Raw genomic sequence first — 144,179 nt, forward strand, 5'->3', positions numbered from 1 at the left:
TCTCCACGATCTATAGTAAAAGAGGATGTAGTATTAGCTCGCACCCCTGTATGTTTCGCTAACCTCACAGTATCCTTTCGCCCGTAAGACCCTTACCCTGGAGATAAAGAATATGAAGAAGACAGTGGAGCGGAAGAGCCGACCTCCTGCTCACTCTCGGAACCCCTGCTGCATAATGTGAGAAAAGAAAAAACACAGTATAATTCCGTAGGTCTTGATCATGCCATAATTAGGTATCAGGCACTTGTTATTCGGACACACATCTGCATTAATTCATGAGACTGTGGCTAGGTTCCATCACAGTGCCTTATGCCTTTTCAGAAACAGCAGCTTCAAACACCACGAACTTCAGTAAGTTCGTGTACTTACTCGGGGAGCATTATAAGTCACAACCACCACAAGGGATAGGGTAAGACACACAAGAAATCGTAGCAGCGCAGTGTTTTAGTCAAGCAGCACCCAGCGTGGTTGTAAACGGAGCACTGCAAACAAGGTTACAAATGGTGCCCTTCTTCCCCGCATGAACATCATCCACAGAGTTCACCAACGAGGGAAGAATGCACCCAAGAGTATCGTTCAATAGAACTCCCGGTACCAGCCTTGATTGGTCCTTCGGGTTTTCTCAGCAGTTTGAACAAGGTAAGACTCGAGTCTATCGACCATAGACTCCTACAGGAAACGTCACACAGAGACCCTCGATCCGAGTCTCATTCCGGATGGGGCGACAAAAGGCTGCCCCCTTGACTCGCCACCAGTAACCAAGCTCAGCAAGACTGCAGAGAAATTAGCATGGTGCACAATGCACCCTTACCAGCCTCCGCGACGTCCAGCGCAGCTCTCAGCAAAGAGTAAGCGGCACTCGCTCGGTGCCTCGGAACCTCTTTGTGCTCGCCGTGCGCGTACGTCCTGACGTCACCGCCATCAGGGTTTCGCCAAGGCTCATGGGATTAGTAGTTCTTCCCGGCACCGCGCACTCGAGCGCGGTTTGGCAGGGTTCCTTGGGCTCCCTTCGTGTGGGCTTTGACAGCGTGTTAATGTATATCTGCTTTGGCGGCGCGGCAGCTCTGCGACATCTGCTCCGTGCCTCCCTGGTATTCGGAGCCTCGAGACGTCTCCCTGGTTACACAGCTATCAGCCCGATCGCAAACACTGCCTTCAGCCGGCGCAGGGCCGTCCCCGCACCACGATCTCCCCTCCTGTGCGGCGGGCAGCGACGGATGCCGGTGCAGGCGCTGGTGCCGGATTCTGAAGCCGCTGGGTGCTCCAACACCCATGCGGGTCACAGCTCATCCTCACGCCAGGGCACCGATGGCCCGCCCCCAGTGAGCCGTGGTCTGCAGATGGTGACAGCAGCTGTCTAGGGTCCGCCTCCGAATTCAGTCCGGGTGTAGCCTGCAAATGTACAGCAATTCAGGGGCAGGAGGCAGTTTCCACGAAGGTCGTGTGCGGCCCAGAGCAGTCACAGCCGCCGGACCGCGCGGCCGCTTCTCAGCTCTGATGGCGCAGGTCTCGCAGCGAACGTCCCACACCTCCTTTCCGGTCACAGGAGGCAGCTACCCTTCCGAATACCGTTGCAGCAAGGTAAGCCCCAATTTAAGCAGAATTATATGGATAATCAACGGATTAAAGGCTCGGTCGGCAGAGCCGACAGATCAGGCGGCCATCTTGATGCTCGGCTTGGCCACGCCACGCCCCTTCCAACTTATGGTAACTTCAGCCACGGGATACATCTTACTATCTCTGTAAACAGAAGTGATGGAGACTTACTTTCTGCTGCGCAGCTGCTGGGGTTCCACCCGTTTTGGCTAATCACAGAGTGATGGCACCCAGAGATTATTAATGCCATTAGAGAATTTCCGATTAGCTCCAGTAGCTTCTGACACCTCCCTAGGCTGCCATCCGCCCACAAGATATGTCGCCTTGAACACCCCAAATCCATCGGTTCGGGGGCTGAGGCTTATGGGGACAGTTAGATGCTATGTGACCCCTCTCCGCACACAGAAAGCATTAAGGTATCAGTGCTGGTTCTTTCTAGAACTGGGCATGAAATTCTACTCTGCTGTCTGAGTTTTTCCCACTATACGCTCCGTGTAGAGCTCAGAGTTCTGAAAAACTCAGGGGAGAGGAGGTTTTTATCCGCTTGCGCTCACCAATGTTAAGTTGTGAGCACGAGTGAGAAAATTCTTACTACAGACCACCTCCCGGTGAGGTTTTTCAGCACGAGCAGTTGCGGATGGTATCTACTGCTTTCGTTGAGAAACCTTCCATTCGCATTGAGTAAGCTACCGCTTGAGTAGAATATCTACTTGAGCGGCAGAAAGAAGCAGCACCCTCTTGTGCTGCGGATGGTGGCGTTCATGCTTATTTTACAGTGCGGTACAAACACCCGGCGCTAAAGATCAAGTGATTGACATGACATAAAGCACTTTGCCTCTTGCGGAACTCCACGTAACGCGGCAGAGTTTTTGGGTGACTTCGCGGAGTTCCGCTAGGCGGTACTAAGCAAACTCCGCCCAGGCCTAGTTCTTACCCGTGGTTGATGGGCAGGTTCCTGTTTTCAATGGAGGTTTTGGGCATGGTCTTTGAGAGGTTTCTCCTATTCTGGGGCAAGGAGGGTTGGCTTGTGGGTTACTGACCCTGAAATCGGGGGATCTGTGAAAGCACAGGTCAGGTCAATTGTGACCGGGTCAGTGAAGTCAGGATGCTGGTGAATCCATACCTGGGTGGGTCCGGGCAAGGCCTCAAAAACTGCTCCATATGCACCTTTTCCATCACATCTTCCAATGAGGTGGTTGTAAACTTCAACCATCAGTTGCCCAAGTCCTGTATCCTATAGAACAGTGCTTGGGGATTGTCATGGGGGTTCATTTTCTCCTTCCTCAACTTTACCCTGTAGAATTCTTTATAATAGCCAAGCAGTCCAAACATTATCCTGGTCTTCACCCACTTGGTACCTCTGTAGAACCAAACTGGGGACATTTGGATAGACTTTAGCGCTGACTATGACATCAGTCAATCTCAAGGTAGCGGTGTCCTGGATGTGCTGGTTATCTGTGATTACTGTGGCCTGGGTTTTCATGGCTGTCTGGAGGTTTACTCTGTCTTGCTGTGTAGCTTGTGTTTATTCTCGTCTATGAGCTGCAGGCGTCTTTGTCCTTCAGCCAGCTGCTTAATCATATCTTCCATGGTTATTGGTTGAGTCATAACCACAGCCTGAGAAGGAATATACTGAATATCCAAATTCTGACACCACTGTAACAGGATGTCAGAAATGACTAGAAATCGGCCTCTGTTTTAATAGTTTATATAATGACTACAAAAGCAATGGGTGAACCACAAGAAGGATCTTCCACATTGCCGTGTTGAATCCTGCAGGGTAAATTCTCAGGACATCTTCTCGTCCTTCTTTCTAGCCCAGGGAACTCTCAGGGAAACAAAAGATTGGCCTTCAGTGAACAGGTACTTCTGATTCAGGGTGCCCATCACCCTCGCCCATGTGCTAACCAATCTGAATAAGCTGTGGTCTACTCAGGTAATTGATACCATGTGGAAATCTTGCCTGGAGATGAATAAGTAAGTGCCGCAAAACTTTCAGTGCTATTATAATAACCCCCAGTGCCCGTGCTTTCTTCAGAAGCCAGACCAGCCTTAGCTCAACAGCTGCATTAGATCATGCTGAGATTAGATCTCTCACAGACCCACCAAATAACCCTGTGCAACCGCCAGCCTTTGAACCCCTTGCCGTCACTGGCCTGAGGCCACTACTCTGTAATAGAGACGCCGTGGCTGGGCCCATAGTGCCTTTCCTCAGCGATGGGCTGGCTCCGCTTTCGGTCCCCATGGTCACCTCACCCTGTCTCAATGGGGTATGCGTTTCAGTTCTCCTGCTCTCCTCATTCTCTGGCACCTCCCCCAGCCTCGTTGGGGGCCGCATCAACTCTTTTCACCACCCGCTCTCTCTCCAGGCTTCCTGATTTTCTTGCATCTTTTTCTCAACAATCCTGCTCTGTCGGTCTTCTCCTGATGGCATCTCCTCTCAGTCTGCGATCTTGATCCTCCGTTCTCCATTCTCCATCTCTGGCCCTGCTTCCGCCTCCGCCTTTTTGCCCATGCCACCTGGTTCAGCGTTCTTCTATACTTAGGCCCAGGCTCATCAAGGGGTGTGTCCCGCTCGACCACTAGAATGCTATTCAGCGTTTTACTCGGGCTGGTGGTGTCAGCTTTGAAGGGTGTACAGTTCGCCTCCTCGGTTCCTTGACCACAGGTTGGTTGTGAATGATTATGATTCTCTGTATGGTACACGTTTAACAGAATGCATAATTAATGCTGTGGGGCATGATGTCTCACTGAATAAAAGTAAACAAGACCAAGTTATACCAGTGTATTCTGATCGAGCAGACACACCGCCAACACAGCTTCCTGCCGTTTATCATAGAGCATGCTTTGAGGGTGGTTTCAGAGAGCTATAATATGCGCGACTAATGCATTTTTATGTGGTGATGCGGACACTGTGCTGGGGTGGACCCCTGCCAGGCAGGTATTCAGCACAGGCCAAACCACTCACTCGACGAGCGCAAAAGAATCACAAGCACACTGCAATTACTACTTCGTGTCTGACCCCAAGCGATCAGCCACCATTTATTTAACACCTCAGAAGTGCCGGTCTAGGTGGTGTGTCCTGACATCAGGGCATAGTGTATCACCTGGGTGGCTCAGTACATCCCATCCAACATTAGATTACAGGAACCACATTGACTTGGCACATACAAAATCACAGAGTCTCTGAATGGGGGGTCGGATTGGGTCTCAGTCCATATGAGCGGCTTCTCCCACCCAGTGTACCCTTTGGCACTCCCAATCTTGTGAGGTCTGGCCTTTCTCCACCTGTGTGGGTCACATTCCCTCTCAGATTCCTTGTTGGGGGAGCCCCAGGCTTCCAGAGCCTTCCATTGCCTTTGTGCCCTCCGATGTGGGGTTGTCTTGGGTCCCTGGTATGTCCTCGTCCTATTTTTCCTCTTTGCCACATGCATCAGTTGATCAAAACCATAATATGTTTTCATGTGGTAACCTCGTGCCCTCGCTTTGCAGTTATTATAGTTCCATTTACTTTTGCCACTGTCCACGCTCTTCTCTCAAACGGTTTGCGGAACTTCCATACCGGGTGGCAGTCCCTCACCAGGACTTAGGCCCCCACATCTAGATATCTTTCCACTGCCTTTCTTGCGCGACTGGCTCTTTTGTTTATTTTCTGGTGCCTTACTTGCATACCTGCCGCATCCAACGTGGCCACACCCCAGCGTGGGCCTTTCAGGATGCTATGGTTTACATGGTGCAAACTCCATTCCAGGTCTCTGTTTTGGTCCACTGCAATGCAAAGGGCTTTATTCAAGGTCCTCATAAATCTCTCCAGATTGCAAAAGAAGCCGAGCTAGAAAGGGTCAAGTCTTTTGCCATTTCTACAGCAAAGCCTTTAAGCATAGGATTTGCACACTGCCATCCATGGGGAACTGTGAAAAGAGAAAAACCTTTTACTACTCTAGGCACAGCATAACAGATTTGCAATGGTAAAATAACATCCAAGCCAGCCTGGAATTAATAAAAGCAACCCCTGACAAATTTTTTGCAATCATCGACTACCATTAGCAAAGATTGCTATGTAGTGAAGCCCTGGAGTACCATAGAGTCAAAGTATTGGAAATGGCCCGTTTGGCAGGGTTATCCCAAACATTTTGCTTTCTTCTTCCTATTTTTTCTGACCTCCATTTATTTGGCTTTAGGAATCTGGGTCTTTACCACTGCTGACTAGTGCTAAAGTTCATGTGCTCTCTCCCTAAAACATGCTCGCAGTGGATCATACACAATTGGCATATTTAATTGAGATATAACTCCCTACTAAAGTGTACTACATGTGCCCAGGGCCTTTAAATTAAATGTTACTAGTGGTCCTGCAGCACTGCTTGTGCCACACACATAAGTAGCCACTTAACCATCTATCAGGCCTGCCACTGCAGGTCCCCTGTGTGCAGTTTACTGCCACTTCGACTTGGCATTTGAAACAACTTGCCATGCCTTAAAATCCCCTTTATTACACTGTCGTCGTCCCATAAGGTGGGCCCTAGGTAGCCCTATGGGCAGGGTGCTATGTACCTAGAAGGCAGGACATTTGCTTTTAAGTTTGACATGTCCTGGTAGTGACAAACAGCCTATTTTGCTTTTCACTACTATGAGGCCTACTCCTCTCATAGGCTAGCATTGGGAATTCTCTTATATACTTGTAAGTGGTAATTCCTGATCAGAAAGGAGTAGCTCTGTCATGTTTCATATGGTTAGAATAGTAATGATAAATCCTCCATATTGGTGAAGTTAGATTTCACATTACTATTTCAGAAATGCCACTTTTAGAAAGGGGTCTCCTTAATGGCACATCTCTAGTGCAACCACCTCTCGCACTGCTGAATGAGGTGTATTTCCTTCAATTAAACTACTCATCCTTATTTCTACCATATTTCAACCTTAATGGTCCAGTTTTTTTTCTTTTTTTTTTAATCCATATTTATCAGTCTTTGTACAATTACATCACTCCGGAGACAATTTGATTGCACCTCAATTATTATTCAAAGTTTCATCTGCCTCCTGCATTCCCATCCAGGATATCAACAGTGGCATGTAAAGGAACAATCCTATTTCAAAGCCAACTCATTTTGTTACACCCAATGCATTTTGAGCCTCTTGGCTCTTCGTCAGTGGTCACTGAAAAAATACAATAAAAAGGACGCTCAATTGCCTGCACAATGCAAACTTACTGTAAATAAAAACTGCTTAAACACCCGATGGCCCCACCCTCGTCTACCCCCACTACCAACCCACATCAATTTCCAGAAAACCCTTTTACTACTACTCAACCCTAATCCTATCATCTTCATACTAAACCCCACCAACATATATCACGTAAAATTTTCACCCAAATCAACCATTGAGTAATAAAAACTACTCCAGATATCCCCACTTACACCTCAACCAGTGTTAAAACTAAAGTACCATGAATTCACCTGACTTAATCTTGACTCAGCACCACTTCCCCTACGAGTTCACGTTCCCCATAACCCATGTCCTGTCAACAATTTACCTGTGAGTGCTCAAACCATATTTTATGCATTACTACTTGCACTTAATCAGGTGAGATAACCAGTATTAAGAGTATACTGAGTGCAAATCAGGATAAAGAATACAAAGTCTAATACAAATATGAATGTTTTGTATTTTATAGAATCAGTATTTTAACGCCATAGTGCTTTTTGAGAGAAACATCCTTTTTATGAACATTGAAAACGTAACAACACAAACCGGTAATAAGGTTAACGTAGTACACAATATATGTATTGTAAGAAAGGGAGTTTAGGGTCTGTATAAGTTAATATTCATTTTCTGTATTGATGGGTATAATCAAGATTGCTTTTGCCGTACCGGATTCCGGATCCTGGCTGGCCCACGCGGTGAAGTGTAGCAGTCTCTCTTTTGTGAAGCGTAGCAGTCTTTCTTTCTTCTTTGTTTCTCGTCCCAAATCCCCTTCCCTCTTTGGACACCTGCCAGGGCTCCTGTTTTTCTCAGTAGTGCTGAGAAGTGTTTAGGGAGGGTTGAGGAACTGTCATCGCCCCTGCAGACGGACCTGGATTTCAGGTGAGTGGCTGGACTCACATCTTACACTCTGATAGAGTGAAGATTGCTGTGCTGTAAGGATTGTCATTTTGCCTTGACTGACTGTTCCAAAAAACTGCTTCTCTGCTTTGCTGAGCTGCCCTGCCGCTTGCTGATCTTGCCCTGCTGAGGACAAAGAACTGGATCCATCCTTTTGAACTCCGTGACTCCAAGGGCTTTCTGGCTTTCCTCCTGTTTTAGAAGTCTCAGGGACAGAAAAGACTTCCTCCAGTCTTCAAGTGCTGCTGGACTCTGCCACATGTGAATCCTGCCCTCGCCTGAGGTGCCCCCAGTCCAAGGACCTAAGAAGGGGGTTTTACTTCAATACCCTTCTTTAAATTAAGCTTTTGGTCTCTTCACGAATTCGCTCATTCACTCCAGAACTGTGCTGCTTGCACAAAGGATCAGCACGAGCAGCCGCAAGTTTGCCTCTGTGCACTCCAACATTGTCGCTTGTGAACGTGAGCCCACAGCCTGCATGTTCGCAGCGCCTTGCATCTTTGTGCTCCGTCGACCATCACCAGCTACACTTATTGTGCACCCAGCAAACTTCTCCCCTGCGAACGGGATTTCTCGCTCAGCTTGAGAAGGTAAAACTTCAGCTGGACCTGTTTGGAACTGTTTCTGACGCATGCTCCATTGCAGTTGGTTTGACTTTGCAGATCTACCCCAGTCTAGTGCCAACTCAAGTAACCTTCAGCACTTTTGACTTCTAAGCACTACTTTTGCATTTATTCTTTAAAAATTCCTATCTCGACTTGTACTGATTGGATTTTTGTCATTTTTGGTCTTGTTTTATTCAAGTAAATATATTCTATTTTTCTAAACCTGTGTGGAGTCTTTTTGTTGCGTTTTCATTGGGTTACTGTAATTTAAGTGTTACTTTACACATTGCCTCTTAAGTTAAATCTTTCCACCGGGACGAGCCTGGTCTCTTTACACAACCCATGCACATTTTATTTTTATGAACTGGACTGGGAGTTTATTGTAATGGGGTTTTGACTTTTTAACTGTTTAGTACTTCTTAAATACTTTTTTTTTTAAACTTCTTTTTATTGGCATTTCGTACTTATCATTACAAGACACAAACAGCAGGCATATCTTTGTATATCATCAGCTGGTATAACATCATGGCACTTAACACAGTATCCTTCTGGGTTTACTGCAAGTAGTTGTTAACACATGCATCGCCGTGTTACAAGCCAGGAATTAATCTAATGGAACAATCCAGTCCCTAGCGCACAGTTATACATTCTATTACTCATTATACTTTGTATTTGTGTTTTTACATGGGCGGTTGTCGGCCTCACTCTAGGGAATAACAACACTATACGAGAATAATTAATTTACTTAAAAAAAAAACATCAAATCATAAACTTAAACCTGTGCAGAAGAGTTTTGTGTAATAGAGTACAGCAGGGCATTACTGGGGAGTTAGAGCCCTGCGGGCTCACTGGGGATAGGCAAGGAAAGGGAGGGACTCCCCTCTTTCAGCTGTCTCTCTTGCCCATACAGTCACATTCCCACACATTGTATATACTTGAGATCTTCAACATGGTCAAATCCAATACTATGGGAATAGAACAAGAATGTTATACTTCGGTATCCCAATTGGGTCCACTCACTCCACTTGCCCATCTTCACTACTAGTTTGCTTTGGTTGTTCCCATGGCATCATCGATTCTTTCCATTGCTCAGCTATGGGGCGCTTCCGCATCCCTCTAGAATCCTCCCAACCGAGTGTTCTACCCTCTGCTCCAGCCCAATTAATCACATCATGATTCCAATTTTCAACGTTGGATCCATGTATTGATTTCCACTTTAACACTATTCTACATTTGGCAAGACCCAAGGCTAAATGAATCAGCCTATATCCAACTTTTCGTTTATGTGGGCGGGGAAAGAGTCCCAACAAACATACCCGTGCTTTGAGAGCCAACTCCCTTCCAAGGACCTCCTTAAGTTTAGCAATAATTGCTTCCCAGAAGAGAGGTAGTTGTTGGCATTCCCATGTCATATGTATGAAATCTCAGTCAACTTGGGCACATCTTGGACATCACCGCATGTCCCCCCCCATAAGTGATGTTAAAACTATGAGGCGTCATATAGGTCATATGTATGAAGTTGAATTGTATATATTTTAGACGTGTATTGCGCAAGATCTTTTTAGGGACTGTAATATCTTGCCCCACTCAACATACGTGAACTCTCTCCCCACTATCTTTTCCCATCTCCCGCTCAATCCGCATAGGAGGTCCAGGGATGGTGCGAGCAAGGCGGCATAGAACCACTTCACCTGGTGCCGGGCCGTACCCAAGGTGATCAGTGCGTGTAAGATTGGGTGCGTCTCAGTTTCCTCCCTCCTCTCACCCCATAGGTGCCCGAAGGTGCGGACCAAAGCGTCCAAATGTAAAAATTGTCCCAGGGGTAGCCTGCAGTTGTCCAACAATTCTACAAAGGGGATAATAGTTTTCTCCAAATAGAAGTCTCCTATATTCTCCAACCCTGCCTCCGTCCAGGTTGCCACCTGGTCCAAGGTGAATAGTGACATAGGTGTTCCGTGCGGCAAGCCTACCAGGGACAGCATAGAGGAATATCTCAGGGTTCTCGAGTGATACGGGTTGAGGGTAGTCTGGACTAACAGTTTAGCCACCAAAAGGCTGGGATAGCTATTAGGTTCTGATGAACAGGTGCCTACATCATTCACTCCCTCCAATCATTGTGCCAAACATTGCTGTTGCAAAAACCAAAGGAAATTGCAGTTGAGCAGCCAACATGTAGAACTAAAAGTTCGGTACCCCCAATCCTCCCCTAGCCATGGGCTACGGTAAATCTTTAAGGAAAATCTCGGACACCCATCACCCCACACCAGGTTTCGCAGCAAAGAATTCAGCAGGTGTATCAAACCTGGGGTCATCAGAACTGCTAAGTTGTCAAAATAATACAAGAGCCAGGGTAACATAACCATTTTGGACAAGGAAATCATAGCCATAATAGGGAGTTGCAGGGTATGCCAGAATAGGACACAGGATGTAAGAGATCGCAGGGCTCTGCCCAGGTTTCCCATCCTCAAATCTTCTAGAGAATGGAAGATGTGGATACCCAGGTATTTAAATGAGTGCGAGGTCCAGAGGATGTCGGTGTGCATGGCCTCAGGTCAGGGTAGTGGGCCCGCTACAGGGAATAAATACGTCTTGGTTTTGTTAACCCGTAGGCCTGATACTTGCTCAAAGCTCTCCATGATCTGTACTGCCATGGCGGTGCCCGTGACCGCCTCCTCTAAGTAAATCAGCAAGTCATCTGCATTAAGTGAAATAGTATGCACCTATGCACCCACTTTAAGACCCAACCCATTGCCTCCCAATCAAATTCTCTCAGCAAGTGGCTCTATTTCAACGGGGAACAAAAGGGGCAAGAGAGGACACCCCTGTCGTGTGCCTTGAAAGATCTTGTACTGGTTAGAAATTGTTTTGCCCGTTTTCCCCTCGCAGTAGGCGCTGCATAAAGGAGCCATACCCACTTCACTTAGTCGCCCCCAAGACCCATACGGAACATAACTTTTTTTTTTTTTTTTAAACATTTATTTATTGATTTTTTTCAGAAACATCGTACATTACAGTTCTCAATCTTGGTGGGTAATAACATACACAAGGAGTACATATTCAACATTCTTGTCTCGTACCTATTGCGAGTGCAGGGGGTAAGTGTTCCAGTATAGACATTGCAACAACTTACGTAAGATCATTTCCTCCCCTATGCAGTCTCGTATGGCCAGAGGCATTGCACCCAATATATACAATTATAGCCAATGTGACTTCGAACCGTGGCAGGGTTAACGCAAGGTTTCTCTTATTTTCTTGGTGATGCTTATGGAAATGTGTGGACATTTCTGTTATAATATAGCCAGCAAATATATGATGTAGAAACCTATTTTTAAGGAATCTCGTACGTGTTTGACTAAAGTTTTGATTTGACTTGTAGAGAATATGGTATAGGCTGATGTTATTTCTCATGTTTTCCCCTTAGACATTACACATACACGAATAAAAGTGTATGGTACCACACTCAGGCCTTACTTGAGGTGTGGTGAAATACATTTTGATATTCGCCTTTTGGTGAGTAATCTTTAAAGGACATTTTAAGGATTTTACTTGGATATGTTTCTCTGCTCCTAATACACTAGGACAGTCTTGTCCTTTCCTTTATATCCACATGGGTGTAAAACTAATTAAGTTTTTATTCTGATTCTTTTCATTTATTATATTGATCCTCTGTTTTCTTTCTCTCTTGATCTGTTTCTGTGCTTGGTAGCACTTTAATCATTTGGCTTTCCGTCACTGGGTGGATGTCTGTCGGTTCTTGAGAGTCTATGGTCACTTATTGATTTTTATATAAGTCACATTAGTAAGTCTGCTTGAGACTTTTTGTACATAGAATCTGTGTGAATATCATTTAGAAGTAACAATGTTCTGAATAGAACTATTTGTTATTATCATTGTAGCCCTGAGGAAGTCGCCGGGCCATACACCCTAGACGAAACACGTGTTGGCTACTGATTATTCTTTGGCGATTATATCTATGCCAATGTGTCACTATGGATTAATATCAAATGATCACATGGAGAAGATTTGAGAGAAAAAGAGACAAAGAAAATAAAAGAAGAACACCGTTTGTTGATTTATTGGACTAAAAAAATCTTTATTGGATTGATACAATTATAGCGATTACAACGAAACACACATAGCATCTATTTGCATACAATGGCAAGGGGGACAGTGGTATTTACAAGAAAGACATCAGATAGCATTATATCAATATTTCGGAGCCCCACTCCTTGTGGTGCTCAGCAGCCATCCTCTTTATCAGATTGTACGTCAGGCATAGACTCCACAGCCCGCTCTAGGAGGTAGCTCTTGAGAGGACCCCAGATATCCTTGGTTCTGGAAGCGTGTGGCAGCGTTTCAGCATAAGCTGTTCCTGACAGTATGTAAGGTCGTTCAACCATTCCTTAAACTTTGGGGCACGTCCCCTACCCCATCTACAGGCCAGTCTTCGTTTTGCCAACAGTAGTGACATAGTTATGTATCTTCGATATGACATGGGTACTTGTTTGGTGTAGCCCAAGAGTGTCATCAGGGGAGTACAGTCTAACGAGATTGTAGTCATCTCTTCAAGTGCTTCAATAACCTGCATCCAGTATTCCTGTATCTTCGGGCATTCCCAGGCCAAGTGGAGAAACCCAGCTCCTGGGCTATTGCATCTCTCACAGCGATCTGTTTCCCTCAATTTAAACCGAAACAGCTTGGTAGGGGTATAATATAAGCGCTGTAAGAACTTATAATGTATGACGCGGAGTCGGCAACTAGCAGAGATATGTGCGTTCTGCTGGCAGCAGTATTCCCATTGTTCATCAGTTGCTTCGCTTCCCAGGTCTGTGTTCCTGTGCGAGCGAGACGCGCTAAGGGATTCTGGGTGTTGTGTATGGATATTATAGAGTGTAGATACCAGGTGAGTTGGCGCCCAGCATCTGGTGGAGTGGGGCAAAGTTTGCAGGCTCTTGAGGGAATTCTGGAATAATGGAACACATTGCCTGCCGCAACCGCACATATAAAAAGAGTTCTAGGGGAGTGGGCTGCGTCTCTTGGAATAATTGATCAGAGGTGCAAAATGTACCATTCTGGAAGAGGTCCCCCCATTTAGCAATTTGTGTGCGCATGCATAGTTTGCAAAAGATCTTCTCTTGGAGTAAAGGTATATGGGGGTGATATGTCAGGGGCAACAGTGACAAATACAGCATAGGAGTTCCTAGGAGATCTGCTATGCTACATCATGCATCTACTGTGCATGTGATGGTGGAGGGTGCTATGTCTCGCGTGCTGGGAGATGTGTGTATCATACCATCCAGAGGGAGAGGATCCGCTAGCCAATGTTCAACCGCCACCTGAGGCATGTATCGTGGGGGGTTAACTCAGTAGTAGGCATAATGGGCCTGGGCACACGTGATATAATTCAAAATCTGGGATGTCAAATCCTCCCTGTGCATATGGCTTTGTGAGTGTTGACCATTGGATCCGCGGTTGCTTGCCCCCCCAAAAAAGCTGTATCAGTTCTGTGCGAAGGGTCTTGAAAAAATAGCGCCTGGGGTTATAAGGTATGTTCATAAATAAATATCAAAATTGTGGGAGCACTACCATTTTTATCAAGGAAGCTCTACCCGCAAGCGAGAGAGGTAACGAAATCCAACGTGTGACATTACTGGTAAGGCGACCTATGGCTGTACCGTAGTTGAGACAGATCAGTTCGTCCCTATCGCCCGTGAGCTGGATCCCCAGGTATCGCAGGTCTGTATCACACCATTCAAGCGTGTAGTCCAAGGTAAATTTAATGGCCGCAGGTGTTAGGGGAAATACTTGTGACTTCCCCCAGTTAATATGGATCCCAGAAAGTTTTCCAAAAACAGGAACGAAAAATATGTTAACCAATACGAAACAGATTAATTCTGCAGCCTTTATTGCCCAGCTGTCTAGACAGGGTTTCGACTTTTGGGAAGACAACATTGAGACAAAATCTGTCTGGGGTACAAAAGATTGGCAAGTACAGGGGGTAGAAGCTTTGTTTAGAGCCTGTATCAACCCAGAGCAAATAATGTTTTTGAATGACACTGTCCAGCAAACGTCTTGCCTTGGATTAGCCAGGATCAAAGACATGAACTCACCGACCATACCTATACCTGCAAGTAATAACACTACACGGGGGGAGGTCGACGGTCATAATATTTTGCATCACAACAGATCAGATCCAGAATGGAAACAATGGTTGCTCTGGCCCACAGACACGAATAACTGTCAAAATCGATTCCTGAACAAAACACAGAGTTTCACTATCAATAGGCCAGACCCACGCTATGTTCAAAGACAGCATCCAGGTGTGGTAACATACACTGTAGGGAAACTTTGCCTTGATTGACTACAGAAAGCTACACTGAAGGATGTTAAACAATACTTTACTTTACTTCAAGAAGGCGCAGACCTTTGGGAATTCTTGCTAGGACCAAGAAAACCGCGTCAAAAACGTTTCATATATGCCGGTATCTGCGCTGCTTATAATGAAGCATGAAAGGTTACCCAAGCAGAGACTACAGAACGAATACGAGAAATTGAGTGTATTAATTTAGAGAAAACTCTCTCTGTAGTAGACAATGGGTTAACGACTCTGTCGTCCAGAATATATTCATTGGACAGCATTGTGTCTTCTGTCATAGACATCATGGAACAAGACTTGGTCATGTTGCAACATGGTCAGTTTCAGCTACGTTCTATCATGCTATTAGGCTGGACGCTACAAAACTTGCGTGCAGGCTATGTGCCTTGGCGCTTAATCAACACTAAGTCACTGTTTTCAGAATTCAATCTCACTGATAAACAGATCAGACTGGCACAAAGGGGAGCAGACTACACTATACTGAGCATTGAGAAACTGGAAAAATTACCATTCACGGTGGCAGAAAAACCAGCTACTGAGTGGATCATACATGGTAAAATTACTCTGCCTGTTACAACTTTCCATTTTCAATATTGCCTAAAACATATACCAGTTGGCAAATATGAAAGGTTGGGTAAAGGCTACATCACGACATCCTGGGATTTACCTTACACACAAAGATGTTGAAGTGGGGAACGTGAAGTGTTTCTTAGCGGTGAAAACTGTGAACACACACTAAGCGGTTCTCTCCTTTGTCAGGGCATTAACTTACACGGGGCCTGTGATGGTTCCACTACAAACTTATCCTGTCACCTGCAAGGTTCACCGGCTGCGGTGATAAATCCAATTTTTGGCCAACTTTCTAATGGGAGTTACATTATGTTGAATGATCACAGCTGCTGTAGCATGTTGCCAGGTATTCCATATCTAGTTACGGTTACATCCAGGGTCACTTGCTGTATGCAAGTCTCGTTTCCGCAAATAGACACAGTCAGGGAGTCACCTTTGTGGCCTTCACTGAATATTTCTTCTAAACGAATTTATACTCTAATCAGAATGAAAGCCATTCTTTTACAAAAAACCGTGCCACTGACCTCAGCCAGAGAAACTTATAATCTCCAAGTCGCAAGGGCTTCTGCGGAGATACACTTTTGTATACAAACTGCCCTGAACATTTCTCGGAAATGTTAGGTCGTATCTTAAACATGTCTGATACGAGCGGTATTATACATGTATTTAAGAACGTGTGCGCAGGACTGTTGGCACCTTTTCAAGCAGTCCTCGGAATTTTTCCAAACTTCATGTACTCTGTGTTTTTAGCCGAATGCCGCTCCTTTTAGCACTCGTTGCAGGGATCCTATTTTTGCTCCTTCTGCTACGATATGGCAAGCCTCCTCACCAGCGTCACTCCAGGCACCATAGAGAGAGCTCTATTGGAGATGAAGTGTCGTGAGCGCATCGTCCAAATTAGGGGTTTACCTTGTCTACGAGAATTAAACACCACATGGTTTCTGTCATTCACACCAATCTGGCAAGATTGCATCTTACCTGTTCTACGCTGCCTGCTCTGCTGTGAAGAATGTGTGCTAGACATCTTTTTTGCACTCCCATCAGTCATGCCTACGGATATCGATACTCTGCTGGACCCAGTAACGGTCCATGCTCTGTGTTGTCCCCAGCAGCTACCAAGCCTGATGACTGCATTCATTGAGATCTCACAGACGCAAATTGCTACTTCTGAGGTACGAGAGGAAACAACAGGCACGCAGGTAACATCCGATTCAAACATTGCTGATGCAACCAATGCTGAAGGCGATAGTTCACATCTATGTGCAGTTAATCTTCTAAACAAGGTATTCCAACTTTCACCTACAACAGTAGACGACTTTTGGTCCACAGAATTAGAAGATTTCATCTTTTCTCCAGATCCACACACTGACTTTTGATTCAGGCACACAGTGTTCCGATGAGACTCTGAATTTGGCCTTCATTCTTTTCAGACAGGGGACTATCTTTGGACTTTTTTCCTATGATTAATTTTTTTTCTCCAAATTTGTATTTTTTTATTTTTTGGCACAGTAATCTGCTTATAGTAGAACTATTCATAGAGAACAGAATTCTTTGAAAATCTTACAGGGACATTATGCCACCTTGTCACATCAAAAATGGATTTGTGTTAACCTGATATGAAAGGCGTTCGGCCCTTTTTTCCTTCTGTATTGACGAGCCATTTCATCATTTGTATATATTTCTGGTTCATTCTTGTTGGCATTTTCAATGCACGCATATACTTAGAATGGAGCATTGCTTTTTAATATGTACAGCACCTTATGCATAGCAATGGGTTTGTAACGCATTTTTAGGACATATGTTTTTAGACATGTTTTAGCATGTTTTCGATTATCATGTGATATTCTCTTTTAAACATGTTTAGTATGTTTAGGATTTAGTAATGAGACAACAATATCTCAACTGGTAAGATTATAGAGGACAGTTAGAAATGCATGTAAAATACATTGCAACAAAGGAAGAGGGAGACTGGCAGAATTTTTGGAAGGTGCACTAGGCATCGTATATTTTCAAAGCATAATCAAGTAGAGTTGTAGCAGCACTGTAGGCAAAGAATTGCGTAAAAACAACCCGAAATGTGACACAACAAGTGGCAACGCAAGTGACTATGTGTATTCAGTGGAAAACGGCGCAACGTGAGATTAGTGAACTAATATATACAGTGAGTATTGGTGGTTCCGATAATGATTTCAACACATTTGTAAATAGAGGCAATTGTTCGATGGAACCACAAAGTATAATGCGCTATTATTTGCGCTGAGCGGTCGACGACGTTTCGATCCTCTAACTCAGGATCATCTTCAGGACTGGGTTGTTGGGTTAAAGCGGTGCTGTACAAGGGGGGTGGGGGGGAGAGAGGAATGGAGATCAGGGAGGAGGGAGAGGTGTTGGTGCAGCGCATGCAGGTCAGTGCTGAACGGACATGAATATCGTGGTTACAAGGGGAGGGCAAAAGGTGGGTGAGCATTTGAGCAGAAGTGGAAGGGGTGGCGGTGAGCGAGCTTGGGCAGGAACGTGGGTAGGACGAGGAAGTACCTAACGAGGCAAGGGTAGTTACCTAGAACAGACACGGTCCCGTGTCCAAGTCTAAGGAAGGATAGTAGGTGTGATCCGGACTCCGGGGAGGATGTCCTGGGGAGAGGAAGTGGGCGTGAGTAATAACATCGAGTGGTGAGAATCAGTGGGGAGTGCACACGAAGTAACAAGAATTACCTGAAAGTACACGACGGGACGCGTGTTTTGGTGGATGCCGTGTCTGTCGGGCATCAGCAAAGAGGGAAGGCGAGACCTCTGTCATACCAATTCACATGCTACCTTCCTGCACTTCATGTTTAAACTGGCTCTCACCTATCATGAGCACTTGCCCTGGCAAACCACGGTTCCGGTACGGTCCAGCTCGACTGCCTACTTGCGGTTCACCACAGCAAGTTCGGAAGGAAATAGAGTTCCAGCTTGACACACTGACCAGACGCTGTCATCCTTCTCGCAGAGAATCCAGCTACAGTGTTTCTGACTCCCCTTGTGGGGTGTTCGATATTGAGTCCCGGAAAGAGATTCCAACCTCATACATTCTAAGGTATGAAGCAGACTAGAACTTAGAGAAACTTTTGGCAGCTCTTGGCAAAACGAAAACTATAGCTATAGGTAGCTATACTTTAGAAAACAGCACCTACTTCTTACCTCATACTACACTTAGGTTAGGTAGACTGGGGTAGAACTATTTAAAAGCATCAGATGAGTATCCACATTTTAGCCTGTTATTTATGTATGTATTTTATAAATATGTCATAGCTACAAACCATGCTATTGCAGTATTATTTTATCTTACTGCTAACTCGGTACATATTGTACTTCGCAGCCTGTCTTACGATTGTAGCAGTTCATATCTCTTGCATGAGAAATAAGACTGTTCAATAAACCCTTTTTATTGAAACGCCCGTCTCTCTATTTCTGTGCAACTCTGTAGAAACGAAGCATGCACGATTGACTGGGGGAAACTGTTATCCATTGTTTCCACGGTTCTGAGATTGTTCAGACTCTAAGGTAAACAAAGTTGTCATGTTTATGCGGTTTTCAGAAACTAATCCTTTCTTGTATATTCGAGAAGTTTCTAGTGACCTCTGAGTTAGCTGGCACACACAAGTAATTAAGTTTAATGTACTCGATAGAGACATACTGACCTCAGTCCTATGTCAAATCTATAGTGTATATTATTCCAATGTGCAGAGCCTTTCAGGGATATAGGAACTGCACTACAGCTGGCGGGGATGGTGCTGAGAAGGATTGGTTGGATGAAGCACCTATTCAGGGAGAAACTCTAGTTGGGAGTAAGACCAGGGGAAATATGTCATGAAATGAAAAATGTGCCAATAATAGGTTCTATGTGCTAGTGGGGGGCCCCAATCCACCTTCTGTTTCTTCATTTACAGCAGAACAGTGGGGGCAGCAGAGTAGCTTCAGATCCACCCAGATGGAGAACACCAACCTAATACAGGCATGGGGCCATGCAGTGGCAGAAGAAAAAGGACAGGTAGGACCATATTACTGTGTGGTGAAGGGTCTATTATGGACAAGGATGAACATGGAAGATGGGTTGGTGTCCCAACTGTTCGTTCCCCTTCCCTTTAGAAACCAGGTTCTCCATTTGGCCCATTGTCAGGTTGGGGGTGGATATTATGGGCTGGAAAAATGGATGAATATTTGCGGAGAATGTTCTACTGGCCGGGGTCTTTTCTAATATCTGTTGTTTTTGTGCTACCTGTGACAGGTGTCAGGTTTTTAACCCACCACATTCACCAAAGGCACCCTTACGACTGCTAACCAACATCGACGTCCCCTTCAAAAGGATTGGGATGGACCTTGTGGATTCCTTGATATCCTCTACGTGGGGTTATCAATACATATTAGTCCTTGTGGACTATGTCACAAGATATCCTGAGGCAATACCACTATAGAGTATGACTACGAACTCAGTCGGCCAGGCAATGATGGGGTTCTTCACCAGAATGAGATTTATGGTGATTTTAATGTCTCAAGTATGTAAGATACAGGGAGATAAACAAATATGGACTTCTGTTTACTACCTCTAAATGGTTGCCCTGGTCGAGCGGTATAACCGCACTATCTGACAATAAGTTGCTTGCCATATGTGAGGGACCCTACACTGTTCTGTCCCAGGTCACCCCAATGACCTATAATCTACCTGTGCCTCATTGTGCTGCTAAGGGGTAAATATACCGCACTAGTCTCCTCAAGAAGTTAGAGGAAAAAAATAAGCAGGATGATACTACCCAACGTGCTCTATTTGTGACAAACTCCCAACTATCCCTGAGTGGATGGAGGAGAGAAACAAATCAGGCATTCCCAGTGGTCGAAGTGGATTAAAACAAGTAGTAGACCTGTGGGTGGAGAACCAGGGGGCAAGAATAACCCGGGGATTGGGTCACTGGGCAGAGTCAGAGGTGTGGCCAGAAAGAGCAAAACATCCAAGTTATTGGTATTTGTTTGGCATTTTACTGACCAGTTACAGCTTATTAGGTTATTTAATTTAACCAATGGATATAGATTTTTGTTTAAGGTTTATTATGAGCTATTGACATTAAAATACATTCACAAAGTAGGATACCTTTCCAATCACAGAATGTCTGGAATGCGCTTATAAGTGGAATTATATGCCATTTGTCTCCAAGCCATGCAGTTTCTGTCATCAGCACTTCTCCCTTTTTCCACAAGAGCAGTTCTAACATGAATGGAAAAAAAATCCTAGTTTGCAAATGTTTTCCACATAATTATGGCTCTGCCATATTTGCCACATAATACATCATCTGCTACATAATCTGACGATTTTAACAAAAAAAACAGTTTCTAGCTCAAACGGTTCAAAAGTTACTCAAAAATGTGACTTTTGTCGCTGCAAAGTTGAGGGCCCCTTACAAAGGTTGACTGGTCACCTTTCTCACTGCTGCATTTGTTTGTTACACTGGTGCTAATGATGTTAAAGCTTTGTAGTGTCAGTTAGTATGTATGAAAATGTCAAAATAATAAAGTGTCAGAAAATGATCCACATAACGCCGCAGCCTTATTTTCTGCATAATTTAGTCAACACTGTGACATACTTATCCTCCATTGCTGCATAATTCCAGTGGCCCCAATGCAGTTAGCACATGATAAAAGTACTTGTGCATGGAGCAGAGACAGTGAAGTTTGCGAACTTAGTTCGGTGTGATCACAAATCCTGCATTGCCAATCCCTAGTGAGTTGCACTACTACTGCTGAAACAAGGCCAATGTAGGCACCAATGGTGAAGTTGACTGGCGTCAAGGATCAGTTGACCTCAATGACAGAGTCACTTTTGCTCCAGGGTGTGCTGCTTCGTAGGCCTGCTCGCAAGGCTGGATGTGAACTTCCCTTTGGATTGTGGTGGATAGGCTTTCAAGGTCAACCTGCACCGGCCACCGCTAGGGTCCACCTCCTAGTGCTAAGAGAGCAGGCCTTCTAAGGTCTATCAGGGGAAGGTGGTTCCTCAGGAGAGTGGTTTGGTGGACTGGTCATGAAGGTTAAACTCGGCGACTCTGGCCACAGTGCCTCATGCTCCCCCTACCCCGAACACCTTTCTGGCCCACTGACAAAAACTGGCCCTGCCTTCAGCTACAACCCAATTTTGCCTCGTTATAAACATCTGGATGCCAGTGGCGTAACAAAAGCTTAGGGGGCCCCCCTGCAAGGTACATGGAGGGGCCCCATTCTGGATTTAATCCGGAGCTCTAAGGCCCAAGTAATGGGTGGAGGGGGCCCCCTGCAGCTCGGGGGGGGGGGTCCCCTGCCCTGCGGGGGATGTGGAGGCCTGTGTTATGCCCCTGCTGGATGCCACTGAACTCAAATGATGAACTAGAGAAGAGTAATGTGCTGCCTCAAAAAAAATTAACATTCTGGAAAAAACAAACACTCATAGGGAGTGCAAGATTAAATCAAGCATGTGAGATGTAAGCAGGAACAACATAGTTACCTTAACGCTCTTACACTCATTATTCTGAAATCATGAGTGTTTTTGTCCGAAAGGTTAAAGACATGAATACATGAAAGGACACGCTTCAATGTACATTGCATATGGCCTTACAAAGGGTAAGCAGTATGGTTTAAAAAGACCACGTCCCTGAAAGAGACCTAGCGGTGGTACGTATTGCATAAATTGAAAGAAGGAAAACAGCAGTCACATTAAACGTTTTCCACAGGTATTTTTTTTTAAAGCGCATAGGTTTCGTCTGTTTCCCAACTAACTTGATGTTTGTTTTTATAGAGCGCCGAGTTCAGTTCCTGGGAGTCCAAACTTCTCATGCAGGCCCCAGGCTGGGCAGGCATGAAGAACATTTTTCAGGAGAGGCCGGTGGGGCTGAAAAGGCATTGGGTACAGAGGCCAGTGGAGGCCCTTTTCCCTGCAGCCTCCTTTCCCCTATTTTGCAAGTCTAGCAGAGTGGAGAGTGTATGGGCAGAGTCGGTCAGATATTTCACACTGAAGCCCTCTTCTTCTTTTCCTGGTGGTGTCGTTAGTCTGGGTGAGCCCGAAAATAAACGGCAGATGAAACCAATGCATCCTGATATGATCATTGTATTGGTCACAGTGCGGCCAGGAAGGTAGTGTCACAAGATGGGTTGTAAATTACTGTAGGGCCATCATAGGTAGCCGTTTTTGTGTGCTTACCCAAGATTGAGGGTCCCTTCAGTGTTGCTGTGCAGGTCCCTGCTCCCAGATACAGAGGGAGAGAGGGTTGAGGCTGTGGCGAGTGCTGAGGTCAGCCTTAATGTGCACCACTCAGGGTTTAATGATTATGTAATCACTTTCAAGCTTGCCTGCCATCCTGGGTTGTAGTTTTAAAATTAAAAAGTACGGGAACGGATTGTATTAAATTTAAAAAGTTGGGGCAATCTGTGCCCTGCTGATCCCACCCAATTCGACCACTGGACGTTCCATATTTAAAGCAGTCAGCTTAATGACTGGAGTAGTCGATTGCAGCAATGTGCATGAACCCTGGGCAGCGCGTGTACTTTCACTTCAGCTAGAATGACTTCAGACACATTCTATAACTTAACGCTTGTATTTGCAAGGCCTTTTGTAAGTGCTTCGGTACAGAAGGAAAGGAACTGCGAAGACCTGTCCCAGCCTCGAGGAACATGCCATCCTGGTAGGAATGACGACTGCCCCCAGTGGTTTTCCTAATGCACTCTATGGGATTACTCCATGCCTGCTGTGGTCAGTTCAGCCTTGAGGCCAGGGGTTACCAAGGCAGTGCCAGGGGTTGGAAGGGGGAAGTCGGGGTTCGCAGCTGTGATCCCTGGTGACCCCTAAATTATGTCACTGAAAAAGAGTCTCAAAGAGACAAGTGTTAGCTTCAGATCCACGTCTGTTGGTGCGAAAAAATTTGAATTCATGTCCGTGCGCACGGGTGGCGCCTATATTGGTCCCCGCATGCCACAACTGGCGTGGAAAGACATTGACATGGAGCTGTTGGTGTAGCTTCAGGGGCGTAGCTTCAGGAGGTTGTTTGGGGTGTTACACCCCTTTAAAAATGTATTTTGTAGTAAATAGTTGTGTACAAGTGCTTCCAGTCGGGTATGGTGAGGTGTCTGTTGTATTTCACCTTCATTTTTACATATACACAGTCAAAAACACACACTTGCTGTCTGATCTCTGTTTCAAGGATCTTAAAAAATGTTGGTTCGTTTGAAAAATATTGTGTTTTAAATTGCTCACAATGTACCCTGCTTTTTAAAGATTCCTTAAGCCCTGCCTCCCATATAATGCATTTTAACAAGATACGCCAGTTTGATTGTTGGGAAATTTAAGGGTCAACCCCCCACACCACCCCCTACAACCCACCCCCCTACACACACCCCTTCCCACAATCTTACTGACTAAGCTATGTGCCTGGCAGTGGCACTGCTGACATTTTTCCAGATCCAGTCTGGCATCGAGGAAGTGATCAAAATATGAAGGATCTGCAATTAGATGTCTCTGTCAGAATGATGGACTGTGCACTTATCAAGAACAGTGTACTCACCGCAGGTTGATTCCCCAAGCAACCATTACAGTTGGTTGGACGGTCTCTGGATTACTCAGAGTGATGCTTCACTATTCACAGGCCTGACATTATTTACGAGTTTTTTTTAATGATCTAACGTGTATTTCAACTATAGCTGCCAAGTTTTCCATGTCCATGTGATGTGCTGAGCCAATCCAGGATTTTCTTTTAGAATTCTGGGACAAGTAGTCCTGATTATTAATGAAATACACAAGACGACAAGTCCCAGAATTCAAAGAAAAAAACCTGGGCAGGTGCAGCACATCACACATGGACCTGCGAAATTTAGCAGGACTGCTTTGAAGTTTACCATGCCAGCTCGGTCGCTTCTCAAGTTAGTTGGTACTGATTTTGGAGCTCAAAGGTTGTGTGACTAGTAAAGTCATCTAATATGCTAATTAGTCCTCAGTCTTAAGATTTTTTTAAACTTGAGAAATCTGCTTCATGCTTATTGATCGCAGCGCACCTGAAGTTTCCCATGTTTAATTGTCCCTGCAGAGAGTGTGACTTAACGGCTAGGACAGACGACTTTCGATTACTGTCGCCCCACCCCCTGTCTGTGATTGGCCCTTGCCTGCCTTTATGGGGCGGGCTTTGCGGAAACCAAGTCGTCTTTCGTGGCTCCCGCTACGAACAATTGTTTGCTGCTACTTGGCGCATGCGCCGCTGGAAACTGAGGAGCCGCGAGCACGGTGACGGACGTGAGGCCAGCGCGGGTCATAGAGAGCGGCCTATGCACAGGGTGAGTGAGGGACAGAGTGTGACAAGCACCTCCCCATGCACCTGGCAGGAAGGTTTATTCCCTGGCTGTAAGTCATATTCCCCTCCCGTGCGTCTGGTCGGGGTGTAGTGAGCATGGCTTGATCGCAGTGCTGTGCAAGAAGCTTGCAGAACTGCCATAAGTGGGCCCATGGGCGTAGGGACTGGGGGACTTATCCACCCCCCTGTTTTGTAGGTGGGGGACACAGGGTACAAGGGTGTGGCGGGGGCAGGCGAGGGGGACGAGGCAGCTGAAGTTTAAATAGACAGCGAATTCTTTGGAAATACGAATCTAACTTCAGGTGTTATCTTTGAAGCGGCCTCACCATAAGCCGTAACTGTAGAGCTACGTTCAGTCCAGTTGGTCCTCACAATGTCTGGTTGGAAGCATACGTGCAAAGAATGTTGCCCATGAAGTAGCTGTAAAAGGCACGCATAAACAGAAGTCGTTTGGCCACCAGGGATGTAATGTCAGAGGGATATTGCGTGGGGATTCTTGTCTGATGCACCGTTTGCAGAATCCTCGTGCTTCCTCTGGAGTGGGCGCATTCAGATTTACATTTGGACAAATGACAGTGTTTGGTGGGTGCTCTGTTGATTGAGACTGCAGGATCGAACAAGTGAGACGGAGACAGCTAAACCAAGGATGCAAATCAGCTCATATATGGAGTGGCGCCCACCATTTCACAGCATAATCCTGGGGCAGGTAGGCCCTGATGGTTGCACTGAGCTGTGTGACATTATTTGTTTGCTATAGTAAAAAGTCTTAGAAGAGCTATGCAGAGACCTGTGAAATCCTTGATCAGTTGCAAATTCTAGAAATATTTCTTTAATGAACCAACAGAAGAACTGTTTTACATATATAGAGCGTTGGATGGGGATTTCAAGACTTATTTCTTTCTTTTAAAGCAGGAAGATGCCAAAGGGTCTTCTTAAGCGGATGCACTAATTGTTCCTACTGAAGGGGCACTACAGGACTCTGTGCAGAGGCCACTCTATGTCTGTAGTATTCATGATCTGTTGAAATGGACAAGTTTGGATCAATAATCTTGATGCTTCAGTAGAAGCGAGTGAGGCGTATGTGTACAAATGAGATAGTGAGATGTGCCCCCTTTGGCATGGACACTGACGAGTTATGGGTGTGCTGGCAATACTACCACTCCTACACAGTGGTAGTATTCCTTATGAAATGTGGAGTGGGACTTGCTATTTTTTAGAGCGTGCCATAGGCAGGGTAGAGGTTATATTCACATGTCCGTGTACCATTTTATGACAGTAAAGAAAGTGGCTCTTGTGGAATCTATTGGTAAACCCATTAATCCATTTCATTATATGAGCCTAGGCTCTCCTCAAGTAGAGTGGAATGTCAATAAAATTAGGACAGTCATGCAGCAACATCTGTGAACCATGCTCAGGTTGTTCTTGACACTAGTAAGGACCATGTCCTTGACATAGGAGTCAAAATTAGTTTTCAAGCCAGAGGTGTCACAGGTTCAAGAACATTTGTGTTTGACTGTATCCTCGAAATATATTCCCTTTTGATGCCCAACCTCAAGAATGTTCTCAGACCCACTTATTGACGGACATTATTACATATGTATTGGATACACTCATGAAAACTGCATTTAGTAGCTACCATTTTCTTCATCACATGAACTGTATAAATATATTGTCTGTACCACAAGAGTTGATTTGTTACAAGTAGGGAACCATGAATGGCATAGACCCCATGCAGTGGGTGTGGTACATATTCATAAAGGGTTACAGCACAGACTTTACTTTCAGTATTCAAGGCTAACCATGCTCAGTCTATGGGTAGAGGTTAGCCAAACCATATGGTTCAAGTTTACTCGTTTTCAAAGTATAAGCCACTGATGCCTCAGCGTGACATGATTGCATCTCTTGACCTCCTTCAGACAAACCCACCAGAAGTCCATTCAATTGGTATTTAGTTACAACAGTTTTTAGCCAGCTGTCTGCTTCTGATTTCGTCCATATCTGTGCTCAGTCTTGACTCCTTTGGACTTGCTTCCCCCATTTGGGGTCTAAATGATGCCCCTCAGCTCTCCAGTTCACTTTGACCGGACAGGGTCTAATTGGGATCTTTGCTATCAGTAACATAGATGCAATGCCTGCCATGTCATCGGAACCAAAACTGGAGTATGATGAAGGAGAAGTAAGGTAGTCTGACTGGAATGCATGTAGGTTCTCATCACACAGTACACTTTTGAAAAATATAAGTCATACATGATAGAAATAGGTATACGGGTGTATGTATGTGTTTGTATGTCTGTATGTGCTTGTGGGTGTATGCCTGCACATGTTTATGTGTAAATGTAGTCTTGTAGTCTGTCCCACCCCTGGATAATATGCTGGCCCAAATTAATACTGTTAGTTCTTTTCATATTGCAAGCATGATGGTGGCTGCCGTGGCAAATGGTATCCCTTAAATAATAATGGTGATTCTTAGCATTTTGTGGATATTGGTTGCACAATGGTGCCCACCCTTGAAAACATGCTGGTCCTGATTTAATTATGGTACTGTGCATATATTGTGGTAATCGGTGGAATGCTTTGTCTCCCTTTCATCCCACGTCTGTCTGCAGCACTGGCTTTCTCACATGGCCCTGGAACAGAGCACCTGCCATGTGTATGGGACCTTTTGTATAAATAGACATACATCATACACCTGTCATTTGCCAGAGCTCAGATACTTTTTTCGTAAGGATAAATATTGATGTGAAGCCTTAATATTAAAAATTACAATTTGGCTTAGAAGCCAGAGGTTGGCTTTATTAAATGTTGGCGCACCAATAACCAAGGCTGCATAGTCCTGATCCACTTGAGGTCTCTTCTGTCAGGCACTCCCTGTCCATCACTCTAAGAGGCTACCGCTTTCTCCCTTTTTTGCATGTATTCCATTTTCTTTTCCTCCTCTACTCAGCACCAACTCAGCATCACTGAGCACCACCTCAGTATCACTCTGCATCACCTCTGCACCAGCACACCACCACCTCAGGATCATTTAGCACCACCAACTATATTCTACTATATACCACAGCACTCTACACCACTGCACTCTACATCACTCCACGCTTTTACACTATCTGTCCCTACACTTTAATAAGCTGCACTACATACTACTATATTCTACTCTGCACCACGGTACACTACCTCACTCCTTTCTGCACCACTATACTTAGCCACAGTGCTAAACAGCACTATACAAACATACACCCTAACTCTCTATTCTGCATAACTACACTGTATGCCACTACATTCTATATTACTTCACTCAACACCTCTCAACTCTACTGCACTTTAAGCCCCTACTCTCTACACCACTACACTGTACCCAACGCTACTCTACCCTGCACCACTCTATAAAACTATAATTCACTATACCACACTCTACACCATTGCACCATATACAACTACAATATACTTTACTCCGCTATACACTATACAACAGCACTCTATACAACTCTACCTCACAGCACAAAACCAGCAATGCACTCTACACTGCTTCACTCAAAACAAATGCCCTCTACACCACTACACTCTATGCCGGTATACTCTGCACTACTGTTCTTTAAGCCACTTTACTGTAAGCCACATTACTAGTCTACTACACTATACAACACTACCTTCTACAATACTAAACTCTAATACTAGACTATTTTAAACTATGCTCCAAAACACTCTAATCCACCATATACCACTCCACTATATAGCACTATATTCCACTATCTCCTTTTCAACAACGCTACTCCACTACTCCACTATAATCCACTATACAACACTCTACTCAACTCCATCTATACACTACATATCACTTTACTATATGATAAAACTCTGTACTCCTACAGTATATAACAATACACTTCACTCTACTCACTTTACTCTACAACACTCTGCACCACACCCTCTTCACTATTACAATATACTGTACTCTACACAACACTATATTCAATTCTAATATTATAGTCTACTCTACAAAACTATACTCCCTCTACAACACAGTTTACAACACTTTAAGCTAATTCATCACACTACTCTTCACTCCTATCCACTCCTCTAAAGTCCCTAATACAGCGAGACCTATTGGCATTGTTAATGCTTGTTAGCTTTACCACATCAGCAGCCATTGCTCGATTTGTCGAGGTTCCGTGTGCGGTTTACGGATCGTACATGTGAGGTGTTAATGGGACACCATGCTTGGAAACCATTACTTAGTACAAGAAGCCAGAGGAGCCTTTCACCTCCCCCCCTCCACTCCAGATGTAGGGGCCCAAGGAATGCCCTGAATGAAAGGCTACCCTGGATGAAAGCCCCCGAGACTTCCAAGGTTGTGTTTCTCTGCAATACCAGAGCTGCACCCCTGGGACCGATTAGACTGGCTTCTGCTCCACTCTCAACAGAAAGCATTACAGAGGCATACCCCTTGTCAAGTTGATACTCAAGCCAGAATTGATGATTTATTTGTAGAAATGGACACCACCAACAGTGCACTCCACATTTGTCCTCAAGCCTTCTGCAACGGTCCTTCATGCTCCATAGAACTCTTATATAGAAATTGCATAGCTTGTGCAGTGACAGGGCTAGAGACTTAAAGCTATACACAATATCCTTTTCTGGGGGTGTGCAGGGGCTGATCCACCATCATGGGCACTGCAGGCATTAGGCCACCTCTCTGGGGGCTGTGCATCCACCAGTTTCGATAGTAGGCTGTTGGTGTCTAGCCTTGCTTGTGGTTGCATGGCCTGGTGTTAGGCCGTCATCTTTGCTGAATCAGCAGGCTTAGGGGCTTGACGGAGCTCCAGAGAGACTGAGAGTTCAGACATGCATAGAGGTGATGGCTGCTTCACAGATGCTTTTGAATGGCTCCTCTTCATCAGGGCTCTGCAGCCCTCCAGAAGGTACAGTTGGTGAGAAGGGACCAGGGCATCCGTGCTCGTTATTGTTGGCATGGGTATGGTCACACCTTGGATTTTTCTTTAGTGCACTCCTGAAATACCGTGTTATCATGAAGGTGGCAGAAGTGCCATAAAGTGGGTCCATGGGACTAGGTACTGCGGGGGGACGAGAGGGATTTATCCTCCTATATTTTGGAGGTGGTTACTGGACACAGGTGGGTGGGGTAGGGGTGCAATGTAGACCCTGTTTGAACTTTATTGGTTTCATGGGGACTGAAAAAGGAAAATATTTTAAACAGGCTGCTGACTCTTTTCCTGTGTCCAAGCCTGCAACGCCTATGACACAGGATTCTTACGTGATCTGGACTGTAGTATTTCACAGTTCATTCAAAGACCTTTTAAAAGTTGGAGGCTTTTTTTCAATTGCTGCTTTTGCCCCCTGTAGTATGTGCTCTCTTCATCCCACTTGCAAGATGTCAATTAAAGATTTGGTAGGGACAGGTAAACAGATGAATGGCTCCATTAGCATATCTTTCCCCATTGAGAAATACACTGCAGTAGTACCATGTCACACTCTTTACTACAAAGGAGAGGCTATGCAAGATTCCTTTAAAATATAAATGAGCACTTCTATAGCGCTTTGCTAACCCTAAGTCCTAAATGTTAATGTGTTTTTAGGTCTCGCCTAGGCAGCGCGTGCGCCGTCTCTTCAAGACTTTCTGTATTCCGATATGGACTTTAAGCTCTTCTCATTTTTTGCTCATCTTTACAATTTGCTTCTCTTCCTGTCCTTTGTAAATAATGGCTTTTGCTTTGTGAAATGGCTTAGTAGTCCTTCCTTTGTACCTCCCACTCTTCTGTTACCTCCCATAAGGACAGCCCCTCTTAATTCTGGCCTTGGACTCTAGCTTTCATTAACAGTTAGGGAGCCCTATTTACTGAATTCATGTTGTGCTGAAGCAGGCACTACAGTGCGCATAGCAATGGGGCCTCATCTTGTATGTATTTGCAGCGCGCTATGCACGTTTTCACTTTAAGAATGACGCCCCACACACGGGGCTCGAGAAATGCAGTCCTCTGCTCGCATTTGCGAGCCAGATTTAATAAGGGCAAGTTATTTTTAGGTCCTACTTGCCCTTTCTGGCGAGTAGGAAAATAAACTGACTTTTGTCCTCTGTCTCTGAAAGAAGAGGAAATATGACAAGTGAGCACGATTCAAAGGCATCTTTATTGCTCACCAAGTACATGAACAATAAAAATGCATTTAAATCTTGTTAGCGTGTCACAGTTGCTTGCTTTCACAGACAGAGGTCCAGTGCATTTCAGTAAGCCGAGTAGATTTTGTAGGTTACCAGACCTGCAGGTCCTGACAAAGCACTCGTGAGACGGTGGCTTCGGCAATGGTGGCTGTTTGTTTGTGTTTGTAGCGCGCTGTGTGCGCTTTCACTTTAACAATGGCTGCCCCCACACGGCACACTCGGGATGCCTGTTTTTTGTTTTGAGAATCTGATCACCCTACTTTATACACTTAAAATTTGCTGCACTACGTCGCATAATTGATATTTTCTTGACTCTTAATGTTTACCTGATTTACTGACTTGTTTTTAGGTCCTATTTTATTACTCATGTATTTTCTAATAATATTGGCTGCTATTGATGGCTGCAGTTGTTTCTCTTTGTTGCACTATTAGATAATATTTGCTGCTATTTACGAACCCAAGCGTTTTACATTGTCACTTTAGTCCACATTTGATAAATCTGCTGCTACTTATGAACCCAAGTGTTTTGCACTGCCACTTTAGTTTCAAGAAAAAGTAATGCATTTGTGAGCGGAAAATGAGTTGTATTGGCTATGATTGATTTTAAATGATGTTTATATCTATGTGTATCTTTTATGTCCTGGAAGGACGAATAAAGAAAGAATTGAATTGACTCTTAACTTACTCCAAAATCAAAATGTTGAGAACCACTGTATTACAATATTTAAAATGTTTTTGGAACCACTCCTCTCTAAAGAGCCCTTTCTTTTCATCCTCAAATTGAGCCAGGTGGTTTCACGAGCTGCCCTTTGTAAAGCACTTCAATGCTTTGCCAGGAAAAGTAAGCGATATATTAATTCAATTACAATACAGTACAACATGAGAATCTTTGGTGAAAAAAGTTAAATTCTGTCATCCGCTTCTATAAGTGATTTTATTTAATGGCCCAGCATTCCATGTCCACCAGCACTTCTCATTCCCAGTAATTGTTGCATTTAGAAAACGATATTGTAGACTCTGTTGCACTGTACAGCGCATGTCACGTTTTCCTTCCATTGAAACTGCTTTGAGGGGGATTGGGTGAACATATGGGCTTTTTAACAGCGGGTAACCCTGGGATTGCACCTTTTGAAGCTTTTTACCCTTCATCTCATGCCAAAATAGTCCAAACATAGGCTACAAGTCACTCACACACTTCATCCATACATTAGAATCAGTCAAGAGCAACCTATCTCTCCTTTTTACCTCAAATTCATGCATAACAGCAGCGAAGCCACATGGTAGGAGCACAACTCTGATCACCACATATAACATATATGCAACCTTCAGGTGTTAAACCGGTACTAAAGAGGTGAAACTTTTGCCCATACAGTGTTACGATTAGTAAAAATGGCAAAATAATGAAGTGATATTATCACAAGTGCCACGTTATGCAGCACTATTTGCTTTTTACTGCTGCATAATTTACAAATTAACAGGGTGAGCAAAGTCAGAGCTGAGCCAAAGGTCTGACCTGGCTCTTAGAGTCAGTGCACAAGCTAGTCCTGAAAATGTTTACCATGAAAATCAAACACCACTTGAAATATGAGAATGTCTGTTCAAAATTCATAAAAAGTGCATTTCTTTAACAAATGTGAAGTTTTGACATCAATATGTCACATTATAGCTCTGCACTAAGATACATTTATTAAGTGATAGTTTTCAAACATGAATTTAGAACCGTTCCTGCCTTGACAGTTGTCATGTGAATCCTTTATGCAGCTCACATTCTAATAGAGCAACATTATAGTCTATTAAATGAAACACAATAGGCTTTGTCCAACTGGCACTCTGAACTCATGTATTTGAAGGTGCTTTAGTATGCAGTAGTGAAGGAAGATGGATAAAATATTTACTTTAGATCACAATATTTGGTTAAGCAAGGAAGTAATGATTAATCCAGATTTTCTGGTTTCACTTTGTACAAATCGGCCATTAAATTGTTATCTATTTGTATCTCCTTTTTACCTCAAATGTTAATGTTTTTTGTTTTTACCTTTTTTGTGCATGAGGGTAGAGTAAGGGTGGCAGCCATAAGCCACATGAAGGCTTGGCTTGTTATGGGCTTGATGGTTCAACTGGACATTGATCCAAGCCAGGACCAGGGTTCGGGCTCGAGCTTGATTGAGCTTTCGGTGGCTCACTCACCTCTAGCCTAATATTACTTCAGATATCTGTATGTATAACCAGTTGGTGCACTTGGAACTAGTGACCTTTGTGCTTTTAGACATATGAGGTCCCATCCTGGGAGTGAACGCACTGTGAATATGTAGGACAGTAACAAAATGTATTGCATGCTGTACACAGTATAAGATAGACCTGCCGAAACAGTAGAGGAGAATTATTTTTCACCAGGTTTCCATCTCAAAGAAACAGTGACCCAAATTCTGGACAAAGTGTTGTGCTGTAATTTACTTTCTAACACACATCCTGATTTGCTTTGGATGGTTACCTAACATAATGCAAAGTAGAGATAAGTGCTACTTTGTGGCAAGAGCATGTTCCATGGGTTGTACATTGGCATGACTCTCGCCGGGACGTCTATTTGGAATCTGCACCGACCAAAGAACTGGGCACCACAAGACTTACCAAGTGGTTCGACAGAGGACTCCACTTCTCTTATTAGAAAGACGATGCATCAAGAATAATATGTGTCATCGGTTTTCCTGGCCGCTTTGATTGCGTGATGGCCAGTATTTATACTTTTTCTTATTTTCCTCACTATCACAAACCTACACCACTTTTAATTTTGAGGTTAAGACTAATGCCCCTCAACCCATTTAGGGGACCATATATGGGCAGAAACATGTAGGGGTATATTTGCTTAATCCCTAGTCCTCTTTTTAAACTCTGTTCCAGAGGCCTACTGAATAAAGTCTACTCCGACCCCTGGAGATAGTTTTATTTATTACCTTTGCAGTTCTTTGCACTCTGCCCCTCACTGACCCCTTTCCATCGCTCCTCTTTGAAAAACACCTTGGCCTTTCCATAGGGTGTTGTAGCCCACACCATGGACCTCACAGTTTTGGTGTGAGGAGGGAACCCAATGTTGATGCATGCCACCCTTGGGTGGGTGAGGGTTCTTGTCCTAAAAGGATTTTTTCCCTTTCAGCTCCATCACATACATATACCAGTGAGTATACACGACACAACTTAGATACATGTGATCTGTCTGTCGTATCAGACAACCAGACATACATATTGTGATTATTTGTTTTATTATTAGTGATTAGTATGTAGATCCTCAGTGTGGAGACAGTTGTACATCGACATTCCCATTAGAGGAGGGCGAATCAACAAATTAACAGGGGGAGCCGAGCCAGAGCAGAGCAAAGGGTCTGGCTCGCATCTTAGAGTCTGTGCATGAGCCGAGCCCTGAAAGTATTTGGTATGTAATTCATGCAACAAACATCACGTAAAATATGATACTTTTCAAAATTCAAAAATGTGTATTTTTTTTAAATGTGGAAGGTACGACATTAACAGGGTGCATTATAGCTCTCCACCAACAAGTACTTGTTTAAAGTGATAGTTTTCTACCACTGGCAGTCTGAAATCTCATATTTGGGCTCTAATTGGCAATAATCAAGGAAAAAGTTTTGGTGAAATCAAATATTTGCCTAAGATCACACAATTTAAGCGGGGATGCCATGGTTTATTCAGGGTTTCTGGCTTCGCTTTGTACAAATCAGCCAGCAATGGGTATCTATGCCTTTCCTTATATTAAGGCTTTATTTTTACCTCTTAGTGCATTTTTTCACAGTCTTTGAAATAAAGAACAAACTCCACCCAAAGGAATTGGAGTTATTTATATGAGCACCAGTTACATTACACAAGATCTGATGCATTGTTTACTGGCGTGATGAGATTAAGTGAATGTCTCATGATCACAGAATGGTAAGTCAATGCCGAGTCTCATACCTGGTTCTCCAATTCAGTCGGATGCTCTGATCGTAATACCACATACTGCGTAGACGTAGGGTGGCAGGCAGAAGCCAATGCTCAGCTCATTATGGGCTTGAGGTTCCAACAGGACCTTGAGCTGAGCCAGGGCCAGGCTTCAGTCTCGAACCTGGCTCGAGCTTTTAGCATCTGTTATATTGTGTTTAGCAAGTCTCAGCTAGGTATGACATTGGAGCATTCCATAAATGTAAAGATTCTACAGTTTGAATAGGGGATGTTTGATGTAAGCTGTGCCTGTCTGGATGCACTTGTGTCTCGCTTATCTCTGATAAAATAAACTCCATAGAGCATTGAAATACTAAGTTTTCTCTTCGTTTTATAGCTATATTTTTGGCTACGATATGCTGTGCCAGGCAAAGGAGTTCTCAGTGAAGGAGATTCACCCAGAGGAACCTACGCAGCCGCAGGAGTCAGGAGTGTATAGTCCAGTCACATGGATGAATGAAGGAGCGTATCAACCCTGACACCAACAGTCCTCCCACTATTGCCACAAGGATACATGGTGTGTATAAGGAGGAAACGATAGTTGGGACTCGGTCATGGAGGCCCTTTCTTGGTGAGGCTGCAGGTGACTTTGTGGGGTCCAGGAGAGGTCAGCTACCGATGGAGTAGAGGTCTGGATCACTGGGGAGACTTTACTGGGCAGGTGAGCCACTCTGACTCGGACCATGGGTGTCTGATTCAGAGTGGGCAGAGGTCACGGATCCTCCTGGATCCAGAGTCCTTGAAGTTGGAGTTTGCTGGACAGGGCAACTGTCCTCTGTAGATCTGGTTTTTGTTGGAGAGTAGCAGTCTTCCTGGGGTTCTTGGAAGTCCCTGGCCACAGGACAGGAGTCTTTTCCGCAGGCTCTTCAAGCTGGAGACAGGCCAGTAGGGCTGGGGCCAAGTCAGTCGTCGTCTTCAAGCTTTGCTGTATGGAGTCGTCTTCGTCCTTCTTCATAGGTTGCAGGAATCTGAGGATCAAGGTTCAGGGGTGCCCGATAATACTCAATTTAGAGGCTTTACAGGTAATGGCATATGGTAGCCAATGGGCTACTTATATTTTAACAATTTCAGTGTCTCCTCCCTTTGGGAAGGGGGCATCACTTAGCCTGATTGGGCAGAATCCTTCCATTCAAGATGGAGGATTTCCTAAGGAGGTGGGTGACCTTGGTCCAGGCTTCTGCAGAGAGGGGACCCACCTCTCCTGACTATTAATTTTCTGGCCAACCTTGTCGCCAAAAGTGGGGCTTGGTCAAGGGGGGTGGACATCTCCACTAGCTGGGGAGACCCTGGCTAGCATACCAAAGGACAGGAAGCCTTTAAAGCTAACCGCTCTGAATTGTGTTCCTGCTTGGGGTAGGTGAGAAGCACCTCCACCCGAAGCAGACTTTGTTCCTGACCCACAAGAGCGCAAGGAATCCCACCTCAGGGGGTCAGAAACCGGTCTGTGTGTGGGAGGCTGGTGAGGACCAGTCCGCTAGATACAAGGGAGTTGGTAGTTTTTTACAGGGGGCATTTCTAAGATGCCCTCTCAGTGCATTTTACAATACATCCATCACTGGCATCAGTGTGAGTTTATTGTGCTGAAAAGTTTGATAGAAAACTTCTCTGTGCAGTAAAGCCATTATGGAGCTGTGGAGTTTGTGATTGCAAACTCCCAGCCCATGTACTCAATATGGCTTCACGGCACTTACAATGTCTATGAATGGACGTGGAACCTGTAGGGACATGTTGCTCATGCCGCTATACCCTCCCTTGTTGTATAATTCACCCTGCCTCGGGGCTGTGAGACCAGCTAGAGCGGCAACTTACCTATGCCACAGGCAGTAGTTTGTGGGCATGACACACAGGAATGTGTGTCACGTCGACGCTTAGGTTTTGCCTGCACCCAAAGACACGCGCTGCAATTGCAATGTGCATGTGTTTGGTGAGGGGTCTCTGAGGGGGGCACAATACATGCTGCCGCCTTAGGGACCCTCTCTTGTCACAAAGGCACTTGGTACCACTGTTACCTTTTACAATGGACTTACATGTGTTTCAGCAGTGTGCCAATTGTGCTACAAAGTTCAAGTTTTGGGAAAGAACACAGGCACTGGGAACCTGATTGGCAAGGACCCAGTGCACACTCAGTCAAAGTGCATCAGATGTCATGCAAAAGTGAGGGGTAACTATGCAAAAAGGGGCGCTTTCCTACAGTAACTACATAACAGTTGTTGGAAAATTAATGTTTCTAATGTGATAACCACTCCACCACCATTCTTAATGACGGCTGGGGATCCACTCATAGAGTCGGAGGATTGTATTGATTGCTTCGAACATTTCCTGGTGGCTCCTGATGGCAGCAGACTCCCAGGGGTAAGAAAGAAGGCATTATTGGGAGCATTAGGCAAAGAGGGACAGCACACCTTTTAGTATCATCCAGCGGTAAGTAGTAGAGGATGGGTATAAAGATGCAGTTTTGAAGTTATGCACTAGATTTTCCAAACAAGAGAATGTTATTCACCGGCACAAGTTCTATACAGAGCTACAATGCACAACTGAAACTATAAATGAATTTATGCCTAGGCTGCGAGAATTATCTGCCAAATGTCAGTTTAGCCAAATGACTGATGAAATAAGGGACCAATTAATCGTACAGTGCAATAGAAAGAAGGCATGAGAGACTGTGGGCTGCAAATAATTATACTCTAAAGAAGCCATAGTTACATCTAACGTTCTGGAGGAGTCTGAAAAATGCATGCGATAGATGAAGAATTTCACAGGAAAAGGGTTGGAGGTAGCAGTGATGCAGTGTGATAGTGAATCAGTCAGTGTGGTGAATTATAAGTCGCAAACTGTGGGAGGAAATTTGAATTGATATAGATCTACAGAGGGTACCATATTTCCAATTGAATCAGGGGAAAATGCATCTCAGGTCTGTCACAGATGTGGCAGTACCTTTCCTTTAGCGGATTCAAAAACATTGCTTTGTGCAAGGAAAAGTGTCAATAGTGTGGGGGGAAAAAAGGAAGCTTTGCACATATGTAAAATGAGTAGTAAAAACATAGCTATGGTAGATGAAGATGAATCTGAGCCAGTGTTAATAATCAAGGGGAAGATTCAACGGATCAGTTGCAAAAGAAGAGGCAATGTACTGAGGCAGACTTTAAGGTTAATGGGTAAATGTTGTCATTGATGGTGGAAGCAGGCTCCTTGTATACTTTAATACCTAAAGCAATCCATGATGCAATGTGGCATGGGGAAGAATGGATTCCTTCTGATGTGGGTTTGAAAGGATATCACGTGGCAAATATTGGGGTATCCATTAAATAGACAGCCAATTAGGAAGGTATACATTGCTCCATTTGGCCCACATATTGTCTGATGGACACATCAATATGACTTGCATATCAGGGTGGACCCTAGTGTGGAAATTTAAATTATAATTGACGAGAGTAACTTGATGAGTGTAGTAAGTCAAAATACACGGGTCCTTGAGAATGTGTTAAACATGTTGCTATAAAAATTCCTATGGCAGCAAGCGCACAAGTGAAAGAAATAATTCAGAAATTATCAGAAGATCAAGTCAGAGGCAGTGGAGGCAACACATTGGTTTGCTATGGTGCTTATTACCAAGATATCAGATGGGTCACTTTGTTTTTGTGTGGACTTTTGAAGTTTAAATGAAAATGTGATAATAGATAATTTTCCACTGCCAAACATAAATGAAATAATGTTGATGTTGTTGGGGGGAGATTTTTCTAAACCTAATTTAAGAAGCGCATATCCGGAAAAGTTTAACCCACACACTAAACACTTCACATCTTTTATAACATCTGAGGGAACAATCCAGTTTACCAGACTTCCTTTTGGGTTATGCTTAGCAGTTATTGTTTTCCAACGGCACATTTCTCAAATCCTCACAGGTCCTGCCAAACTTGTACTCTTTCAAGATGAAATTCTAGTCTTTTGGGAGGATGAAGAACACAATAGAACTTTGGCGGAGTGTTAGCACGATTGGGCGAGACAGAGTTAACCTAGCAGAGAGAAAAATGTGTGTGTAATGCAAGAAGTGGACTATTTAGGATACGACATCACCAAGGAAGGTATAAAACCTTAATAGAATTGGGTTAGTGTAATTCTGTTGGAGGTGTCAAACCGGGATAAATGAAGGTCCTTTATAGGACTAGTGGAGTATTACTGCAAGTTTGTGCTGGACTTTGCTCATAAATCTAAACCTCTAAGGGCGTTGTTACATAAAGGTTGGAAGTTCACATGGGGTGAAAGACAACCAACAGCATTGCCGTTGATTAAGGAAAATATAGCCAATGCAGTAGTCTTGTTACAGTTTCAAAGGGGCTTAAAGACAATACTAACTCTGGATGCTAGTGATATGAGCATTATTGCTATTGGCACTAATGCATGGGTAAATGATGAAAACTGTGGCTTTTGCTTCACATCCGTTGATGGATGCCGAAAGCAATTACTTGGTAATAGAGCGTGAGGCATTAGCAACTACCTGGGCCACTAGGTATTACCAAGTATTTTTGTGGAGTATAGTTTTCACATTAAGGACAGATCATAAACCATTTCTTGAAATTTTTGGTCCTGATGGCACACAAAACTGTTTGGGAAGATTGGCACGTTTGGCAGTTATGTTACAGGAATTTTATTGTGGCGTAGATTATGTACCGAGGTGGAGGAAAAAGAGTAGCTGACTGCCTTTCAAGGTTACCAGACAAAAATGTTGAGTACATTGACCTACAAATTGAGGATATCATAGCTACTTTGGATGATGTTACTCAAGGACTAGGACGTTCATTTTCTGGAGGAAATTGCATCACAAGCATGCTTCGAGATGAAACTCTCATGGGTGTGGTCAAAATGATTACAGGTGCGGTGAGGAGGGAGAGTAAGTACCGTACCTGAGGGGATTAGACCATATTTTAAGGTCAAAGATGAATTGTCAATCCAAGATTAATGGTTAATGTTGAGGGGTGAGAAGTTTGTGCCACCAGCATCACTTAGGGATAGGCTAATTAGGTTGGCACACGAAGGACATTTGGGTAAGACATTGACCATCCAAAGAGTCAAGGAGAGGTTTTGATGGTCAGTAATGGACAAACAAATTAAGAGACGGGTGGAAAATGTGAGTGTTACAAGGCATCAGAAAAGACGTTGCATGTGGGGGTTGGTGAAGTGGGAAAAGTCCAGCATGTAGTGGTAGGGGATTACACATTGAGAAAAAAAAAGTCTAGGTTTTTGTTGGTCCATTCAATTGTTTTTATGTACATGAAATATATGCTGCTTACTTGGTGGATGCTAAGTCATAGTGGGTGGAGGTAGTCTTTATTGAAGTCAGTTACTACAGTCGTAACCATAAATGTTTTGAGCTAAGTCATTTAGAAGGAAATGTATTCCAGTTGTGGTACTCACAGATAATTGAACACAATTGACCCCTGTAGGAAATGGATCAGTTCTTTAAAAAACTGGGAGTAAGACATGCTTGTACTTGGATTTATAGCCTCCAAGGAAATGTGTTATGTGAAAGGATTAACAAAATGGTGAAAGGAACAATACTATTAGCCTGTCCCGCAGGGCTATCAAAGAGATATTATGGGTATATTGTGCTATTGTATGTGCGGGAGCAGGGAAGAGTATTTTTGAAATGGTGCATGGCAGACAACCAGGCACCAAGTTGGTCCCATCCTGGATGTGTGAAGGTGTTACAGGGAAGAAACAATATTGATTAAGCAAATAGTGATGTGAAAGATTCATTCAGGTGGCGGATTGGGTAAAGGTTAAACCCGGAGGAGTAAGAAAAGGCTTGTCCAAGGTCAGAGGTTCATTCAAAGTCAAATCTAGTGGTAGGAATTGGGTCAAATTGGACAATGGGCGAACCTGGAACCTTAGAAGGGTGGCATATCAGAAACAGGGTGAAGTACAGTGTAGGTCGATGTATGCAGAAATGTCAAATTCCCTATGGTTAGTCATGGGTGACAGCGAATTTCCTAGGTCACAAGTAAGCACGGAGGCCTTAACAAGAGAGAGGGTGTGAGCCAGGGAACTTAGTATGAGTAGAAGAAAAGCATAAGAACTCCTCTTTATTTGGTAAATTATGTTTGGGATTTAGTTTACTTTACTGATTTCCTTTGAAAACAAAGCAAATAATAGAGTTGCATAGCTTTCATTGCATTATTATTCATTGTTGTTTTTCAGTTGTGGCCTTCTGTTATCTGTGTATAGTATTGTGCATGCATGTGTTTTGTTTCCATTGTCTTACTTTTGCTTGAGCTTTGTTTTCATTGTCTTACCATGTTGGTGCTCTCTCCCTGTGTGGTGTTTGGTTGTGTACATGTCTTCACATTTGTTTGGATTACAGACTTATTGAATTTAAGATGGTAAGTTTACAGTGTTTGATATTCACCAGTTGTAATTAAAGGAGATGTTATGTGTTTAGAGACTGCGGTAAAAGATTAATGTGGCCAGGAGAATGTGAGCCCACTTTACTGTGGATGGCTGTATTTGAGCTATTGGATGGGGGGAAGTGGGCCTGGGAGAGAAATAGTTTGTCATTCCCACCAGGTACCCTTTGCAAGGCCTGGTGTGTTAGTGAGTGTTTTAGCGATGTCCATTCTGCGGCAGTCACCTTAAAGGAATGGGATTATCTTCTGTCATTTGAAGCCATTGCTTCTGGGGGTTGCTGCACGTGTTTTTGGTTCTATATCCTCCTAGAAGAGGAGTGTACGCTTTGTCCCTTCTATAGTGTGCCCAAGTGGGTGACTGGAGGGCAGCCAAGTCCATTTTTGAGTTCTCCGTCAGAAACATTGTAATACTGTCCAACTGATATACCCCCGTGTGTTCCAGTGATATAATATTTCAGGAACCATGTGATCTATATACTTAATGTTGGTGTCAAAACATAGGTTTTGGGTGTCAAGTAGTCTCGGAGACAGAAAATAACTCCTCAGAGCAACCCTTCCGCCATTTTCTAAAATGGCAGATATAATAGAGGAAGAAGAGACACATATAGAAATGAATAACTTGTTTTTTAATCGTTTTATGTATACACCAAACAAAGTTTGATCTGAATTAGAAAAAATCACTCCTGACACATTTTCATAGTTTACTTTGAGAAGACCATATTGACGGACATATTTTGTGGCACATGTTTTGCAATTAAGTGTAAGTTCTGTGTGTAGAGGCTTTAGGAATTTTGTAAGTTTTTTTGCACCATCAATATAGTCTCTAAAACAAATTCACATGGATCTTTCTTTACATATATATGATCCAAAAACTTTACACATCTGATCAAGTAGAATGCTCTTTTAATGTGTCCACGCACAGAATGACATCGGTGGAAGTTCACTAAGCGGGACTGATCTCTTGAACTCACGCTACTGAAGATTGTCAAGAGTGACAGTCAGAATTCGTTTTCCACACATACACAAGGTATTTTTCTATGTCTTTTAAAGTCACATTCTTCTGCCTCAGCAAAACCTTTTAGAAACTTAACAGTTTCAGCTGTTAAAGCTCCAAGCTTTGTTCCAATTTTGTTCATATTGTCATCACCCATAAGAATATGTGCCTTTATAAGAACACTGGTAATCTCTGGGTTAAGTTTCTTATACACAATATAAAGCGGGATTAAGTGTCTTTTCTCGCCTGTTCCATAACATGCCAATAACTGACAATCCTTGACAACATTGCAACAAATCTAAGTAGCACAATAACATCTGTCATTTGACAGTAAATTGACTCGATTGGAACAATTTCGAACAGCCCACTCAACATGTGGTACAACATGAAGGTCTGCTTCCTCCAATTTACTGTTATATTCTTGAACAATATGGTCTCTACCTTTTGAATATATCTCTACAGGCACCAGCTCCTCAGTGACAATCATTCCACTTGCAACAATTGGAAATTAAGTGTTCACTGAAGCATTTTTGCGAGTTAACATCTCCAAGTTCATCTTGTTCGACGTTGATGACCAGAATTTATCAAGTTGCACAGGTATTGGTGTTGAATCTTTGATTCAGGCAAGGTCAGTTGTTCCACTTGAAGCCATTCATCTAATTCTCTGACATTCTTTGACAGATACTTCAAGATAATTGTCAAAGACAATGCACAGTTCTTTGAAAGTGCACACTGACTTTGATATCTGTAGAATAGTCTGAACAACCTCTCTGAAGTTTTGCTTTTATTAAATCTTCACCATTTGCAATCGTAACATATAGTCCACAACAACAGCAGTTTTCAACGAGGACAGCTTTTTGAATTTAAATTCTTCACTTGAAAGTTTTTTCCGAGGTCTTGTATGAGTTTGTGCTTCAATGGTTTGGTTGCAGCATCTCCATCAAATTATGTGTTTGTTGGAAGAATATCATGCTACAGAATGCCCTTGTTAAATTCACCCTTTTCTTTTGCTCATCCATCTCTGTGCTTGCAAACGTTTTTTTGTAACCTGTTTTGTAGTGGCTGGCTGGACGAAACTCTTAGTATGAAAATTAAAGCATGGAAGTTTCACTTTAGTAATTGTCAAAGAGCTTTTTCTCTTTCAGTACAAATCATTCCTGCTTCAGTTCTGCGCATTGTTTCAATTCATGTTCCAGGGCATCTAGTAAAGGTGTCTTTATAGCGTTATCCACAATTTATTTGGTCACAAAGTTGTGTAGTTGCACAGGCTCAGTCATTTCAAAAGGGGTTTCCTTAATGCTGCATGAAATGAAGGCTGTCCACATGTTTATTAGAACATTCCCCTCTCTTTCCCACAAGTTCTTGGTGGGGAACCTTTTCACAATGGTCCATTAATTTTGAATTTGACATCTCTGTGAAAACATTGCAAATTGAAAGGACTTCATGGTAAACTAGCTGCTATTGAGAAACATTTTCACCTTTTACGTGTCTGACCAACAAAGAGGTTTTCATTTATCTCTTGATAGTCTGTTCGGGTTCCATATCTAGAGCCACAGTATTGAACCTTCCCTCTGTCTTTCCCTACAAAATGTCTTTGGATGAATTTTCTTTAAAGGTTTACTTTTTCCACTTCTAGCTTATTCACTCTTTCCAAATGCCACGACCCATATTTCAGGTAGTTTATGCAATCAGATTCGCGAAACACAGTAATCAGTGGCTCCACAGGCTTCACATGCATGCTCAATCACCTTCCCAATCGGCCTGTTTAATTTTTTTTTTCACCAGAGCTATCATGTCAAACATTCCCCTAGTACTTTCAAAGTTCCGATTTTTCTTCACATTCTTTGGCAAACTCTACGTTTTTTCAGATTTTTAACTGAGTGTACTGAACAGCGAGATGATACATTCAGTTAAATCAGCTTTGTGGACCACAGCATCAGGTAAAAGATCTATTTCCTAAGCCACTTCGAAACTTTCTGTTGGACTGGCAACGCATTTGAGTTATACGTTTGCAGCTTTGTTTATGCCTTAATCTGACACAGCTTGTTTTTGCAGCAACTACGTCATTGGTAGAGTCGTGAAAAAGCACCACGGCAGTATCGTGTGCTGGATGTTCCAGACAAAGAAGAGCTGTCTTCAAAATTGTAAAGAGCAGCAAATGTAGATCCTTCCCTAGCAAAGTGATTCGGAATTGGTGTGCTGCCGTATTTACAAGATTTTACAGCATGAGCTGCTAACCAGTTCCTGCTCCACACTGTCATTATAACTTGCTGATACACCAATCCTCTTTATTGAGGTGACTAGCTCTTTACTTTTGCACTTGTCATAGATTGTGTGGTCAGTCATCATATGAAGTGGAGTTTTATTTTTGCCGTGTTGTAATTCATAAAAGATGATTTGGTAAAGACTCTACATTTGCACAGCATAAGCCTGTCTGTTCATGGAATTGTCTTCCACGTCTTTGCTTATATCTTCAAAGCCATCATCAATGTTGTCTGCTGGTGTTTCGAACTCAAAGTTTAGATTGTAGCAGTTTTGCTTTGCTGATATTAAACTATTATGTACAAATTAAGACAGCATCAGGCATTCTTGTTGACTCGCATGATTTGGGAAGCTCTCGGGCGGTAGCTAAGTGTGCTGCTGTGCCTTATCGAGGGGTGGTAATGGAGTACACTGCTGTGCTTCATGGATGGTTAGTAACAGAGTATGCTGCTGTGCTTCATTGGGGGTGGTAAGGGAGTATCAGTAGTTGTAACTGGGAGTACACTGCTGTGCTTTATTTGAGGGCTGGTAACTCGGAGTGTACTGCTGTGCTTTATTTAGTGGTGTAAATGTAGTATGATGGTCGATATGTGGAAGTAAGCTGCTGTATCTCACTGAGGGCTTGTAGCTGGGAGTACGCTGCTGTGGTTCACTGTGGGGTGGTAACTAGGAGTATTCTACTGTGCCAAATCACAAACGGAGGGCCAGAGGAGGTTTAAAGACCAGTAGGGGTTAGCTCCACAATATCGTACTATTAAACGCACAAACACCTGGGTCTATACAAGGAACAGAATTGGATTTCTCCGAATAACCTAGCTGAAATGGAGTATTCCTTTTAAAGGACTATTTCCCTCTCCCGCTATAGGTGGCATACTTATTCATCTGAAACCTCCTCGCACCGTGATGCCTAGTCATGGAGTGGGCTACAACTCCCTTACCTTAAGGGAGGAGCACATCAATGTTTTTTAGAGTATAATAAATACCCTTCAACGAGCTAAGGGTAGTGAGGAAAGCAGAGTGTGGAAAAAACAAATGTGATAATTAAAACTGGCTCCTGGGTACCCTAATGGCTTCATTTGAGAGTCACTGGGTCAGTATTAAAATAAACAGGACACTGCAGGAACGATTAAACCTGCTGTGATGTGTCAACAGAGTAGGCCAGCATTTTTTGCCTGTAACACTTGGCTGAGGCATTGCAGCGTTCATCAGGACCTGTTATTGTAGTGCTCTGGTAGTGCTCAAACGCTAAATGTTAGTGTGAAATATGATGCAAAACTGTCTAGTGGTCATTAAGGAATCCAAGGGAGGGAGCCACTGCGGTCACTAGCAAGAAAATATATGTAGTTAAATATGTCCAAATGAGGAGCTAGGGAATAATTACAAAACAATCTTGGTGTAGATAAAACCACCAAATCACCACAACTATTATAGAGTCATGTTTCTCATTTTTGACACCCTTATAGCAAAACCCATTATCACAGTTGAGTGCAATACAACAGTAAATAAGTAAGTGCTAAGACAGGCTCTTAAATGACGCAAAATAGTCCGGCTTACCTGCAGTCGTGGGGGTGGTATGTCAACTCGAGCCCTGGCATGAAGCTCAGGGTGCTCTGTCCTATATTGCATTGCAGCAGAGAGTAAAAGAAGCAAAAAAAGGAAAAGTAAAAACAAGTTTTTTCAAACCCTAAAAAGGAGAATAGAATAACAGATGCCACAACAATAGTTGTGATGCAATGCACATGAGTGAAATAAAAACGATTAGATGTACATGTAGGCAGATGTTATTGGCAGCATCCATTCATGTCAAATGGTGAAGTTAGTACACCAAGAGCGCGTTGCTTTATGGAGAGTGCAATGTTTACCAAATATAATCATAATCGCAAGTTGTGATATAACCCAGAGATGCTGCCCACAGATGGCTGCAATAGCTGCAGACTGAAGTAGGTAGCACTGTGTTCTCTCATGCAGCAAAGATCGTAATGCCTACCCCAAATATCAAAGTATTAGATGCCCAGTCCTGTGGAACATCCTAGGAATGTTACCGTCGTGTAGTGTATTCGGGCTAAGTATAAATGAAGATATGCCTAACGTGGTGATGTAAAAAAAATCAAGGGCAGTCACAGAATAAGATGTTAGCTGCCAAACATGCATGAGCGAATCTAGACTTGGACAGTCGTCTCCGTGTGGATAACCTCTTTGAAAGATAGGAAAATACCTGCAAAAACCACGTGACCAGAGTTCAGAATCCCGGTCAACAGTGGCCGGATGTGCGGGTAATAAAATCATGGGCCATGTGCCTTTATATCTCTCGTGAATAGGGAATCTAAGGCTCAACTCTAAGTATGTGCTTCATTGAGGGTAGTAACTGGATGTATACTGATTGTAGGAGAGTAGGATTTGCACTTATGTTGCCCCCACTTTTTTTCTGATGTATACACTGGTTTCTGGCTATAGTCCGGCTGGGTCCCTGCTAATCAGGGCCCCAGTCTCTCTGTTCTCTCTAAAACAACTTGGAGTGCATATTAGATGCACTAGTGATTGGATACTGTGGTAGGTACCAAGGGCATAGGTACTCCACAGGCCTACCAGGGGCTGAAGCATATATTATGCCACCCCTGGGAAGCAGACTAAATCTGAAACCACAGGCCTGCTACTGCAGCCTGGGTGAGGTAGTGTTAGCACTCCTCACAGAGGTATAGGTTCCTATATCTCACCATACACACACATATAAACTTATCAGTCACCCCTAAGGCAGGCCCTATCAATCCTGAGGGCAGGGTGCTTGGTTTACAATGTGAGGCGGTGCCTCTGCATGAGCAGGGCCCCTCAGCAGCTGGCAGAGTCTATTCTCTGTGGCTGTTTGTGAATGCGGTTAAACCATATACTCTTAAGTGCATTATAACCTACCGGTAAATGCTAACTTTGGAATGACTGCATCAAAACATGTCGTGTTTGGTGTCAAACAACTTGGAATCATACTCCCACACCAGTAACTGGTGTGGAAGTATGATCCCACCCTTCTAGAGGGGACGACATGTACCCACTGTGGAAACACGGTAGAAATCTGAAAGAGCCCTGGCATCACAAAATGGATGCCACCAGCACAGACACTGGGCTGCCCTCCTGCTGCTGACTGAAACTCGCAGTGGAGGAGGCCCAACCATAGGCATCCTGTCACAGGGAGGTGTAACCACCTTCCAGACAGGATTTAGTGTATTGGGGCTGGGTGGGTGTACTCCTAGAGTGCTTTGAAGTCCTGCACTGGGAGAGCAGTAGGCTCCTCTGTGCATATGCCAGCTCAAACCGGTTCAGGGGCTACCTGCCCCTGCTCTGGCACGAAACTGGACAAAGGGAAGTGGGTGTAACCACCCACTCCCCTGACCCTCCCAGAGGAGTGGTCATAGAGCTAGTCCCTCCCTTTTTTTTAGTATAAGATAGGGAAACCTTGCCATTGCAAGTTAAATATCCCTGGACGACGCTTTATAAGAAGAATCCTGGTCCTTCGACGTTCCACTACCTTTCGAAGACAGAAGAATCTCCCTTGGAGTCAAGGAGTGACTTCCCTGCTTGGCAGGCACCAAAAACTTGAATCAACGGTCGCAAACTTTTCCGCTCCCGCCGGAGTCCGAAGGTCCTGCAGCCCCGGAAGTGATCTCCTGACTTCTCGACGGCCATTGTGAGTCTCCAGCAAAGCTGAGGCAAGTGAACCCCACGAGTGACGAGGAACACCAATACCCGGGTACCGTGCACTATTCTCGAGTGCAACCCCTTCACGACGTTCTACAAACTTGTGCATTAGACCACATGTGGCCCAAGCCTCCAGCAGGATTTCCCTAGAAAATCAGAGGCCTACCTCGTCCCGAGTGACCGTGGGCTCCTCTGAAGTGAATCCTCACGAGGCGTCTTCGCGATCCCTTGCCCATTGGCTTTGAGGGTCCCCTGAAGACTTTCTCATTGAACCAAAGGGCTCTTCTGGTTGCTCCAGACCTGCCCTCACTTATCCTCGCTGGGTGAGTCTCTCAGACCTCGCCGGTCTGCACAACTGACTTTCTTCAGTTTCCACAAGACTTTCTGTTGCCAAGGCTTGTTGGCTCCAATCCGGTTGCCAACACCTCAGTAAGCTGCAGACGTCATGGGACACTCCGAATCCAGCTGCTGGTCATCGTCGCTGCCTCCTGGACCTCGTGGCTGAAGAGTCAAATCACCCGACTTCTGTGGGCATCCATCTTCCTGGCCCCAAGTGACTGTGAACACTGTCCCTTCTGCTTTCAGGTCTTCTTCACCTTGAATCCAGCCTTGGATTCCACCGGACCCTTTTCCAGTCTTCACATGCAGCAAATCTTCATCGGCTTCCATAGAAAACGACGACGCGACCCGACACCAAAAGACACCTATGCACCCGGCTTCCCTGGGTGAGGTAACTCGTGCACTTCAGTGTTCCAGTGTGTGTTGGCCCTCGAATTACTTACGTTGTAAGTGGCTTGCTTGTAGACTTCCTCGAAGTACCCTAAAACTTTAAAAATCCAACCGCGACTCGCTCCATTGAAATCAATAGGGAACCAGCGGCTGTGTTCTCACACTGCACGCGTCTCCTGTGGGTCTTTTACTTACCTGCCTTGGGTGGATTAGTGAAGCCCCAGCGATTGTACCGACCCTAGGCCTTGTACCTTTGCAAGTCAACTTTCCTAAACCCCTTTTTCTGTATATGGTCTGGTACGCCCCTAGGGCCCCAGCCATATTTGTGCTTAACTTATTGTGAAACGTTGATATTTGCATATATTCTTGACTTCTAATCTCATAAATAGATTAGTAGAGTATGTCTAGTAATGAATACATATATATTTGATATATATACCTGTGTGGTGTCCTTTCATTTGGTAATTCAAGAGATTAAAAGGTAAAACAAGCTGCTTTACATTCCTCTGAGACTTAGCCTGAAGGCTGCTCTCCACAGCTACCACTAGGATAGCTTTCTTTAAAAGGTTGTCTTAAACCTATCTACCATAAGAGTCGAATTGGACTGGTGCAAGGTGGCCACTATAACTAGTGACCAGCATATGCCAGGCCAACTTCTCAAACTGATGTCCACATAGAGGGGTGGTAACTGAGTACTCTGTACTGCCTCTTTGAGGGTAGGTAACTGGGAGTATGCCACTGCTCCTTTGGGGGGGGTAGTAACTGGGAATATGTTGCTGTGCTTCATTGAGGAGTGGTAGCTAGAAGTATGATACACTGGTCTCTTCATGAGGCTAGCTTGCATACATCTGACTTTCTCTGTTTAATTGGCTTCTCAGTATTTGATACTGGTCTCTTCATGAGGCGATCTTGCATACCTCTGACTTGCTCTGCATAATTGACTTCTCAAAGAATGCCTCAATGGGGAAACACAGGTGCATTGGTGGGGGACATGTTGCCCCAACCCCTGCGAAAGTAGCCACTATTGACAAAATGCTGCAAATGGCTTTGAGTATTATAGCCACCTAAATAGAACACAAGGATAATACTCTCACTTCGGGGTGGTGAAAAATCCTCTCCAAATACAGCATGGTGTTACCTTTGACCCCAACCCCTCTGGCGCCTCACCCAGAAAATGTAGCTGCTACTCAACTTGATATTGCTTGTAATCGTAATACAGTGCCAACTAGGCTCCCATAGTTTCCAGCATGGATGAGGGGGTAAGAATCTACAGGATCCATTTCAACTTGAGTCTAAACCTAAACGGGTTGCCTCTAATAAGCACCACACTAATAGTGTTGAATCGACGCATGCACTGTCTGTTAAACATAAGGGTAGAACCCATAGATTTGCCCAAATAAAAGGAGGGGGGAAGACCAGTTGCACCCAAACCGGACTGGTTAGGTGACTTTGTGGGTGTTGTGATGAATCAACTCAAAGTCTAGTCTAGTGTTCTGCAGATTTTAATAGGGTAAACTCCTTAATAGATTGTAAGACAATAGATCTAGTGGGAGGGAGTCATAAGATTAATCTTGGGGGAACGGAGTCCAGCAGGCTTTCCATTTGAAATTGTAGAAAACTAAGGATACTTTCATGGAACCTTGCTGGCCTGATCTCTGTGTTGGGGGACCCTGATGGGGGAACCTATATCAATACTTTTGATATGCGTCTCTTCCAAGAAACGTGGCAAAGTTGAGGAATTAGCTGTCCCAACTTTGCCACATATTGTGTTAATGCCAGGTCCTTTGGGCAGGGAATGTCCTCTGGAGGCCTAATGATATGGATTGGGGTACACATGGAGTGTGTGGTGTTGAGGACAGAAACGGTAACAGAAGATATTCTTTGTGTAACCATTAAACTCCCCAATGGATGCCTAGCTAATATTCATCACATCTATGTAAGACCTTCTGTTAAGCACCAGGAATCTACCACCATTGACGTGCTAGCTACACACATAGCAGGACTCCACCAAGATATGTTAAAAATATTGGTGAGTGATATTTGTCAGTTTGAACCCTTAGATTTGGTTAATCACCATTCCCTGTTTGAGGAGGATAGGATTTGGTTAATCCCGGCTCTCACTGCTCCCCAATTAGAAAGTGATCTCTCCTGGTAGTACAACTAAATGCTCGATCTCTGAATTGCATTATTCGAGCATGCAATGGATGAACTGATAGAAAGTTTACCCACACCTTTAGTACAATAGAAAGCACTAGAACCCCTGATTATAACCTTTAGATGTTAAACTCTGGCCTTTCTTAGCCGATATGGCTGAGGTGCATAGGCACGATAGTGATCACAATACGCTAGAGATGGGGTTGGAATTTTCAATTTCCCAAACCCAGCTAGCTCCCCTTCGGGCACTGGCCGGGAGGTGTGAGCTTATCAATAACAAATGTAGAATTTATTGGTCTGCAGTGGTTAGGTCAGAGACGGCTTTGAGATCCATATATGCTAATGTGGGACCTGATTTTGAGTTATTTTGTAGTCTCTAGTACATATTTCCCTCTTTAATAGCTTGAAGGTGAACTTTTCTTTAGAGAAGATAGCAGCCTAGGGCTAAAGAGCAGTGCACCATCCTGGTTCAATAAACAAAGTAATTTGGCCAAAAGTGCTCTGAATATCACCATCAAGAGCAATAGGAGGGAAGTCATCCAAGAAAGGAGAGCTGCATACAAAACTGTTCTTGCAATGGCGAAAAGGGAATGAGACAGCCAAAACTGGAGACGACTTTTAACAGCAGCAAGGGAAAATATTAAACCTTATTCTGGAATTTAATTGCTACTGGCAATAGGTAATGAAAAACTAAAATTGACGACTAACTTGTGGCTGAGGATTTGGATAGTCCACTTTACTCATTTATATCAACAAAAACCTGATGAGGGGGTATTCCAAGAACCACCAGTCATCCCATTGTATTCCAAACCAGGGAGGGATGCAGGAGGATTTCCCCAAATAGCGTGCATGAAGGTAGAAGAGATCATTAGAAAGATCATGCTAGGAGCTTCACATGGCGCTAAGATCCCTGGAGATGTATTCTTATCAGAAATAGACACCTTATTTTACTGTGGTATTTAATGACATTTTAAATTGAGCATGTTTCCCCAAAATTTTGGCCTAGGCTGAGATTCTTCTAATTTATAAAAAGGGCTGCCCATTGGCCCCTGCCAACTCAGGCCATCAGTTTATTAGCTACCACACAAACCCTTTTTAGTAGGGTTATACTAAGCAGGCTCTAGTATTCGCTTGATGAGAATGATCTAATTTGCTCCCTCCAAGCAGGCTTTTGAACCAGTACTTCCACCATTGATCAGGTCTTTAGACTGCAGATGATTTACTGGAAGATCATTAGTTTTGGGAAGCTTTATGCAGTTTTTGTTGACCTTGGAGCAGCGCTCGACCTGTCTCTTTGAACCCTGTAGTGGAAATGTTTAGTTGAAATGGGCATTCCACCATTTCTGTTCAGTCAGTCAGTCAAATAGCTTCATTTCGATATAAATATCATATAAGATTAGACAATTCATCAATATAAGAAGGACAAAAATACAGTCTATTCAAATTGATAAAATATAACAATACAATATTTTAGAACAATCGAAATATGAAGCTATTTCCTTGATAAAAACTGTAAAACATAATTAAAAGTGGAATGTTTGATGTCCCGTATCGGGGTCAGAGTATAGCGTTTCAAGATACATTTGTCCTCGCCATTGGTTTTGTTGTACATGCTCACAGGGATTCTAGCTCAAGATCAGCTCGCCCTTCGTGAACTTGGCGACTCCGCAAACAAAGAGGGTTCTCGGATCAGATCTAAATATGCGTAAGGCAACTCGATGGTCGAGAGTGCCTAGTTGTTTGCAGATTTGCGCAATCCACATAGACCTAGCACTTGCGTACCCTGGGCAAGCAAAGATAAGATGTGCAACAATCTCTTTAGAAGTACCACAGGAATGGCATTCTTCAGTAGTCTGATGAGGGGGGCGCCACTTCGCTGTGAATTCGCGGACTGGAAGTGAGCCAAATCTGAATTGGATATATAATGCCCTATCTCTTGGGATCTGAAATATGTCCAAGTAAGGTTCGAGGCCTCTAGATTGTTTGTGCTGGAAGAATTCTTCCGTAAGCCTTCCCATGTTTGGGTTATTGAGGTCTCTAGCGTCTATCCAGTCCCAATAGATCCGTTTGAGTTCTACCTTGCTTGGTGGATTTTGAGTGTCCCATGATTCCTTAAGGACAAGGGTTATCATTAGTGCCTTAACATTGGAAATCCATGTAATCCCCTTATTGGTGTCCATGCGCATTACTTCTGTGAATGCCTCTGCATAGTTAGTGAGTTCCGGTGTACTCCTAAGCCAAGACCAATAAAGCACTGGGGAAAGTTTGGGCAGACCTTTTGAAATGGCGCCTGCCCAGGTCGTGTATCAAAGGGGTTAGAGGGACGCCCTGAGGTAACATGATGAGGTCCCTAAAGAACTTGTATTTTGACCTAGTAATCTCATTGAGGTTGTCAAAACCCCATAGCTCGGCGCCATACAGAGCCGAGCTAACTGCCTTGGCTCCATACACAGTGAGTGCCGGGGCAACAGGTCTGGTAAATGATGAACGATGTTCTTTGCTCAGTGACCCGGCAGCACGTTTGTGATTCAGGAGCATTTTATCGAGATGGGGTCTCCACTGCGCTTTTCCTGAGAGACGTATCCCAAGGTAATCAAAGGTGGTGACTCTCTCTAGGTGTGTCCCATCTAAGGTGATGTTATTCCTGAACGATTTGTGGGGATTGAATGTCATAAGTTTTGTTTTAGATGCATTTATAACCAACTCCCGGATGTTACAACAAATTTGGAACCTGTTCAGGACTTTTTGCAGGCCTGCTGGGGTCTTAGAGATGTGTCATCAGCAAACAGGAGAGTCAGTACCTTGTTACCTGCCAGGGCCAGAGCATCAGCTGGTATTTCTTGCAAAAAGCTGACCACCCCGTTCACATATAAGGAGAACAGGGTGGGTGCCATCACACAGCCCTGCCGAACTCCCCTGTTTACTGGAATCTTTTCGGTAAGCTGCCCTTGGGACCCCCATCTTATCTGAGCATAATTACCCTTGTGAAACCTTACTAAGAGGATAAGGATTAATGGAGGGATGCCCATATCTCGCAGTGTTTCCCTTAACCTATTCCTGGGGACTAGGTCAAAGGCAGTCTTTAAGTCGATAAAAACGAGATAAAGACTACCTTTGCCAATCACTACCACTTTCCAATGAATCGAGAGGAGCCTGAAGACCTGGTCCACTGTTCCTGTGTTGGTCCGGAATCCCGCCTGGTATTGAGAGAGGATATCCTCCTCCTCAGCCCACGATTGAATTCTCTGCAATATGACCCTACCAACTATCTTCTGCATTGTATCTATGAGACTGATTGGCCTATAGTTGGAAGGGTCCTCTCTAGCTCCCTTCTTATAGATTGGGACTACCTCCGCACGCTTCCACAATTCTGAAACTGGACATCCTCTGGAGATGGAGTTAATAAGAAAGAGGACATACTCGGACCATTTTTTCCGGTCTGCAAGGAACAGGTCTCCAGGGAGTCCATCTGGTCCAGGGGGCTTAGCAGGCACTATCCTACTTATAGCAGACTCAACTTCATTCAGTGTGAATGGGTCACTGTCGCCATTCCCAAGATTAGTTGAGGATGGCTGTATTGCCCATCCACACTTGCGTCGTTAGACCCAGAGGAAAGTTCACCAAAATGGTCGTGCCAGACCTGAGATGGGATGTGGTTGGAGATTTGATCTGCTTCCCCCTATTTGCCTGTCTAACCAGTGTCCAGAAGAGGTTAGTGTCCCTTGCTAAACTGGTGTTTTTAAGATCTTGCCAACGGGTTTCATCCCAATCTAACTTTGCTTGGTGCTGGGCCTCTCTGTATTCTTTCCTTGTGGCTTTAATGACTGAACCATTCTTAGCTCTGATAGCTACTACCAAGGCCTTCCTCTTGAGTCTGCACTCTTTGGTTTACCAGGATTGCCATCTCCTTGGTTGTACTACAGACTTGATAGGCCTGTTAGGCACTTGAAAATGAGTGCTAATCTGTTCAATAGTACGTGAATGTATAATGAGAGCATTAGTAGGCCCAGCTACTATTCCTTCTCGTAGCTTGTTGGTATTTTTGTGCAGTACTTGTATAATGGCCTCTAATTTTGCGTCTTCTAAGGCAACCTTGTGCTATTTTAGGGCTCTTCTAGAGTTTGAGGGGGATCACCTCTTTGGTCACAGACTGCATGTGGATGGTCGATGTAGGGCAAGGAAGTTCCCATGGAGACCTCATGGACATACAGAGAGGATTGTGGTCACTATCAGTTGTGTTCCCCACCACCATATCTAAAGCATGCCCCCAAAACCCAACGTCTACTAAGATATAGTCAACATGAGATTGGGAAGTTACTCTATTATAAGTGAAGGCTCCCTTGGCATCTGACTTGGTCCTGCCATTCACTGCCCTCAAACCATATTCCACGGTGAGTGCATTTAGTTGGATAGCCACTTGTGACCATCTTTTTACCGGTGGTATAGTTAGTGGGGCAACACCCCATTTTCTATCTTCTTCCTCTATCCCTATCATGTCCTCTGTGCTAAGAGGCTCAAAAGTGCTGTTAAAATCACCTGCGACTACTACTCTAGAATGGGACAAACAATTTCACAAGCCTTGTTCAAGTAGTGTAATGGTGGGTGAGGCTTTGCCCCCAGCTGTTCCCCTTATATAGACATTGAACAAATCCATCTTTTCCCTCCCTCTTGGGCCTTTAATTGTAAGCCTCATAATGTCTGGGCTCAAGGTTTGATGATTGGAAATTCTACAATTAAGGGCAATATTAACCCATACAATCAGAGCTCCCGAGGGGCAACCCTTCCCTATGGTGGTAGCTGGTATATGATAGCAGCTGTAGCCCGATTTATAAAATCAGGCTCCACGTTTCCTGGAAAGCGCAGATGTCATAACCCTCTACTAGATAGTTCCAATGGGGTAGTGGTAGTTTGCTACTAAGGCCAGCGACGTTCCAGGAGATTATTTTTAGCTGATGGGGAAAGGCTAGATCTTGAGTTATAACTGTGGTGGGTTCAAGAGGAGGGATTGGGTCATTTATAGAGGTGTGGTCAATGACTAAGGGAAGGACCTGTGACGGCTGCACTATCCGGGTCTCATTTTGTAGTCAATCGTAGTTTCTAGTGAAGACGAGCCTCTTATGGTCCCTGTCAATTGCTTATCGCTTGATCTTTCTGAAGGTGGTTCTACTGGAAATCACCTAAGCTGTATTGCTGAAGAGTCAGGGGAGCAGGTGCGAAACTCAAGTAAGAGAAGGTTTTCTGTCAGGTCTGCGTTAGTCAGGGTAAGCTCAATGTGGTCCAATGGTTGTGTGCGTGATGTACATCTCCTGGCCCTGACAATATCCTCCCGTATGAGTGAATAACATCCCCTGACGTGACAAATCCATTGTATTGACTTGTTAATTAGTGAATCCTCGCTTTCATAGCCAGCCACAACGTCTAATTTGGGGATGTTGACCATAAAAACCTTTTTCGCAAGTGATCTACCACCTTTTCGGTTTCTTTCGTCCTGAGGGAAGGGATAGGTTCGCTGGGCCTGTGGGTGCTGTTTGACCACAAGACATGATATGCGAGGTGTTGCTCGGGGTTAGGATTTTAACAGTGTTAACAAGCTCATCGATCTTGGCTCTCATGACTCCAATATCCTGCCTGAGAGAAGCGACGAGCTGGTAGAGATCTTGCAATGATGGAACCACCTCCTTGTTGTTCCCAATTTGGGCTGGAGGCGATGTGAGTGTGATCTGAGCCACAGAGGCATCAGTAATATGTGCCAAAACTGCAAACCTATTCGTGCAGAGAATGGAAAGGCCAGGTTAACTAGTTTTGGTTGGCGGAGTTGGGGGTTGGGCAAGTGTATCATGAGTGGAGAGATCCATCGTCTGTACCTCAATGGGTTCCTGTGATGTCTCATTACTGTGCTTCAATGCTTCCTTCCTAGGCTGCTTGCATAACATTGAGGGGATGGTGTGTGTGTGTGTAATGTGCTGGAATTTTGGGGTAATGGCTGTATGTTAATTCTAATTTCTAATTTAAAACATTTATAAAGCGCAGCGTACACCGAACGGTTTCTTGGCGCTAGTGGAGGGTATTGGCAACAGAGGCAAAGTAGGAGCCTATGGGAGAGCAAGGGGGGGAGGTTAAACAGGGAAGGCCTGTTTAAACAGAAACGTTTTTAGTTCCTTGCGGAAGGGCACATAATGGGTAGCCGCCCGAAGATGGTCAGGGAGGGAGTTCCAGAGAGTGGGGGCCAAGGTAGAGAAGTTGGTCCCTCCCCACTTTTTACGTCTGAAGCGTGGGATTTGAAGGAGGGACTTGGAAGAAGAGCGAAGCTCTCTGGTGGGAACGTATTCTTTATTAATGAAGAAATAAAGGCGGGGGCAGTGCCTTGGCGGGCCTGGAAAACCGTACATGCGGTTTTGAAAAGGGAGCGTTCCTTGACAGGGAGCCAATGGAGCTCCCTGAGAAGGGGTGTGGAGTGGTGGTAACGTGGGAGACCAAAGACCAACCGAGCAGCCTGGTTTTGGACCATCTGGAGCCTCCTCAGGCTGTATGCTGGTATGCCGTTGTAAAGGGCATTGGCGTAGTCCAGCCGGGATATTACCAATGCGGCCATGATCATTTTGAGTGCCTGGGGGGAAAAGAAGCGAGAGACAGTGCGGATAGTTCGGAGGGTGAGGAAGCAGGAGGAGACTACAGAGCTGACTTGAGAGTGGAGGGTAAGCTGAGTGTTCATTTTGACCCCCAATGTTTTGACCGTGGTAGAAGGAATGGGGGCGGGACCAAGAGAGGAGGGCCAGAAGAGAGAATTCCAGGGACTGGAAGAACCCCCGGTGAGAACCAACTCGGTTTTATCCGGGTTCAACTTGAGATGGTTGTGGTTCATCCAGTCCCTGATGAATGTCATGGTGGACTGGAAGCTAGAGACAGAGAAGGGAGCAGAGGATAAGTCAAAGATGAGCTGGAGGTCATCCGCGTAATTGTACACGGTAACCTCCAGCTGCTGGAGAGCGAAGATGAGGGAAGAGATATAGAGATTGAATAGTAAGGGAGACAGAGAAGAACCCTGGGGAACACCACAAGTGACGGGAAGTGGGGTGGTAGTGAAGTCTCCCAGCCGGACCACCTGGGTACGGTCCCTCAGGAAGGAGGAAAGCCACACCAGGGCTGATCCCTCAATTCCAGCCGCCTTGACACGGGACAGTAAGATGGTGTGGTCCACCGTGTCAAATGCGGCGGAGAGATCGAGGAGTACCAGCGCCTGGTGTTTGTTATGATCCATACCCTTCCTGAGGTTGTCAAGGACTGATACCACGACTGATTCAGTCGAATGCCTGGGTCGGAAGCCAGCCTGGCGGGAGGCCAGTCCCCCATTGGCCTCTACGTGGGCGCTGAATACCGCGGTGACATGGCGCTCCAGCACCTTGCCCAGATAGGGCAGCAGGGAAATGGGGCGATAATTGGCTGAGATGGACGGGTCAGCGCCAGGCTTCTTTAAGATGGGTACTATGGTAGCTGATTTGAGCGCGGGGGTCACTACTCCCTGCGCTAGAGAACTATTGAGGAAAATGATGGGGGGTTCAGGGCAGGAGGAGTAAATTTGTTGCAGGATTCGCGCCGGACAGATGTCTGCCGGGGAACCAGACTTAACTTTGGGGAGAATCTCCAGAAATACCTCCTCAGTGAGGGGAGGGATGGAGGTAAGATGATTTTGGACAGTAGGGGGGAAAGGATCAACAAAGGTAGACGAGGGGGGGGGATGTTGGCCTTGATGGTAGCGATCTTGTCAAGAAAATAAGTGTTAATTTGGTTGCATAGAGGCTGGGATGGGGGGATTTGGGGTGAAACTCTGTCGGAATAGGCCAGGTCATTCACTATACCGAAGATTTCCCTGGGTTTATTCTCAGCTGACATTATTTTTAATGAAAAATAGGAGGTTTTGGCGGCGAGGATTGCAGTCTTGTATTCGGCAAGTGATGTAAGGTAGAGGGTTTTGAATAAGGGGCAGTAATTTTTTCTCCAGTGCCTCTCTGCCTGTCGAACAGACAGTTTTAGCTCTTTTAGATGGTCATTGAACCACCTGTTCGACTCCTTAGGTCGCCGGACGGAAATGCGACGCAGGGGAGCCACTGAGTCACAACCTCTAGCCAACCAAGTATTAATAGTGTTGGCTTGAGAGTCGGACGGAAGACCAGAAAGGGTCGGAATAGAGTTCCGAAGGTGAGAGGTCAATGTGGGAAAATCAACTCTGTTCCAATTGCGCGCCCAGGTATTTTTGGCGTGTAGGACTTTGGATACCGGGTTGAGAGAAATGGAGAAAGAAATAAGGGCATGATCGGACCAAAGACAAGGGGAGACCGTCACCGGGGAAACAGGCAGGTTGAGGGACCAAACCTGGTCAAGTATGTGACCGTGAGAGTGAGTGGGGACAGAGATGTGTGACACAAAATTCAGAGATAGAAGAGACTCCGTGAATTCTTTCGAGGCAGTGCACTCAGAAGGGTCCAAGGGCCAGTAATTGAAATCCCCTAACACCAAGACCGAAGCGTAGTTAATCACCATATTGGCCAGCATGTCTTGAAACACCGGCAGAAACAGAGGGGAAAACTGGGGAGGGCGATACATTAGAAGACAAGTAATAGGGGGGGAGAAGACGAGGGAACAAACTGAAAGGAATTCAGTGGAGGGAATGGGGGGAAAGGGAAGGGTTTGAAAATTCAATTCCGACCGGGCGATTAACGCCACACCACCGCCTACCCTACCCGCCGGGCGGTCGGCGCGTAAGGCGACGTAGGGAGGGGGAAGGGTAGCCAAGAGAATGGGGAGGGAGGAATCACAGAACCAGGTTTCGGTCAAGAGCAGTAAGTCAGGCTTCTCAGAATCGAGCAGGACAAAGAGCTCATGATGGTGCTTGACCGCTGACCTGGTGTTAAGTAAGAGAACAGATAATGATGGAGTAGAAGGAAGGGGGTCCGTCGGGGAAGGGCATTGTGGCGGAGAGGAAGGCAGGGAGGACGGCGATGTAGGAGTGGGAGAAGGGACAAGCCCTAGTGAGACAATGTGCCTGCGGACGGATTCTGAGAGTGGCCAGTGACCTTGGAGGGTGGTAAGCTCATTGGGAGAGTATGAAATAAAATTGGCATGGAGTCGTGCCCCTAGCCCTGTCCGGCCGTGGACGGGCGCAGACGGGCTTGCCTTAGGCGCGCCTTCGGCGCGCAGACGGCACGCCCGCTGCGCACGTCCGCTGCGCGTTCTGTGAATGCACATTTGAAATAGAAGGCCTCAGGGGCGGGAAGAGGGCGTGGCCAGGAGGTGGGCATGGCCAACGGCGAGGGACGCCAGTGCAAGGGGTCACGTGAGCGCTAGATCCGCTCCGTGATACCCAAAGTGCAAAGTGCTGAATAAAGTGTCTAAGCACAGATTAAAAACACATAAAATCACAATAAGCTCCCAACCAGCGTCTGCTCCCGGCTTTTCGCCTCAGGAGACAAACCCAGCCGAGCGCGAGGAGATCGGCGCTTATAAGGGGCGGGAAGAGGGCGTGGCCAGGAGGTGGGCGTGGCCAACGGCGAGGGACGCCGGTGCAAGGGGTCACGTGAGCGCTAGATCCGCTCCGTGATACCCAAAGTGCAAAGTGCTGAATAAAGTGTCTAAGCACAGATTAAAAACACATAAAATCACAATAAGCTCCCAACCAGCGTCTGCTCCCGGCTTTTCGCCTCAGGAGACAAACCCATGTTAAGGTTGGGTGTTGGTGTTTCTGTGCCTAGAATGTCTTTGCACTCATGGATAAGGGTGTCTATCCTATCCATCACACAGTTATTAGCGGCGCGTTTGTGTGACCTTTTTGATTTTTTCCCCTTCACTACCCCCATGCGGCCATTACTCCGCCCCACTCCCTCCATTGATTTCCTTTTGCCCGTTTTGATGCCCCAGTTGAATTGGTGCATCACGCAAAAGACAATGTGTTACGGTGGGTGCCTAGAATGGTTTGCCCACGATACACAGGGTTAAACGTTCAATTGAAATCAATTTTTCACAATAAGTCCGTGGAGCCCTAAACGAAGATTACGGAGTGATGTACAAATTGACCCAGGTAGAGAGAATGTTATGTAACACAGTACCTTTTGGTTTGTAAGTGGTGTGAGGCCCAGTCCGGCAGTTGGATGAAAGGGCCCTGCCTCTTCCTGGCAATGATGGGCAAGGACAGGCCTGCCCTTGGCCCGGGCGCGGTCCGCACGCGTACCACGCCACGGTGAGGGAGGCTGCTCTTTGTAGAGCGATGGGAACTCCTCCCCCTCACCTGTGGCAATGGGGCCGGAGATGTTGTAGCCTCCCGATGCACCCTGGGACTTGTAGTCCCACCAGGTTGGCTAGCGACTCCAGTGACTGCTACGGGTTGAGTTTTTAGCTAAGAGTGATTCGTAGCCCTGGGCTTATGCTCCAACCACTGTGAAGTATAATTGAGAGACTGCATCAGAACAAATGTGCACAAATTAGATGTAACAAGCTGGGTGATGCTACCAAACCCATTCCTGTTAATCGAGTCATAAAGGAGGAATGTGTATTTGCGCCCCCCCCCCGCTTTGTTCCTTGTTTTTAAATGATGTAGTGTTTTTTTTTGCTTTTAGTTTTTTTTAAATCGTTGTAATAACGACGCTCCTCAATCAGCAGGCATGAGGGTTCTGGGCCTCATGTTTGGTGATGATACTCTTTTACGGTCTCTCACCAATGGGGCTTCAGAAACTACTTGACTGTTTTGCTAGATTCTGTGGGGTGAGGGAGCTGGAAATTAACAGTAGCAAAATTACATTTATGATTTTTAATTCCTGTCCTATGCGGTCAAACCCCACCGTAAACGGTGTCCCCTTAGAGCAAGTACACCCCTTTGAATACCTGGGAATTACTCTAGATGAGAAGCTTGATTGGTCACATTGTGCTGTTAAAATGAGATTAAAATTAGAGCAGCAAAGTGCGGGGTTGTTGAAGCTGCATAAGGGGTCCCATTGTAAATTTGTTTCGCCAATTGTCCAACTGTACACATACCAGGCTCTTTTGGTTGCCATTTATGGTGCAGAGATATGGGGGCACACATTGAAAACCTTTGGCAATGGTAGAAAATAGGTTCATGAGGCAGCTTTTATGTTTAGTGGTCAGCACCCCTGTAGTACCGTTGAGGTTTGATTTGGGCCTCTGGCCAATGGCTGATGCGATTGAACTCCGCCCGCTAATTTTTTGGAGACTCATTTGTGCTACTCCTGAACTTTTATTTCGAGTGGGCTGGAGGAAATTCTCAGACACCTGAATGCAACTAAACTCCCCTGGATTAAATGTTCGAAGACTCTTTCATAGGGGTTGGCTTGGCTAAACTCTGGCATGACCCAGTGGGTTGCATCACTTTAGCTACTGTGAAGGAGTTAAAACCATTTAATAATTGTAAACCCAACTTCTTGTAATGCACGCACCAGACACTTTATCCATTTATTTTTTAGTAGTGAAAGATAATTACCTGTTTGAAAATTACCGTGACATGGAACCAAATCTAGCAAAAAAACGATGGGGCTGATTACAATGATGGTGAGACCGCCACTGACACACCGCCATAGTGTGCATGTTTACCGCCCGCCATATTATGATGGGGGTGGACGGTTGGGGGCTGAAAGACCCTCTGACAGTAATCCGACAGGCTAAAGGAGCCCGTCGGACGGTTTGTAGTCATTACGATGTTCCTTACCACCACCCATTTCATGGCGGTGAACCCGCCATGAAAAGGCTGACTGAAAGGGACTTTGGGGGCCCACTAGGCCATCCTTTACCCCCTAGCTCCCAGACACTGGACCTTCGGGGCATCTATGTTGCCCGCTACATATCTCTGCACCATGTGGCAGGCACCGCATGGTGCCTGCCACGTAGTGCAGGTATATGTCAAGTGTCCCTTTTTTGTATTGTGGTGGGTGCTGCAGCCAGCAGCACCCGCCACAATGCAAAATATAGGCATTGCGACAGCCGTGGGGGGGGGGGTCTCATTCTAATTGCTACTGCAAGACCGCTGATAACCTATCGGTGGTCCCAATTCCCGATATGGTGGTGGGCAGACACCAGTCCGCCCGCCATCGTAATCTGGTCCTATATGTCCGGTTTAGACATTGAAATTTGCCCCTTCATGGTTTTATGTCAAAATGATTAGGACGATAGAACAGGCATGTCTAATGTGTGATAATAAGAAGGAGGATAATACCCCATTTGGTGATTTTTGTGTGTTTTTTTTGTCCAGCATATAAAGGGGCGCAGGCAAAATGGTTGATGCCTATTTGCAGAAAGCTTGGAACAACAAGGAACAAGGAAACCTATAGTATTCTTGAAACTGACACAACCCCATATCTGTTATTTGCTTTATCTAAATATTTTTCATGATTTTTGATAAGAAACATAGATTGTTGAAACTAACGAAAATTGCCCTTTTTATTGGATTTTATTAATCATGTATCAATGTCTTATTTTATATTTTCTCCGTCTATAATTTTATTGTATTTATGTACATGTAAGGGCCTTTTCCTGTCTGTAGAGTGTGCATTTGTATTTGTATTCTAGTGACTTGGTGCTTCTTTATATTCGTTTAACCTGATGCTGATTTGACCTCTGGCAATCGTGTTTTCTACTGTGCACCTCTTGTATGGTATATTACTGAAATCGAGTATTATGATGATGATATGGAAGCTCTGTTGATCATCCTTCAGTCTATTCTTGCTGTGTCCTTGCACACTAAATTGTAGCTAATCTGCCAGTGTTTTTCTGCAATTGAGAAGGTGCTTGTGGAATAGTTGGTGTGTTCAGTTGACACTGTGGATCAAAGAGTTCTTCTAGAGCGTTGGCAGAGTGGCAGGCAGACTAGACGGTGGAGATCAGTGGTTGGCTCTTGGGCTCTTTCTGTATGTAACTTGTTGATGAGTTCTTTCCATAATCTGTATATAGTCAATAAAGAAGAACCTACGACGAAGCTGGACAACTCTGTAATATCTTTGCCACATTGGTGATGATGATGGGATGGTGGCATCAAGCTGACTTTCTTATTGTTATAAGACCTGGCAGAGATCCACCTATCATTCTTAAGTAATCTTGTGACATTGGGGGTGTAATTTCAAAGGAAACTGTTCATTGGGTTTCAGAATATCCTAAAGTATTTAAGGATGAAGTAGGTCAAATTAAGAAATTTAAACACAGTATCAGAGTTAAATATGGATGTGTACCCATTAAGCATAAGTTATGGAATGTGCCTCTCCGTGTGAAAGATGATTTTAACAAAAACTAAGAAAGATGGTATTTTTGAACCAGTTGATGCCACCTTATGGTTATCTTCAGTCGTTTTAGCTAAGAGTAGCTCAGGTGAGCTGCGACATAGTATTGACTTAAAAAGTGTAAACCATGCCATCTGGGTAGAAAGGTTTCCGTTGCTACCAATAGAGGATTTGATCACAGTGGTTGGACAGGCTAACTGGTATGCTAAATTGGATTTGAAGGCGGCGTACCATCAGGTGGTATTAGAAGTTCAATCACGTCATCTTATGGCCTTTGTCACACCTGATGATAGTTTCCAGTTTTGTAGAATGTCATTTAACCTTGCATCTTCTCCTACTGTTTTTTAGAAAATTATGACAAGGATGTTGCAAGGGATCAAAAATGTGGTGGCATTTCAAGGTGACATTCTAGTGTTTTCTAAGATTTTGAAGGAACACGATAACGCTCAGAAGGGTGTTAAATGTGTTATGTGAAAATGGTGTTACTCTAAGGAAATGCAAATGTATTTTGGTGGTCAAGGAGATAGATTACCTTGGCCATTTTCTTTCTTCTGAAGGGGTCAAACCAAAATAAGGATTGGTGAAGGCAATTGTGAAGGCTCCGCATCCCGAGGACAAGGATCAACTTCGATCTTTCCTAGGGATGTGTGAGTTCTATTCTAAGTTTGTCAGGAATTATTTGGATCTAACTGAAAGCTTTAGACACTTGTTGAAGAAGAACACAGTCAACTTGGTCAACCATATGTCAAAGAAATGTTGATATGATCAAAGAACGAATGATTTTAGCACCAGCGCTTCAACCATATGTAGCTGACTGCAAAACCTTTGTCACTGTGGAGCAGTGTACAGGAATGGTATGATGCAGTTAATAAGGATATGGATTTCATGGATGATATAAAATGTGTTAGAAAGATTGCCAATAGAAGAAAATGTTAATCTTCTTAACAATCATACTGAAAAGTGGCGGATGAATTATCTATTCAGAGGGGTGTTTTAATCAGAGAAGAAAACTTGATTCTTTAAGGGATTTTTAGAAAGGATTATTGAAATGGCTTATGCTGGTCATTTGGGCATGGCAGCCACCAAAAGACTTGTTAGAACAATGCACTGGTGGTCATTCATGGACAGAGGGTAAAAAGGTGGTTAGGGGTTGTGCTCAGTGTTGTATCAGTGATAATCATTTGGTGACCTCAGCTCCTATACCTAGGGTGGTGGTAGGTCCGGATAAGGTGTGGAAGAAAGTTGATTTTCTGGGGTCTTTTCATTTTCTAATGGGACAGATGAGATTTCATTGTATTAAATGACCAGTCATCCAGATGGGTTGAGGTCAAAGGTGTGGCTGAGCCCAAAACTGCCAGTGTACTCCAGTTCTTCAATGAGGTATTTTATAGAGAAGGAATGCCAGTAGAGGTCTTATTGGATAATGGCGTACAATTCACCTCTACATCCATGCAGGATTTTTTTTTTCTTAAAATGGTATTAAACTTATTTGCACACCATTGTATTGTCCTTAATTTAATGGTAAAGTTGAAAGATTTAACAAGGTATTAGTGGAGTGTATGCAGAGGGGACTTGGGTCTGGGGTGGATTGTGCTGATGCAGTTAGGGACACTGAACTTATCATACTACTCTGTACTTGGTTACGGGTCCGGTGACTTTTGAGCTGTTGAGGGGAATGTGTCAGCTCTTGTCTATGTCCGAATTGGATCTCGGGTGTTATCAACATGGAGTTGGATGTAAAAATGTTGTCTGGTGAAGCCAAAACAGCAGGTGATGAGGCTAGTAGGATTAAGGTGAAGGATTTGGAGAGTAAGAGCAAGTGCAAAAATGTTGTGGAGGTGCAGGTTAGTGATTGGGTTCAGGTCAGACCCTCAACTATTAAGAAAAGACCTGCCCAAATTTAGAGAACCCATTCAAGAAAAGTTTGTGAGAATTCTATACAGATTGCTAATGGACAGTGGTGGAACGTGTCTTGTGTCGCGAGACTGGATAAATGCAGTGTGGAGGTGGGTAGTGCGAACTCAGCTGGGTAGTGAGAACTCGGAAAAGGAACGAGTGGATCCAAGAATATTTGCAAGAATCTGGTTGTTGTACCTAGGAGGAGTCCTTGTGTCAAGAGATTACCAAGGAGGTTTATTGATTAATTGTTGTGGCTGCTTGTCGTTCTGTGTGTGTTTCACTTGTCGGTGTGTGTGTGTGGGGGTGGGGCGGGGTTTCTCTGTTTAGTCTGTTGAAATGTTGAATGTTAGTTAAGGGGAAGATGTTTGGTATAGTTGGTGTGTGCAGGTGACAGTGTTGTTCTAGAGCGTTGGCAGTAGCGAGGGAAGATCAGGTAGGTGAGACAGTAGAGATCGGCGGTCGGCTCTTGGGCTCTTTCTCTATGTAACTTGTGGATGTATTCTTTCCATATTCTGGAGATCTTCAAATAATAACTTACGATGAAGCTGAGCAACTCTGTACTATCTTTGCCACAGAGTTAACTAAATACATCCATTCTATATTGCATGTGGAAACCCACACATCTATGTCTGCTCCTTTTTGTCCCCTCCCTACAGCGATACTGCGTTCTACTCAACTTGCAGTTGAAAGGACAGATGTGTTATTGGGTGTAGTTTCTGAGAGGACTGAGTCTGAGGCCTGTGTAGGGGCTAACATCACATCCCAGATACCCTTTGGTTTTGATTGGGATAGTTTGGACCCAGCTCAGGCTCAAGGCACAAGGTTGGATGATGTGGTATGGGATGGTGAAGATACTTTGAGAAATAGGACTAGCATATCCCCTTTGCCTAAATCTCTGCTTCTTCATTTACCTCCTGAGGCAACACCCTATGTGGTTATTCTGAGTAATGTGTCACAACTTTTGGCTAATACAAGAGAGCTATTATCAATTGAGGAATAAAGTTGTGCATTGGCTTAGTATGAAAACTGCCCTGGTAGTGGTGTAGGGGCTTAAATCAACTAGGTTCGCCAGGTAAGCTTGTTAGAAAAGGCGAAAAAACTTTGGATGGGGATTGCGTCGTCATACATTTTAACAGACCACATGTGGCAGGGATACTTTCATAATGATTAAGGGGTAACCCTTTTAATGGTCCAGTTTCCTCTATTCTGGCACTCCCACTGTTTTCTTTCTGTAAATCACTGGCTGGTGTCCCAATACACGACTATTGGCAAATCCCAAAAGGGCCTGTAGAGGTTGGTTGGTCTGTGGCCATCTCAGTTACTTATCTCTAACAGATATCTCCCCTTGTCCTCGCAGGAAGCAAGTGATTGACTTTCAGAATTCAATGGGCTTAACACCCCAGGTAGCTACACTGCTGCAAATAGAGGCCCCAACGATTTGTAGCACCAGGAACATTTCTAAGCTTATTCGTTGGAATGTGGCCGGTATTGCTGGGAAATTTTAGGGTCCAAAATGGTTGGCCTTTATTAGATGGTTTGACGTAATTTTTATCTAGGAGAATTGGGCAATTGAGAATAATTACTTTTTATAGGCATATACAACCTCTTTTTCACCAGCATTAGAATCCAGAGCTGGACGAGCAAAGCGGGGGGAGGCAAGTTGATTATTGTACTCACTTGCATTAAAAGGGAGTGTTTTAGGTGTTACCAACTGGAGTCCCCACCATGCAGGCTTTATTAGTCTCCTCTGCTGGCCCACATAAGGTAGTAGTGGTAAATGTGTATAATGCTAGATCTTTTCCACATTTAGAATGCAATGAACATATATTGGGTTCCTTTATTAAAAATCTGATGGGCTTAAAAAAATGTCTATGGCATATATTCTGGTGGGAGGAAACTTTAATATTCACCTGTGTGTGGTCCTGAGGGATTTAGTGGTTTTGGATGTTGGTTGCGCTCTTTTATCTGGAACACATCTGGAACACATTCATTTGGGCATTAGATTAAACACCTTGTTGAATTAGCTTAATTTAACCTTTGCATTGGATGGAATGTTGCTGACTAGATGGGATGTTAATCCTACTTTTATAGGAAGAGGTGAATCGTATATAGATTTTTTTGTTTTGTCTCCACTTTTGATGTTTATTTTCAAATTGTGGATGCCGATGAGCCCTTTCAGCTAGGATAATTCATTATGCGTCTCGATCTGTTGGTCTGCAGCGACTGCCCTAGGGTCAGTGTCCAAGGGGTTGTTAAGGTTACAAGCCATGAGAGAAGACTTAAGTGGTCCCAGATTATACCTGAGGTTTTTTACAAGTCCTTGTACTCCAGTTGCGAAAGGGAGCTAGATATTTCTATGCCCACTAACAAGTGATGCTCAAGATATTTTAAGGGCCTTTTTTGAGATCTCTAAAGTAGTGTCTGGTTTGCTGGGGGCACCCAAGTCCCACAAGTGTACTAATCTTCCCAGGTGGTTTGACTCTGGATGCTCTAAAGCACTGAGGGAGCTTAAGAGTGTTTTAAGTGTTGAGCCATGGGATGTAGCCAAGGTAAAGAAATTTCGCTGTTTGTATAAAAAGGAACAGACAAGCTGTAAAAAGGACATAAAGCAGGAGGCCTTGGTAGATCTAATTGAGTCAAGTACCCTGAAAAGCAGTTCAAAATACTGGGCTATTATCAATAACCTCATATTTGCTCCGGAAGAGGTGCTTCATTGGATCTACCCATAACTGAAGATGAATGGGTGGTTCACTTTAAGGATGCATACAACATAGGCCAGTTGGAACACCAGGACAGGGGTTCTGTGATTGGGTCTGCTGAGATGTTCTTCTCCAGTGAGAAAGTTAAAAAGAGCATAATGGGTTTATCCATTAACAAAGCACCAAGCTTGGATGGCATTCCGACTGATATCTTTGTAGGTGATGAGGTCTGGGTGCCTTTTCTAACTGCAGTTAATAACGCAGCGGTTTTGGTAGGTCCACCCAAGTCTTGTGCTATGTCCATCATTTTACCAATTTTTAAAAAGGGGGACAGAGATGGCCCATCCGGTTGTAGGCCAATTTCCCTACTCAATTCTGTAGTGAAGGTTGTAGGTCGTATTTTACTGGAAAGACTGTCCGTGTGGGCTGAGGAAAACAATGTGTTGTCAGAATCTCAGTATGGGTTTCGTGCAGGATGGTGCACTGTAGGCAAGTGTTTGAACTTCTACTTGATTTTAGGAACATACAGTTGCCATTCTGGTTCCATACACTTAGGTTTTATGGACCTTTCATTTGCGTTTAACCAGGTAAACCAATTAAAATTGTGGCTTATCGTTTCCCTGGGGTTGGAGATGGACTTTTTGTTTCTGAGAGACCTTTATAGGGACACAGAGGCATCTTTCCGTTTCTCCAAAGACTTGCAGCGCTCACGTAGTTTTAGTATAAAGGGATGGATGCGTAATGCTTGTATTTTGGCTCCTTTTTTGTTTAACCTATACATTGACCGATTAGAGAAGGTCCTGATTGACGTGGAATCAGATTGTCCGAAAGTGGGCTCACGTAGTCTACCAGTATTATACGCGGATGTTGCAGTTCTCATGGCTAAAAAAGCTAGAGGCTTACAATCCCTGTTGACATATTTTTCTAAGTTCATAGAAGATTTGGACTTCTCGATTAATGAGAAGAAATCCTTTGTGATGGTAGTCCGTCCCCGATCCACTAAATCAACTAGCTTTACATTAGGATCTAGTGTTCTTTCCAAGGCGAGAGTATTCTCCTATTTCGGTTTACTATTCGATTCAGCATTAAGTTGGCTTCCTTTAATTAGCGGGAAAAGGCAGATTTCGCACTAGCAACTTCTGCAGTTTTAATTTTTTCTAAAAGATTAGGCAGCAGACACACTAGGGGCCTTTTGCAGATTTACAGTGCAAAATGTATTTCTCCAGTAATCTATGGGAGTGAAATCGGGGGTTGTGCTAACCATATGGAGCTGCAAATAGTTGAAATTAAGTTTTTAAGGAGGCTTTTGTGTTTTCCTCAAAGTACCCACTCCTGTTGAGGCATATGGATGCATGAGGAATTGGCCGTTGGTTTTATATCGGATTGTGGCCTTTCGCCCCCTTTTACTTTGGTTGATCTTGTTAAAGCCAGATCTTAAATAAAGTGGGGAGATTCTAAAAGATGTATTGTCCCTGGATCACGCATTTCATATGCCCGTGGCTTAAGTATATCGGGGCCTCTTTGCAGGACTTAGTCAGGGGTGACCTTATTATTGCTCCTGTGTGGCTCTGTAAGGCATATTATGCTTGGGTTAAGAGACATTGTTTTAGGCAAAGCATCATGGATAGAGAATGGACTGAACTAGAAAAGCCCTGTGTTCTACACCATATTATGTTGAGAACAGTGTACACTACAGAACTTTTCCTTCTTTTCTTTAGGAATCAGCAAAACAGATTTCTGCTAACTAGGTTTCGATTGGATTTGCTGTCCATCTAGTTAGCCTATGCCGGGGAAAGTACAGGGGATATACATCTTTACCCTGTGGCTGCGACAATGGGTCTCCACAGGATACACTGCACTTCACTATGTTTTAGAAATTGTATGCAATGCCTGGAACGTTTATCTCGTCCCTATTATGAAAAAGGATAATTTTTTTACATGTTAGGCCTGCTCCTATGTACCTTCAGCTGCTTCCTGGGGTTATTTTTAGCGTACTTAGCTTTATGAAGGCTGCTGTAAGGCTGAGGAATAGCCGGGATTTATGCTCTGAATTAAGTTCTATAGTAACTGTGATATACTGAATAACCACTTCTGCATGTTAAGAAATGTACAAAGATTAGAAGATTTTTATATACTGTTTTTTTATTTGTATGTATTGTGATCTTTACAATTTTGTTTTTATTGTACTTATTTGCTTTTATGGTTTGTATCCTAAAAACCAAATAAAGCTACTTTGACTGACTTCTCAGTATTTGATGCACTGGTCTCTTCGTGACCCAATCCTGCATACCTCTGACTTGTTCTGTGTAACTTACTACTTTTCTCTGTGCTTTGATGCACAGGTCTCTTCATGAGGCTATCTTGCATACCTCTGAGTTGCTCTGCATAATTGACTTCTCAGTGCTTTGGTACTCTTGTCTTTTCGTGAGGCGATCTTATATACCTCTATCTGAGTAATTAACTTCTTAGTATTTTCTTACACTCTTCTCTTCGTTAGGTGATTTTGCATACCTCTGACTTACTCTGTGGAATTGACTTCTCACTTTGCTCTCTTCTACAGTGTGCCCACGCGGATGACTTGAAGGCAGCAAAGTCCATTTACGATTTCTCAGCCAAAAAATGATGGAAATGAAGTGCCCCTGGATAAATATCGGTGAGTTTGATCTGTACCCCTTCCAGTCTTGGAACTTGCATCTTGCGTCTACTTGAAATAAACAGACTCGTGCTGATTGTTCTGAGCTAGATTGTCTATGAGGCACCTTATGTTTCACAGTGGTAACTGGGAGTATGCTGCTGCGCTTCATTGAGCGGTGGTAACTGGGACTATGCTGCTGTGCTTAATTGAAGGGCCTCAACTGGGATTACGCTGCTGTGTTTTAATGAGGTGTGGTAACTGGTAGTATGCCACTGTGCTTCACTGGGGAGTAATAACAGAGTATGCTGCAGTGCTTTATTGAGGGTTGGTAACTTGGAGAACCCTGCTGTGCTTAACTGAGAGGTGGTAACTGGAAGTATGCTGTTGTGCTTCATAGATGGGTGGTAATGGAGTATGATGGATGATAACTGGGAGTATGTTGCTGTGCTTCATTGAGGGTGGCAACAAGGAGTACGCTGCTGTGCTTCATTGAGAGGTGGTAACTGGGAGTGCGTTCCTGTACTTAACTGAGGGATGGTAACTGTGACTACGCTGCTGTACTTTGAGGGGTGGTGAATGGGATTATGAGGGTTGGTAATGGACTTTGCTGCTGTGCTTTTTTGAGCGGTGATAACGAAGTACGCTGCTGAGCGCCTGAGCGGTGGTAATCGAGTACGTGGCTTTACTTTTTTGAGGGGTGGCTAAGTAGTATGCTGCTGTGCTTCATTGAGGTGTGATAACTGGGAATACAGTGCTGTTCTTTATTAATGGTTGCTAACTGGGAGTATGAGAGCTGGTAAGAGACTATGCTGCTGTGCTTTATTGAGGGGCAAGAATGGAGCAGTTGCTTCATTGAGTGGTTGTAACTTGTGTAAGCTGTTGTACTTCATTAAGTTGTGGTAAAGGAATATGATGGGTGGTAACTGTTAGTGTGCTGCTGTGCTTTATTGGTGGGTTTTAACTGGGAGTAGGCTGATGTGATTTTTTGAGCGGTGGCTACCGAGTACACTCCTGTGCTTCATTGAGGGGTGGTAACTGGGTGAACTCTGCTGTGCTTCACTGAAGGGTGGTAACATTACACTGCTGTGTTTCACTTAGGGATGGTTACTGGGAGTACGTTGCTGTGCTTATTTGAGGGGTACGAACTGGGAGTACCCTGGTGTGCTTAACTGAGGGGTGGTAACTGGGAGTATGCTGTTGTGCTTCATTGATGGGTGGTAATGGAGTATAATGGATGGTGACGGAGTACTATGCTGTGAGTCAATGAGGGTTGGTAACTGGGAGTACACTTCCTTGGGTGTTGCCGGGCAGTACGTTGCTGTGCTTCATTGAGGGTCAGTAACTGGGAGTACGCTGCTGTGCTTCATTTAGGGGTGCTAACAGAGTATGAAGGCTGGTAAGACTATGCTGCTGTGTTTCTCTGAGTCTTTGATTACTGGGTGTACTTTGCTGTGCTTCATTGAAGGGTCGTAATTTAATTAGGGGTTCGGAGTTGTACTTTAGTATGTTGTGATAAAGGAATATGAAGGGTGGTAACTTGGAGTGCGCTGCTGTACTTAACTGAGGGATGCTAACTGACTACGCTGCTGAGCATTGAGGGGTGGTGAATTGGATTATGAGTAGCGGTATTGGAGTTCACTGCTGTGCTTTTTTGAGTGCAGATAACGAAGTACTGTGCTGAGCTTCTGAGGGGTGGTTATCAAGTATGTGACTATACAATTTTTAGGGGTTGCTAAGGAGTATGCTGCTGTGCTTCTTTGAGGTGTGATAACTGGGAGTACAGCTCTGTGCTTTGATGGGTGCTAACTGTGAGTATGAGGGCTGGTAACAGACTATGCTGCTGTGCTTCATTGAGGGGCAGTAACTGCGACTATGTTGCTGTTGTTCATTGAGGGGTTGTAACTTATGTAAGCTGTTGTACTTTATTAAGTTGTGGTAAGGGAATGTGATGGGTGGTAACTGGGAGTGCGCTGCTGTGCTTAATTGATGGCTGGTAACCGGAAGTACGCTGCTGTGCTTTGAGTGGTGGCTACGGAGTTAACTACTATGCTTTATTGAGTAGTGGTAACAAAGAGAACGGTGCTGTGTTTCATCGAGGGGTGGTACCTTGTAGTATGCGGCTGTGCTTTATTGAAGGGTCTTAACTGGGAGTATGCTGCTGCTCATTAATGAGGTGTAGTAACTGGACGTATGCCGCTGTGCTTTAATGAGGTGTGATAACTGGGACTACGCTGTTGTACTTCATTATGTTGTGGTAAGGGAATGTGATGGGTGGTAACTGGTAGTGCGCTGCTGTGCTTAATGGAGGGGTTGTAACTCCCAGTTACTACCACCCAGTAAAGCACAGCAGCATAGTCTACCAGCCTTCCTACTCCCAGTTAGCACCACTCAAATAAGCCTAAAATTGTACTACCAGTTACCACCCCTTAGTGAAACGCAGCAGCATATTGCTAACACACTCCAGTGAAGTACAGCTGCGTACTTTGTTACCACTGCTCATTGAAGCACGGCAGTGTATTGCATTACCACCCCTCACTCCCAGTTACCTCAATGAAGCACAGCAGTGTACTCTCGGCTACCAACCATAAATTGGCAGCGCTATACCAGTAACCATCCATTATATTACCTTACTACAAATTAATGAAGTACAACAGCGTACACAAGTTACAACCCCTCAATGAAGCACAGAAAGGTACTCCTCAGCCACCCCTCAAAAAAGAACCTTAGTGTACTTCCAGTTCCTACTCCTCAATGAAGCACAGCAGCGTATTCCTAGTTGGTATTCCTCATAGAAGCATAGCAGCAAACTCAGTACGTTGCTGTGCTTTATTGAGGCATTGTAATTGGGGCACGCTGTTGTACTTTATTATGTTGTGTTAACAGAATATGATGGGTGGTACCTGGGAGTACGCTGCTGTGCTTCCTTGAGGGGTGTTGCCAGGCAGTACGTTGTTGTGCTTCAGTGATGGGTGGTAACGGAGTACGCTGTTGTGCTTCGTTGATATTTGGTAACTTGGAGTGCACTGCTGTACTCAACTGAGGAATGCTATCTGTGGCTACACTGCTGTGTTTTGAGAGGTAGTAAATGGGATTATGAGAGATTGTAATGGAGTACACCGTTGTGCTTTATTGAGGTGTGGTAATGGTAAGTACACCGTTGTGCTTTATCTAGGTGTGGTAATGGGAAGTACGCTGCTGTGCTTCGTTGAAGGGTCTTAACTGGGAGTACGCTGATGTTCTTCAATGAGGTGTAGTAACTGGCAGTACGCTTATGTGCTTTAATGAGGTGTGGTAACTAATAGTATGCTGCTGTGCTTCATTGAGGGGTGGTAACTGGGAGCATGCTGTTGCGCTTCATTGAAGGGTCTTAACTAGGTGTGCGCTGCTGTACTTCAGTATGTTGTGGTAACGGAATATGATGAGTGATAACTTGCAGTACGCTGCTGTGCTTTTTTGAGAGGTGGTAACTGGGAGTGCACTGCTGTACTTAACTGAGGGATGCTAACTGTGACTACGCTGCTGTGCTTTGAGGGGTAGTGAATGGGATTATGAATGGTGCTGTGTTTTTTTGAGCGGTGATGACAAAGTACGCTGCTGAGCTTCACTGAGGGCATTAATTGAGTACGCTGCTGTGCTTTCATGTGGGTGGTAACTGGGAGTACTCTGCTGTGATTCATTGAGAGATTGTCACAGAGTATGCCGTTCTTTATGGAGGGGTGGTAACTGGAAGTATGTCTCTGTGCTTTGAGAAGTTGTTGCTGGATACGCTGCTGTGCTTCATTGAATGGTCTTAACTGGGAGTACGCTGCTGTTTTTCATTGAGGTGTAGTAATTGAACATACACTGCTGTGCTATAATGAGGTGTGGTAACTAAAAGTACGCTGCTATGCTTTACTGAGGTGTGGTAACTGGAAGTACACCACTGTGCTTCACTGAGGGGTAATATAGTATGCTGCTGTGATTCATTGAGGGGTGGTAACTGGGATTATGATGCAGTACTTCCTTGAGGGGTGTTGCCAGGCAGTATGTTGCTGTGTTTCATTGAGGTTCGGTAACTGGGAGTATGCTGCTGTTAACTGAGTGATGCTAACTGTGACAACGCTGTTATGCTTTGAGAAGTGGTAATGGACTTCTCTGCTGGGCTTTTTTGAGCAGTTATAACTACATATGCTGCTGACCTTCACTTAGAGATGAAAACCGAGTACGCGTCTGTGCTTTGTTGATTGGTGGTAACTGGGAGCACCCTGTTGTGCTTAACTGAAGGTGGTAACTTGGAGTACGCTGTTGTACTTTGTTATGTTGTGGTAATGGAATATTATGGGTGGTAACTGGAAGTGCGCTGCTGTGCTTTTTTTGACGGGTGGTAACTGGGAGTATTTAGGGTTGTAACTGAGGTCCCTGTTGTGCTCAGGAGGGAATGTTAACTAGGAACACACTGCTGCTTAATTGAGGGGTGGGAACTGGGAGTAAGTTGCTGTGCTTGAGAGGTGGGAACTGGCAGTATGCTGCTGTGCTTAATTGAGGGGTGCTAACTGGGAGTATGAGGGCTGGTAACATACTATGCTGCTGTGCTTTACTGGGTGGTGGTAACTGGGAGAATGTTGCTGTGCTTCATTGAGCAGTTGTAATTTGGGTACGCTGTTGTACTTCATTGTGTTGTGGTGATGGAATATAATAGGATGTAACTGGGAGTAAGCTGCTGTGCTTCCTTGAGGGTTGTTGAAAAGGCAGTATGTTGCTGTGCTTCATTGAGGGGCAATAACTGGGAGTTTATGCTGTTGTGCTTCATTGAGAGGTGGTAACTGGGATTGCGCTGCTGTGCTTCATTGAGGGGTGGGAACTGGTAGTATGCTGCTGTGCTTAGTTGAGGGGTGGCAACTAAAAATAAGCAGTTTTTTTTTTGATGGTTGGTAACAGATTACACTGCTGTGCTTCATTACTCTGCTGTGCTCCATTGAAATATTGTAACTGAGTATGCCGTTGTGCTTTATTGAGGGATGGTAACTGAAAATATGCTGCTGTGCTTTATTGAAAGGTTTTTAGTGAGCACACTGCTGTGCTGAATTTAGGGTTGTATCTAGGATTATGCTGATGTGCTTCATTGAAGGGTCTTAACTGGGAGTATGAGGGATGGTAGACTATGCTACTGTGCTTCATTGAGGGTTGTTGGAAGCCGGAGTCCCAGTCACGCACAACTGTCAATAATGCGCGACCCGGGACTCCTCACTCAACGTTAGGCCAAGTAAGGACACCGTTTGAGATAGCCCTGCTCACCCCCTTAGTAGCTTGGCACGAGCAGCCAGGCCTCTCTCCAAGGCACGAGTGTACAGTATGTGCAACCACGCCCACATAAAAAAAGAGTATAAACTTTATATAAAAAGATATACGATCAGACCACACGATATAAAAGCCAACATACAATAAAGGGTAATATTTGTTCCAGCTGTCTGGTAGGTTCAAATCCTAACCACCGCTTTCAAAATGCTATGCTGGTCACAATGCTAGAATCTCACACGTTGCAATGGACAATGGCAGTGCGTAACAATACAATCCTGTGCTGGGCAAAGGAGAGATAATACAATGCGTAACGATACAACCCGGTACCTTCCAATGGGAGAAATAATGCAATGCGTACCTCTAAAATCATGTACTGCTCAATGAAGGAATAATGCAATGCGTCACACCCCAATCACGTACTTTGCAATGAAGTAATAATTCAATGCTGGCCGCTACAATCCTGTACTTTGCAAGGGAGAAATAATGGAATGCATAGCGCTACAATCGTGTACTTCATTATGCAGAAATAATGTCAGGCGTCCTAAGACAGTCCAGCAGTTCGTTAGCAGCAATATTGGCAATGTGTATTACGACAGTCCGCCTCTTCTATAACAGTTGCCCCCCACACCGTAAAGTACAGCTTCTCACTCGGACCCCAGTACTACCACTCCTTTGGTCAGTACGGGCCCCAATCTGAGCTGAAGCAAAGGCTCATGTCGCCAGAAGGACTGAGAGGCCGAGAGTGTCCCACCGAGCCCGCACCCCACCCAGGCAGTGATCCACGTTACCTGGGTGCCAGACCCCACTCTCCTCTCCTCCTTCAACAAACTGGGCCTTCCGTGCAGCACTTTGTCAATGGGCCTCAGCGGCTCGGCCTGTCAGATCATCTCCTCCGGGCTGCCTGTCCGGCAGCGACTATTAGGAAGGTTTCAGGCGGCCGCAGGTCACATGTACCTCACGCCTCTGAGATTACGTTCTCTGGGTGCACTTTCACCACAGCACCCTCCTGGTCTCCTCTGGCACGAAGCCACACACACAACGCTGATGGGACTTCACGTCGACTCAGAGTGCACATTCACCAGGCACTCCTTCCTGTGGTCTCAGTTGGCACCAAGACACGCACACTGCGCTTCAGAGACTCACTTTCTTCCGGTGCACACGATGATCAGCTGATCACCTTCACAGTCCCAGGTTGCACCAAAGCACTCACACTGCTTCACTGAGACTTACTCCAACTCCCGTGCCCCGATATCCAGGTGCTCTTCACCAACGCCTTCGACCGCACCCCGACAAGCTCGCCGTGTCCGAGCCTCACTTCTCCTCCGGAGCACTCGATGGCCAGGCTCTCCTCGCCAACGCCTCCTGTGCACCACAACACGCACCCAGCGTGTCCGAGTCTCACTTCTACTTCACGTGTCCAAGATCACAGGGCACACCTTCCGAGGGTCTCAAGCTGCCACAACTCGCGCCCACTGCGTCGCCTGAAACGTCTCCAGAAACTTTTATGTTCCTGTGTTTCCAAACAGGGTCCAGCTCACCTCGGGCCCTTGGGGTAACAAGACACAGCACAAAGCACAGTCTTCTTAAAGCAGGGGGACCCAGCGCACAAAGCACAGTCCCAACAGCCTATTCCTTGGTTAAAATAGCACACTGCAGACCAGCCCCAGGTCACGAAGCAAGGGTCAGTCCTTCCCAGCAGTCTCTTCAGTTGTTCCTTCCTTAACACAGGTTCGTCTTGACCAAAAAATGGGTCCAAGCCTTTTCAGTCTCAATCCATTTCTGTTCCAACATTCAGGGGTTTCAGCTCTCAAAGTTATACCCTAAATGTCTTTGAAGTTCGTTGGGCTCAGGGGTCCCTGACCCCTGCCTAAATCAGTTCTGGGTGTCTCCCTCCCAGTGTCACCTTTCTCCCTTTGATACTGGGGGTCTGGATCCTTAATCACTCAGCAGGAAATGGGTCAATTGTATTATAGCAGCAACCCAAGCCTCTTCACCTCCCGGGGCTTCTCCAGCCTGGTGCTATCTCCACCCCTCCCTTCTCGGATCCAGACAGTCAATCCACATTCAGCAGAGACACACAGAAATGCTTAAAGCACAAAACTCAGCCACTTTCTAAAAGAGTGGTTTCTGAACACACAGTGACAAAACCACCATTAATAGAAAGATGTGTTCTGACACTGTGAGCTCATACATACTAAACTTCACCTCTCCATTTTAAACGTATGAGAAACTTGGCTAACAAACACAATACCCAACCTCCCCCATTGTGTCCTGTGGGCAGGATGGCCTTTCACCAGTGAAAAACGAAATGGAGTGTTTTTCACTGTATGGGACATAATGCACACCTCAGTATATGTCCTGCCTTTTACTTACACTGCACCCTGCCCAGGGGTTACCCGGTACCTACCACCGGGGTGGCAACTGTGTACGTTAAAGGGAAAGTAAGGCCTGACAAGTGGTTGCACTTGTCAATACAACATGCTAACTTAGCAAACTGCACACAGGCCCTACACTACAGGCCTGAGCTCCCTTCTCTGCGCACCTTTGCATTACTAGCCCTGGCACACACCATGCACATCACTAGGGACTTTACTAGTAAGGCAAACATACCAATCATGGCCATCCAATTACCATTACTCTTTACACAGGGAACTTTTGTACTTTGACACTGATTAGCAGTGGCAAAGTAACCAAAGCGTCTAAATTGGCAACTCTATATCAGGTAAACGGTCTAGGGGGAAAGTAAAAAGTTTTAGGGAACTTTAGCCAAAAAGACCAAGTCCTACAAGGGTCAATAACGGAGTACATTGCTGTGCTTCATTAAGTTGGTTTAACTTGTTTACGCTGTTGTACATCATTAAGTTGTGGTAAGGGAATATGATGGGTGGTAACTGGGAGTGTGCTGCTGTGCTTAATGGATGGGTAATAACCGGAAGTATGCTGGTGTGCATTTTTGAGCGGTGGCTAGGGAGTATGCTGCTGTGCTTTGAGAGGTGGTAACGGAGTGAGGCATGGTAATGCACTACACTGCTGTGCCTCATTGAGCACTAGTAATGAAGTACACTGCTGTGCTTCACTGAAGGGTGATAACAGTATATTGCTGTGCTTCATTGAGTGGGTGTAACTAGTGTATGCAGTTCTACTTCATTATTTTGCAGTAACAGAATATAATAAGTGGTAACTGGGAGAACGCTGCTGTGCTTCCTTGAGGGGTGTTGCCGGGCAGTATGTTGCTGTACTTAATTGAGTGGTGACAACTGGGAGTACGCTACTGTGCTTCATTGAGAGGTGGTAACTGGGAGTGTGCTGATGTACTTAACTGAGGGATGCTAACTGACTATGCTGCCCTGCTTTGAGGGGTGGTGAATGGGATTATGAGGGGTGGTAATGGACTTTACTGCTGTGCTTTTTTGAGCAGTGATAACTAAGTACGCTGCTGAGCTTCACTTGGTGGTAACCGAGTACGCGGCTGTGCTTTCTTGAAGGGTGGTAACTGGGAGTGTGAGGTGTTTTAACAGTTTGCTTTCGTGCTTCAGTGAGGAATGGTAACCAGGAATACACTTCTGTGCTTCATTTAGTGGTGGGAACTGGGAGGAAGCTGCTGTTCTTTTTTTGATTGTTGGTAACTGGGACTACTCTGCTGTGCTTCATTGAGGAATGGTAACGGGAAGTACACCGCTGTGCTTTGAGAGGTTTGTACTGAACACGCTGCTGTGCTTTATTTAGGGTAGTACCTAGGAGTTTGCCGCTGTGCTTCATTGAGGGATTGTAACTTGTGTATACTGTTGTACTTCATTAAGTGTGGTAAGGGAATAGGATGGGTGGTAACTGGGAGTGCACTGGCATGCTTAATTGATGGGTAATAACCGGAAGTATGCTGCTATACTTTTTTTGAGCTGTTGCTACAAAGTACACTGCTGGGCTTCATTGAGGATGGAAGTGGGAGAATGGTGCTGTGTTTCATTGCAGGGTCTTAACTGGGAGTATGCTGCTGCTCTTTAATGAGGTGTAGTAACTGGACGCACACTGCTGTGCTTTAATGAGGTGTGGTAACTGGGAGTACTCCGCGCTCCCTACAGTGGCCGTCAGGACTAACCTCCTGACAGAAGTGCTTCGGCTGGGGGCTTCCTCTGCAGAGCCGCTGCTGCCCTTTAATGATGCACTTTCGGACATTCTTTTGGGCACCTGGTCCAGGCCCAACACAGGGGCTCCTGTGGATAGGAACATAGCCCGACGCCATCGCTCGGCCCACCCCATTTTTCTCTCCCAACACCCTACCCCTGAGAGCTTGGTTGTCCAAACCTCTGCGTCCCCGAACGCATTCACTTCCGCACCTCCGGACAGGGAATCCAAGAAACTGGAGTAGTTTGGGAAGAAGATTTTCTCTTCCGCAAGTTCAATGTTGCAGCCGTTATTTTCACTCTGTGTGGGATACGGTGGTGGTGGTGCAGGTGCTGTCTCAGTGTCCGGAGTAGGCCCGGACGGTGCTCTCCCAAGCTATTCCTGAGGGGAGAGATGCATCCAAGTTCACGATTCGTTGTGGCCTTGAAACCGCCGACTCGCTGGGCAGAGCGATTATCATGACAGTGGTGCTATGCCATCACGCATGGCTGAGGACCACTGGCTTTTCAGGGGATGTCCACAACACTCTGACGGACATGCCTTTCGATGGCACTCGCCTTTTTGGTGACAAGGCTGATAGTGCGTTGGAGCGCTTTAAGGACTTACGGCCAAGTCCTTGGGCCTTTCGGCCACGTGCACTCCTTCGTCTTCTGCTTTTCGCTCCTTACGTGGCCAAGGAAGGGGAGTCCAAACACATTTGTTTCAAAGCCAGAGGCCTGCGCAGCAACAGTCTCAGCGCAGACATGGGACCCGCCAAGGTGGGTTACGGGGCCAGCGGGCGGGTCAGTCCACCACCTCCCCTGCCACCACTGCCTCCAAACCTTCGTAGTCCGGTGTTTCTGGCCCACCAAACGCCAGTGGGCGGCAGGATGCGCCATCACCTGCCCCACTGGCGCACCATCACTTCGGACAGGTGGATTTTACAGATTGTCAGAAGGGGCTACTCCCTCCCCTTTAAGACCACCCCTCCAGCCATGCCACCTCAGTACCATCGCATGTCGGGGGATCACTTGGCACTTCTCCAGCAGGAAGTTGTGGCCCTCTTGGCCAAGGGGACCATCGAGCGTGGTCCGGCGCCAGAAGTAGGTCGTGGTTGTTACTCCCACTACTTCTTGGTTCCAAAAAAGGACAAGGGCCTGCGTCCTATCTTAGACCTTCAGAACTTCAATCACTCCCTCCGGAAGGAGAAGTTCTAGATGCTCACACTTGCTCAGGTCTTGTTTGCCCTAGACCCGCAAGACTGGATGGTAGCATTTGACTTGCGGGACACTTATTTTCATATCCCCATCCTGCCGGCCCACCGTGGTACCTGCGGTTCACGGTAGGCCATGAGCGCTTTCAGTTCACCGTGCTCCCTTTTGGCCCTCCCAGCGCCCCTCGGGTGTTCACGAAAGTGATGGCGGGGGTTGCAGCTCATCTGCACAGATCAGGGGTTTCAGTCTTCCCCCTATCTCGACGACTGGTTGTTGAAGGTGGGCTCGCCCCAGGCAGTCTTCCTCCTCCAGACTACGGCCGACCTCCTGCATTTGCTGGGGTTCTCCATCAACGTGCCAAAGTCGCACCGGATTCCGTCTCAGAAGCTCCTTTTTATTGGAGCGGTTCTGGACACGGCGCAGTTTCGGGTTTATCCTCCCGAACAGCGACTCCGGACCTTTCGGGTTATGATTCCGATCTTTCGGCCCTTGTCCTTGGTTTCGGTCAGAATGACCTTGAGGCTGCTGGGCCTCATGGCCTCCTGTATCCTGCTGACCAATCACGCCAGATGGCATATGCGGGCTCTGCCGTGGGACCTGAAGTTCAAGTGGGCGCAGCATCAAGGGGACCTGTCCGAGTACGTCCAGATCTCGGAGGGCACTGCGTGACAGTTGCAGTGGTGGTTCACAAACCAGCATTGCGTCAGTGGCAGATCACTCTCCTTTCCCCAACCAGAGCACACAGTGGTGACAGATGCATCCCTCCTGGGATGGGGCGGACACATGGGAGAGGCGGAGATCAGAGGCCTCTAGTCTCCGGTGAAGTCTAGGCTCCATATCAACCTTCTGGAGCTCCGGGCTATCCTACTTGCACTGAAGGCATTCCTTCCCTCTGTCAAGGGGAGAGTAGTGCAGGTGTTAACGGGCAACACCACCGCCATATGGTACTGCAACAAGCTAGGCGGGATGGGGTCGTGGACCCTATGTCAGGAGGCACTGCTTCTCTGGACATGGCTGGAACGTCAAGGCATTTCCTTGGTGGTTCAACACTTGGCAGGTTCTTTGAACGCCAGGGCAGGCAAACTCAGTCACAGATGCATGATGGATCACGAGTGGCGTCTTCACTCGGAGGTGGCGCAAGGTCTCTTTCAACAGTGTGGAGAGCCTTGGTTAGATCTATTCACCACCAAAGAAAACGTGCAATATCAGCAGTTCTGCACGTTGGAATTTCCAAGGCGGCACTCGCACGGCGACGTTGGAGTTGCGGTCTATTGTACTCCTTTCCGCATACCACTTCTGCCCAGAGTGCTGAAGAAGATCAGGCACGACCGGGCCCAAGTCATTCTTGAGATCCCGGACTGGGCTCGAAGACTTTGGTATCCCGAGCTACTCAGTATGAGCGTGGATCCCCCGATCCGACTGCCTCTTCGGGAGGATCTTCTGTCGCAGCAGCAGGGGACGGTCCTCCACTCGAACCTGTCCAGCCTCCTCCTTCTTGCGTGGAGATTGAGCAGCGACAGTTGATTCCATTTGACTTGACTCCTGAAGTCTGTGATATCATTCTGGCAGCTATGCGTCCCTTCACTACATTTATATACGCCTGCAGGTGGAACAAATTGGTGGCATGGTGCACAGCAAAGGCTGTAGATCCCTTTTCTGCCCCTCTTTCAGAAGTCCTTTTGTTTCTTCTTTCTTTGTCCCAGCAGGCTACCTTTCATCAATTCCGGCCTTTCTCAGGCTCCCTGATCAGCTTTCTCTTCTCAAGTCCCTTGTCATAAGTAGATTTCTCAAATGCATTACTCCCCTTTTCCCTTCTAATCTGTTTGTGATGCCACAGTGGGACTTGAATCTGGTTCTTACTTATTTGATGTGCGCTCCTTTTGAGCCGCTTCACAACTGTCCTCTTCGTTTACTGACTTTAAAGACTGCTTTCCTTGTTGCCATCACCTCTGCTAGGCACGCAAGTGAGCTCTAGGCTCTTTCCTGTAAACCTCCTTTTCTGTCCATCCGGACAAGGTTGTGCTCCGCACTCGTCCTTTTTTCTTGCCAAAGGTTGTTACTGCCTTCCACATTGGGCAAACTATCACCTTGCCCACTTTCTTTCCGCCTCCGCACTCTTCCAGAGAGGAAGAGAGGCTCCACTGCCGGGACCCAAAACGTGAGCTCTCTTTTTACCTTAATCGCACACAACAGTTCCGGGTGGATGACCAGCTCTTTGTTGGCTACGTAGGCCCCAAGAAAGGTCAGGCTGTACACAAGAGGACTATCTCCCGCTGGGTCGTCTTGTGTATAAAAGCCTGTTATTCTCTGGCTAAAAAGGAACCTCCGGTTGAGCTGCGCTCCCATTCTACCGGGGCGACAGCAACTACTACTGCATTGGGACGTGGTGTCCCCCTGCAAGACATCTGTCAGGCAGCCACGTGGGCCTCGCTGCACAATTTTACTAAGTACTATTGCCTGGACAGCCAAGTCCGAAGAGACGACTTCTTTGGCCGTTGTGTTCTCCGTGACTTTCTTGTATGATCTTGGTTCGCAGACCCACCACCGGGGTTGGTATTGCTGGGGTATCTATTCTAAGGTAAGGAATCTATCACTAAAGTGTCTTTCAGATGCACAAGTTACTTACCTTTGGTAACAATACATCTGTAAGAGACATTAGTTAGTGATAGATTCCTTACCGCCCCACCCATCCTCCCCGTTCTGCGAACTGATTTCTAGGGTTAAGGTCATCCCTTTCAGGGCCCTAGTTTCAATGCACCAGTGGTCAGTATCTTGCATGGCTCTGCGTTCCTGGCGTGGAATGTCGTGTACAGAACTGACGTCCGCGCGCTAGGGCGGCGTCTAAGTAGCTGCTGCGACGTCATCCTGGCGATCCCGATGCCTACGACGGACAGGGAACAGCACAACTCCACCTTCCAATGCACAGGAGTACTGCTGACGAAACCTTTCCGGATCCAGTCTGATGCCTGGGGGGTAATTCTAAGGTAAGGAATCTATCAGTAACTAATATTTCTTACAGATCTATCGTTACCGTAGATAAGTAACTTGTGCGATAGGTGGTAACTGACAGTACCTTTCTGTTCCTTTTTTTGAGGGGTGGCTAAGGAGTACGTTGCTGTGCTTCATTGAGGGGTTATAAGGTGTACGCTGTTGTACTTCATTAAGTTGTGGTAAGGTAATATGATGGATGGTAACTGGTATTGCGATGCTATGCATGATTGATGGTTGGTAATGGAGTACGCTGCTTAGCTTTTTTGAGGGGCGGCTACGGCTGATTCTGTGGCTAGGATAATGGGGTCTTCGATAGCCACTAGGAGGCAAGCTTGGCTTCGTTCTTCCGGCTTTTCGGCGGATGTTCAGGCCACCCTGGTCGACTTGCCTTTTGATGGGGAGAAGCTGTTTGGCGAGAAGGCTGATTCCGCCTTGCAAAGGTTTAAAGATAGCAGGGTTACTGCGAAGTCCTTGGGTTTACAGACTCCTGCTAAGGGATTTGGACTCAGGAAAGTTAGAGGATTTGGGAGGTCCTCATTTCGTTCCTTCTGGCAACCTCAGCAGCAGCAGCAACAGCAGCAGCAGAATCCCCTCTATAGGTCGTATAGAGGAAGGCAAAGGGGTAGGAGAGATTCTGGTCGCAACTAGGGGTGGGCGGAATTTTATCGCGAAAATGTTGAAAATCTCCGCAAACACGCGGTAATATCGCGAAGATGCGGAAGTTTTTTTACCGCTCGTTTGCAGTATTTTCTGCGTGGTCGCGGCTCGCCAACTTACCCATGCGGTTGCTTGCGGGCACAGCCATCTTGTTTTCACTCTTCTCGCGGTGCATGATCGCGAGAAGAAAGACGTGATCGCGCAGCCAATGACATTACTGCGGGCGCGAACAGTCGCGAGACAGCGCAAATGGCTACCAACAATCCAACATCTCGTGGAGAATGCGACCGGATCGGGAAAATTTGTCGGCGAACGCAGGGATTCAGGTAAGGCGATCGCGCACGCGCGAGAATGTATTATTTTACAGCGCGAGCAAGAACTAAATTATCGCTAAGCTGCGGAATGCGGAAATTTTGACATTTTCGCGCTCTCCGCGGAACGCGAAAATGTCAAATTATTGCAATTTCCGCGAGCGGAACGGAAATTTAGCCCAGGCCTAGTTGCAAGCCATCTTCATCTTCAGCCTCCTCTGCTCCCAATGAGGCTTCAGGGAAGCAGCCCTAGATCCCCCATCCTAGATCATGTGAGACCGGTGGGGGGTCGGGTGTCCCACTTTTTGCGAGGTTGGAAATCTGTCACGACCGACCTGGAGAATGGGTATGCCCTTCCCTTTCGGGAGTTTCCTCCCCCTTACCCTCCTTGCCAGGGTTTCTGCTCGGAAGACCATCTGCTTCTTCTGCAGAAGGAGGTCCTTGCTTTACTACAAAAAGGTGCGATAGAGGTGGTTGCGGAGCAGGAAAGGGGTCAGGGATGCTACTCCCGGTATTTCCTGATTCCCAAGAAGGACGGCAGGTTGCGTCCAATCCTGGACCTCAGAGTCTTGAACTTTTACCTGAAACAGGAGAAATTCAAGATGTCGCACAGGAATTATCTCCGTTTTACGTTTGGGTCGCAACGCTACCAGTTTGCGGTCCTCCCGTTTGGTCTTACTACCGCACCTCGAGTCTTCACGAAGGTGATGGCAGTGGTGGCTGCTCATCTCAGGAGGTCAGGGATTCCAGTATTTCCCTACCTGGACGACTGACTTCTGAAAGCAGAGTCCCCAGAGATGATGCTACATCATCTGCAGGTAACATCTCAGCTGTTATTCGACTTGGGTTTTTCAGTCAATGTGCCCAAATCTCACCTGGTGCCCTCTCAACGCAACCTGTTCATAGGTGCGGTACTGGACACTACTGTGTGTCGAGCATTTCCTCCTCCTCAAAGAATTCTCGACAATCAGGAGATGATTCCTTTATTTCACAGTTGAGCAGTTGTTCCAGTTCTGAAGGTCCTTCGACTGCTCGGTCTGTTCACCTCCTGCATTCTGTTGGTCAACCATGCATGTTGGCACATGAGGGCACTCCAGTGGTGCCTCTGCAGGCAGTGGCATCAGCACAACGGAGATCTCAGGGAGTCTGTGAGGATCTCCAGATAAGCTGCAGCGGATCTGTCTTGGTGGAGCGTGGAGGGCAAACTGTCTCAAGGAAAGCTCTTTCATCTTCCTCCATCGGTGGCCACAGTGATAACGGATGCCTCCACCCTGGGTTAGGGTGCTCATCTGGGGGATCTGGAAATCAAGTGTCTTTGGTCTCCAGAGGAAAGGTTGCTTCACATCAACCTTCTGGATTTGCGGGCTATACGTTTGGCGCTCAAGGTCTTTCTTCCTTCCCTTCGCGGTCAGTCGGTTCAAGTCCAGATGCACAACACTACCGCGATGTGGTATGTCAACAAGCAGGGAGGAGTAGGGTCGTATCGTCTCTGCAGGGAGGCGTTAAGGCTCTGGTCCTGGGCTCAGGATCATCAGATTTGCTTGATGGCGAATCATTTGGCCGGGGTGCTGAATGTATGTGCGGACAGTATCAGTCGGCAGTTCTCGACCGACCATGAGTGGAGGCTTCATCCGGAGGTGGTTCGTCACATTTTTCGGACGTGGGGGACTCCTCGGATAGGCCTATTCGCCACCCGTGAGAACGCGCATTGCCCGTCATTCTGCAGTCTCCAGTTTCCATTGCAGGTTGCGTTGGGGGACGCGTTTCAATTGAATTGGAGCTCACAACTCCTTTACGCGTTTCCTCCCATACCCTTGATTCCTCGGGTTCTGAGGAAGATTCGCCAAGACCGGGCCCAAGTTATTTTGGTCGCTCCGGATTGGCCAAAGAGGGTGTGGTACACAGATCTACTTCACCTCTCATCGCACCCTCCGCTCCATCTCCCTCTCAGGTCAGATCTCCTCTCACAATCGGAGGGGCAGGTTCTTCACCCCCACCTCCAGAGCCTGCACCTTCATGCCTGGAGATTGAACGGGGCAACCTGAGTTCCTTCTCTCTCCCGCCTGATGTGGTGGATGTTATTTTATCAGCCAGGCGACACTCCACAAATTCCATTTACTCATATCGATGGTCTAAGTTTGTTAAATGGTGTGGAGAGAGATCCTTTGATCCTTTAAAATCCCATCTTTCTAATGTGCTTCAGTTTGCTCTTTCCTTGGCTCAGCAGGGCTGTGCTGTGGCCACGGTCAAGGGCTATCTATCGGCCTTGTCAGCTTTTCTGTGTCTTCCAGATCAGCCGTCATTATTTAAATCTCCTATTGTATTAAGATTTATCAAAGGTCTTATTAATAGATTTCCACCTACTCCTTTTGTAATGCCACAGTGGGACCTTAATCTTGTCTTAACTTTCTTGATGGGGTCTCCTTTCGCGCCCCTTCATAGTTGTCCTTTAAGGCTATTGTCTTTTAAGACGGTCTTTCTTGTAGCCATAACCTCGGCAAGGAGGGTAAGTGAGCTTCAAGCTCTTAGTTCTAAACCACCCTTTTTAACCTTACATGCTGAAAGGATGGTTCTTAGGACCAGGGCTGCTTTCCTTCCCAAGATAGTTACTCCCTTTCATCTGGGGCGGTCTGTTCCTCTCCCTGTGTTTTATCCGCCGCCTCATCTTTCCAAGGAGGAGGAAAGACTTCATCGGCTGGACCCAAAAAGAGCTGTGAGCTTTTACTTGGACAGAACGAAAGACTTTTGTGTTGGCGATTAGCTCTTCGTGGGCTATGTTGGACATTCTAAAGGAAAGGCTGTGCACATGCGCACTCTGTCCAGGTGGATCATCCTAGCCATCAAGATCTGCTACGCCCTTGCTGGTAAGGTTCCTCCTGAGGGGATTAGAGCTCATTCTACTAGAACTAATTCTTCTACTTCTGCTTTGGCCAGGGGTGTTCCTGTGGCAGACATTTGTAAAGCCGCGACTTGGGCCTCCCTCCATACTTTCGCAAAGCATTATTGCTTAGACTCTGAGATGAGGAGGGAAGGCCACTTTGCGCGTTCTGTCTTGCAGGACTTTTTGGTATAGGAAGGTGGACACCCTCCTCCGGGAGTGGGACTGCTGTGAGAATCTATTCACAAGGTGAGGAATCCACTGGCAGATGTATCCATCAGAATAACAAGTTACTTCCCTTCGGTAACGCTTTTTCTGGTGGATACAGTATCTGCCTGTGGATTCCTCACTGGCCCACCCGCCTCCTCATTGTCCACCTTTCTATACCTTAAAGGATGTCTTGCTTGAGATGTTGTTATACTTTGTAGATTCTTTCTATCTCTTACTTTGGTAGGAAATGCTTATGTTCTTTAGCTTTCCTTTTGTATATTTACTATGTATATTTGTTTGAATGTTGTATAATGTGTATGCATTGAATCTGTCGTTGGTCCACCTGTTCGCCTCGTAGGCACGGAAAAGATGGGTGGAACTGACGTAATCACGCCGACGTGGCTCTCTTATGGCTCAGGTGACGTCATACGGAGTCGCGAGCGGAGCCGAGGTATTATGACGTCCACGTCGGCGTAGAGAGCTGGGGAAAAAAATTCAGTGGAATGCTGGCGCAGGGGATATTCACAAGGTGAGGAATCCACAGGCAGATACTGTATCCACCAGAAAAAGCGTTACCGTAGGTAAGTAACTTGTTCGTTTGGACCTAAAAAAAATGTGTTTGGAGTCATTTTCATGCACATAATCGGTCAAAATATAAACTTCCGAGTAGGGGGAAACATCTGTAAAAATTGCAATTTTGGTCACTGTGAGGCTTTAAAATGTGGTTATTCAACATGAGGCACGATCCGATTTGCATTTTGAATCAATTTTTGTACAGTCCCAAAAATCAATTTTCTGATGAAAAACATTGACCCCAGACCTGTCGAACTTTCTCCAGATGGTCAGTAATGGTGATTTTTTAATGTTTAATCTTTTGACTGTAAATGACTATTACATGGGAATTATCACTTTTTGAAATAAAGGAAGTGTGTTTGGAGTTATATTCCTGCCAATAATTGGTCAAAATCGAAGCTCCTGTGTAGGGGGAAACATCTGTAGAAATGGCAATTTTGGTCACAGTGAGGCTTTGAAAAATGGTTATTCAACATGAGGCACGATCCAATTGACATTTTGAATCTTTTTTTTTTTTTTACAGTCCCAAAAATCTATTTTCTGATGAAAAAGAAATACACCGGACCTTTTGAATTTTCTCCAGATGGTCAGTAATGGTGATTTTTTAATGTTTAATGTTTGACTTTAAATGACTATTGCATGTGAATTATCACTTTTTGAACTAAAAGATGTGTGTTTGGAGTCATTTTCCTGTCTATAATGGGTCAAAATAGAAGCTTTCGAGTAGGGGAAACATCTGTAAAAATTGCAATTTTGGTCACTGTGAGGCTTTAAAAAGTGGTTATCCAACATGAGACATTATCCAATTGACATTTTGAATAATTTTTTGTACAGTCCCAAACATTGCATGTGAAGTATCACTTTTGAACTAAAATAAGTGTGTGTGGAGTCATTTTCTTGCCCATAATCTGTAAAAATAGAAGATTCCGAGTAGGGGGAAACATCTGCAAAAATGGCAATTTTGATCACTGTGAGGCTTTAAAAAGTGGTTATTCAACATGAGGCATGAGCTAATAGGCATTTTAAATCATTTTTTGTACAGTCCCTAAATCAGTTTTCTGATGAAAAACGATTACCCTGTACCTGTCGAACTTTCTCCAGATGGTCAGTAATGGTGATATTTTAATATTTAAGCTTTTGACTGTAAATGACTATTGCATGTGAAATATCACTTTTGGACCTAAAAGAAGTGTGTTTAGAGCCATTTTTACTGCCACAAATTAGTCAAAATAGAATATTCTAAGGAGGAGGAAAGTTGTAAAAATTGCAATATTGGTCACTGTGAGGCCTTAAAAAGTGGTTATTAAACATGAGGCACGATCCAATTGACATTTTGAATCATTTTTTTACAGTCCCAAAAAACAATTTTCTGATGAAAAACGATGCCCCCAGACCTGTCGAATTTTCTCCAGATGGTGAGTAATGGTTATTTTTTAATGTTTAATCGTTTGACTGTAAATGACTATTGCATGTGAATTATCAATTTTGGAACTAAAATAAGTGTGTTTAGAGTCATTTTCCTTCCCATAATTGGTCAAAATCAAAGCTTCAGAGTAGGGGGAAACATCAGTAAAAATTGCAATTTTGGTCACTTTGAGGCTTTAAAAAGTGGTTATTCAACATGAGGCACGAGCTAATAGTCATTTACAATCATTTTTTGTACAGTCCCTAAATCAGTTTTCTGATGAAAAACAACGACCCCAGACCTGTCGAATTTTCTCCAGATGGTCAGTAATGTTTATATTTTAATGTTAAGCTTTTGAGTGTAATTGACTATTGCATGTGAATTATCACTTTTGAACTAAAATAAGTGTGTTTGGGGTTATTTTCCTGCCCATAATCGGTAAAAATAGAAGCTTCCGAGTGGGAGGAAAAATGGCAATTTTGGTCACTGTGAGGCCTTAAAAAGTGGTTATTCAACAAGAGGCACGATCCAATTGTCATTTTGAATAATTTTTTGTACAGTCCCAATGTTAGATCTGGATGTCTCTAGTTGGCAGAGGTAGGTACCACTGTCCAAATAGGGACCCTTACTTCTAGTCAGGGTAAGGGGGATACACTCTTTGGATAACCCCTGCTCACCCCCTTGGTAGCTTGGCACAAGCAGACAGGCTTATCAAAGGCAATGTGTAAAGTATTTGTACCAACACTCACAGTAACACAGTGAAAACACCACAAATGGACTCCACACAAGTGTAGATAAATAAAGTACTTTTATATAAACTACACAAGACCAAAACGACAAAAATCCAACATACACAGTTCAAGAAAATTGTTTCAAAAAGAGTTCTTAGCTTAGCGACAAAACAATTCACCTTAGCGTCAATTTTAGCCAACAGTACCTGGTGATGCGATAAAAGTTCTTAGCGGCGCTCAGGCATCGAAAAACAAGCAACAGCGTCAGTCCTGAGACCCTGGGGAGGCGAGGCGACAACCCTGCTGCATGCAGCGGGCGTGAGCGACGAATCCGGTCTGTATGGGGAGTGAGGCGATACTTGTATGGATTTCAAGGCGTAGCTTTTCCGGTAGAAATGTACTCGCTGTGGCACGATGTGACAAAATTCGGCCCGTTAACGAGCGGGGTGATAATTTCACCAGCGATGATCTGGGTTGGCTCTGCGACGCTATTCGCAGCGATAAAATTCAGCACGCTAACAAGCAGTGCAATGATTTTGGCTGGCTCTGCGACGATCTCACCCAGCAGCGGCAGGTTCTATGACGATGTTCGCAGCGATAAAATTCTGCCCGCTAACGAGCGGAGCGGGGATCTGGGCTGGGTCTGCAACAATGTTCGCAGCGACAAAATTCGGCCCGCTAACGAGCGGGGCGACGATTTCACCAGCGATGATCCGGCTCAGCGGCAGCAGGCTCTGCGATGATGTCCGCAGCGATAAAATTTTGCCCACTAACAAGCGGGGCAACGGAAATTTTCTCGCTAAGCCGGCTGTGTGTGAAAAAGTGTAGATCCTTTGCTTCTTTCTTCTTGGTCAGCTTCCCAACAGCAGACACAACTTCCAGAGGCCCCACAATTGGATCAAGCACTCTAGGAAGGGCAGAACTCACTCAGCAGAGTTCAGGGGGAAGCTGGGGGTGAAGTCCTTTTGTTCCTGGGACTTCTTAACAGGAGGCCAGCTCTTCTCAGGCCCGTGGAGATCTCTTCAAGCAAGGGGACACAGCAACAGCAAAGTCCTTCCCCTCTCCTTGGCAGCAAAGCAACTGCAGGTCAGCCCACAAACACACAGCAGGACAGTCCTTCCTCTTCAGTCTTCCAGCTTTCTCCTTGGCAGAGGTTCCTTCTTGATTCCAGGATGATCTAATTTTCTGTAGTCTGGGTCCCAATACTTATACCCCAAAATCCTTTGTCCTCTGCAGGCAGAGGGGCCTTGGCCTAGTCAGAACCAGTTCTGGCCAGTCCTGGAGCACTCTGTTTACTTGGTTTCTTCTTTCCTTTGATAGAGAGGGGCAGGGTTGTCAGCCGCCCAGCAGGGGGTGGAGCCAGCCTTGTGGAAGGCAGGCACAGCCCTATAACAGGCCCAGGTGCTACTCCTCCCACCCATCTACAGGGGAATGTCCCTATTCACCCCTGGGCTGACTCATCCAGCCTCTGGGAGCCACCCCTGTCCCTGTCACTCACAAACCAGACAGTCAATTCACAAACAGGCCAAGGCACACAGAAAGGGCAGAAAAGGAAACCAGGCACCTTCTAAAAAGTGCTGTTTTCACACACAGTATTTAAACACCATCCTTCCTAAAAGATGCGTTATTAAATTCTGAATTCAGGGATACCAGACTTTAGCTTTCTATCTTGCTCCTATGGGAAGATATGCAGGTAAACATTATACTCAGCATTCCCCATAATAGCCTATGGGCAAGATAGCCTTTCAATAGTGAAAAACGAAAATGGCTGTAATTCACTACCAGAGCATGTCACCTACACCAATACCTTTCACATACACTGCACGTTGCCCAGGGGGGTACCTAGGGCCTTCCATAGGGGTGTCCAATGTGTACAGAAAGGGAAGGGTTAGGCCTGGCCAGTGTGGACACTGGTCAGGTCAGCATGGCAGTTAGCAACTGCACCCAGGCACTGCAGTGGCAGGCCTGTGACACCATTTTAGGGCTACTCATGTGGGTGGCACAATCAGTGCTGCAGGCCCACTAGTAGCATTTGAATCACCAGCCCTGGCACACTCGGTGCACTTTACTAGGGGCTGACAGGTGATATAAATATGTCAATCATGGATAACTAATTACAATAACAATTTACCTAGGGAGCACTTGCAGTTTGACACTGATGAGCAGTGGCAAAGTGCCCAAAGCATCTAAACCAGCAAAAACGAAATCCAGCATAGCGTCAAAAATACAGGAGGTAGAGGCAAAAAGTCAGGGGAAACCACGCCAAAGATGCCAGGTCTAACACCCAAAAATCAATTTTCTGATGAAAAACAATGACCCCAGACCTTTTGAATTTTCTCCAGATGGTCAGTAATGGTGAGTTTTTTAATGTTTAATGTTTGACTGAAAATGACTATTGCATGTGAATTATCACTTTTTAACTGAAATAAGTGTGTTTGGGATGGGGTCATTTTCATGCACATAATCGTTCAAAATAAAAACTTCTGAGTAGGGGGAAACATCTGTAGAAATAGCAATTTTGGTCACTGTGAGGCTTTAAAAAGTGGTTATTCAACATGAGGCACGTTCCAATTGACATTTTGAATACATTTTTGCAGTCCCAAAAATAAATTTTCTGATGAAAAATGCTGATCCCGGACCTGTCGAACTTTCTCTACACGGTCAGTAATAGTGATTTTTTAATGTTTAATCTTTTGACTGTAAATTACTATTGCATGTGAAATATCGCTTTAGGAACTAAAAGAAGTGTCTTTAGAGCCATTTTCCTGCCAAAAAGTGGTCAAAATAGAAGATTCTGAGGAGGTGGAAAAGTGTAAAAATTGCAATATTGGTCACTGTGAGACTTTAAAAAGTGGTTTTTAAACATGAGGCACGATCCAATTGACATTTTGAATCATTTGTTGTACAGTCCCAAAAATCTATTTATTGATGAAAAACGATGACCCCGGACCTGTTGAACTTTCTACAGATGGTCAGTAATGGTGATTTTTTTAATGTTTAATCTTTTGACTGTAAATGAACATTGCATGTGAATTATCACTTTTGGAATTAAAAGAAGTGTTTGGAGTCATTTTCCTGCCCATAATTGGTGAAAATAGAAGCTTCCGAGTAGGGGGAAACATCTGTAAATGCGTTAATTTTGGTCACTCAGAGGCCTTGAAAAGTGGTTTTCAACATGAGGCACGATCCAATTGTCATTTTGAATCATTTTTTGTACGGTCCCAAAAATCAATTTTCTGATGAAAAACCATGACACTGGACCTGTCGAATTTTCTCCAGATGGTCAGTAATGGTTATTTTTTTAATGTTTAATCTTTTGACTATAAATGACTATTGCATGTGAATGATCCCTTTTGGACCTAAAACAAGTGTGTTTAGAGCCATTTTCCTCCCAAAAATTGGTCAAAATAGAAGATTCTGAGGAGGAGGAAAAGTATAAAAATTGCAATATTGGTCAGAGTGGGGCTTTAAAAAGTGGTTATTAAACATGAGGCACGATCTAATTGACATTTTGAATCATTTTTTTACAGTTCCAAAAATTATTTTTCTGATGAAAAACGATGACCCCAGACCTGTTGAATCTTCTCCAGATGGTCAGTAATGGTTATTTTTTAATGTTTAATATTTTGACTGTAAATGAACATTGCATGTGAATTATCACTGTTGGAAATAAAAGAAGTGTTTGGAGTCATTTTCCTGCCCATAATTGTTGAAAATAGAAGCTTCCGAGTAGGGGGAAACATCTGTAAATACGGTAATTGTGGTCACTCAGAGGCCTTGAAAAGTGGTTATTTAACATGAGGCACGATCCAATTGTCATTTTCAGTCATTTTTTGTACAGTTCCAAAAATCAATTTTCTGATGAAAAACGACCCCAGACCTGCCGAATTTTCTCCAGATGGTCAGTAAAGGTGATTTTTTAATGTTTAATGTTTGACTGTAAAATACTATTGCATGTGAAATATCACTTTTGGACCTAAAACAAGTGTGTTTGGAGTCATTTTCCTGCCTATAATTGGTGAAAATAGAAACTTCTGAGTAGGGGGAAACATATGTAAAAACTGCAGTTTTGGTCACTGTGAGGCTTTGAAAAGTGGTTATTCAATATGAGGCACGATCCGATTGACATTTTGAATCATTTTTTTTTACAGTCCCAAAAATCTATTTTCTGATGAAAAACCATGACACCGGACCTGTCAAACTTTCTCCAGATGGTCAGTAATGGTGATTTTTTTAATGTTTAATATTTTTATTGTAAATGACTATTGCATGTGAATTATCGCTTTTGTAACTAAAAGAAGTGTGTTTAGATCCATTTTCCTGCCCACAATCGGTCTACATAGAAGCTTTTGAGTAGGGGAAACATCTGTAAAAATGGCAATTTTGGTCACTGTGAGGCTTTAAAAAGTGATTATTAAACATGAGGCACGATCCAATTGACATTTTGAATCATTTTCTGTACAGTCCCAAAAATCAATTTTCTGATGACAAACAATGCCCCCACACCTGTCGATTTTTCTCCAGATGGTCAATAATGGTTATTCTTTAATGCTTAATCTTTTGACTGTAAATGAACATTGCATGTGAATTATCACTGTTGGAACTAAAATAAGTGTGTTTAGAGTCATTTTCCTGCTAATAATCGGTCAAAATCAAAGCTTCCAAGTAGGAGGAAACATCAGTAAAAATGGCAATTTTGGTTACTGTGAGGTTTTAAAAAGTGGTTATTCAATATGGGGCACGATCCAATTGACATTTTGAATCATTTTTGTACAGACCCAAAAATCAATTTTCTGATGAAAAACGACACCAGACCTGTCGAATTTTCTCCAGATGGTCAGTAATGGTTATTTTTTTAATGTTTAATCTTTTGACTGTAAATGACTATTGCATGTGAATGATCCCTTTTGGACCTAAAACAAGTGTGTTTAGAGCTATTTTCCTCCCAAAAATTGGTCAAAATAGAAGATTCTGAGGAGGAGGAAAGGTGTAAAAATTGCAATATTGGTGACTGTGAGGCTTTAAAAAGTGGTTATTAAACATGAGGCACGATCCAATTGACATTTTGAATCATTTTTTGTACAGTCCCAAAAATCAATTTTCTGATGAAAAACCATGACACCAGATCTGTCGAACTTTCTCCAGATGGTCAGTAATGGTGATTTTTTAATGTTTAATCTTTTGACTGTAAATGACTATTGCATGTGAATTATCACTTTTCAATTAAAATAAGTGTGTTTGATGTCATTTTCCTGCCTATAATCAGTCAAAATAGAAGCTTCCGAGTAGGGGAAACATCTGTAAAAATTGCAATTTTGGTCACTGTGAGGCTATGAAAAGTGGTTATTCAACATGAGGCACGATCCTTTTGACATTTTAAATCATTTTTTGTACAGTCCCAAAAATCAATTTTCTGATGAAAAACCATGACACCGGACCTGTCGAACTTTCTCCAGATGATGGTAATGGTGATTTTTTAAAGTTTAATCTTTTGACTGTAAATGAACATTGCATGTGAATTATCAATTTCGGAATTAAAATAAGTGTGTTTAGAGTCATTTTCCTGCCCATAATTGGTCAAAAGCGAAGCTTCAGAGTAGGGGGAAACATCAGTAAAAATTGCAATTTTGGTCACTGTGAGGCTTTAAAAAGTGGTTATTCAACATGAGGCACGAGCTAAGAGTCATGTTAAATTATTTTTTGTACAGTCCCTAAATCAGTTTTCTGATGAAAAACGATGACCCTGGACCTGTTGAACTTTCTCCAGATGGTCAGTAATGGTGATATTTTAATGTTTAAGCTTTTGACTGTTAATGAATATTGCATGTGATTTATCACTTTTGAACTAAAATAAGTGTGTTTGCAGTCATTTTCTTGCCCATAATCGGTAACAATAGAAGATTCCGAGTTGGGGGAAAGGTGTAAAAATTGCAATATTGGAGACTGTGAGGCTTTAAAAAGTGGTTATTAAACATGAGGCACGATCCAATTGACATTTTGAATCATTTTTTGTACAGTCCCAAAAATCAATTTTCTGATGAAAAACCATGACACCAGATCTGTCGAACTTTCTCCAGATGGTCAGTAATGGTGATTTTTTTAATGTTTAATCTTTTGACTGTAAATGACTATTGCATGTGAATTATCACTGTTGGAACTAAAAGAAGTGTTTGGAGTCATTTTCCAGCCCATAATTGGTGAAAATAGAAGCTTCCGAGTAGGGGGAAACATCTGTAAAAATGGCAATATTGGTCACTGTGAGGCTTTAAAAAGTGGTTATTCAACATGAGGCACGAGCTAAGAGTCATGTTAAATTATTTTTTGTACAGTCCCTAAATCAGTTTTCTGATGAAAAACGATGACCCTGGACCTGTTGAACTTTCTCCAGATGGTCAGTAATGGTGATATTTTAATGTTTAAGCTTTTGAGTGTAAAAGACTATTGCATGTGAATTATCACTTTTCAATTAAAATAAGTGTGTTTGATGTCATTTTCCTGCCTATAATCAGTCAAAATAGAAGCTTCCGAGTAGGGGAAACATCTGTAAAAATTGCAATTTTGATCACTGTGAGGCTATGAAAAGTGGTTATTCAACATGAGGCACGATCCTTTTGACATTTTAAATCATTTTTTGTACAGTCCCTAAATCAGTTTTCTGATGAAAAACGATGACCCTGGACCTGTTGAACTTTCTCCAGATGGTCAGTAATGGTGATATTTTAATGTTTAAGCTTTTGACTGTTATTGAATATTGCATGTGATTTATCACTTTTGAACTAAAATAAGTGTGTTTGCAGTCATTTTCTTGCCCATAATCGATAACAATAGAAGATTCCGAGTTGGGGGAAACATCTGTAAAAATGGCAATTTTGGTCACTGTGAGGCTTTGAAAAGTGGTTATTCAACATGAGGCATGATCCAATTTACATTTTGAATCATTTTTTGTACAGTCCCAAAAATCAATTTTCTGATGAAAAACCACACCAGACCTGTCGAATTTTCTCCAGATGGTCAGTAATGGTTATTTTTTTAATGTTTAATCTTTTGACTGTAAATGACTATTGCATGTGAATGATCCCTTTTGGACCTAAAACAAGTGTGTTTAGAGCCATTTTCCTCCCAAAAATTGGTCAAAATAGAAGATTCTGAGGAGGAGGAAAAGTATAAAAATTGCAATATTGGTCAGAGTGAGGCTTTAAAAAGTGGTTATTAAACATGAGGCACGATCTAATTGACATTTTGAATCATTTTTTGTACAGTCCCAAAAATCCATTTTCTGATGAAAAACGATGCCCCCACACCTGTCGATTTTTCTCCAGATGGTCAATAATGGTTATTCTTTAATGCTTAATCTTTTGACTGTAAATGAACATTGCATGTGAATTATCACTGTTGGAACTAAAATAAGTGTGTTTAGAGTCATTATCCTGCTAATAATCGGTCAAAATCAAAGCTTCCAAGTAGGAGGAAACATCAGTAAAAATGGCAATTTTGGTCATTGTGAGGTTTTAAAAAGTGGTTATTCAATATGGGGCACAATCCAATTGACATTTTGAATCATTTTTTGTACAGTCCCAAAAATCAATTTCCTGATGAAAAACGACACCAGACCTGTCGAATTTTCTCCAGATGGTCAGTAATGGTTATTTTTTCAATGTTTAATCTTTTGACTGTAAATGACTATTGCATGTGAATGATCCCTTTTGGACCTAAAACAAGTGTGTTTAGAGCCATTTTCCTCCCAAAAATTGGTCAAAATAGAAGATTCTGAGGAGGAGGAAAGGTGTAAAAATTGCAATATTGGTGACTGTGAGGTTTTAAAAAGTGGTTATTAAACATGAGGCACGATCCAATTGACATTTTGAATCATTTTTTGTACAGTCCCAAAAATCAATTTTCTGATGAAAAACCATGACACCAGATCTGTCGAACTTTCTCCAGATGGTCAGTAATGGTGATTTTTTAATGTTTAATCTTTTGACTGTAAATGACTATTGCATGAGAATTATCACTGTTGGAACTAAAAGAAGTGTTTGGAGTCATTTTCCTGCCCATAATTGGTGAAAATAGAAGCTTCTGAGTAGGGGGAAATATCAGTAAAAATGGCAATTTTGGTCACTGTGAGGCTATGAAAAGTGGTTATTCAACATGAGGCACGATCCTTCTGACATTTTAAATCATTTTTTGTACAGTCCCAAAAATCAATTTTCTGATGAAAAACCATGACACCAGACCTGTCGAACTTTCTCCAGATGGTCAGTAATGGTAATTTTTTTATTGTTTAATCTTTTCACTGTAAATGACTATTGCATGTGAATTATCACTTTTGGACCTAAAAGTAGTGTGTTTGGAGTCATATTCCTGCCCATACTTGGTGAAAATAGAAACTTCTGAGTAGGGGGAAACATATGTAAAAACTGCAGTTTTGGTCACTGTGAGGCTTTGAAAAGTGGTTATTCAATATGAGGCACGATCCGATTGACATTTTGAATCATTTTTTTTACAGTCCCAAAAATCTATTTTCTGATGAAAAACCATGACACCGGACCTGTCAAACTTTCTCCAGATGGTCAGTAATGGTGATTTTTTTAATGTTTAATATTTTTATTGTAAATGACTATTGCATGTGAATTATCGCTTTTGTAACTAAAAGAAGTGTGTTTAGATCCATTTTCCTGCCCACAATCGGTCTAAATAGAAGCTTTTGAGCAGGGGAAACATCTGTAAAAATGGCAATTTTGGTCACTGTGAGGCTTTAAAAAGTGATTATTAAACATGAGGCACGATCCAATTGACATTTTGAATCATTTTTTGTACAGTCCCAAAAATCAATTTTCTGATGACAAACGATGCCCCCACACCTGTCGATTTTTCTCCAGATGGTCAATAATGGTTATTCTTTAATGCTTACTCTTTTGACTGTAAATGAACATTGCATGTGAATTATCACTGTTGGAACTAAAATAAGTGTGTTTAGAGTCATTTTCCTGCTAATAATCGGTCAAAATCAAAGCTTCCAAGTAGGAGGAAACATCAGTAAAAATGGCAATTTTGGTTACTGTGAGGTTTTAAAAAGTGGTTATTCAATATGGGGCACGATCCAATTGACATTTTGAATCATTTTTGTACAGTCCCAAAAATAAATTTTCTGATGAAAAACGAAACCAGACTTGTCGAATTTTCTCCAGATGGTCAGTAATGGTTATTTTTTTAATGTTTAATCTTTTGACTGTAAATGACTATTGCATGTGAATGATCCCTTTTGGACCTAAAACAAGTGTGTTTAGAGCTATTTTCCTCCCAAAAATTGGTCAAAATAGAAGATTCTGAGGAGGAGGAAAGGTGTAAAAATTGCAATATTGGTGACTGTGAGGCTTTAAAAAGTGGTTATTAAACATGAGGCACGATCCAATTGACATTTTGAATCATTTTTTGTACAGTCCCAAAAATCAATTTTCTGATGAAAAACCATGACACCAGATCTGTCGAACTTTCTCCAGATGGTCAGTAATGGTGATTTTTTAATGTTTAATCTTTTGACTGTAAATGACTATTGCATGTGAATTATCACTTTTCAATTAAAATAAGTGTGTTTGATGTCATTTTCCTGCCTATAATCAGTCAAAATAAAAGCTTCCGAGTAGGGGAAACATCTGTAAAAATTGCAATTTTGGTCACTGTGAGGCTATGAAAAGTGGTTATTCAACATGAGGCACGATCCTTTTGACATTTTAAATCATTTTTTGTACAGTCCCAAAAATCAATTTTCTGATGAAAAACCATGACACCGGACCTGTCGAACTTTCTCCAGATGATGGTAATGGTGATTTTTTAAAGTTTAATCTTTTGACTGTAAATGAACATTGCATGTGAATTATCAATTTCGGAATTAAAATTAGTGTGTTTAGAGTCATTTTCCTGCCCATAATTGGTCAAAAGCGAAGCTTCAGAGTAGGGGGAAACATCAGTAAAAATTGCAATTTTGGTCACTGTGAGGCTTTAAAAAGTGGTTATTCAACATGAGGCACGAGCTAAGAGTCATGTTAAATTATTTTTTGTACAGTCCCTAAATCAGTTTTCTGATGAAAAACGATGACCCTGGACCTGTTGAACTTTCTCCAGATGGTCAGTAATGGTGATATTTTAATGTTTAAGCTTTTGACTGTTAATGAATATTGCATGTGATTTATCACTTTTGAACTAAAATAAGTGTGTTTGCAGTCATTTTCTTGCCCATAATCGGTAACAATAGAAGATTCCGAGTTGGGGGAAAGGTGTAAAAATTGCAATATTGGTGACTGTGAGGCTTTAAAAAGTGGTTATTAAACATGAGGCACGATCCAATTGACATTTTGAATCATTTTTTGTACAGTCCCAAAAATCAATTTTCTGATGAAAAACCATGACATTAGACCTGTCGAACTTTCTCCAGGTGGTCAGTAATGGTAATTTTGTTATTGTTTAATCTTTTCACTGTAAATGACTATTGCATGTAAATTATCACTTTTGGACCTAAAAGTAGTGTGTTTGGAGTCATTTTCATTCACATAATCGGTCAAAATAGAAGCTTCCGAGTAGGGGAAACATCTTTAAAAATGGCAATTTTGGTCACTGTGAGGCTTTAAAAAGTGGTTATTAACCATGAGGCACGATCCAATTGATATTTTGAATCAATTTTTGTACAGTCCCAAAAATCAATTTTCTGACGAAAAATGCTGACCCCGGACCTGTCGAACTTTCTCCACACAGTCAGTAATAGTGATTTTTTAATATTTAATCTTTTGACTGTAAATGATTATTGCATGTGAAATATCACTTTTGGACCTAAAAGAAGTGTGTTTCGAGTCATTTTCCTGCCCATAATTGGTCAAAATAGAAACTTCCGAGTATGGGAAACATCTGAAAAAATGGCAATTTTTGCCACTGTGAGGCTTTGAAAAGTGGTTATTCAACATGAGGCACGATCCAATTGACATTTTGAATCTTTTTTTTTACAGTCCCAAAAATCAATTTTCTGATGAAAAACCATGACACTGGGCCTGTTGAATTTTCTCCAGATGGTCAGTAATGGTGATTTTCTAATGTTTAATCTTTTGACTGTAAATGAACATTGCATGTGAATTATCACTGTTGGACCTAAAAGAAGTGTTTGGAGTCATTTTCCTGCCCATAATTGTTGAAAATAGAAGCTTCCGAGTAGGGGGAAACATCTGTAAATACGGTAATTTTGGTCACTCAGAGGCCTTGAAAAGTGGTTATTCAACATGAGGCACGATCCACTTGTCATTTTGAGTCATTTTTTGTACAGTTCCAAAAATCAGTTTTCTGATGAAAAACGACCCCAGACCTGTCGAATTTTCTCCAGATGGTCAGTAAAGGTGATTTTTTTAATGTTTGACTGTAAAATACTATTGCATGTGAATTATCACTGTTGGACCTAAAAGAAGTGTTTGGAGTCATTTTCCTGCCTATAATTGGTGAAAATAGAAACTTCTGAGTAGGGGGAAACATATGTAAAAACTGCAGTTTTGGTCACTGTGAGGCTTTGAAAAGTGGTTATTCAACATGCGGCATGATCCAATTTACATTTTGAATCATTTTTTGTACAGTCCCAAAAATCAATTTTCTGAAGAAAAACCACACCAGACCTGTCGAATTTTCTCCAGATGGTCAGTAATGGTTATTTTTTTAATGTTTAATCTTTTGACTGTAAATGACTATTGCATGTGAATGATCCCTTTTGGACGTAAAACAAGTGTGTTTAGAGCCATTTTCCTCCCAAAAATTGGTCAAAATAGAAGATTCTGAGGAGGAGGAAAAGTATAAAAATTGCAATATTGGTCAGAGTGAGGCTTTAAAAAGTGGTTATTAAACATGAGGCACGATCTAATTGACATTTTGAATCATTTTTTGTACAGTCCCAAAAATCCATTTTCTGATGAAAAACGATGCCCCCACACCTGTCGATTTTTCTCCAGATGGTCAATAATGGTTATTCTTTAATGCTTAATCTTTTGACTGTAAATGAACATTGCATGTGAATTATCACTGTTGGAACTAAAACAAGTGTGTTTAGAGTCATTATCCTGCTAATAATCGGTCAAAATCAAAGCTTCCAAGTAGGAGGAAACATCAGTAAAAATGGCAATTTTGGTCATTGTGAGGTTTTAAAAAGTGGTTATTCAATATGGGGCACAATCCAATTGACATTTTGAATCATTTTTTGTACAGTCCCAAAAATCAATTTCCTGATGAAAAACGACACCAGACCTGTCGAATTTTCTCCAGATGGTCAGTAATGGTTATTTTTTCAATGTTTAATCTTTTGACTGTAAATGACTATTGCATGTGAATGATCCCTTTTGGACCTAAAACAAGTGTGTTTGGAGCCATTTTCCTCCCAAAAATTGGTCAAAATAGAAGATTCTGAGGAGGAGGAAAGGTGTAAAAATTGCAATATTGGTGACTGTGAGGCTTTAAAAAGTGGTTATTAAACATGAGGCACGATCCAATTGACATTTTGAATCATTTTTTGTACAGTCCCAAAAATCAATTTTCTGATGAAAAACCATGACACCAGATCTGTCGAACTTTCTCCAGATGGTCAGCAATGGTGATTTTTTAATGTTTAATCTTTTGACTGTAAATGACTATTGCATGAGAATTATCACTGTTGGAACTAAAAGAAGTGTTTGGAGTCATTTTCCTGCCCATAATTGGTGAAAATAGAAGCTTCTGAGTAGGGGGAAATATCAGTAAAAATGGCAATTTTGGTCACTGTGAGGCTATGAAAAGTGGTTATTCAACATGAGGCACGATCCTTTTGACATTTTAAATCATTTTTTGTACAGTCCCAAAAATCAGTTTTCTGATGAAAAACAATGACCCTGGACCTGTTGAACTTTCTCCAGATGGTCAGTAATGGTGATATTTTAATGTTTAAGCTTTTGACTGTTAATGAATATTGCATGTGATTTATCACTTTTGAACTAAAATAAGTGTGTTTGCAGTCATTTTCTTACCCATAATCGGTAATAATAGAAGATTCCGAGTTGGGGGAAACATCTGTAAAAATGGCAATTTTGGTCACTGTGAGGCTATGAAAAGTGGTTATTCAACATGAGGCACGATCCTTTTGACATTTTAAATCATTTTTTGTACAGTCCCAAAAATCAATTTTCTGATGAAAAACCATGACACCAGACCTGTCGAACTTTCTCCAGATGGTCAGTAATGGTAATTTTTTTATTGTTTAATCTTTTCACTGTAAATGACTATTGCATGTGAATTATCACTTTTGGACCTAAAAGTAGTGTGTTTGGAGTCATTTTCATTCACATAATCGGTCAAAATAGAAGCTTCCGAGTAGGGGAAACATCTTTAAAAATGGCAATTTTGGTCACTGTGAGGCTTTAAAAAGTGGTTATTGAACATGAGGCACGAGCTAATAGTCATGTTAAATCATTTTTTGTACAGTCCCTAAATCAGTTTTCTGATGAAAAACGATCACCCTGGACCTGTTGAACTTTCTCCAGATGGTCAGTAATGGTGATATTTTTATGTTTAAGCTTTTGACTGTTAATGAATATTGCATGTGATTTATCACTTTTGAACTAAAATAAGTGTGTTTGCAGACATTTTCTTACCCATAATCGGTAACAATAGAAGATTCCGAGTTGGGGGAAACATCTGTAAAAATGGCAATTTTGGTCACTGTGAGGCTTTAAAAAGTGGTTATTAACCATGAGGCACGATCCAATTGACATTTTGAATCATTTTTTGTACAGTCCCAAAAATCAATTTTCTGACGAAAAATGCTGATGAACTTTCTCCACACAGTCAGTAATAGTGATTTTTTAATGTTTAATCATTTTCCTGCCCATAATTGGTCAAAATAGAAACTTCCGAGTATGGGAAACATCTGTAAAAATGGCAATTTTGGTCACTGTGAGGCTTTGAAAAGTGGTTATTCAACATGAGGCACGATCCAATTGACATTTTGAATCTTCTTTTTTTACAGTCCCAAAAATCAATTTTCTGATGAAAAACCATGACACTGGACCTGTTGAATTTTCTCCAGATGGTCAGTAATGGTGATTTTTTAATGTTTAATGTTTGACTGTAAATGACTATTGCATGTGAATTATCACTTTTCAACTAAAATAAGTGTGTTTGGGGTCATTTTTATGCACTTAATCGGTCAAAATAGAAACTTCCGAGTGGGGGGAAACAGCTGTAAAAATTGCAATTTTGGTCACTGTGAGGCTTTAAAAAGTGGTTATTCAACATGAGGCACGATCCAATTGACATTTTGAATCATTTTTTGTACAGTCCCAAAAATCAATTTTCTGATGAAAAACGATGACCATCTTCTCCAGATGGTCAGTAATGGTTATTTTTTAATGTTTGATCTTTTGCCTGTAAATGTTTATTGCATGTATATTATCATTGTTGGAACTAAATTAAGTGTGTTTAGAGTAATTTTCCTGCCCATAATCGGTCAAAATAGAAGCTCCCGAGTAGGGGGAAACATCTGTAAAAACTGGCAATTTTGGTCACTGTGAGGCTTTAAAATGTGGTTATTCAACATGAGGAAATATCCAATTGACATGTTGAATCATACAGTCCCAAAAATCATTTTTCTGATGAAAAACGATGACCATCTTCTCCAGATGGTCAGTAATGGTTAGTTTTTTAATGTTTGATCTTTTGCCTGTAAATGATTATTGCATGTGAAATATCATTTTTGGACCTAAAAGAACTGTGTTTCGAGTCATTTTCCTGCCCATAATTGGTCAAAATAGAAACTTCCGAGTATGGGAAACATCTGTAAAAATGGCAATTTTGGTCACTGTGAGGCTTTAAAAAGTGGTGGTGATTTTTTTATGTTTCATATTTTGACTATAAATGACTATTGCATGTGAATTATCTCTGTTGGAACTAAAATAAGTGTATTTAGAGTCATTTTCCTGCCCATAATCGGTCAAATAAGAAGCTCCCGAGTAGGGGGAAAAATCTGTAAAAATGGCAATTTTGGTCACTGTGAGGCTTTGAAAAGTGGTTATTCAATATGAGGGACGATCCAATTGACATTTTGAATCCGTTTTTTTTACAGTCCCAAAAATAAATTTTCTGATGAAAAACCATGACACCGGACCTGTCGAATTTTCTCCAGATGATCAGTAATGGGGATTTTTTAATGTTTAATCTTTGACTGTAAAGGATTATTGCATGTGAATTATCACTTTTGGAATTAAAAGAAGTTTGTTTGGAGTCATTTTCCTGCCCTTAATTGGTGAAAATAGAAGCTTGCGAGTAGGGGGAAACATCTGTAAAAATGGCAATTTTGGTCACTGTGAGGCTATGAAAAGTGGTTATTCAACATGAGGCACGATCCGATTGACATTTTGAATTATTTTTTGTACAGTCCCAAAAATCAATTTATTGATGAAAAACGATGACCCTGGACCTGTCGAACTTTCTCCACACAGTCAGTAATAGTGATTTTGAACTTTCTCCAGATGGTCAGTAATGGTTATTATTTAATGTTTAATCTTTTGACTGTAAATGACTATTGCATATGAATTATCAATTTTGGAACTAAAAGAAGTGTGTTTAGAGCCATTTCCTGGGTCAAAATAGAAGATTCTAAGGAGGAGGAAAAGTGTAAAAAATGCAATTTTGGTCATTGTGAGGCTTTAAAAAGTGGTTATTCAACATGAGGCACGAGTTAATAGTCATTTTAAATCATTTTTTGTACAGTCCCTAAATCAGTTTTCTGATGAAAAACGATGACCCTGGACCTGTTGAACTTTCTCCAGATGGTCAGTAATGGTGATATTTTAATGTTTAAGCTTTTGACTGTAAATGAATATTGCATGTGATTTATCACTTTTGAACTAAAATAAGTGTGTTTGCAGTCATTTTCTTGCCCATAATCGGTAAAAATAGAAGATTCCGAGTTGGGGGAAACATCTGTAAAAATGGCAATTTTGGTCACTGTGAGGCTTTAAAAAGTGGTTATTAAACATGAGGCATGATCCAATTGACATTTTGAATCATTTTTTGTACAGTCCCAAAAATCAATTTTCTGATGAAAAACCATGACACCAGACCTGTCGAACTTTCTCCAGATGGTCAGTAATGGTGATTTTTTTAATGTTTAATCTTTTCACTGTAAATGACTATTGCATGTGAATTATCACTTTTGGACCTAAAAGTAGTGTGGAGACATTTTCATTCACATAATCGGTCAAAATAGAAGCTTCCGAGTAGGGGAATCATCTTTAAAAATTGCAATTTTGGTCACTGTGAGGATTTAAAAAGTAGTTATTAACCATGAGGCACGATCCAATTGACATTTTGAATCATTTTTTTGTACAGTCCCAAAAATCAATTTTCTGACGAAAAATGCTGACGAACTTTCTCCACACAGTCAGTAATAGTGATTTTTTAATGTTTAATCTTTTGACTGTAAATGATTATTGCATGTGAAATATCATTTTTGGACCTAAAAGAAGTGTGTTTCGAGTCATTTTCCTGCCCATAATCGGTCAAAATAGAAGATTCTGAGGAGGAGGAAAAGTGTAAAAATTGGAATATTGGTCACTGTGAGGCTTTAAAAAGTGGTTATCAATATGAGGCACGATCTAATTGACATTTTGAATCATTTTTTGTCCAGTCCCAAAAATCAATTTTCTGATGAAAAACGATGACCCCAGACCTGTCGAATTTTCTCCAGATGGTCAGTAATGGTTATTTTTTAATGTTTAATCTTTTGACTGTAAATGACTATTGCATGAGAATTATCACTGTTGGAACTAAAAGAAGTCTTTGGAGTCATTTTCCTGCCCATAATTGGTGAAAAAAGAAGCTTCCGAGTAGGGGGAATCATCAGTAAAAATGGCAATTTTGGTCACTGTGAGGCTATGAAAAGTGGTTATTCAACATGAGGCACGATCCTTTTGACATTTTAAATCTTTTTTTGTACAGTCCCAAAAATCAGTTTTCTGATGAAAAACGATGACCCTGGACCTGTTGATCTTTCTCCAGATAGTCAGTAATGGTGATATTTTAATGTTTAAGCTTTTGAGTGTAAAAGACTATTGCATGTGAATTATCACTTTTCAATTAAAATAAGTGTGTTTGATGTCATTTTCCTGCCTATAATCAGTCAAAATAGAAGCTTCCGAGTAGGGTAAACATCTGTAAAAATTGCAATTTTGATCACTGTGAGGCTATGAAAAGTGGTTATTCAACATGAGGCACGATCCTTTTGACATTTTAAATCATTTTTTGTACAGTCCCTAAATCAGTTTTCTGATGAAAAACGATGACCCTGGACCTGTTGAACTTTCTCCAGATGGTCAGTAATGGTGATATTTTAATGTTTAAGCTTTTGACTGTTATTGAATATTGCATGTGATTTATCACTTTTGAACTAAAATAAGTGTGTTTGCAGTCATTTTCTTGCCCATAATCGGTAACAATAGAAGATTCCGAGTTGGGGGAAACATCTGTAAAAATGGCAATTTTGGTCACTGTGAGGCTTTAAAAGTGGTTATTAAACATGAGGCACGATCCAATTGACATTTTGAATCATTTTTTGTACAGTCCCAAAAATCAATTTTCTGATGAAAAACCATGACACCAGACCTGTCGAACTTTCTCCAGGTGGTCAGTAATGGTAATTTTGTTATTGTTTAATCTTTTCACTGTAAATGACTATTGCATGTGAATTATCACTTTTGGACCTAAAAGTAGTGTGTTTGGAGTCATTTTCATTCACATAATCGGTCAAAATAGAAAATTCCGAGTATGGGAAACATCTGAAAAAATGGCAATTTTGGCCACTGTGAGGCTTTGAAAAGTGGTTATTCAACATGAGGCACGATCCAATTGACATTTTGAATCTTTTTTTTTTACAGTCCCAAAAATCAATTTTCTGATGAAAAACCATGACACTGGGCCTGTTGAATTTTCTCCAGATGGTCAGTAATGGTGATTTTCTAATGTTTAATGTTTGACTGTAAATGACTATTGCATGTGAATTATCACTTTTCAACTAAAATAAGTGTGTTTGGGGTCATTTTTATGCACTTAATCGGTCAAAATAGAAACTTCTGAGTAGGGGGAAACAGCTGTAAAAATTGCAATTTTGGTCACTGTGAATCTTTAAAAAGTGGTTATTCAACATGAGGCATGATCCAATTTACATTTTGAATCATTTTTTGTACAGTCCCAAAAATCCATTTTCTGATGAAAAACGACACCAGACCTGTCAAATTTTCTCCAGATGGTCAGTAATGGTTATTTTTTTAATGTTTAATCTTTTGACTGTAAATGACTATTGCATGTGAATGATCCCTTTTGGACCTAAAACAAGTGTGTTTAGAGCCATTTTCCTCCCAAAAATTGGTCAAAATAGAAGATTCTGAGGAGGAGGAAAAGTTTAAAAATTGCAATATTGGTCAGAGTGAGGCTTTAAAAAGTGGTTATTAAACATGAGGCACGATCTAATTGACATTTTGAATCATTTTTTTACAGTACCAAAAATCATTTTTCTGATGAAAAACGATGACCCCAGACCTGTTGAATCTTCTGCAGATGGTCAGTAATGGTTATTTTTTAATGTTTAATCTTTTGACTGTAAATGAACATTGCATGTGAATTATCACTGTTGGAACTAAAAGAAGTGTTTGGAGTCATTTTCCTGCCCATAATTGTTGAAAATAGAAGCTTCCGAGTAGGGGGAAACATCTGTAAATACGGTAATTTTGGTCACTCAGAGGCCTTGAAAAGTGGTTATTCAACATGAGGCACGATCCAATTGTCATTTTGAGTCATTTTTTGTACAGTTCCAAAAATCAATTTTCTGATGAAAAACGACCCCAGACCTGTCGAATTTTCTCCAGATGGTCAGTAAAGGTGATTTTTTTAATGTTTGACTGTAAAATACTATTGCATGTGAATTATCACTGTTGGACCTAAAAGAAGTGTTTGGAGTCATTTTCCTGCCTATAATTGGTGAAAATAGAAACTTCTGAGTAGGGGGAAACATATGTAAAAACTGCAGTTTTGGTCACTGTGAGGCTTTGAAAAGTGGTTATTCAACATGCGGCATGATCCAATTTACATTTTGAATCATTTTTTGTACAGTCCCAAAAATCAATTTTCTGAAGAAAAACCACACCAGACCTGTCGAATTTTCTCCAGATGGTCAGTAATGGTTATTTTTTTAATGTTTAATCTTTTGACTGTAAATGACTATTGCATGTGAATGATCCCTTTTGGACCTAAAACAAGTGTGTTTAGAGCCATTTTCCTCCCAAAAATTGGTCAAAATAGAAGATTCTGAGGAGGAGGAAAAGTATAAAAATTGCAATATTGGTCAGAGTGAGGCTTTAAAAAGTGGTTATTAAACATGAGGCACGATCTAATTGACATTTTGAATCATTTTTTGTACAGTCCCAAAAATCCATTTTCTGATGAAAAACGATGCCCCCACACCTGTCGATTTTTCTCCAGATGGTCAATAATGGTTATTCTTTAATGCTTAATCTTTTGACTGTAAATGAACATTGCATGTGAATTATCACTGTTGGAACTAAAATAAGTGTGTTTAGAGTCATTATCCTGCTAATAATCGGTCAAAATCAAAGCTTCCAAGTAGGAGGAAACATCAGTAAAAATGGCAATTTTGGTCATTGTGAGGTTTTAAAAAGTGGTTATTCAATATGGGGCACAATCCAATTGACATTTTGAATCATTTTTTGTACAGTCCCAAAAATCAATTTCCTGATGAAAAACGACACCAGACCTGTCGAATTTTCTCCAGATGGTCAGTAATGGTTATTTTTTCAATGTTTAATCTTTTGACTGTAAATGACTATTGCATGTGAATGATCCCTTTTGGACCTAAAACAAGTGTGTTTAGAGCCATTTTCCTCCCAAAAATTGGTCAAAATAGAAGATTCTGAGGAGGAGGAAAGGTGTAAAAATTGCAATATTGGTGACTGTGAGGCTTTAAAAAGTGGTTATTAAACATGAGGCACGATCCAATTGACATTTTGAATCATTTTTTGTACAGTCCCAAAAATCAATTTTCTGATGAAAAACCATGACACCAGATCTGTCGAACTTTCTCCAGATGGTCAGTAATGGTGATTTTTTAATGTTTAATCTTTTGACTGTAAATGACTATTGCATGAGAATTATCACTGTTGGAACTAAAAGAAGTGTTTGGAGTCATTTTCCTGCCCATAATTGGTGAAAATAGAAGCTTCTGAGTAGGGGGAAATATCAGTAAAAATGGCAATTTTGGTCACTGTGAGGCTATGAAAAGTGGTTATTCAACATGAGGCACGATCCTTTTGACATTTTAAATCATTTTTTGTACAGTCCCAAAAATCAGTTTTCTGATGAAAAACAATGACCCTGGACCTGTTGAACTTTCTCCAGATGGTCAGTAATGGTGATATTTTAATGTTTAAGCTTTTGACTGTAAATGACTATTGCATGTGAATTATCACTTTTGGACCTAAAAGTAGTGTGTTTGGAGTCATTTTCATTCACATAATCGGTCAAAATAGAAGCTTCCGAGTAGGGGAAATATCTTTAAAAATGGCAATTTTGGTCACTGTGAGGCTTTAAAAAGTGGTTATTGAACATGAGGCACGAGCTAATAGTCATGTTAAATCATATTTTGTACAGTCCCTAAATCAGTTTTCTGATGAAAAACGATGACCCTGGACCTGTTGAACTTTCTCCAGATGGTCAGTAATGGTGATATTTTAATGTTTAAGCTTTTGACTGTTAATGAATATTGCATGTGATTTATCACTTTTGAACTAAAATAAGTGTGTTTGCAGACATTTTCTTACCCATAATCGGTAACAATAGAAGATTCCGAGTTGGGGGAAACATCTGTAAAAATGGCAATTTTGGTCACTGTGAGGCTTTAAAAAGTGGTTATTAACCATGAGGCACGATCCAATTGACATTTTGAATCATTTTTTGTACAGTCCCAAAAATCAATTTTCTGATGAAAAACCATGACACCAGACCTGTCGAACTTTCTCCAGGTGGTCAGTAATGGTAATTTTGTTATTGTTTAATCTTTTCACTGTAAATGACTATTGCATGTGAATTATCACTTTTGGACCTAAAAGTAGTGTGTTTGGAGTCATTTTCATTCACATAATCGGTCAAAATAGAAGCTTCCGAGTAGGGGAAACATCTTTAAAAATGGCAATTTTGGTCACTGTGAGGCTTTAAAAAGTGGTTATTAACCATGAGGCACGATCCAATTGATATTTTGAATCATTTTTTGTACAGTCCCAAAAATCAATTTTCTGACGAAAAATGCTGACCCCGGACCTGTCGAACTTTCTCCACACAGTCAGTAATAGTGATTTTTTAATGTTTAATCTTTTGACTGTAAATGATTATTGCATGTGAAATATCACTTTTGGACCTAAAAGAAGTGTGTTTCGAGTCATTTTCCTGCCCATAATTGGTCAAAATAGAAAATTCAGAGTATGGGAAACATCTGAAAAAATGGCAATTTTGGCCACTGTGAGGCTTTGAAAAGTGGTTATTCAACATGAGGCACGATCCAATTGACATTTTGAATCCTTTTTTTTACAGTCCCAAAAATCAATTTTCTGATGAAAAACCATGACACTGGGCCTGTTGAATTTTCTCCAGATGGTCAGTAATGGTGATTTTCTAATGTTTAATGTTTAACTGTAAATGACTATTGCATGTGAATTATCACTTTTCAACTAAAATAAGTGTGTTTGGGGTCATTTTTATGCACTTAATCGGTCAAAATAGAAACTTCCGAGTAGGGGGAAACAGCTGTAAAAATTGCAATTTTGGTCAATCAATCAATCAATCAATCAGTGACACTTGTAAAGCGCGCTACATACCCGTAGGGTCTCAAGGCGCTGGGGGGGGGGGAGGGGGGGTGCCGCTACTGCTCGAACAGCCAGGTCTTCAGCTTCTTCCTGAAGGAGAGGTGGTCTTGGGTCAGGCGCAGGTCGGTCGGGAGGGAGTTCCAGGTCTTGGCGGCCAGGTAGGAGAAGGACCTTCCTCCTGTAGTCGCTCTTCGGATGCGGGGGACGGCGGCGAGGGCGTGGTTGGCTGATCGGAGGTGGCGTTTGGGAGCGTGGAAGTTGACTCGGCTGTTGAGGTAGCTCGGGCCTTGGTCGTGTAGGGCTTTGTGTGCGTGGGTGAGGAGGCGGAAGGTGATTCTTTTGTTGACGGGGAGCCAGTGAAGGTCTCTCAGATGTCCGGAGATGTGGCTGGTTCGTGGGATGTCGAGGATGAGTCTGGCTGAGGCGTTCTGGATCCGCTGGAGTCTCTTCTGGAGCTTGGCGGTGGTACCGGCGTAGAGGGCGTTGCCGTAGTCCAGTCGGCTGGTGACGAGGGCCTGGGTGACGGTCTTCCTGGTCTCGGTGGGGATCCACCAGAAGATCTTCCGTAGCATGCGTAGGATGTTGAAGCACGCCGAGGAGACGTTGTTGACTTGCCTGGTCATGGAGAGGGAGGAGTCCAGGAGGAAGCCCAGGTTGCGTGCATGGTCTGTCGGTTTGGGTGCGGTGCCCAGGGCGGGAGGCCACCAGGAGTCGTCCCAGGCGGAGGGTGAGGAGCCCAGGATGAGGACCTCCGTCTTGTCCGAGTTCAGTTTCAGGCGGCTGGTCGTCATCCACTCGGCTACCTCTTTCATCCCTTCGTGCAGGTTGGATCTGGCGGCGGCGGCGGGGTCGTTGGTCAGGGAGAGGATCAGTTGGGTGTCGTCGGCGTAGGAGATTATGCTGAGGTTGTGTTTGCGTACGATGGCCGCGAGGGGGCTCATGTAGACGTTGAAGAGGGTGGGGCTCAGAGATGATCCTTGAGGGACGCCGCAGGTGACTTCGGAGGCCTCTGACTTGTACGGTGGTAGGCGGACTCTCTGTGTTCTTCCGTCGAGGAAGGAGATGATCCAGTCCAGCGCCTTGTCCTGGATTCCGATGTTGCTGAGGCGCCGTACTAGGGTGCGGTGGCAGACCGTGTCGAATGCCGCAGAGAGGTCTAGGAGGATGAGGGCCGCTGTTTCTCCATTGTCCATCAGGGCTCGGATGTCATCGGTGGCGGCGATGAGGGCGGTCTCGGTGCTGTGATTGGCTCGGAAGCCGGACTGTGAGGGGTCGAGGGATCCGTTTGTCTCGAGGAAGGCGGCCATCTGCTTGTTGACGGTCTTCTCGATGACTTTGGCTGGAAACGGGAGGAGCGAGATGGGGCGGTAATTCTTGAGGTCGGTGGGGTCCGCTGTAGGTTTCTTTAGTAGGGCGCTGAGTTCGGCGTGCTTCCAGCTCTCAGGGAAGATGGTGGTGTCGAAGGAAGTGTTGATGATGTCTCGCAGGTGGGGTGCGATGACAGCGTCGGCCTTGTTGAAGACGTGGTGAGGGCAGGGGTCGGTCGGTGATCCGGAGTGGATGGAGTTCATCGTGCGGATGGTGTCTTCGGTGCTGATCGGGGTCCAGGCGTGGAGGGTGGTGGTGGGGGGTGGTTGTTCGGTCATGGTGTGCGTTGGTTGGTTGTTGAAGCTGTTATGTATGTCCGCGATCTTGTTGTGGAAGTATGAAGCGAGGGAGTTGCAGAGGTCTTGCGATGGGGTGATGTCGTTGTTTCCTGCGCTGGGGTTGGAAAGCTCTTTAACTGTGAATCTTTAAAAAGTGGTTATTCAACATGAGGCATGATCCAATTTACATTTTGAATCATTTTTTGTACAGTCCCAAAAATCAATTTTCTGATGAAAAACGACACCAGACCTGTCAAATTTTCTCCAGATGGTCAGTAATGGTTATTTTTTTAATGTTTAATCTTTTGACTGTAAATGACTATTGCATGTGAATGATCCCTTTTGGACCTAAAACAAGTGTGTTTAGAGCCATTTTCCTCCCAAAAATTGGTCAAAATAGAAGATTCTGAGGAGGAGGAAAAGTATAAAAATTGCAATATTTTTCAGAGTGAGGCTTTAAAAAGTGGTTATTAAACATGAGGCACGATCTAATTGACATTTTGAATCATTTTTTTACAGTTCCAAAAATCATTTTTCTGATGAAAAACGATGACCCCAGACCTGTTGAATCTTCTGCAGATGGTCAGTAATGGTTATTTTTTAATGTTTAATCTTTTGACTGTAAATGAACATTGCATGTGAATTATCACTGTTGGAACTAAAAGAAGTGTTTGGAGTCATTTTCCTGCCCATAATTGTTGAAAATAGAAGCTTCCGAGTAGGGGGAAACATCTGTAAATACGGTAATTTTGGTCACTCAGAGGCCTTGAAAAGTGGTTATTCAACATGAGGCACGATCCAATTGTCATTTTGAGTCATTTTTTGTACAGTTCCAAAAATCAATTTTCTGATGAAAAACGACCCCAGACCTGTCGAATTTTCTCCAGATGGTCAGTAAAGGTGATTTTTTTAATGTTTGACTGTAAAATACTATTGCATGTGAAATATCACTTTTGGACCTAAAACAAGTGTGTTTGGAGTCATTTTCCTGCCTATAATTGGTGAAAATAGAAACTTCTGAGTAGGGGGAAACATATGTAAAAACTGCAGTTTTGGTCACTGTGAGGCTTTGAAAAGTGGTTATTCAACATGCGGCATGATCCAATTTACATTTTGAATCATTTTTTGTAATGTTTAAGCTTTTGACTGTTAATGAATATTGCATGTGATTTATCACTTTTGAACTAAAATAAGTGTGGTTGCAGTCATTTTCTTACCCATAATCGGTAATAATAGAAGATTCCGAGTTGGGGGAAACATCTGTAAAAAGGGCAATTTTGGTCACTGTGAGGCTATGAAAAGTGGTTATTCAACATGAGGCACGATCCTTTTGACATTTTAAATCATTTTTGTACAGTCCCAAAAATCAATTTTCTGATGAAAAACCATGACACCAGACCTGTCGAACTTTCTCCAGATGGTCAGTAATGGTAATTTTTTCACTGTAATGACTATTGCATGTGAATTATCACTTTTGGACCTAAAAGTAGTGTGTTTGGAGTCATTTTCATTCACATAATCGGTCAAAATAGAAGCTTCCGAGTAGGGGAAACATCTTTAAAAATGGCAATTTTGGTCACTGTGAGGCTTTAAAAAGTGGTTATTCAACATGAGGCACGATCCAATAGTCATGTTAAATCATTTTTTGTACAGGCCCTAAATCAGTTTTCTGATGAAAAACGATGACCCTGGACCTGTTGAACTTTCTCCAGATGGTCAGTAATGGTGATATTTTAATGTTTAAGCTTTTGACTGTTAATGAATATTGCATGTGATTTATCACTTTTGAACTAAAATAAGTGTGTTTGCAGACATTTTCTTACCCATAATCGGTAACAATAGAAGATTCCGAGTTGGGGGAAACATCTGTAAAAATGGCAATTTTGGTCACTGTGAGGCTTTGAAAAGTGGTTATTCAACATGAGGCACGATCCAATTGACATTTTGAATCTTCTTTTTTTACAGTCCCAAAAATCAATTTTCTGATGAAAAACCATGACACTGGACCTGTTGAATTTTCTCCAGATGGTCAGTAATGGTGATTTTTTAATGTTTAATGTTTGACTGTAAATGACTATTGCATGTGAATTATCACTTTTCAACTAAAATAAGTGTGTTTGGGGTCATTTTTATGCACTTAATCGGTCAAAATAGAAACTTCCGAGTAGGGGGGAAACAGCTGTAAAAATTGCAATTTTGGTCACTGTGAGGCTTTAAAAAGTGGTTATTCAACATGAGGCACGATCCAATTGACATTTTGAATCATTTTTTGTACAGTCCCAAAAATCAATTTTCTGATGAAAAACGATGACCATCTTCTCCAGATGGTCAGTAATGGTTATTTTTTAATGTTTGATCTTTTGCCTGTAAATGTTTATTGCATGTATATTATCATTGTTGGAACTAAATTAAGTGTGTTTAGAGTAATTTTCCTGCCCATAATCGGTCAAAATAGAAGCTCCCGAGTAGGGGGAAACATCTGTAAAAACTGGCAATTTTGGTCACTGTGAGGCTTTAAAATGTGGTTATTCAACATGAGGAAATATCCAATTGACATGTTGAATCATACAGTCCCAAAAATCATTTTTCTGATGAAAAACGATGACCATCTTCTCCAGATGGTCAGTAATGGTTAGTTTTTTAATGTTTGATCTTTTGCCTGTAAATGATTATTGCATGTGAAATATCATTTTTGGACCTAAAAGAACTGTGTTTCGAGTCATTTTCCTGCCCATAATTGGTCAAAATAGAAACTTCCGAGTATGGGAAACATCTGTAAAAATGGCAATTTTGGTCACTGTGAGGCTTTAAAAAGTGGTGGTGATTTTTTTATGTTTCATCTTTTGACTGTAAATGACTATTGCATGTGAATTATCTCTGTTGGAACTAAAATAAGTGTATTTAGAGTCATTTTCCTGCCCATAATCGGTCAAAATAGAAGCTCCCGAGTAGGGGGAAAAATCTGTAAAAATGGCAATTTTGGTCACTGTGAGGCTTTGAAAAGTGGTTATTCAATATGAGGGACGATCCAATTGACATTTTGAATCCGTTTTTTTTACAGTCCCAAAAATAAATTTTCTGATGAAAAACCATGACACCGGACCTGTCGAATTTTCTCCAGATGATCAGTAATGGGGATTTTTTAATGTTTAATCTTTGACTGTAAAGGACTATTGCATGTGAATTATCACTTTTGGAATTAAAAGAAGTTTGTTTGGAGTCATTTTCCTGCCCTTAATTGGTGAAAATAGAAGCTTGCGAGTAGGGGGAAACATCTGTAAAAATGGCAATTTTGGTCACTGTGAGGCTATGAAAAGTGGTTATTCAACATGAGGCATGATCCGATTGACATTTTGAATTATTTTTTGTACAGTCCCAAAAATCAATTTATTGATGAAAAACGATGACCCTGGACCTGTCGAACTTTCTCCACACAGTCAGTAATAGTGATTTTGAACTTTCTCCAGATGGTCAGTAATGGTTATTATTTAATGTTTAATCTTTTGACTGTAAATGACTATTGCATATGAATTATCAATTTTGGAACTAAAGGAAGTGTGTTTAGAGCCATTTCCTGCCAAAAATGGGTCAAAATAGAAGATTCTAAGGAGGAGGAAAAGTGTAAAAAATGCAATTTTGGTCATTGTGAGGCTTTAAAAAGTGGTTATTCAACATGAGGCACGAGTTAATAGACATTTTAAATCATTTTTTGTACAGTCCCTAAATCAGTTTTCTGATGAAAAACGATGACCCTGGACCTGTCGAATTTTCTTCAGATGGTCAGTAATGGTTATTTTTTAATGTTTAATCTTTTGACTGTAAATGACTATTGCATGAGAATTATCACTGTTGGAACTAAAAGAAGTCTTTGGAGTCATTTTCCTGCCCATAATTGGTGAAAAAAGAAGCTTCCGAGCAGGGGGAAACATCAGTAAAAATGGCAATTTTGGTCACTGTGAGGCTATGAAAAGTGGTTATTCAACATGAGGCACGATCCTTTTGACATTTTAAATCTTTTTTTGTACAGTCCCAAAAATCAGTTTTCTGATGAAAAACGATGACCCTGGACCTGTTGATCTTTCTCCAGATGGTCAGTAATGGTGATATTTTAATGTTTAAGCTTTTGAGTGTAAAAGACTATTGCATGTGAATTATCACTTTTCAATTAAAATAAGTGTGTTTGATGTCATTTTCCTGCCTATAATCAGTCAAAATAGAAGCTTCCGAGCAGGGGAAACATCTGTAAAAATTGCAATTTTGATCACTGTGAGGCTATGAAAAGTGGTTATTCAACATGAGGCACGATCCTTTTGACATTTTAAATCATTTTTTGTACAGTCCCTAAATCAGTTTTCTGATGAAAAACGATGACCCTGGACCTGTTGAACTTTCTCCAGATGGTCAGTAATGGTGATATTTTAATGTTTAAGCTTTTGACTGTTATTGAATATTGCATGTGATTTATCACTTTTGAACTAAAATAAGTGTGTTTGCAGTCATTTTCTTGCCCATAATCGGTAACAATAGAAGATTCCGAGTTGGGGGAAACATCTGTAAAAATGGCAATTTTGGTCACTGTGAGGCTTTAAAAGTGGTTATTAAACATGAGGCACGATCCAATTGACATTTTGAATCATTTTTTGTACAGTCCCAAAAATCAATTTTCTGATGAAAAACCATGACACTGGGCCTGTTGAATTTTCTCCAGATGGTCAGTAATGGTGATTTTCTAATGTTTAATGTTTGACTGTAAATGACTATTGCATGTGAATTATCACTTTTCAACTAAAATAAGTGTGTTTGGGGTCATTTTTATGCACTTAATCGGTCAAAATAGAAACTTCCGAGTAGGGGGAAACAGCTGTAAAAATTGCAATTTTGGTCACTGTGAATCTTTAAAAAGTGGTTATTCAACATGAGGCATGATCCAATTTACATTTTGAATCATTTTTTGTACAGTCCCAAAAATCAATTTTCTGATGAAAAACGACACCAGACCTGTCAAATTTTCTCCAGATGGTCAGTAATGGTTATTTTTTAATGTTTAATCTTTTGACTGTAAATGAACATTGCATGTGAATGATCCCTTTTGGACCTAAAACAAGTGTGTTTAGAGCCATTTTCCTCCCAAAAATTGGTCAAAATAGAAGATTCTGAGGAGGAGGAAAAGTATAAAAATTGCAATATTGGTCAGAGTGAGGCTTTAAAAAGTGGTTATTAAACATGAGGCACGATCTAATTGACATTTTGAATCATTTTTTTACAGTTCCAAAAATCATTTTTCTGATGAAAAACGATGACCCCAGACCTGTTGAATCTTCTGCAGATGGTCAGTAATGGTTATTTTTTAATGTTTAATCTTTTGACTGTAAATGAACATTGCATGTGAATTATCACTGTTGGAACTAAAAGAAGTGTTTGGAGTCATTTTCCTGCCCATAATTGTTGAAAATAGAAGCTTCCGAGTAGGGGGAAACATCTGTAAATACGGTAATTTTGGTCACTCAGAGGCCTTGAAAAGTGGTTATTCAACATGAGGCACGATCCAATTGTCATTTTTTGTACAGTTCCAAAAATCAATTTTCTGATGAAAAACGACCCCAGACCTGTCGAATTTTCTCCAGATGATCAGTAAAGGTGATTTTTTTAATGTTTGACTGTAAAATACTATTGCATGTGAAATATCACTTTTGGACCTAAACCAAGTGTGTTTGGAGTCATTTTCCTGCCTATAATTGGTGAAAATAGAAACTTCTGAGTAGGGGGAAACATATGTAAAAACTGCAGTTTTGGTCACTGTGAGGCTTTGAAAAGTGGTTATTCAACATGCGGCATGATCCAATTTACATTTTGAATCATTTTTTGTACAGTCCCAAAAATCAATTTTCTGATGAAAAACCACACCAGACCTGTCGAATTTTCTCCAGATGGTCAGTAATGGTTATTTTTTTAATGTTTAATCTTTTGACTGTAAATGACTATTGCATGTGAATGATCCCTTTTGGACCTAAAACAAGTGTGTTTAGAGCCATTTTCCTCCCAAAAATTGGTCAAAATAGAAGATTCTGAGGAGGAGGAAAAGTATAAAAATTGCAATATTGGTCAGAGTGAGGCTTTAAAAAGTGGTTATTAAACATGAGGCACGATCTAATTGACATTTTGAATCATTTTTTGTACAGTCCCAAAAATCCATTTTCTGATGAAAAACGATGCCCCCACACCTGTCGATTTTTCTCCAGATGGTCAATAATGGTTATTCTTTAATGCTTAATCTTTTGACTGTAAATGAACATTGCATGTGAATTATCACTGTTGGAACTAAAATAAGTGTGTTTAGAGTCATTATCCTGCTAATAATCGGTCAAAATCAAAGCTTCCAAGTAGGAGGAAACATCAGTAAAAATGGCAATTTTGGTCATTGTGAGGTTTTAAAAAGTGGTTATTCAATATGGGGCACAATCCAATTGACATTTTGAATCATTTTTTGTACAGTCCCAAAAATCAATTTCCTGATGAAAAACGACACCAGACCTGTCGAATTTTCTCCAGATGGTCAGTAATGGTTATTTTTTCAATGTTTAATCTTTTGACTGTAAATGACTATTGCATGTGAATGATCCCTTTTGGACCTAAAACAAGTGTGTTTAGAGCCATTTTCCTCCCAAAAATTGGTCAAAATAGAAGATTCTGAGGAGGAGGAAAGGTGTAAAAATTGCAATATTGGTGACTGTGAGGCTTTAAAAAGTGGTTATTAAACATGAGGCACGATCCAATTGACATTTTGAATCATTTTTTGTACAGTCCCAAAAATCAATTTTCTGATGAAAAAACATGACACCAGATCTGTCGAACTTTCTCCAGATGGTCAGTAATGGTGATTTTTTAATGTTTGACTGTAAAATACTATTGCATGTGAAATATCACTTTTGGACCTAAACCAAGTGTGTTTGGAGTCATTTTCCTGCCTATAATTGGTGAAAATAGAAACTTCTGAGTAGGGGGAAACATATGTAAAAACTGCAGTTTTGGTCACTGTGAGGCTTTGAAAAGTGGTTATTCAACATGCGGCATGATCCAATTTACATTTTGAATCATTTTTTGTACAGTCCCAAAAATCAATTTTCTGATGAAAAACCACACCAGACCTGTCGAATTTTCTCCAGATGGTCAGTAATGGTTATTTTTTTAATGTTTAATCTTTTGACTGTAAATGACTATTGCATGTGAATGATCCCTTTTGGACCTAAAACAAGTGTGTTTAGAGCCATTTTCCTCCCAAAAATTGGTCAAAATAGAAGATTCTGAGGAGGAGGAAAAGTATAAAAATTGCAATATTGGTCAGAGTGAGGCTTTAAAAAGTGGTTATTAAACATGAGGCACGATCTAATTGACATTTTGAATCATTTTTTGTACAGTCCCAAAAATCCATTTTCTGATGAAAAACGATGCCCCCACACCTGTCGATTTTTCTCCAGATGGTCAATAATGGTTATTCTTTAATGCTTAATCTTTTGACTGTAAATGAACATTGCATGTGAATTATCACTGTTGGAACTAAAATAAGTGTGTTTAGAGTCATTATCCTGCTAATAATCGGTCAAAATCAAAGCTTCCAAGTAGGAGGAAACATCAGTAAAAATGGCAATTTTGGTCATTGTGAGGTTTTAAAAAGTGGTTATTCAATATGGGGCACAATCCAATTGACATTTTGAATCATTTTTTGTACAGTCCCAAAAATCAATTTCCTGATGAAAAACGACACCAGACCTGTCGAATTTTCTCCAGATGGTCAGTAATGTTTATTTTTTCAATGTTTAATCTTTTGACTGTAAATGACTATTGCATGTGAATGATCCCTTTTGGACCTAAAACAAGTGTGTTTAGAGCCATTTTCCTCCCAAAAATTGGTCAAAATAGAAGATTCTGAGGAGGAGGAAAGGTGTAAAAATTGCAATATTGGTGACTGTGAGGCTTTAAAAAGTGGTTATTAAACATGAGGCACGATCCAATTGACATTTTGAATCATTTTTTGTACAGTCCCAAAAATCAATTTTCTGATGAAAAAACATGACACCAGATCTGTCGAACTTTCTCCAGATGGTCAGTAATGGTGATTTTTTAATGTTTGACTGTAAAATACTATTGCATGTGAAATATCACTTTTGGACCTAAACCAAGTGTGTTTGGAGTCATTTTCCTGCCTATAATTGGTGAAAATAGAAACTTCTGAGTAGGGGGAAACATATGTAAAAACTGCAGTTTTGGTCACTGTGAGGCTTTGAAAAGTGGTTATTCAACATGCGGCATGATCCAATTTACATTTTGAATCATTTTTTGTACAGTCCCAAAAATCAATTTTCTGATGAAAAACCACACCAGACCTGTCGAATTTTCTCCAGATGGTCAGTAATGGTTATTTTTTTAATGTTTAATCTTTTGACTGTAAATGACTATTGCATGTGAATGATCCCTTTTGGACCTAAAACAAGTGTGTTTAGAGCCATTTTCCTCCCAAAAATTGGTCAAAATAGAAGATTCTGAGGAGGAGGAAAAGTATAAAAATTGCAATATTGGTCAGAGTGAGGCTTTAAAAAGTGGTTATTAAACATGAGGCACGATCTAATTGACATTTTGAATCATTTTTTGTACAGTCCCAAAAATCCATTTTCTGATGAAAAACGATGCCCCCACACCTGTCGATTTTTCTCCAGATGGTCAATAATGGTTATTCTTTAATGCTTAATCTTTTGACTGTAAATGAACATTGCATGTGAATTATCACTGTTGGAACTAAAATAAGTGTGTTTAGAGTCATTATCCTGCTAATAATCGGTCAAAATCAAAGCTTCCAAGTAGGAGGAAACATCAGTAAAAATGGCAATTTTGGTCATTGTGAGGTTTTAAAAAGTGGTTATTCAATATGGGGCACAATCCAATTGACATTTTGAATCATTTTTTGTACAGTCCCAAAAATCAATTTCCTGATGAAAAACGACACCAGACCTGTCGAATTTTCTCCAGATGGTCAGTAATGGTTATTTTTTCAATGTTTAATCTTTTGACTGTAAATGACTATTGCATGTGAATGATCCCTTTTGGACCTAAAACAAGTGTGTTTAGAGCCATTTTCCTCCCAAAAATTGGTCAAAATAGAAGATTCTGAGGAGGAGGAAAGGTGTAAAAATTGCAATATTGGTGACTGTGAGGCTTTAAAAAGTGGTTATTAAACATGAGGCACGATCCAATTGACATTTTGAATCATTTTTTGTACAGTCCCAAAAATCAATTTTCTGATGAAAAACCATGACACCAGATCTGTCGAACTTTCTCCAGATGGTCAGTAATGGTGATTTTTTAATGTTTAATCTTTTGACTGTAAATGACTATTGCATGAGAATTATCACTGTTGGAACTAAAAGACGTGTTTGGAGTCATTTTCCTGCCCATAATTGGTGAAAATAGAAGCTTCTGAGTAGGGGGAAATATCAGTAAAAATGGCAATTTTGGTCACTGTGAGGCTATGAAAAGTGGTTATTCAACATGAGGCACGATCCTTTTGACATTTTAAATCATTTTTTGTACAGTCCCAAAAATCAGTTTTCTGATGAAAAACAATGACCCTGGACCTGTTGAACTTTCTCCAGATAGTCAGTAATGGTGATATTTTAATGTTTAAGCTTTTGACTGTTAATGAATATTGCATGTGATTTATCACTTTTGAACTAAAATAAGTGTGTTTGCAGTCATTTTCTTACCCATAATCGGTAATATTAGAAGATTCCGAGTTGGGGGAAACATCTGTAAAAATGGCAATTTTGGTCACTGTGAGGCTATGAAAAGTGGTTATTCAACATGAGGCACGATCCTTTTGACATTTTAAATCATTTTTTGTACAGTCCCAAAAATCAATTTTCTGATGAAAAACCATGACACCAGACCTGTCGAACTTTCTCCAGATGGTCAGTAATGGTAATTTTTTTATTGTTTAATCTTTTCACTGTAAATGACTATTGCATGTGAATTATCACTTTTGGACCTAAAAGTAGTGTGTTTGGAGTCATTTTCATTCACATAATCGGTCAAAATAGAAGCTTCCGAGTAGGGGAAACATCTTTAAAAATGGCAATTTTGGTCACTGTGAGGCTTTAAAAAGTGGTTATTGAACATGAGGCACGAGCTAATAGTCATGTTAAATCATTTTTTGTACAGGCCCTAAATCAGTTTTCTGATGAAAAACGATGACCCTGGACCTGTTGAACTTTCTCCAGATGGTCAGTAATGGTGATATTTTAATGTTTAAGCTTTTGACTGTTAATGAATATTGCATGTGATTTATCACTTTTGAACTAAAATAAGTGTGTTTGCAGACATTTTCTTACCCATAATCGGTAACAATAGAAGATTCCGAGTTGGGGGAAACATCTGTAAAAATGGCAATTTTGGTCACTGTGAGGCTTTAAAAAGTGGTTATAACCATGAGGCACGATCCAATTGACATTTTGAAAAAAATTTTTGTACAGTCCCAAAAATCAATTTTCTGACGAAAAATGCTGACCCCGGACCTGTCGAACTTTCTCCACACAGTCAGTAATAGTGATTTTTTAATGTTTAATCTTTTGACTGTAAATGATTATTGCATGTGAAATATCACTTTTGTACCTAAAAGAAGTGTGTTTCGAGTCATTTTCCTGCCCATAATTGGTCAAAATAGAAACTTCCGAGTATGGGAAACATCTGTAAAAATGGCAATTTTGGTCACTGTGAGGCTTTGAAAAGTGGTTATTCAACATGAGGCACGATCCAATTGACATTTTGAATCTTCTTTTTTTACAGTCCCAAAAATCAATTTTCTGATGAAAAACCATGACACTGGACCTGTTGAATTTTCTCCAGATGGTCAGTAATGGTGATTTTTTAATGTTTAATGTTTGACTGTAAATGACTATTGCATGTGAATTATCACTTTTCAACTAAAATAAGTGTGTTTGGGGTCATTTTTATGCACTTAATCGGTCAAAATAGAAACTTCCGAGTAGGGGGGAAACAGCTGTAAAAATTGCAATTTTGGTCACTGTGAGGCTTTAAAAAGTGGTTATTCAACATGAGGCACGATCCAATTGACATTTTGAATCATTTTTTGTACAGTCCCAAAAATCAATTTTCTGATGAAAAACGATGACCATCTTCTCCAGATGGTCAGTAATGGTTATTTTTTAATGTTTGATCTTTTGCCTGTAAATGTTTATTGCATGTATATTATCATTGTTGGAACTAAATTAAGTGTGTTTAGAGTAATTTTCCTGCCCATAATCGGTCAAAATAGAAGCTCCCGAGTAGGGGGAAACATCTGTAAAAACTGGCAATTTTGGTCACTGTGAGGCTTTAAAATGTGGTTATTCAACATGAGGAAATATCCAATTGACATGTTGAATCATACAGTCCCAAAAATCATTTTTCTGATGAAAAACGATGACCATCTTCTCCAGATGGTCAGTAATGGTTAGTTTTTTAATGTTTGATCTTTTGCCTGTAAATGATTATTGCATGTGAAATATCATTTTTGGACCTAAAAGAACTGTGTTTCGAGTCATTTTCCTGCCCATAATTGGTCAAAATAGAAACTTCCGAGTATGGGAAACATCTGTAAAAATGGCAATTTTGGTCACTGTGAGGCTTTAAAAAGTGGTGGTGATTTTTTTATGTTTCATCTTTTGACTGTAAATGACTATTGCATGTGAATTATCTCTGTTGGAACTAAAATAAGTGTATTTAGAGTCATTTTCCTGCCCATAATCGGTCAAAATAGAAGCTCCCGAGTAGGGGGAAAAATCTGTAAAAATGGCAATTTTGGTCACTGTGAGGCTTTGAAAAGTGGTTATTCAATATGAGGGACGATCCAATTGACATTTTGAATCCGTTTTTTTTACAGTCCCAAAAATAAATTTTCTGATGAAAAACCATGCCCCCACACCTGTCGATTTTTCTCCAGATGGTCAATAATGGTTATTCTTTAATGCTTAATCTTTTGACTGTAAATGAACATTGCATGTGAATTATCACTGTTGGAACTAAGATAAAAGTGTTTAGAGTCATTATCCTGCTAATAATCGGTCAAAATCAAAGCTTCCAAGTAGGAGGAAACATCAGTAAAAATGGCAATTTTGGTCATTGTGAGGTTTTAAAAAGTGGTTATTCAATATGGGGCACAATCCAATTGACATTTTGAATCATTTTTTGTACAGTCCCAAAAATCAATTTCCTGATGAAAAACGACACCAGACCTGTCGAATTTTCTCCAGATGGTCAGTAATGGTTATTTTTTCAATGTTTAATCTTTTGACTGTAAATGACTATTGCATGTGAATGATCCCTTTTGGACCTAAAACAAGTGTGTTTAGAGCCATTTTCCTCCCAAAAATTGGTCAAAATAGAAGATTCTGAGGAGGAGGAAAGGTGTAAAAATTGCAATATTGGTGACTGTGAGGCTTTAAAAAGTGGTTATTAAACATGAGGCACGATCCAATTGACATTTTGAATCATTTTTTGTACAGTCCCAAAAATCAATTTTCTGATGAAAAAACATGACACCAGATCTGTCGAACTTTCTCCAGATGGTCAGTAATGGTGATTTTTTAATGTTTAATCTTTTGACTGTAAATGACTATTGCATGAGAATTATCACTGTTGGAACTAAAAGACGTGTTTGGAGTCATTTTCCTGCCCATAATTGGTGAAAATAGAAGCTTCTGAGTAGGGGGAAATATCAGTAAAAATGGCAATTTTGGTCACTGTGAGGCTATGAAAAGTGGTTATTCAACATGAGGCACGATCCTTTTGACATTTTAAATCATTTTTTGTACAGTCCCAAAAATCAGTTTTCTGATGAAAAACAATGACCCTGGACCTGTTGAACTTTCTCCAGATAGTCAGTAATGGTGATATTTTAATGTTTAAGCTTTTGACTGTTAATGAATATTGCATGTGATTTATCACTTTTGAACTAAAATAAGTGTGTTTGCAGTCATTTTCTTACCCATAATCGGTAATATTAGAAGATTCCGAGTTGGGGGAAACATCTGTAAAAATGGCAATTTTGGTTACTGTGAGGCTATGAAAAGTGGTTATTCAACATGAGGCACGATCCTTTTGACATTTTAAATCATTTTTTGTACAGTCCCAAAAATCAATTTTCTGATGAAAAACCATGACACCAGACCTGTCGAACTTTCTCCAGATGGTCAGTAATGGTAATTTTTTTATTGTTTAATCTTTTCACTGTAAATGACTATTGCATGTGAATTATCACTTTTGGACCTAAAAGTAGTGTGTTTGGAGTCATTTTCATTCACATAATCGGTCAAAATAGAAGCTTCCGAGTAGGGGAAACATCTGTAAAAATGGCAATTTTGGTCACTGTGAGGCTATGAAAAGTGGTTATTCAACATGAGGCACGATCCTTTTGACATTTTAAATCATTTTTTGTACAGTCCCAAAAATCAATTTTCTGATGAAAAACCATGACACCAGACCTGTCGAACTTTCTCCAGATGGTCAGTAATGGTAATTTTTTTATTGTTTAATCTTTTCACTGTAAATGACTATTGCATGTGAATTATCACTTTTGGACCTAAAAGTAGTGTGTTTGGAGTCATTTTCATTCACATAATCGGTCAAAATAGAAGCTTCCGAGTAGGGGAAACATCTTTAAAAATGGCAATTTTGGTCACTGTGAGGCTTTAAAAAGTGGTTATTGAACATGAGGCACGAGCTAATAGTCATGTTAAATCATTTTTTGTACAGGCCCTAAATCAGTTTTCTGATGAAAAACGATGACCCTGGACCTGTTGAACTTTCTCCAGATGGTCAGTAATGGTGATATTTTAATGTTTAAGCTTTTGACTGTTAATGAATATTGCATGTGATTTATCACTTTTGAACTAAAATAAGTGTGTTTGCAGACATTTTCTTACCCATAATCGGTAACAATAGAAGATTCCGAGTTGGGGGAAACATCTGTAAAAATGGCAATTTTGGTCACTGTGAGGCTTTAAAAAGTGGTTATAACCATGAGGCACGATCCAATTGACATTTTGAAAAAAATTTTTGTACAGTCCCAAAAATCAATTTTCTGACGAAAAATGCTGACCCCGGACCTGTCGAACTTTCTCCACACAGTCAGTAATAGTGATTTTTTAATGTTTAATCTTTTGACTGTAAATGATTATTGCATGTGAAATATCACTTTTGTACCTAAAAGAAGTGTGTTTCGAGTCATTTTCCTGCCCATAATTGGTCAAAATAGAAACTTCCGAGTATGGGAAACATCTGTAAAAATGGCAATTTTGGTCACTGTGAGGCTTTGAAAAGTGGTTATTCAACATGAGGCACGATCCAATTGACATTTTGAATCTTCTTTTTTTACAGTCCCAAAAATCAATTTTCTGATGAAAAACCATGACACTGGACCTGTTGAATTTTCTCCAGATGGTCAGTAATGGTGATTTTTTAATGTTTAATGTTTGACTGTAAATGACTATTGCATGTGAATTATCACTTTTCAACTAAAATAAGTGTGTTTGGGGTCATTTTTATGCACTTAATCGGTCAAAATAGAAACTTCCGAGTAGGGGGGAAACAGCTGTAAAAATTGCAATTTTGGTCACTGTGAGGCTTTAAAAAGTGGTTATTCAACATGAGGCACGATCCAATTGACATTTTGAATCATTTTTTGTACAGTCCCAAAAATCAATTTTCTGATGAAAAACGATGACCATCTTCTCCAGATGGTCAGTAATGGTTATTTTTTAATGTTTGATCTTTTGCCTGTAAATGTTTATTGCATGTATATTATCATTGTTGGAACTAAATTAAGTGTGTTTAGAGTAATTTTCCTGCCCATAATCGGTCAAAATAGAAGCTCCCGAGTAGGGGGAAACATCTGTAAAAACTGGCAATTTTGGTCACTGTGAGGCTTTAAAATGTGGTTATTCAACATGAGGAAATATCCAATTGACATGTTGAATCATACAGTCCCAAAAATCATTTTTCTGATGAAAAACGATGACCATCTTCTCCAGATGGTCAGTAATGGTTAGTTTTTTAATGTTTGATCTTTTGCCTGTAAATGATTATTGCATGTGAAATATCATTTTTGGACCTAAAAGAACTGTGTTTCGAGTCATTTTCCTGCCCATAATTGGTCAAAATAGAAACTTCCGAGTATGGGAAACATCTGTAAAAATGGCAATTTTGGTCACTGTGAGGCTTTAAAAAGTGGTGGTGATTTTTTTATGTTTCATCTTTTGACTGTAAATGACTATTGCATGTGAATTATCTCTGTTGGAACTAAAATAAGTGTATTTAGAGTCATTTTCCTGCCCATAATCGGTCAAAATAGAAGCTCCCGAGTAGGGGGAAAAATCTGTAAAAATGGCAATTTTGGTCACTGTGAGGCTTTGAAAAGTGGTTATTCAATATGAGGGACGATCCAATTGACATTTTGAATCCGTTTTTTTTACAGTCCCAAAAATAAATTTTCTGATGAAAAACCATGACACCGGACCTGTCGAATTTTCTCCAGATGATCAGTAATGGGGATTTTTTAATGTTTAATCTTTGACTGTAAAGGACTATTGCATGTGAATTATCACTTTTGGAATTAAAAGAAGTTTGTTTGGAGTTATTTTCCTGCCCTTAATTGGTGAAAATAGAAGCTTGCGAGTAGGGGGAAACATCTGTAAAAATGGCAATTTTGGTCACTGTGAGGCTATGAAAAGTGGTTATTCAACATGAGGCACGATCCGATTGACATTTTGAATTATTTTTTGTACAGTCCCAAAAATCAATTTATTGATGAAAAACGATGACCCTGGACCTGTCGAACTTTCTCCACACAGTCAGTAATAGTGATTTTGAACTTTCTCCAGATGGTCAGTAATGGTTATTATTTAATGTTTAATCTTTTGACTGTAAATGACTATTGCATATGAATGATCAATTTTGGAACTAAAAGAAGTGTGTTTAGAGCCATTTCCTGCCAAAAATGGGTCAAAATAGAAGATTCTAAGGAGGAGGAAAAGTGTAAAAAATGCAATTTTGGTCATTGTGAGGCTTTAAAAAGTGGTTATTCAACATGAGGCACGAGTTAATAGTCATTTTAAATCATTTTTTGTACAGTCCCTAAATCAGTTTTCTGATGAAAAACGATGACCCTGGAGCTGTCGAATTTTCTCCAGATGGTCAGTAATGGTTATTTTTTAATGTTTAATCTTTTGACTGTAAATGACTATTGCATGAGAATTATCACTGTTGGAACTAAAAGAAGTCTTTGGAGTCATTTTCCTGCCCATAATTGGTGAAAAAAGAAGCTTCCGAGTAGGGGGAAACATCAGTAAAAATGGCAATTTTGGTCACTGTGAGGCTATGAAAAGTGGTTATTCAACATGAGGCACGATCCTTTTGACATTTTAAATCTTTTTTTGTACAGTCCCAAAAATCAGTTTTCTGATGAAAAACGATGACCCTGGACCTGTTGATCTTTCTCCAGATGGTCAGTAATGGTGATATTTTAATGTTTAAGCTTTTGAGTGTAAAAGACTATTGCATGTGAATTATCACTTTTCAATTAAAATAAGTGTGTTTGATGTCATTTTCCTGCCTATAATCAGTCAAAATAGAAGCTTCCGAGTAGGGGAAACATCTGTAAAAATTGCAATTTTGATCACTGTGAGGCTATGAAAAGTGGTTATTCAACATGAGGCACGATCCTTTTGACATTTTAAATCATTTTTTGTACAGTCCCTAAATCAGTTTTCTGATGAAAAACGATGACCCTGGACCTGTTGAACTTTCTCCAGATGGTCAGTAATGGTGATATTTTAATGTTTAAGCTTTTGACTGTTATTGAATATTGCATGTGATTTATCACTTTTGAACTAAAATAAGTGTGTTTGCAGTCATTTTCTTGCCCATAATCGGTAACAATAGAAGATTCCGAGTTGGGGGAAACATCTGTAAAAATGGCAATTTTGGTCACTGTGAGGCTTTAAAAGTGGTTATTAAACATGAGGCACGATCCAATTGACATTTTGAATCATTTTTTGTACAGTCCCAAAAATCAATTTTCTGATGAAAAACCATGACACCAGACCTGTCGAACTTTCTCCAGATGGTCAGTAATGGTGATTTTTTTAATGTTTAATCTTTTGACTGTAAATGACTGTTGCATGTGAATTATCACTTTTGGACCTAAAAGAAGTGTGTTTGGAGGCATATTCCTGCCCAAAATTGATCAAAATAGAAGATTCTGAGGAGGAGGAAAAGTGTAAGAATTGCAATATTGGTCACTGTGAGGCTTTAAAAATGGGTTACTAAACAAGAGGCACGATCCAATTGACATTTTGAATCCTTTTTTGTAGAGTCCCAAAAATCAATTTTCTGATGAAAAACAATGACCATCTTCTCCAGATTGTCAGTAATGGTCATTTTTTAATGTTTAATCTTTTGACTGTAAATGACTGTTGCATGTGAATTATCACTTTTGGACCTAAAAGAAGTGTGTTTGGAGTCCTTTTCATGCATATAATCGGTCAAAATAGAAGCTTCCGAGAAGGGGAAACATCTTTAAAAATTGCAATTTTGGTCACTGTGAGGCTTTAAAAAGTGGTTATTAACCATGAGGCACGATCCAATTGACATTTTGAATCATTTTTTGTACAGTCCCAAAAATCAATTTTCTGACGAAAAATGCTGATGAAATTTCTCCACACAGTCAGTAATAGTGATTTTTTCATGTTTAATCTTTTGACTGTAAATGATTATTGCATGTGAAATATCATTTTTGGACCTAAAAGAAGTGTGTTTCGAGTCATTTTCCTGCCCATAATCGGTCAAAATAGAAGATTCTGAGGAGGAGGAAAAGTGTAAAAATTGGAATATTGGTCACTGTGAGGCTTTAAAAAGTGGTTATTCAATATGAGGCACGATCCAATTGACATTTTGAATCATTTTTTGTACAGTCCCAAAAATCAATTTTCTGATCAAAAACGATGACCACAGACCTGTCGAATTTTCTCCAGATGGTCAGTAATGGTGATTTTTTTAATGTTTAATCTTTTCATTGTAAATGACTATTGCATGTGAATTATCACTTTTGGAACTAAAAGAAGTGTTTGGAGTCATTTTCTTGCCCATAATTGGTGAAAATAGAAGCTTCCGAGTAGGGGGAAACATCTGTAAATACGGTAATTTTGGTCACTGTGAGGCTTTAAAAAGTGGTTATTCAACATGAGGCACGATCCAATTGTTATTTTGAATCATTTTTTGTACAGTCAATTTTCTGATAAAAAACGACCCCAGACCTGTCGAATTTTCTTCAGATGGTCAGTAATAGTTATTTTTTAATGTTTAATCTTTTGACTGTAAATGACTATTGCATGTGAATTATCACTTTTGGAACTAAAAGAAGTGTGTTTAGAGTAATTATCGTGCCCGTAATCAGTCAAAACATAAGCCTCTGAGTAGGGGGAAACATCTGTAAAAATGGCAATTTTGGTCACTGTGAGGCTTTAAAAAGTGGTTATTAAACATGAGGCATGATCCAGTTGACATTTTGAATCATTTTTTGTACAGTCCCAAAAATCAATTTTCTGATGAAAAACGATGACACCAGACCTGTCGAATCTTCTCCAGATGGTGATGTTTTTGATGTTTAATCTTTTCACTGTAAATGACTATTGCATGTGATTTATCATTTTTGGACCTAAAAACAATGTTTGGAGTAATTTTCATGCACATAATCGGTCAAAATAGAAGCTTCCTAGTAGGGGAAACATCAGTAAAAATTGCAATTTTGTTCACTGTGAGGCTTTAAAAAGTGGTTATTCAACATGAGGCACGAGCCGATTGACATTTTGAATCAATTTTCTGATGAAAAACCATGACACCGGACCTGTCGAATTTTCTCAAGATGATCAGTAATGGGGATTTTTTAATGTTTAATCTTTGACTGTAAAGGATTATTGCATGTGAATTATCACTTTTGGAATGAAAATAAGTTAGTTTGGTGGTTATTCAACATGAGGCACGTGAATCATTTTTTGTACAGTCACAAAAATCAATTTTCTGATGAAAAACGATGACCCCAGACCTGTCGAATTTTCTCCAGATGGTCAGTAATGGTTATTTTTTAAAGTTTAGTCTTTTGACTGTAAGTGACTATTGCATGTGAATTATCAATTTTGGACCTAAAAGAAGTGTTTTTGGATTCATTTTCATGCACACAATCTGTCAAAATAGAAACTCCCGAGTAGTGCGAAACATCTGTAAAAATTGCAATTTTGGTCACTGTGAGGCTTTAAAAAGTGGTTATTCAACATGAGGCACGAGCCGATTGATATTTTGAATCAATTTTCTGATGAAAAACCATGACACCGGACCTGTCGAATTTTCTCCAGATGATCAGTAATGGGGTTTTTTTTAATGTTTAATCTTTGACTGTAAAGGACCATTGCATGTGAATTATCACTTTTGGAATTAAAAGAAGTTTGTTTGGTGTCATTTTCCTGCCCTTAATTGGTGAAAATAGAAGCTTCCGAGTAGGGGGAACCATCTGTAAAAATGGCAATTTTGGTCACTGTGAGGCTATGAAAAGTGGTTTTTCAACATGAGGCAAGATCCGATTGACATTTTGAATTATTTTTTGTACAGTCCCAAAAATCAATTTATTGATGAAAAACGATGACCCTGGACCTGTCGAACTTTCTCCACACAGTCAGTAATAGTGATTTTGAACTTTCTCCAGATGGTCAGTAATGGTTATTATTTAATGTTTAATCTTTTGACTGTAAATGACTATTGCATATGAATGATCAATTTTGGAACTAAAAGAAGTGTGTTTAGAGCCATTTCCTGCCAAAAATGGGTCAAAATAGAAGATTCTAAGGAGGAGGAAAAGTGTAAAAAATGCAATTTTGGTCATTGTGAGGCTTTAAAAAGTGGTTATTCAACATGAGGCACGAGTTAATAGTCATTTTAAATCATTTTTTGTACAGTCCCTAAATCAGTTTTCTGATGAAAAACGATGACCCTGGAGCTGTCGAATTTTCTCCAGATGGTCAGTAATGGTTATTTTTTAATGTTTAATCTTTTGACTGTAAATGACTATTGCATGAGAATTATCACTGTTTGAACTAAAAGAAGTCTTTGGAGTCATTTTCCTGCCCATAATTGGTGAAAAAAGAAGCTTCCGAGTAGGGGGAAACATCAGTAAAAATGGCAATTTTGGTCACTGTGAGGCTATGAAAAGTGGTTATTCAACATGAGGCACGATCCTTTTGACATTTTAAATCTTTTTTTGTACAGTCCCAAAAATCAGTTTTCTGATGAAAAACGATGACCCTGCACCTGTTGATCTTTCTCCAGATGGTCAGTAATGGTGATATTTTAATGTTTAAGCTTTTGAGTGTAAAAGACTATTGCATGTGAATTATCACTTTTCAATTAAAATAAGTGTGTTTGATGTCATTTTCCTGCCTATAATCAGTCAAAATAGAAGCTTCCGAGTAGGGGAAACATCTGTAAAAATTGCAATTTTGATCACTGTGAGGCTATGAAAAGTGGTTATTCAACATGAGGCACGATCCTTTTGACATTTTAAATCATTTTTTGTACAGTCCCTAAATCAGTTTTCTGATGAAAAACGATGACCCTGGACCTGTTGAACTTTCTCCAGATGGTCAGTAATGGTGATATTTTAATGTTTAAGCTTTTGACTGTTATTGAATATTGCATGTGATTTATCACTTTTGAACTAAAATAAGTGTGTTTGCAGTCATTTTCTTGCCCATAATCGGTAACAATAGAAGATTCCGAGTTGGGGGAAACATCTGTAAAAATGGCAATTTTGGTCACTGTGAGGCTTTAAAAGTGGTTATTAAACATGAGGCACGATCCAATTGACATTTTGAATCATTTTTTGTACAGTCCCAAAAATCAATTTTCTGATGAAAAACCATGACACCAGACCTGTCGAACTTTCTCCAGATGGTCAGTAATGGTGATTTTTTTAATGTTTAATCTTTTCACTGTAAATGACTATTGCATGTGAATTATCACTTTTGGACCTAAAAGTAGTGTGGAGACATTTTCATTCACATAATCGGTCAAAATAGAAGCTTCCGAGAAGGGGAAACATCTTTAAAAATTGCAATTTTGGTCACTGTGAGGCTTTAAAAAGTGGTTATTAACCATGAGGCACGATCCAATTGACATTTTGAATCATTTTTTGTACAGTCCCAAAAATCAATTTTCTGACGAAAAATGCTGATGAAATTTCTCCACACAGTCAGTAATAGTGATTTTTTCATGTTTAATCTTTTGACTGTAAATGATTATTGCATGTGAAATATCATTTTTGGACCTAAAAGAAGTGTGTTTCGAGTCATTTTCCTGCCCATAATCGGTCAAAATAGAAGATTCTGAGGAGGAGGAAAAGTGTAAAAATTGGAATATTGGTCACTGTGAGGCTTTAAAAAGTGGTTATTCAATATGAGGCACGATCCAATTGACATTTTGAATCATTTTTTGTACAGTCCCAAAAATCAATTTTCTGATCAAAAACGATGACCACAGACCTGTCGAATTTTCTCCAGATGGTCAGTAATGGTGATTTTTTTAATGTTTAATCTTTTCATTGTAAATGACTATTGCATGTGAATTATCACTTTTGGAACTAAAAGAAGTGTTTGGAGTCATTTTCTTGCCCATAATTGGTGAAAATAGAAGCTTCCGAGTAGGGGGAAACATCTGTAAATACGGTAATTTTGGTCACTGTGAGGCTTTAAAAAGTGGTTATTCAACATGAGGCACGATCCAATTGTCATTTTGAATCATTTTTTGTACAGTCAATTTTCTGATAAAAAACGACCCCAGACCTGTCGAATTTTCTTCAGATGGTCAGTAATAGTTATTTTTTAATGTTTAATCTTTTGACTGTAAATGACTATTGCATGTGAATTATCACTTTTGGAACTAAAAGAAGTGTGTTTAGAGTAATTATCGTGCCCGTAATCAGTCAAAACATAAGCCTCTGAGTAGGGGGAAACATCTGTAAAAATGGCAATTTTGGTCACTGTGAGGCTTTAAAAAGTGGTTATTAAACATGAGGCATGATCCAGTTGACATTTTGAATCATTTTTTGTACAGTCCCAAAAATCAATTTTCTGATGAAAAACGATGACACCAGACCTGTCGAATCTTCTCCGGATGGTGATGTTTTTGATGTTTAATCTTTTCACTGTAAATGACTATTGCATGTGATTTATCATTTTTGGACCTAAAAACAATGTTTGGAGTAATTTTCATGCACATAATCGGTCAAAATAGAAGCTTCCTAGTAGGGGAAACATCAGTAAAAATTGCAATTTTGTTCACTGTGAGGCTTTAAAAAGTGGTTATTCAACATGAGGCACGAGCCGATTGACATTTTGAATCAATTTTCTGATGAAAAACCATGACACCGGACCTGTCGAATTTTCTCAAGATGATCAGTAATGGGGATTTTTTAATGTTTAATCTTTGACTGTAAAGGATTATTGCATGTGAATTATCACTTTTGGAATGAAAATAAGTTAGTTTGGTGGTTATTCAACATGAGGCACGTGAATCATTTTTTGTACAGTCACAAAAATCAATTTTCTGATGAAAAACGATGACCCCAGACCTGTCGAATTTTCTCCAGATGGTCAGTAATGGTTATTTTTTAAAGTTTAGTCTTTTGACTGTAAGTGACTATTGCATGTGAATTATCAATTTTGGACCTAAAAGAAGTGTTTTTGGATTCATTTTCATGCACACAATCTGTCAAAATAGAAACTCCCGAGTAGTGCGAAACATCTGTAAAAATTGCAATTTTGGTCACTGTGAGGCTTTAAAAAGTGGTTATTCAACATGAGGCACGAGCCGATTGATATTTTGAATCAATTTTCTGATGAAAAACCATGACACCGGACCTGTCGAATTTTCTCCAGATGATCAGTAATGGGGATTTTTTTAATGTTTAATCTTTGACTGTAAAGGACCATTGCATGTGAATTATCACTTTTGGAATTAAAAGAAGTTTGTTTGGTGTCATTTTCCTGCCCTTAATTGGTGAAAATAGAAGCTTCCGAGTAGGGGGAACCATCTGTAAAAATGGCAATTTTGGTCACTGTGAGGCTATGAAAAGTGGTTTTTCAACATGAGGCAAGATCCGATTGACATTTTGAATTATTTTTTGTACAGTCCCAAAAATCAATTTATTGATGAAAAACGATGACCCTGGACCTGTTGAACTTTCTCCAGATCGTCAGTAATGGTTATTATTTAATGTTTAATCTTTTGACTGTAAATGACTATTGCATATGAATTATCAATTTTGGATCTAAAAGAAGTGTGTTTAGAGCCATTTCCTGCCAAAAATGGGTCAAAATAGACGATTCTGAGGAGGAGGAAAAGTGTAAAAAATGCAATTTTGGTCATTGTGAGGCTTTAAAAAGTGGTTATTCAACATGAGGCACGAGTTAATAGTCATTTTAAATCATTTTTTGTACAGTCCCTAAATCAGTTTTCTGATGAAAAACGATGACCCTGGACCTGTTGAACTTTCTCCAGATGGTCAGTAATGGTGATATTTTAATGTTTAAGCTTTTGACTGTAAATGAATATTGCATGTGATTTATCACTTTGGAACTAAAATAAGTGTGTTTGCTGTCATATTCTTGCCTATAATCGGTAAAAATAGAAGATTCCGAGTTGGGGGAAACATCTGTAAAAATGGCAATTTTTGTCACTGTGAGGCTTTAAAAAGTGGTTATTAAACATGAGGCATGATCCAATTGACATTTTGAATCATTTTTTGTACCGTCCCAAAAATCAATTTTCTGACGAAAAATGCTGACGAACTTTCTCCATACAGTCAGTAATAGTGATTTTTTAATGTTTAATCTTTTGACTGTAAATGATTATTGCATGTGAAATATCATTTTTGGACCTAAAAGAAGTGTTTGGAGTCATTTTCCTGCCCATAATTGGTAAAAATAGAAGCTTCCGAGTAGGGGGAAACATCTGTAAATACGGTAATTTTGGTCACTGTGAGGCTTTAAAAGTGGTTATTCAACATGAGGCACGAGCTAATAGGCATTTTAAATATTTTTTGTACAGTCCCAAAAATCAGCTTTCTGATGAAAAACAATGACCCTGGACCTGTTGAACTTTCTCCAGATGGTCTGTAATGGTTATTATTTAATGTTTAATCTTTTGACTGTAAATGACTATTGCATATGAATTATCAATTTTGGAACTAAAAGAAGTGTGTTTATAGCCATTTCCTGCCAAAAATGGGTCAAAATAGAAGATTCTGAGGAGGAGGAAAAGTGTAAAAATTGCAATATTGGTCACTGTGAGGCTTTAAAAAGTGGCTTTAAACATGAGGCACGATCCAATTGACATTTTGAATCTTTTTTTTTTACAGTCCCAAAAATCAATTTTCTGATGAAAAACGATGCCCCCACACCTGTCGAATTTTCTCCAGATGGTCAGTAATGGTTATTTTTTAATGTTTAATCTTTTGACTGTAAATGAACATTGCATGTGAATTATCACTTTTGAACTAAAATAAGTGTGTTTGGAGTCATTTTCCTGCCCATAATTGGCGAAAATAGAAGCTTCTGAGTAGGGAGAAACATCTGTAAAAATGGAAATTTTGGTCACTGTGAGGCTTTTAAAAAGTGGTTATTAAACATGAGGCACGATCCAATTGACATTTTGAATCATTTTTTGTACAGTCCCAAAAATCACTTTTCTGATGAAAAACCATGACACCAGACCTGTCGAAGTGTGTTTAGAGTCATTTTCCTGCCCATAATCGGTCAGAATAGAAGCTCCCGAGTAGGGGGAAACATCTGTAAAAATGGCAATTTTGGTCACTGTGAGGCTATGAAAAGTGGTTATTCAACATGAGGCACGATCCGATTGACATTTTGAATTATTTTTTGTACAGTCCCAAAAATCAATTTATTGATGAAAAACGATGACCCTGGACCTGTTGAACTTTCTCCAGATGGTCAGTAATGGTTATTATTTAATGTTTAATCTTTTGACTGTAAATGACTATTGCATATGAATTATCAATTTTGGAACTAAAAGAAGTGTGTTTAGAGCCATTTCCTGCCAAAAATGGGTCAAAATAGAAGATTCTGAGGAGGAGGAAAAGTGTAAAAAATGCAATTTTGGTCATTGTGAGGCTTTAAAAAGTGATTATTCAACATGAGGCACGAGTTAATAGTCATTTTATATCATTTTTTGTACAGTCCCTAAATCAGTTTTCTGATGAAAAACGATGACCCTGGACCTGTTGAACTTTCTCCAGATGGTCAGTAATGGTGATATTTTAATGTTTAAGCTTTTGACTGTAAATGAATATTGCATGTGATTTATCACTTTTGAACTAAAATAAATGTGTTTGCAGTCATTTTCTTGCCCATAATCGGTAAAAATAGAAGATTCCGAGTTGGGGGATACATCTGTAAAAATGGCAATTTTGGTCAATGTGAGGCTTTAAAAAGTGGTTATTAAACATGAGGCATGATCCGTTTGACATTTTGAATCATTTTTTGTACAGTCCCAAAAATCAATTTTCTGATGAAAAACCATGACACCAGACCTGTCGAACTTTCTCCAGATGGTCAGTAATGGTGATTTTTTTAATGTTTAATCTTTTCACTGTAAATGACTATTGCATGTGAATTATCACTTTTGGACCTAAAAGTAGTGTGGAGACATTTTCATTCACATAATCGGTCAAAATAGAAGCTTCCGAGTAGGGGAAACATCTTTAAAAATTGCAATTTTGGTCACTGTGAGGCTTTAAAAAGTGGTTATGAACCATGAGGCACGATCCAATTGACATTTTGAATCATTTTTTGTACAGTCCCAAAAATCAATTTTCTGACGAAAAATGCTGATGAACTTTCTCCACACAGTCAGTAATAGTGATTTTTTAATGTTTAATCTTTTGACTGTAAATGATTATTTCATTCGAAATATCATTTTTGGACCTAAAAGAAGTGTGTTTCGAGTCATTTTCCTGCCCATAATCGGTCAAAATAGACGATTCTGAGGAGGAGGAAAAGTGTAAACATTGGAATATTGGTCACTGTGAGGCTTTAAAAAGTGGTTATTCAATATGAGGCACGATCCAATTGACATTTTGAATCATTTTTTGTACAGTCCCAAAAATCAATTTTCTGATCAAAAACGATGACCACAGACCTGTCGAATTTTCTCCAGATGGTCAGTAATGGTGATTTTTTTAATGTTTAATCTTTTCATTGTAAATGACTATTGCATGTGAATTATCACTTTTGGAACTAAAAGAAGTGTTTGGAGTCATTTTCCTGCCCATAATTGGTGAAAATAGAAGCTTCCGAGTAGGGGGAAACATCTGTAAATACGGTAATTTTGGTCACTGTGAGGCTTTAAAAAGTGGTTATTCAACATGAGGCATGATCCAATTGTCATTTTGAATCATTTTTTGTACAGTCAATTTTCTGATAAACGACCCCAGACCTGTCGAATTTTCTTCAGATGGTCAGTAATAGTTATTTTTTAATGTTTAATCTTTTGACTGTAAATGACTATTGCATGTGAATTATCACTTTTGGAACTAAAAGAAGTGTGTTTAGAGTAATTATCGTGCCCGTAATCAGTCAAAACATAAGCCTCTGAGTAGGGGGAAACATCTGTAAAAATGGCAATTTTGGTCACTGTGAGGCTTTAAAAAGTGGTTATTAAACATGAGGCATGATCCAGTTGACATTTTGAATCATTTTTTGTACAGTCCCAAAAATCAATTTTCTGATGAAAAACGATGACACCAGACCTGTCGAATCTTCTCCAGATGGTGATGTTTTTGATGTTTAATCTTTTCACTGTAAATGACTATGGCATGTGATTTATCATTTTTGGACCTAAAAAAAATGTTTGGAGTAATTTTCATGCACATAATCGGTCAAAATAGAAGCTTCCTAGTAGGGGAAACATCAGTAAAAATTGCAATTTTGTTCACTGTGAGGCTTTAAAAAGTGGTTATTCAACATGAGGCACGAGCCGATTGACATTTTGAATCAATTTTCTGATGAAAAACCATGACACCGGACCTGTCGAATTTTCTCCAGATGATCAGTAATGGGGATTTTTTAATGTTTAATCTTTGACTGTAAAGGACTATTGCATGTGAATTATCACTTTTGGAATTAAAAGAAGTTTGTTTGGTGGTTATTCAACATGAGGCACGTGAATCATTTTTTGTACAGTCACAAAAATCAATTTTCTGATGAAAAACGATGACCCGAGACCTGTCGAATTTTCTCCAGATGGTCAGTAATGGTTATTTTTTAATGTTTAGTCTTTTGACTGTAAGTCACTATTGCATGTGAATTATCAATTTTGGACCTAAAAGAAGTGTTTTTGGATTCATTTTCATGCACATAATCTGTCAAAATAGAAACTCTCGAGTAGTGCGAAACATCTGTAAAAATTGCAATTTTGGTCACTGTGAGGCTTTAAAAAGTGGTTATTCAACATGAGGCACGAGCCGATTGATATTTTGAATCAATGTTCTGATGAAAAACCATGACACCGGACCTGTCGAATTTTCTCCAGATGATCAGTAATGGGGATTTTTAATGTTTAATCTTTGACTGTAAAGGACCATTGCATGTGAATTATCACTTTTGGAATTAAAAGAAGTTTGTTTGGTGTCATTTTCCTGCCCTTAATTGGTGAAAATAGAAGCTTCCGAGTAGGGGGAAACATCTGTAAAAATGGCAATTTTGGTCACTGTGAGGCTATGAAAAGTGGTTATTCAACATGAGGCACGATCCGATTGACATTTTGAATTATTTTTTGTACAGTCCCAAAAATCAATTTATTGATGAAAAACGATGACCCTGGACCTGTTGATCTTTCTCCAGATGGTCAGTAATGGTTATTATTTAATGTTTAATCTTTTGACTGTAAATGACTATTGCATATGAATTATCAATTTTGGAACTAAAAGAAGTGTGTTTAGAGCCCTTTCCTGCCAAAAATGGGTCAAAATAGAAGATTCTGAGGAGGAGGAAAAGTGTAAAAAATGCAATTTTGGTCATTGTGAGGCTTTAAAAAGTGATTATTCAACATTAGGCACGAGTTAATAGTCATTTTATATCATTTTTTGTACAGTCCCTAAATCAGTTTTCTGATGAAAAACGATGACCCTGGACCTGTTGAACTTTCTCCAGATGGTCAGTAATGGTGATATTTTAATGTTTAAGCTTTTGACTGTAAATGAATATTGCATGTGATTTATCACTTTTGAACTAAAATAAGTGTGTTTGCAGTCATTTTCTTGCCCATAATCGGTAAAAATAGAAGATTCCGAGTTGGGGGATACATCTGTAAAAATGGCAATTTTGGTCAATGTGAGGCTTTAAAAAGTGGTTATTAAACATGAGGCATGATCCAATTGACATTTTGAATCATTTTTTGTACAGTCCCAAAAATCCATTTTCTGATGAAAAACCATGACACCAGACCTGTCGAACTTTCTCCAGATGGTCAGTAATGGTGATTTTTTTAATGTTTAATCTTTTCACTGTAAATGACTATTGCATGTGAATTATCACTTTTGGACCTAAAAGTAGTGTGGAGACATTTTCATTCACATAATCGGTCAAAATAGAAGCTTCCGAGTAGGGGAAACATCTTTAAAAA

Source organism: Triturus cristatus, chromosome 3_2 (genome assembly GCF_964204655.1).
Source record: "Triturus cristatus chromosome 3_2, aTriCri1.1, whole genome shotgun sequence".
NCBI classification, from domain to species: domain Eukaryota; kingdom Metazoa; phylum Chordata; class Amphibia; order Caudata; family Salamandridae; genus Triturus; species Triturus cristatus.